This window comes from Peromyscus californicus, unplaced genomic scaffold, assembly GCF_007827085.1.
Source record: "Peromyscus californicus insignis strain IS unplaced genomic scaffold, ASM782708v3 Scaffold_6__1_contigs__length_162567912, whole genome shotgun sequence".
NCBI lineage: Eukaryota > Metazoa > Chordata > Mammalia > Rodentia > Cricetidae > Peromyscus > Peromyscus californicus.
This window is the reverse complement of record NW_026294584.1, coordinates 59,974,332-60,089,713: the sequence shown is the minus strand read 5'-3', so window position 1 is coordinate 60,089,713 and position 115,382 is coordinate 59,974,332. Positions and strand designations below refer to the sequence as shown.

At 52.9% G+C, this 115,382-nt stretch overlaps 4 protein-coding genes and 1 non-coding gene across 16 annotated transcripts; 1 reads left to right on the top strand and 4 right to left on the bottom strand.

The window, feature by feature from the left end:
* Positions 1–405: 405 nt before the first annotated feature.
* LOC128098189 (SCO-spondin-like) lies at positions 406–50,467 on the bottom strand. The gene is given in 98 exon segments (XM_052718985.1): positions 406–573; positions 1,148–1,298; positions 2,464–2,594; positions 2,812–2,872; positions 3,006–3,101; positions 3,700–3,917; positions 4,655–4,701; positions 4,797–4,939; positions 5,056–5,183; positions 5,295–5,497; positions 5,639–5,777; positions 6,428–6,544; positions 6,714–6,872; positions 7,152–7,430; positions 7,668–7,714; positions 7,957–8,081; positions 8,325–8,455; positions 8,958–9,125; positions 9,410–9,754; positions 10,039–10,085; positions 10,160–10,312; positions 10,551–10,797; positions 10,892–11,023; positions 11,859–12,026; positions 12,166–12,375; positions 12,813–12,968; positions 13,129–13,170; positions 13,488–13,711; positions 13,877–14,037; positions 15,050–15,216; positions 15,502–15,701; positions 15,797–15,893; positions 16,207–16,407; positions 16,631–16,801; positions 16,920–17,111; positions 17,212–17,258; positions 17,776–17,945; positions 19,357–19,436; positions 19,547–19,717; positions 19,850–20,053; positions 20,216–20,268; positions 21,139–21,233; positions 21,928–22,073; positions 22,237–22,368; positions 22,714–22,884; positions 23,041–23,087; positions 24,322–24,571; positions 25,179–25,343; positions 25,597–25,770; positions 26,641–26,732; positions 26,851–26,976; positions 27,144–27,273; positions 27,359–27,481; positions 27,578–27,757; positions 28,750–28,914; positions 28,998–29,168; positions 30,469–30,612; positions 30,911–31,084; positions 32,376–32,433; positions 33,151–33,223; positions 33,664–33,817; positions 33,897–34,053; positions 34,592–34,707; positions 34,797–34,988; positions 35,252–35,350; positions 35,777–35,831; positions 35,951–36,104; positions 36,644–36,794; positions 36,876–37,058; positions 37,129–37,269; positions 37,531–37,683; positions 37,841–38,072; positions 38,148–38,239; positions 39,051–39,287; positions 39,708–39,929; positions 40,352–40,585; positions 40,857–41,026; positions 41,111–41,204; positions 41,299–41,448; positions 41,776–41,885; positions 41,976–42,103; positions 42,194–42,390; positions 43,342–43,476; positions 43,773–44,029; positions 44,244–44,338; positions 44,444–44,633; positions 46,345–46,582; positions 46,781–46,946; positions 47,091–47,318; positions 47,395–47,570; positions 48,197–48,242; positions 48,244–48,315; positions 49,371–49,515; positions 49,783–49,802; positions 49,804–50,024; positions 50,149–50,203; positions 50,205–50,252; positions 50,254–50,467. Coding segments are annotated over 98 exon segments (14,253 nt in total). The 5' UTR covers positions 50,374–50,467; the 3' UTR covers positions 406–550.
* Positions 50,468–50,586: 119 nt separating this feature from the next.
* On the bottom strand, positions 50,587–56,972 carry LOC128099536 (SCO-spondin-like). The gene is made up of 7 exons (XM_052721501.1): positions 56,725–56,972; positions 53,590–53,832; positions 53,084–53,166; positions 52,727–52,906; positions 52,262–52,506; positions 52,076–52,175; positions 50,587–50,735 (listed from the first exon to the last, which is right to left on the bottom strand). Exons 1-7 carry the CDS (start codon positions 56,970–56,972, stop codon positions 50,695–50,697), a joined length of 1,140 nt encoding a protein of 379 aa, XP_052577461.1. The 3' UTR covers positions 50,587–50,694.
* A 1,386-nt stretch (positions 56,973–58,358) lies between these two features.
* Znf467 (zinc finger protein 467) lies at positions 58,359–64,514 on the top strand. Its single transcript, XM_052718986.1, is given in 7 exon segments — positions 58,359–58,626; positions 58,879–58,954; positions 59,588–59,701; positions 60,308–60,421; positions 62,653–63,380; positions 63,382–63,639; positions 63,641–64,514. Coding segments are annotated over 6 exon segments (1,776 nt in total). The 5' UTR covers positions 58,359–58,626; positions 58,879–58,920; the 3' UTR covers positions 64,169–64,514.
* A 21,429-nt stretch (positions 64,515–85,943) lies between these two features.
* Krba1 (KRAB-A domain containing 1) lies at positions 85,944–107,917 on the bottom strand. 12 transcript variants are annotated; one of them, XM_052721171.1, is made up of 18 exons: positions 107,587–107,721; positions 100,566–100,692; positions 100,065–100,184; positions 99,412–99,561; positions 98,608–98,763; positions 97,419–97,553; positions 96,834–97,007; positions 95,813–95,962; positions 94,858–95,058; positions 94,261–94,434; positions 93,707–93,883; positions 91,709–91,933; positions 91,098–91,250; positions 90,253–90,447; positions 90,021–90,161; positions 89,365–89,484; positions 88,941–89,051; positions 85,944–87,849 (listed from the first exon to the last, which is right to left on the bottom strand). In XM_052721171.1, exons 1-18 carry the CDS (start codon positions 107,596–107,598, stop codon positions 87,038–87,040), a joined length of 3,333 nt encoding a protein of 1,110 aa, XP_052577131.1. In that variant the 5' UTR covers positions 107,599–107,721; the 3' UTR covers positions 85,944–87,037. The 12 variants fall into 12 exon arrangements, with proteins under 12 accessions (XP_052577131.1, XP_052577134.1, XP_052577136.1 ...); XM_052721174.1 differs by having other exon boundaries at positions 100,566–100,705; positions 107,587–107,701; XM_052721176.1 differs by lacking the exon at positions 107,587–107,721 and adding an exon at positions 107,475–107,586.
* A 3,942-nt stretch (positions 107,918–111,859) lies between these two features.
* Positions 111,860–111,931, bottom strand: Trnac-gca (transfer RNA cysteine (anticodon GCA)). The gene has a single exon. It is a non-coding gene; the product is annotated as a tRNA-Cys (tRNA).
* Between the last annotated feature and the right edge of the window lie 3,451 nt (positions 111,932–115,382).

Below are 115,382 nucleotides of genomic sequence, written 5' to 3'. Positions count from 1 at the left end.
ATGGCTCAGCAGTCAAGAGCACTGCCTGCTCTTCCAGAGGTCCTTAGTTCAATTTCCAGCAACCACATGGTGGCTCACAACCATATCTAGGAGGATCTGATGCCCTCTTCTGGAATACGGCAGCCTGAACACTCCAGAATTCCAGAATTCTCTGTGTTGTGATGGAATCACACTGGGTTGAAGGATATGACACTCATGCCTAACACAGGAGCTCTTCAGACTTCAGATTCAACCCTGTCCTACAACAGCTGAGGAAACTCGGGCAGTGATGGGGAGTGACTTATTCAAGAGTGCCATGAGGACGCACGGTGGGCCCGCCAGAGCTGCTGCTCAGGTCCAGGCTGAGCTCTCCCTCCAGTCCCCTGTTGGGTCCAGGAACAGAGACCACACAGTAGTTTGTCAGCATTAGTTGCCAGCATTACTTTATTGGGAATATGCTAATGCCACAGGTCTAGAGCCAGAGGCGGGCAAGTGGGCACTGAAGGAAGTGGGGAGTGCCGTAGAGCCCCATGGTTACGAGAGACAGCCTGGATACATCCAGCGGAGCCTGTCAGTGCTTTGAGAAATCACCATCTGCAGACAGAATTTTGAAATGGGCTAGTGAGAAGATGCACTAGTGAGACAAAATGGGGCAGGGCAGAGGACGATGAGCTAGGGGACGTGCAGGGTGAGCTGGAGGACGAAAATGCCTGAAGGTGTGCAGGGTGCCGCCAGTTCCTCCGTGCCCTCTACCTAGGTTGTGTTGTCCCTCCTGTGTCTCCTCCACACTTGGCATACCACCTCAGTTATACACATCAGGTAAGTGACTTAACCCGCCAGCTACTTGACATGCATGCCCTTCAGAGTCCTCCCGGCAAGCCTGTGTACAGGTCAGGCCTGTTCAAGGGACGGGGTCCTGAGTACTGACCTCAGCACAAGACTGAGATTTGAACCAGGTACAATTACTGCAAACACCCAAGTTTATGTGTAATTGGAAAGGAAATAAGCAGAATGCTGGGGAGGGGAAAGGATCAGAATAGACTGGTAAAGCCAAGGAAGAAGGGGACCATGTGCCGTGCATGCATGCTCCTAAGGCCTCCTGAAGGGGAATTCCGACCTGGCCCAGGATGGTCCTACAGAGCCCCTCTCCCTCCTCAGCCAGACCCACCCTGGCAGGCACTGCACTGGCAGCTGTGAATCTCTGGCAACACCACTGGCTCTGTGTGGCCGTCAGGGCAGTGGAGGTTCAGGAGCCGCACAGGGCTGTCAGGATCTAGATGGTAGCTACAGCAGTCACACAGGCTCTGCAGGTAGGGCTCCTGGGCGAGAGAAGCTGGTTGAGTGGGTAGGGAGCCAAACGGGGAAGGGCCAAATGCCAATTGTTCTGGACTCCCAAGGTAGCCTGGGCAGCGGGGAGCATCACCACCAAGCCCCCTTCCTCAAGAAGCCCACTTCCTTCACCCCACCCCCAGCATATCTGAACATCCAATGAATGAATGCATCAGGGTAAGGATGTGGCTTCCACCCTAAGCAGCTTCAAGCCTAGACGGAAATGGGCTAGTCATACAGGAAACAGCTAACAAACTCTAAGGGAATGATTGGGATCCTAAGCATTGTGGACTGCCCTTCCAGACACTCCTGCCCCACAGAACAGTGACTTAATTTTACCTATAACCTTTGAATAGTTTGTAACTCTTATAGAAATTCATACAGTATCAAGTTCAAAAACGGCAAAGGTTATTATCTCTGAACTCTGTTCCTGTTTTCTTTCTTTGCTCTGTGTTTTATAAGTTCCAAGTGTGTTTGGGGAAAAACGTTCCCAGGAGGGTTAGGAGCACTCAGGACAGCAATACCACAACACGGGATTGAGACAAAGCATTTTGGGAACCAGAGAGAAAGCACCATTGGCTCCCAGCATTAGTTAACCCAGTTGAGTGGAAGCAGAAGGGAACAGCCTCAAGATTAGATGTGAGGTGCCGGGGCCAGGAGCCAGGTCTCCATTCAAAGGGAATGTCAGTGGTCTGAGTTACAACTCTCCAGGTTGGAAGCTAAGAGTCAGGGGGTGAAGCAGGGTCCAAGGAGAGCAAGCAGAGAGAACTGGATTCTGGACTTGTTCCAATGTAGACTTTACAGGGAAAGCCTGGGAGGGCTTATCTGTAAAAAGCCAACTCTGGACCCCCTCCTGATGTGAGAATGATGGGCCTGGCCTCAGCCACTTTCCCTCCCCAAGCCTTTCTCTGTGGGCATCTCGGCTTACTGGCTCAGAGGGACACAGTTGTCTGAGAGGCATGCTCTGGGCATATGTGTATACCACCACCTTGGAGAAGGGCTCTGACACCCCACAGTCCCAGTTCTGTCTGCTCTGTGAGAATGGACTGTGTTCCTCATGTGCTCTGGGTTCTTCCAAGGTCCTCAGCTAGTGCCAAGCCCTCAAGGGCACTGGCTGACCTACCCAATGGATCTGTAGGGCAGCCCCCAGCTCACCTCAGTCATGACGTTGGTGCTGGACCTGCAATGCCCACTGCAGTAGCTCACTTCTACGTGATCCAGGCGGCAGGGACCCTTGGTGAGGTTTCTGAGTTCCGTGAGGTGCCGGCAGGAGGCTGGCTCCTCCTCTGGGGGTGAGGGGGTAACATCAAGACAGAGGAAGAAGCTATGCCTGGGGGGACTTTAGGCAAAGACATGTAGGGCAGAGCCTGGGATGAGGGAGTCACTCTGATCCTCATGCAGGCAAGCCTGAGGAATGTGGGAACAGCAGGCTGGGTGTGAGATGGTGAGGCAGAAAGGTTTAGGCCAGAGAAGGGCGTTTACAGGTACCCATACCCTCCATACCCAGAGTGTCCCGCCGACAAATGGGACAGCAGCTCCCTGGCTCCTGCACCATCACTTCACCCTACAGAGAGCCATCCATGGTCCACTCAGGGGGACATCCCATCACCCCACACTGCCTGCCCAGAAACCCTAAGACCAGCCATAGAGGGAAGGCATTGGGGGGCTGTCAAGAAGACTACAGGGCCACAGGGTACCTGAGCACAGGTGAGGCCTGGGCAGTGTTGAGAGCAGAAGCTCTTCCCACGGAGGCAGTGGCAGCTCTCGCAGGGCTCCTGCCATTCAGATCCAGGCTGCAGGTGGGGGGGGGGGGGGGGAGGAAGCTCTGGTTGGTCTCTCCTGGATTTTCTCTTTTTTCTTTTGTAAGATTTTATTTTTATTTTACTCTCTCTCTCTCTCTCTCTCTCTCTCTCTCTCTCTCTCTCTCTCTCTCTCTGTGTGTGTGTGTGTGTGTGTGTGTGTGTGTGTGTGCGCGCACACGCCTGTGCACATAAGTGCTTGTGGAGACCAGAAGAGGGCATTGGATCCCCTGGAGCAGGAGTTATAGGTGGTTATGAGCCACCAGATGTGGGTGCTGGAACTAGACTGAGGTCCTCTGAAGGAGCACTACACGCCCTTTCTCTTTGAGCTGTCTCTCCAGCCCACTGGACTTCCATGGTAACACCTCAATTCTAACCCAGCCTGGGAGTTCCAGCCAGTGCACTGGCCCAGGACCTGAGTCTGGTTGGGAAAACTCAATACACTAGAGCCAGGGGGCGTTGAACCCAGGGCCAGCTGGGTCCTGAGAGTTCAGAGCCTGTGTACTACTGCGGGGCTGGGGGTAGGCAGCCAGAACAGCTACAGGTCAGTGGGTGGGGAATCCGTGGACAGGAAAAGCAGCTGGTGTCTCACCGAGTGGAGACGCCCATGGTGCCAGCATTCACAATGCTCTTCGGGAACACAGCCGCCTGTCTGGCTGCGGAAGTGCCCGGGCTGACACACACAGCCTGGAGCCTGTGCCTCGGGGCAGTCGTTCCAAGCCACGGTCATGTTCATTTCTGGACATGTCTTTTCGCAAGGCCCCGGCTGCCCTGGGGCCACATGCTGCCATATTTCCCCGGGAGGGCACCCTGCAGGAAGACCATCCACCCGCTGTCTTTGTCCGCTCTGGATCCAGCGCAGATTGCCCACCCTGCTAGACCCTTCAGACACTTTACCCATCCCCTTCCTACGCTGCCTCCTGGCTCCAGCGGCCATCGGTCAGCTATGCCTCTCCCTCTGATCCGTTCCTTGAACACTGGCCCAGACAGCTCTCACCCTATAACCAATCCTGTGCACCTTACCTCTGCTTTTCCAGTACCCCATCCCATCCTAAGGGCGTTGCCTGCTTGCCAGAAACTCAGAGACAATCTCTTGCTTTTATTTGTTCTGAGGGCTGTCCCACCTTCACCCAGCACCTAGGCTGGGTGCTTTGGAACTTGCCAGGCCTGGGTCTGAATCCACAGATCCCAGTGTGTCAAAGGTGGGCAACTTAAGGGTCCGGGGTTTCCCAAGCCAGACTCCACTTTTCCACTCACCCCTCTGGACCTCAGCTTCTTCATCAGCAGGAAGCACCCTTTCACTCCCTGGCCTCACTCATGTAGTGCATGCATACTATATCAGCGAATACCGCCATGAGTGGAAAAGACACACGGGGTGCTTGGGGACTGCAGAGTGGGGAGTGCTGGGCCTCAGGGCAGGGAAGTGGTCCAGGTGGACAAGAAGCAGGCATTTCCTGAAGCAAGTAGCTTAGCCTGGGTTGTAGGCAGGGCCCTCTTTCCCTGAGTCGAGTCTTGGCTTTGGAGGGACAAGGACGGCCATGTCTCACCCTGACAGTCGATGAGGGAGCAGATGAAGGCTCCACCTTGACAGGTGCTAGGAAGACAGAAGCAACTGCTCAGAGGCCCCCAGCCCTCCTCCCCACCCCAATCTCAACAACCCTGCCCTCCAGTCAGGCTCTGGGCCCTCACCAGTGTGTGCAGTTCCACGTGAGCACAGTCCCTGGGGGCAGCTCCTGGGCCTGTTCTTCCAGGGATAGGGTGAGGCCCCAGGGCAAGGAACGCTGGGAGCAGGGGCAGGCAGCCCGGGAAATGCACGTGCCATTGTGTAGCAGCTGAGGTGGACAGGCGCAGTTACTCTTGGATCCAACCCCATGACTCCCCAACTGCCTCTCCTCTCCCTCCCCCCCCCACCCCTGCCTCGAAGCCAGAATCCAGTGGCCTGACTCACCTGCCCCCCAGGGCAGCTACAGCCAAGCTGGCAGGCTTCCTGCACACAGATGGTGCCAGGTTGCAAGTGGGAGCAGAGGCTCGGGCACGAAGTGGCACAGGTACTGAGCACCTGCCCAGGTGGACACTCTGGGAAACATACACAGTGAGGCGGCACTCGTGTTATAGACAGCCTCTGCTACCCACTGCATGGGCCAGCAAAGATGGAGGGTTATGCAACTCCAGGCCCAGGGTACTCACCAGGGCAGCCCTGCAGATTACACTCTTGCCACTGCTGCGTGTCCAGGGCCTGGCACGGTGCACCCTCAGGACGCTCCTCACAACTCCTGTGGCGCACCATGGTGCCCCCACCACAGACAGCTGAGCACTCGCTCCAGGATGACCAAGGTCTTAGGACTGGACACTCGAGGGGTGGACACACCAGGGACCCACTGATGCATGTGCTGTGGACAGGGTGCACACCAAGAACTCAGGCCCCAAGTCATGACAAACAGCTTTCATCCCCCAGCAGTGCCCAGAGCCTGGACCTGCCTCATGTCACCCACCCAAAGCCCTTGGCCTGGTTTGGCAGAAGGGCAGCATACCAGTTATGGCAGTCTAGCTGGACCACTTGTGTGGGGGCCAGCTCCCATGAACCATTGGCACTGGGCAGGCCACAGTGGCAAGAGGAGATGGGCACACAGTGTCCATCCTGCACCAGCTGACCAGAGGGACATCGGCAGCCTGAGAAGAGCAAGCAAGATTTGGTGCTTTAAAAAGCCTTGAAGTAAAAGGATGATTTATTGTTAGGGAGGAGGAAGGGGACCGGGCCAAGCAGGGAGGAGGAAGAGGGAGAAATGGTGAAAGTATAATATACACAGGTATGAACATGTGACCCATTATCTGTACAATCGATACTTGCTAATAAAAGGGTTATAAAATTCAGTGCTTGGGACAAGGTTTACATAATGGGTCCCTCCAGCAGCCAGACTGTGTTCAAAGCCCAGTCTCGCCCTCTGGCCATGCCTGGGAGACATCCCTACGCTCCTCTATATAGTAGTTTGTTTTGAGATAGGGTCTTGCTGTGTAACCTAGGCTGTCCTTGAACTTGCAATGTATCCCAGGCTAGCCCTGAACTCATGGCAATCTCATGCCTCAGGCTCTCAAATGCTGGGGTTCACCAATGCATGCCACCACAGCTGGCAACCCAGCAGGTGTTGATAGAGCCACTGGGGGGGACTCGAAGTGGTTGCTGAAAGTGACCCCAACAATGTACTTTCTTACCCCGTCATGATCAATAGTCTGACCCTTCCCCTACTTTACCCCTGCGTCTGTAGTGAAGAGGGCCTGGACAACCTAGATTCCCCAGGCCAGGCTGTGGTGTGGCCAGATACCTGGGCTGCAGGGTCCCTGCAGACACTGAACACCATCCCAGAGGTCAGCACAACTTCGAGGGCATTGGTTGGCACAGTCAAGGGTAAACACGGTGTCCCGGGTTTCACAGCTCTCCCCTGGGGTCCAGAAGCAAAAGTCTGTATTGGAGTCATTCTTGCCTACCCGCCCGCCCCAGCAGATGCTCTTTTCCACTATTGACCACCTGGGCAGAGGCACCAATCCCCCTCAGGGGCCATTTCCAGTGTCCCAGTCTCTGCCCCCTTGGGATGCTGGGATACTGGTTACCTGGGCAAGATCCCATATTGCAGCTTTGTGTTTGAGCCCATGGTCCACGGCAGTCTCTTCCAGAGGTATGTCTTGCCTCTCTCCAGCGCAGCTTGAATCCTCCACTGCAGGGCACTTGGCAGGGGCTCCAAGGTCCCCAAGGACCCCATTGGCATGTGTCTCAGGAAGGAAAAATAAAAACAGAACTGTCTCAGGCATCCACCCCAGGCCTCGTCTCCTCCCCACCTGGAAACATGGCCGAGGCCCTTCGGGTTCCTTTTTTCTTTCCTAACTGCTACTGGGATTCTACCACATCTCAAATCCGGAGGCAAGCAGAAGGCTTGGCAGGTTGCCTCACTCCTGACAACAGAAATGAACCTATGGCTAGCCCCATCTGGATAGCGCCCTGCTGCTAACATGCCAGACACATCCTGCCTGCTGGCCAGTATCCCTCTTTACCATTGCAGGCTCCAGGGTCAGGGCAGAGGCGTTGCTGGCTGAGGGGCACAGTACAAAGTGCAGGGTCTCCTGCCCAGGGCCTCCCCGTCTCAGGGTCCAAGCAGAGGCGGTGCCGGTACTGCTCTGAAGCCAACAGAGTGACTGAGGTCACAGGCAGGCCTGATGTGTTCAGAGGCCAGTGTCCCTCCAGGGCAGTCTTGGAGGCAGGGGCCAGGGCACTCGGGGGCAGGCAGGGCCCACAAGGTGACCACTCCGACCATCCAGTCAGAGGCAGAAGACCTAGAAAGGCAAAGGGTTTGTGCTGGTCTCGGGGACTTTTCAACCCAGAGAGCCCAATGGGCAGGCAGGAAGAGCTCGGGGTCATGACCAGAAGGGGGAGTAAATAGGAAAGACTGAGAAAGGTGTCGGCAGGGCAGGGTACTATTTGTCTAGGACTGTCCTGCCTTTAGCAATGCAAGCTCCATGTCCTGAAGCATTCCAGGGCTAACAGGACAGTTCTCCCAAGGCCATGATTACCTTCACAGCCTTGGCTGGAACACTGCAGCTCTCCACTCTGGCATTCACTGTGGGAGAAGCACATCAGGGTGGGCTTTGGGGAACAGGAATCTGCTGAGCCACATATGGCCCATCAGCCCGAGAGCTGGGTGCTCTGGGGCAAGAGGAGCGAGCTGTAAAGTTAGGCACCTCGGGGTCACTTGATCTCAGGCTGGAATGGTCCAAACAGGCTCAGCCTGGCCTCTGCTGAGTCAGGATGCCCTTGCCCACTCCACTTCTGACTTCTGTGCCCGCTTCTCCTAATACTCACCATTCCTTACAGCCTAGCTGCAGGCGGTCCCCAGGGGCCAGGGTCACCCTAGCTCCCTCTCCTGAGGTATACCAGCAGTTACACTGTTCTGGGAGAATGCACTCCCCAGCCTGCTCCAGCAGGCCCTGTACAGAAGAAAAGTGAGGAGAGTTTGGGACTGTGGAGGGACCATGTCGCCTATGTGCCTCACACCGTGGTGGTTTCCAACAGTACACGTGTGTGTTGCTGAGCCCATGTGTGGGGTGGTGACGAAGTAGGGTTCCCAGCATGGAAGTGATGTGGTCCCTCTGGGTGTCCTGGAGAGGGGATCCAGGGGAGTTGGGCAGAGCATCCCCTTCTTGAGTGTCTCCCCAACTTCCAGAGCTCACCTTGGGACAGTAGCAGCCAGGCTGGCAAGGTGGCAAGTCCTGGCAGAGCTGATGGCTCAGATGTGTGGCACAGAGCCCCGCACAGGGGGAGCCACAAGACTGGAACTCAAAGGGGGGTGGGCAGCTGTCCTCTGAGGGAGAAGGAAGAACGCTGGTTGAGGAACAGCCCACAGACACCATCTCACCACAAACGAAGTGCATGCTACACAGTCCCAGTGACACCTTTAAGAGGTCACTTGGTGATAGTACAAGACTGCCCTTCTGCTGCCTGCCAAGGAAGACTAAGTCCCCCAAGCCTACGACCTGGCTCCTGCTCAGCTCATGTGCCCCCCCGGAAGGATTAGGATGGCTGGGCCTCAAGATCCAAGAAGCTGGATGGAGGAGGGACTGTGGGAGGCAGAATTATGGTGGGCGCTCTAGGGATTGGCAGGTGGGGCACAAAGGGACAGGATGAGGGACAGCTTCAACAGAAGCTAGGCAAGATACCCCGCCTCTGAGGCAGCTACAAGAGGATAAAAATGGGCAAGGGTCAGTGCAAACCCTGGGCACTTGCACTATGGTCTTGTGGGTCTACATGAGGGTACCTAACACTACCCACACTCTGCTCCTTGACCTTTCATCCCCGGGCCTTACCTGAGCAGTTGCCAATGGTGCATGGCCGGAAGTGGCCGTCCAGACGTGTGCAAGGAGCGCCCCCCACAGCCCGGCCGGGTGCTGGCCCCTGGTGTCGGTAACGCTGCTGCACCAGGACCTTACAGGAGCAGCGTGTCCAGCTGCTCCAGTCACTCCATATGCAGTCCTCTAGAGACGGGCAGGGATGTAGGCTGGCGGCTCCCATAGCATCCCCTGTGCCCACACCCGTCCCTGCCCTAGGCAAAAAAGGGCAAGAGGGAGCCATGGGCTCCAAAAGGCCCCACTGGGTGGATTCCCTCAAAGTAGGCAAAGAGAGCATATGGCAAAGGCTCTGAAGGGCACGAAGCAAGGTGTTGTGGGGTAGATATAGGGACATTTCATAGAGATAGCCTTGCATAGGCAAACACTTATTCCCTGAACTTGCAAGGAAGGAAAGCAGGCGAGCAACTCACCCTGGCAGGGCCCTGGGTAGCAGGCCTGAGTGTCCAGGTGTGAGAATGTGTCATTACACATGGAGTCCTCTTTGGTCAGTAGGCAGGGGCAGGATCCAGAGCGGGAGGCTAGGCCTGTGCCACAGCTGCGGGAACAGGGTCCCCACGGTCCCCAGGAGCAGGTCTCTGGCAGCTGCACGCACAGCGGCTGCCCACAATGCTGGGTCTGGGTGTCTGGGCCCTGGCAAAGTAGGCTCCCAGGCTGAGGAGCTGACACCATGCAGGATCGAGTGCGAACCTGGCTTCCACCTCCACAGGAGACAGAGCAGTGGGACCAGGAGGACCACAGCGTCCAGCCCCCAGGCACTGTAGGAGGGCGCAGGCGAGGTTAGAGTAGCAAGTGGGGGATGGGGAAGACCCAGAGGTTAGGTTGGGATCCTTGTGGCATAGAGGGTGGCATTGTGTGTGTGTGTGTGTGTGTGTGTGTGTGTGTGTGTGTGTGTGTGTGTGTGAGAGAGAGAGAGAGAGAGAGAGAGAGAGAGAGAGAGAGAGAGAGAGAGAGATGAGGAACACAGGATATAGAAGAGATGGCCTGCAAGACATAGGCCAGTAAGGGGGTGCTGGGGCGAGGGACAGGATGGAGCCCAAACCTGCACACTCCGTGTCTTTGCAGATCACTCCCTCTGGGGTGCAGGAACTGGAAAAGAGCCTGGATTCAGGGTCCTGCTATGCAGCAGGGCAGTGGGGCACCCTTCCCTGGCCTGCACTTACCATTGCTGGCACTCTCCCTGCAGCCAGCTGTCCCCCAGGGCACGAGGGTGGGCTTCATGTAGGCACAGGGGTGGGCAGGGGGCCTCGGGGCAAGGCCGGCTCTGTGACTGCTCCTTCTGACACTCCAGGGCCCAAGAGCCTGATGTGGAGGACCTGGGCAGGGCCAGGGGCAGAGGAGGGGCAGACAGTTCATGCCCTGTATAATCCTTCAGGCTTCAAGGGGAAAGTCCAGAGAGAGCATGAAGGTGGCGGAGGAAAGGCCTAGGCGACCAGCACACACAGGGCCAGGACACGGGATGGAGCAGTCACTGAGGAAAGCGGCACATACCCAGGAGTTCTGTCAGAGAGAGGGACACACCAGGCAGGAGACCCCAGTCACCCAGACCCATACCTAAAGCGACTCTGCCGCCCTTGAGGTCCACATGAGTGACTGCAGGGACTCCAGGCTGACCAGTGGCTCCAGGCACAGTGGGCAGGAGGTGGGCAGGGCTGAGCAGTGCACGAGAGTTGCCCAGCCTGACAGGAGCAGTTGTTGCAGGCATCCTGATGCTGGCTCCCTGGGGCCCAGCTGCGGCCCTGGGCATCTGTGCATTCACAGTGTCCAGCTGGCACACAGCCACCATCCTGCTCCAGGAACCCTGTGGGAAGTCAGCAGGTTGGTGCTGGTATCTAGACCACGTCTGCCTTGTCACTGAGCTACCCCGAGGAGCCAGAAGGATCTCTAGCATGTACCTTCAGAGCAGCCACAGCCCAGCTGGCAGGCCTGGTCCTCCTGACACACGACTCCCTCCTGCAGGTCTGAGCAGCGGTGGGGGCAGCGGTTGGCACAGCTCACTATCTCCATGCCTGCTGGGCAGCCTTCCTCTAAAGTGGGGGAAGCCCGATGTTAAGAACAGTTGGGTACCCCAAGATCCTTCTCTTTCTTGTCAGTGACTCCTAGAGGCTCCAGGGTCCATCCTTTCCCCCATATTGGTATGAATTGAAACATCAGGGGCTTGCTTGGCAGAGCCCTGGGGTTAGGTTAGTCTAAACATACAGACAGCTCCTCTCCCCTCCAGTAAGTTCTCAGAACCTAGCCGGTCATCCAGTAAGTGTTCATGAAGCTAGATTAATCTGTCCATTTCAGAAGCTAACACTCTCACTTAGTGGCTTACAGCCCTGGTCTGAAGTGTGAGGCAGTATGCAGGTGAATGGGGATTTCCTGATAGAGGAGTCCTGGAGTAGCCAAGACCCTTAGGGCTGGGAGCATTTGGAGGAAGAGCTGAAGCTAAGAGAGGAAGAGGGAAGGGGGGAGGGCTCAATTACAGTCTCTGGTTCAGTTTACGTCTGGGAGGATCACCTACACCCTTGACATCACGCTGCAAGCTCTCCAGAAACTTTGCCTGGGCTAGATGGTTCTCCAGAAGTTAAGAGGACAGACAGGCTGGGAAGATGTCCCAGGGATGAGCCAGGTAGGTGGCAAATCTTTGAGTTCAGCTTCAGCCACAAAGGACCCAGATCCACATAGGCTGTCCCTGCCCAGTACCCAGCTGCAGCCATCCCTTCCCTGAACATCTTGGTTTTCCTAACTAGCCGGTGAAGTAGCAGCCAGTCTCCTACATCCCATGGGCATAGTGGGAATGAAGTTAGAGATGGGGGTGGAGAGAGCTTTGCGGAATTAAGCTCAGTAGGCAGGAAGTGACTGTCGCCACTGCAGTACCACACGCCATGGGATTGCAGGACCGGATGTGGTGCCTCTCCCCGACACAGGATGCTCCCCCATTCTTGGGTGGTGGGCTTGAGCAGCTTCTGCTCCTCAGGGATCGGCCCCCTCCACAGCTGCGATCACACCAGGACCAGGGACTCCAGAGGGACCAGCCCCCAGGCACTATTAAGAGAATAGCTCCATCAGGGTTTGGCTCCAGCAGCAGACTGTGGCATGATCAGGAAATGCAAGGCAGCAGAGCTTCTCTGGGCTAGGGTCAGGGAGGAGCCTGAAGCTACGCGGTGTCTCCAGCTCCCCTCACCTGGACAGGCACGAAGGTTGCAGAAGCGGCGCTCCTGGTACGCAGTCAGGATATCAGAGCACCAGTGTCCACCAGGCCCAGGGGGATGGTATGCTCGTAGGCGGCGCTGCTGGCCCACCCCACAGCTGCGGGAGCACGGCTCCCATGGGGCCCAAGATGTCCAGGAACAGTTCTCTGACCCACACCCAGGGCCAGGGCACAGGGGCGGAGCTGGAGGATGAAAAAGATCTGGAACCAGCAGAACCTGCCCCAGGCTCTCCTTCCTGACCCAGCTCAAGTTCAGACTTCCTCACCTGGGCCTCTGTGACCTCATCCACACCCCAGGGCTCCTGTTCTAGATCTGACACTGATGGGTGTATGGTTTTGACAACTGAGTCTATGTGCCTTGTTCCCATAGGGGACAGAAATCCCTGACTCATGGGGCTGTTGAGGGATCGGGGAACAACCCTACAGAGAGTATTTTGCCCCACACATGCATGAGAACCATGGGGCCTGATAGAACTTGGCAGAGCTCAGTAAAGTGAACAGAAGGCCTAGAGTCAGACACTGATCTGAGATTAGATTAGATTATTCGATTGTTCTAGGGAAATTGGATATTGAGGTCCAGGTTTGGGTTTGGATGAGCTGGTTGGGCCTCAGAATCATACTTGTACACGAGGGTAAGTTGCATGGACGCTCTTGTAAGGAGTCTCCCATTGTACAGTTGCCCAAGCACAGGCGTGTACGGCTGCGCCATGTTGGGTGAACAGGGTCTGTGCAGCTGTGGGAACATGGAGACCACAACGACCATGGGCCCCAGCCACCTGTGGGAAGAAGGGGTAGAAGAAAGAGTGGGTGTACTTCCCAAGGAGTCAGCCAGGGTTCCAGCTCTTCCAGGAAGTAGGGATGGGAAAGAAAGAGGCACAGGGCTTGCTCTCCCCAAAGAAAGGCCATCCTGGAGGGGTGCTGAGAGACTCGGGGTACCTGCGAGGCTTGTCACTGGCTCCACTGTGGACCCTGCAGTCCCTGTGAAAGGAGACCCTGTTCAGGAGTGTTTGGGTGCCTGCAATGTGCCCTACCAGCAGCACACACACACACACACACACACACACACACACACACACACACACACACACACACACACACACACACAGTGTACAGCATCTTGCAAGATCTCCAGAAGTGCTGGTTGGAGACCTGAACAAGAGTCTAGAGCTACTGGGTAAGAGGAAGGAAAACCCAGAGATTCCAGCAGGGATAAACAGGTACAGAAGAGGGCAAAGGCAGGCTGAGCCGTACTTGGCCGGGCAGGTGTCTGCCTGGCGTCCTTCTGTTTCCCTTACCAGGGCATTCCGGGCTGAAGCAGTACTCTAGGTCCTGAAGGGGCCCGTGGCATCTCAGTCCACCAGGAACAAGTGTGGGATGCACACATTGGCGGGTTCGGGTGCGGGTACCCAGCCCACCACAGGAGCGGGAGCATGGACTCCACACGCTCCAGGGACCAAAGCTGCCATGGACCCTGGAGCATTCCTCCCTTGAGCAAGACAGCTTCCCATGAACACAGGAGCTGTAAAAAGCACAACATGAGGGGCAGGGTAAGGAGGCCAAGGAGGCACAGGCAGGGCAAGGGAGAGGACAGAGCCCAGGGTCCCCATCCTCACCTCATAGTCCCTCCTCCTTTGGCCTCCCCCCCCACCTTCTAGCCCACTCCCCACCTTGGAGGGTCCCCTACCAATTTCCACAGACTGTTTGAAGCATCTGGCCTGGGTGCAGCTCATCTCCAGGTCCAAGGGGCTGGCCCTCATCTCCCAGAAGGGCTAGGTAGGATCTGGAGGCAGTGCTGGCCACCCCCAGCTCCTGCAGCAGCGAGGCTGTCAGCACACAGGGGCATTCCTGGGTGCGTGGACAGAAGGAGACAGTGAACTCTCCCAGGAAGTTCCTACTGGGCACCTGTGTGGAGCCTCTGGTGAGACTTGGGGAAACAGAGGGAATGGGAGCAGGAGGGAGGACCTGGGCCTCAGGAGGCATTTCCCAGCACACAAAGGACTGAAAGCCTGTAGGCTGTGAACCTGGGCAGAGAGTCAGCCAGATTTCTGTACAGAAGAGCTGGAGGGACACAAGCAGGCATTGGCAGAGACTGCAAAAGGACTTGGAGAGGCAGAGAGAGTCCTGGCAGGAATCAGAGGAGTCTGGGTGCCTCGGTGTCAGTCCAGGCTGATGATCAATGTCCTCCTGACCTTGGAGGAGCCCCTCCTCCCTCAGGCTTGGTGTCACTACCTCTTAGTTGAGAAAATGGGGCGAGGAAACATCTCAGGTTCTGGCTGGAGGACGCCACCAGGATTAGGAATGGAATCCTGAGCATCTGTTGGGCTCAACAGAGCAGAGGGAGTACCTGCCTGCCATCTGTCCCCACAGCTGGAGACAGGGATGTGGGGCCAGGTAGGGTGAAGGTGTGGGGGCCCCTGAGATGGAGGATGGGGCTGCCGGGCCACATGCATGGGCAGCTACGGGGACTCAACAGGAAAATGCCCTTCCCTGCCAGGAAGACTGAATGCCACAGCCAGAGGGACACAGAGCAGCATGCCATTACAGTGGCCTCAAAAGTCTTGTAGGTGTCCTTGAGCTGGGAGATCGGCTGGTAATGGACACAAACCCAGGTGCTGTCTCCAGGGAGCAGATGGCCTCTCGGAAACTAGGGACACCCTGGGAAGAAGCTGCCTCACCTCCACCTCCCTTCCTGGGCCCCAATCTGCCACCCTGGATATCAGCAGCAAAGGCCTCTCAGGTTTGAGTGGCACTTAAAGTCACACGACAAAGGGGACCATCTAAGAGGTCACTGACTCCTTGGGGGCAGTGAGCTGCCAGATGCCAGAGACAGAGGGCACAGCCTCGGGCTCCTTCTTACCTGGACACAGGCCAAGCGATGCTGAAAGGTGCCCTCAGGACAGTGGCACCCCTCCTCACAGCTCTCAGAGAAGCAGGCCACCTGTCCCATGATGTGAGCACAAGAGAAGGGGCACCCCTCGCTGGGCTGGCATTCACGGTATAGTCGGCCCACTGGGCAGCCTGTCTCTGAGACAGCACTGGAGTCAGTGCCCCGTCACTGCCCTCACTGCCCACCTCTGTGCCCACCTCGTCTGTGGCCTGAAGGTCATAGTGTCCAGTCCCTCGGCAGTGTCCCTTCCCCAAAGGCTCCCCCATAGCCTGGCTGTTTCCTCCTTTACTTGCTCATCACTAGCAAGGGAAGAGCATGATGGGGACAGAAAGGGAGGAGTCTACGGGTATTCAGAGTCAGGGTCAAGGGACCTGATGGGACTCAAGCTAAGGGGTTACTGGGGAGAAGCTGGCTGGGCTCACCTCTGCAGACCTGGATGTGACAAGTTCGGCTCTGTCGAGCCAGCCCAGGGCAGGGGGGTCGGGCACAGTGTCTAGAGCGTAGCTGCTCCCCTCCTCCACAGGAGACACTGCATCTCTCCCAGGGTCCCCAGGAGCTCCACATGCCAGGTCCAGGGCAGCTGGGCACCTCACGGCACTGCAGGATGCCTGCCACACAGGTGCTGGGGACAGGGAAAGGGGTTTCAGTGACAGGGCCTGGTCCACATCTCTGAAGGCACCATGGCCCAGTTCCACAGCTCACCCCCAATCTGCTTACCAGTTGTCACAGGGCCCAGTCACCACCTCTCCAGGTTCCAGGCTCTCCCAGGAGCTGAGTGTGGACCCTACTGACCGGCTCTGGTTCTCAGGGATCCCTGAAGGCCACAGGAGTAAGGGTGGAGACTCTAGACAGCACAGCAGCCTTCACCTCACCCCACATCCTACACTCCTGACTTCTAGCACCCCGCCCAACAGCACCCATGTCCTGGAGGAAGGTGCTGGAAGCTCTCTCTAATCTGCACTAGCCAAGGATGTGGGAAATGCAGGGCTTCCAGTTCCCAACCTGTGGCCTGGGCCTGGGCCCCACGGGTAGAGATGCAGAACCAGGCAGAGTGGTACTGCAGCTCCCCCAGGGGCTGCTGGGGGAAAGGGGAGGGCAAGGACCAGTGCACGGGAGGTACCACTGACCCATGGCTCTGGGCTGGAAGTGGCAGGGACAGTCAGTTGGGAGCACACAGAGCCCATCCTGGGAGAGCCGGCCTGGGGGACACCCGCAGCCAGACTGGCAGCCGGCCGTGCCTGGCAGGCATGTACTGCCAAAGGACAGGTCCTGGCAGGAGTGAGGACAGGGCTGCCCACAGCGTAAGAGATCCTGGCCCCCTCCACAGTCTAGGAAGGAAGTGAGAGAGTTAGCGTTCGGGCGTTATCCCACGGGGTAAGAGCCTCTTGTGATGCTGACATTGGCCGTGACCTGACACCTTACCCAGAACCGTGGGCGAGCAGCTCGAGGCTGCCCTCTGAAGAGTTCTGTGTGGAAACACGTGGCAGTCGGTGTCAGGATTTCTCTAGACCTACAGAGGGCTCTCCCTTGCCTCTCCCCCAAAGCCTTCACCTGTGCACAGGGCAGAAGTGTCTCCACAGGGGCGACTCTGCTGGTGGCCCCCAGGACAAGGCCTGCCTCCGTCAGAGGTGGGGGGATGGCCACACACTCGGCTCCGAAGGGACCGCCCCAGGCACGCATCACAGGGAGACCACGGCCCCCAAGGGCTCCAAGCTCCATCCGCTGCACCAAGGAGACAGAATCATCTGTCTCGGGAGACCCAGGAGGCCTTAGGTCATCAGGGTCAGAACATGCATTTGGGTTCTGGAACAGGGACACAGGCCTCATAGGAGTGCCACACCTGGGCATGCAGTGGGGTTAGGGCAGGCCTCCTTTTGATGCTGCACCCCTGCCTCCCCTGCCTCCTCAGGGCATGGGGCACCCCCATGCTGGGGAGCAGGGCAGACACAGGCCCTGGAGCGGGTCCTTGTTTGGCCCCTGCAGGGCTGGGAGCACGCTGTCCACTCTGACCATGGGCACCAGCCTCCAGGCACTGTGAAGAGTAGGGTAGGCACTGGATGTAGTTGATGCAATCCTGAGACCGCTCTCCTTGCACCCCTACTCCCCTCCCCGCCCTGTAAGCTAGCACATACCTTGGCAGGGCAGGTCGGTGCAGTTAAGTCTCCCCTCCATGCAGGTGCTGGGCAAGAGCAGAGCCGGAGGAAAAGATGGCAGTTCAGAATGGCCTAGGTCCCCTCCCAAACTCATCTGCCTGCCTCTTCCTTCCTCTTCCTCTTCACACTTTCATGGTGTAGTCTAAGCCCTTCTTCCTACTCTCATATGCTTCAGAAGCCCGCCTGCCCCATCAGCTGCCCTTCTGGGACGGCACAACTGATGTGCTCTACTGGGGAATGACTGTAGGTAACCCGCAGGTAAGTGAGGGCAGGCAGCAGGAACAAACACCCTATCTGTTCCTTGTCCAGCCCAACTTCTCTCCTCCCAGCAACACATGCTCAGCTCTCAGCAGACACACCGAGTCAGCTGCCTCAGTTTCCCCTCCTGTTAGACAGGTGTCATGGGGCCTGCTCTGCATCTTCTCCAGGACAGGGGGTTATCTAGTGTACATGGTCTGAGCCCCCAGAGCTCAGATGCACAGACAGCAGCCGCTCTGGTCAACCTGCTGCCTCCTGCCCCAGTAATACGGCACAACCTCTCACCAGTGGTTACAGCCATCAGGCCTCGGCAGCTGAGTGCCCGGATGGTGGCGCTTCCCTGTCAGCAGGTCCAGGCAGCTGCAGTGACTGGGCTGCACGCAGATGGCCCCATCAGCACTCAGTACCTTGCCCAGGGGACAGTAACAGCCTGGCTGGCAGCGCCACACACAGTGCTGGGGGAGAGGCACAGAGCAAGCGGGGGTTTTAGTCATTAGGAAACGGCCTGAGGTGGAGAGTTAGGAAGAATCCCAGACCACGTTGGAAGTACCCAGTGGGTAGGTGTGGGGGTTAATCTTGATTGCTAACTTGATGGGATCTAGAATCACCACGGAAACAAGAAGACACACCCTAAATGTGAGTGGTAGCATCCATGGCTGGGGGTCCTGGGCTGAGTAAGGGAGGAGTAGCCTCGTTACTCTGCTTTCTGACTGTGGATGTGATGTGACCAGCTGCCTCGGACTCTCGCCTCTATGCCTCCCCCCAAAGCCATGGATGTCTAACCATGAGCCTTAAAAAGCCCTTCCTTTCTTAAGTGACGTTCGTCAGGAATTTTGTCCCTGCAATGAGTAATGATCAGAGTGAGAAGGAAGGGTACCCAGAGAGAGAAAAGCGTGACCTTACAATTACTTTCTCTTTAAAGAACTGGAGAAGGGCAGGAAGAGAACCAGCAGGCCACTGAGTTCCCTGCCACTGAGAAGGGAGGGTGGGGAACAGGCTTATAGATGAACCCCTCAGCTCCCAAGGCATGCATCTGGAAGCTGGGGCCCTGCAAATGTGAAGCCCCAGGTCTTGGAGATGGCAGACTCAGAACTGAGGCATGCCCAGAGCCCCCTAGTACTCAGAGAGCAGGTGCCTGGGGGAGCTGGCTGGGAAGAGAGGCTGTGTGGGCAAGAGCTGGGGACAGGCCTTGTCTATGATGACCTGCAGTGACCGTCCCGTTCTAGCGCTCCTTGGTCCTCCTCCCTCAGCTGTCTGGAGCCATCCCTGGCCTCCTGTCCATACACGGCTCTCCTCACTCGGGCCTCAAAGCACCATGTTCATCTTCAGAGCTCTTACCATGTCCATCTTTAACTCATGTCTGTCTCCCCAGAATGTGGAATCATGGATCCAGAGATCTTGTCTGTGTCTGCCTCCTTCTGTGTCTACAGTGTGTGTGTAGGTGTTTGGAACACACACACACACACACACACACACACACACACACACACACACACACACACACACACACACGCACGCACACGCACGCACGCTGTGTACACCAAAATGTTTATGACACTTACGATGATTCGGTGGGCCGACTTCCCTCCCACGTGTTTGTGCTGTGTCTGCAGTGGCACTCTAATTTAGAAACATTGGCTGTGCCGATGCCAAGTGCTGCTCGATAAGGCTGCCTCTCTCATCACCAAGAGGGGGCAAGCCTGCACTGTGGTAAACTAAAATCCAGGGCCTCGCCCATCCCTACCAGGCTTTCTGCCCAGCACCAGGCAAGAGGCCATGGGCCCCAAACCATACCCCTGCTTCCCACAAGAGGATTCTCTGGTCAGAGCCAAAGGTCAGAGGAGTATCAAGGGGGCCCAGACTCACCACAAGGTCATCACAGGAGCGGGGGCAGGGAGGGCCACAGGGGCTGTACTCTGCCCCTTCAATGGTGCTACAGTTGCTCACTGGAGGACAGGATGGGCTGAGGTTGGTTGGAGCCCTTGGCCTGCCTCCCAAGGCTGCTCCCTAGCTTCTTACTCTTTGCTTCTGGGCCCATCCCATCCTCAGCAGGTACCTGGGCATGGTTGAGCCTGGCAGGCCTCCCCCTGGGCCTGAGGTCCTTCACAGAAATCCCCTAGGCCCTGGGGTGGTGGCTGGTCACAGGCTCGGGTTCGGCTCCGCAGGCCTCCTCCACAGCTCCGACTACAGCCAGACCAGGGTCCCCAAGGACTCCAGCTCCCTGCTTCTGAGAGAACAGCAGAGGAAAGAGTGTGAAAGGGTTTGGGGGTGCTGGAGCCAGCTGGTACAAAGATGAGGGACTCCAAAGATGGCTCCACCCAGGGCTTCAGGGCAAGCATCAGCCTAAAGAGCCACTTACGGTCACATCCCGGCAGGAGGCATGGTTCTTCCTCAGCCTCAGAGCCTGGGCAGAGGGTTGTGGAGGCCACTGTGGGCAGGGGAGCTAGGCTGAAGGGTGCCCTACTGGAGGGCCTGGCACAGAAGCGGTGCCGGTGGCGTCGGGCAGGACTGCAGGAGGCTGAACACATACTCCATGGGGTCCAGGGTGACCATGCAGGCTGACCTTGGGGTGCATGGGGGAGCGAGAATGGGAGAAGAGAATGAGCCAATGAGGCACCATAACACCTTACGCCTCAGCTCTCCTGGAGCCTGTTTCCTACCCCAGTGCAGGCCCGAGGCTGCTGGGATGAGAAGCAAGGACAGAGGAGTGAGAAGCCTTTCTCACCTTGCTCACAAGGCCAGGAGCTGCAGTTGGTGATGCGCCCAGAGATACAGGAGCTGGAGGGGAAGCAGAGGCTTGGGTGCTCCCCAGGCTACAAGGTACCCACAGAGCCTTTGCTCAAACTCTAGTCCCCAGGACCTGCAAATGTGACCTTATTTGGAGACGGGATCCTTCCAGAGGTAACCAAGCCAATAAGGCTGTTGGAGGGGGGCGAGGCCAATCTGGTGTGACGTGTGTTCTTGTAGGAAAGGGGTGTTTGGATGCTGACATACACGGGGGGGGGGGGGGGGGGATGATGGACAGAGGGAGAAGACAGCCGTCAGCAAGCTAGAAAATGTCAGATTGGTGCCAAAAAGGGGAGTTGGGACAAATGCTCCCTCAGTGCCTCAGCGCACCAGGTCTGCCAACCTTGATCTAGGACATGTGTGGCCACCGACGGCTGTTACTCAAGGCCCCTACCTCCAGAACAGGTGTGTGTTTGTGTGCATGTGTACGAAGGCGTGTGTGTGTGTGTGTGTGTGTGTGTGTGTGTGTGTGTGTGTGTGTGTGTGTGTGTTATTTGTGTGATGTGTGTATGTGTGAGTACAGGTACAATATACTTTATTACAACAATCATAAAAATTAACTCAAGGTAGGAAGAAAAAGACAGGTGATTCTTTTTCCCCATTACTGGAAACTTAATTCAGGGTCTTGCCAGGCAAACCCTCTACCACTGAGTATGTCCCCAGGCTCTGAGAGAAGACAGACAGGGATGGGTGGCTGGGGGGGGGGGTGCAGGCAGGTTTAGATGGCAGGGCTGGTTGGTTGTGGCTGAGGATGGGGAGGGGGTAGGCATCTCTCTGACTGACTGGAGCCAATCTCTCCTTCTGCTGAGGAAAGACAGCCGTACAGTTGGGTCCTCAGAACTGGGGGTGGGAGGGGCTTACCAGTTCTCACACGGATGAACCACTGCACTGCCCGGGGGATGAAGGCGCCCCCTGTGGGTACAGGGGCAGTCCTGGGCAGGCACACACATATTGTTCTGAAATAGAAAACCCTTTGTCATCCTGGTTCCAGCCTGCTCCAGTCACAGCCAGCACTCAGTTTCCTAGTCCATCTCAAGGGCCACCCAGAAGCCTTCCACAGGGCTTAATCCAGGTCCCTCTCTCAGTGGCAAGAGCAGACCCTTAGCCGAGGGTCACATGGGAACACGGGCGCTCTCTTTCAGGGAGAAAAAAGACCTGCTTCCATTGCAAGGCTGAACTGTTCAATGAAATCAACTGTGTGCGATACATAGTTTTCATACGAACCATGTGGTTCATCGAGCAGCATAACACCCTCCAGCCCCCGACCCCTCGCCTGGCAACCATTTTCATTAAGGCATGAAGCTGTGTCTCTAGCCAGAACCAGCAGGCAACCTGAGCGTGTCTTGCTTATTCATCCCACTCACCTGACTACCCAGTCTAAGACTGAGCACACAGTAGCACTCAGCACATCGCTGGTGATGGACAGATTAGAGGACATGCGTTGGAAGGAGCGACATGTGTACAGCCCCTTTGACTCACCACCACTTTCATAAGCAAGAGAACAGCTGTCTCAGGTGTCTTTCACGCAGCAGCTTTTGTCTCCAGCCCCAAACCTTTGGCGTTGCCCTTGCCCAGGCCCCTGGCTGTCTCTTCCCTGCCAAACCAGGGTCCCAAGGCAGTTCCAGCTGTGGCCAGGCAGCAGGATCTTACCAGCAGGAGCATTCCAGAAAGGCAGTAGCAGCCGGGTTGGCAAGTCTGATTGGTCTCTCTAGGGGTGCTGAGATGGGCACAGGAGGCCGGGCCCTGGGCACAGTCTAGCCATTGCTGGCCCTTGGGACACACACCTGGCACTGGTCCTGTAGACACACGTGACAAAGGGGTAGCACAGTGCCTACCTACTCAGCTTTCCCCAACACGGGAGAGGCTGAGGCTGCCATGGACAGGGCTGCGGGGGTGGGGTGTCAGAAGTGTCCTGGCATGGTGGAAATAGAACTAGAGTGTCCCCAAGGCATCCCTCACCTGCACAAGGCTGCAGGCTGCAGGCAGAGAACTCAATGGGGCTGTGTGGGCCACTGCCTTGAGTGCGGTTTCTGTAGCCACCACCACAGGGCACCGAGCATGGAGTCCAGGAACCCCACTCTGCACCAGGACCTGTGGGTAGCATCCAGGTCACTAAAGCTCTCATATTCTATACCCAGCACATCTCTTTCCCCTGTCCAGATATCCAAAGATACCCCTTCCTTCTCATGCCATCTCTCTTCACCTGCAGAATTATCTCCACCTTAGGAAACGTGGTGTCTTCAGAGAGGGAAGTGGGCTGGCCTTTAGGGAGGGTCTCTCTTGGGGAACCGACTAGTAAGGTTTCTGGGAACCATCTCTTAGTGGCATCCCTTAGGGAAGTCCCTTATGTCTCTCATGGGGTCCCGAGGGGGGTATCTTGGATTCTCTCTAGAAGGTTCTTTAAGGAGCTCTCTGGCCCTAGGTTCCCACTCTTACCTCGGCATGGCCTCAGACTGCAGAATTCAGCATCTATATTGGGGCCTTGGCACTCGGCACCCCCAAAGGCAGCTGGTGGTGCCGTGCCTGCTCTGAAGCGCCGTCGAATGCCCACATTACAGCTTTGGCTGCAGGGACTCCATGGAGTCCAGGGGCTCCAGCCACAGGCAACTGCCAGGGTGAGGGAGGGCAGATGTCTGAAACCAGGTCAAGTTGTCCTGGACCCTGACTCTCTTGGGACACCACCAACACTCCCAGGAGGCTATCTCAGGAGGGTCCAAGGTCTCCCATAGTCTCTGAGCACCAACCACCACATGGAGGGAGTACCTGGACAGAGTTCTGAGGTGCACACCATTTCTCCAGAGACGCAGGTGCTGCCAAGAAAGGGTACAGTGAGCCCCAATCCAGTCCACCCAGCCCTCGCCACTGAAGCACTGGACACCTGCCTCAAAGGACAGGGAGCCAAGACACCAGACACACAACGTGGCATGTGGGATGTGACTTGGACTTTCACTCTCGTGCCTCCCTCCCAAATCCGCCGTCATCGGGCCCCTTGATCCCCCAGGTAGGGTGCTGTCCCTTTGACACACAGTTTCATCAAGAATGCCTTTTTATACTTTTTATTTCGTGTGCACTTATTAAACAACCTCTGTACATGACTTTAAGTGACAGGGCTAGGCAGGGGCAATTTAGAAAAAGCTAGAATTCTAGAAGAAGTGGTTATAATTTGCGCCCTTCCATTTTTCTCCAGTACGTGCTTATTGGTCAAACACTGGAGATTCCAGAAAAATAATCTAGCAAAGAAAGGGGGTGCAGACAATAAGAAGGGGACTGGGGAAGGTACCAGGAGATAAAAAGGAAGAGGAGAATGAAGAATGAAGAAATCTAAGGAAAGGGAAGGGGGGGGGGGGGGGGTGGAGGGGCGGAGAGGAATGTGTTAGAGCGCCCTCTGCTGGCAAAACCTCGTGTTAGCTTTGAGAACTGGATAAAGAGCAGAACCCAAGGGATCCCGTGTAGAGAATTACATTCAGGAAGGAGAAAACTCCTTCCAGAGTTGAGGAGCTATGACAACTGACGGGTTCTGGGAAAAGGAAAGTCCATTTTCTTTAAGGACACGGCCCCTGGTGGCTGGACCATTCTCCAGTAGATGGTCCCATACCCATGAGTATCAAGACAACAACATTAAGTTGGAAGGGGCTGGGGGGTGGATCCGGAAGGAGTTAGAGGGAGGAGTGAGGATGAATAGGATCAAAATATATTATATGCACGTAGGAATTGGTCAAAGGGTAAAAATATATTTTTAAAAAGAAGCCTCTCTCCAGGCTATAGTTCCGTTCTGCATAGCACCCCCACCTATCTGAAACCCAGGCTTCCCACAGTCAGATGGGGTGAATATTTCTTGTAGGCACCTGTGTTGTAGCCAGGCAGTGATTCACTCACTGCAGTCTTCTCGGGAGCCATGCCCGGTGCGTTTGTCAGCATATTCGGCTCCCTACCCTCCCCCCCCCCCCCCACACACACACCGATGAGTGAATATGTGTGAGTCCACTTGTGTCCGACTCTGGAGCATAGTCCCTCCCTCTGTCCCCATCCTCACTGGTAGCCTACCAGTTGTTGCAGTCCAGGCGAGCTACTGCTCCTGGTGCATAGAGCTGCCCGTGCAGCTGACAGGGGCACTGGCTGCGGGGCAGGCAGCTGGCATTATGCAGGAAGAGGCCAGGGGGGCAGGTGCAGCTGGGAGCACAGGAGCCAGTGCACTCTACCCCAGGGTCCTGTGCCAGGCACAGCTGAGGGCACGGACCCCCCTCCTCCTGACACTGCTCTGCTGAGCGGAACACCATGTTCCCTGGGCACTGGGCTAGATGGGGAGACAGAAAGGTCTGAGTCAGGAAAGGAGAGAAGGGATGCTGACAAGGAGGAAAGCCTGGATGTAGTGATTGACAAGGCAGAGATGAGGAAGCCCCTCCCCTCCAGTCCTTTCCCATTCCCTTCCCTCACCCCCTAGCTTGGCTCCCCTGTTATGAACGCTCTTGAGAACAGGACACCAGTGTCTGGGTCAGGAGGAATGCCCAACAGATCAAGGAGCTAAGGAAATAGACTCTCCTCGGCTGGCCTTGCTCCCCTGATTTTGCCTGTGAGTGGGCTCTGCCTCCAAAGTCACATGCCCTTCTAGGGCAAGTAAAGTGCCTGGCCCAGTATCTGGTTCCCAGCAAGTGGGAGGAGGAGAAGGAGGAGGAGGAGGAGGAGGAGGAGGAGGAGGAGGAGGAGGAGGAGGAGGAGGAGGAGGAGGAGGAGAAGGAGGAGGAGGAGGGGACTTGGAGAGACACTGAAAATCCTGAAGGTTTCCTAGCTCTAAGTGTGCCCTGTTCTGAAGTCAGAGGTCAGCCAAGCGAGAAGAGAAGGCTGGAAAGGTCAAAATCCCAGGGTGGACAAGGCCACTTGGAGAGTGTAGAGGGTTCTGGCACCTGTGCAGGGATGCATGTTGCAGTCTCTGGTCTGAGTGTGGGGTCCTGGGCACATAGGATTCCCAGGAGCCAAGCTGGAGCAGCTGCGCCCTCGAGTCTGGATGCCACCATTACAGGAGGCTGAGCAGGTGGTCCAGGAAGCCCATGAGCCCCAGGCACTTGGCACTGGCAGGAAGAACAGAGGCTGTGGTCATTGGTGGCAAGACATGGGCAGAGGGAGGGAGGGATTTAGGACGATCCCAAATAATGTCAATCATGTGTTGGTTTTTTAGGGAGACTTTGGGTGGGGGTGGCTTAAGGACACCGCCAGGTTTGCTCTTTCCCTCCTTCCTGGGGGTCGGGCCAGGTCAAGGGGTCATTCTCTCCTATTCCTTTTCCCACTCAGGTTCTCAGCCACACCAGGAAGGCAGGGCTATACCTGGGCACACAGGGGGGCTGCAGGGCTCCTCCTGGGTGGCCTCTCCAGGGCAGAATGTGTCCCTGGAGCTGGGGCAGAGCCGAGAACGCTGCCGCCAGCCAGGGTCCCCCCCAGGGACAAGGCAGCTCTGGGAGCAGGAAGACCAGGATGTCCAGGGTGTCCAACCTGGCATCTCTGGGAAGGAAAAGACGGTGCAGGCCTGTTGTATAGAGGCTCTGGCCAGGCTGGCAAAGGTTGGGGGCCAGGGCAAGGGTAAGGGTTGCTCCTCTGTGAGTCACTCTGTTGTTAGGACCCTGTTCTGCGGCTGTTTCTCATCCTTACCTGAGGCAGAGCCCTCCATGGAACCTGGCCAAGCTCATGCCCTGCTTCCCCACAGTTCAGCCAACAGCCCACAATATATTCCCTATCCTCACAGTCCCTCAGCCTCAGAGTTTCCTGTGATCTGCGACCACCTGCCTGAGATCACCATTCACTCTCCCCTGCCTCCAGGACCCACTCCTCAGCCCCCTCCTCTCATTCCCTGTCACCCATCCCTCATCCGGCCCCCACCAACAGGGATTAGCCTGCCCTGCAGTGACCTCCTCGCTTGACACCGCATAGCCTGAGGCAAAGGGACAAACTGGAGCTTTTATCTTGTCTCTGAGTGTTCCTGTCTGCCCTGGTCACCTGAAGCACGCAGCCGGGCCAGCAGCCTCTTCGTTCTGGCCCCTGCAGACACCTGTCCCACCCTAGCCAGCCTGCCCAGGGACCCAGGATGTCTGCACGAGAGCCTGTCTCTCCCGCCCCAAAGCCCACTAACCTAATCTGGTTCCAGGACCATGACTGGATGGGTGGGCGTGACTCTCACCCTCTCACTTCTACCTTCTGGCTCTGCCTCGCCTTCCACGGGGCCCACTGCAGTTTCTGTTGGCATTGGGGTCCAGGCAGGAAAGGGGACATGGGGACACCCAGCGTCCTCTGGCACAGCTTCATTCCCTACCCATCCTAGGTACCAGCCGGGACAGGAAATTGGGAAGAGGAAGGCAGTCTCCTGACATACCGTACCTGTCCCACATTCTGTGTAGCAGGCCTGCAGTTCCTGCCTGTCACCTTCACACGGGGCACCTCCAAATGCCGCGGGAGGGTTGGAGGGGGACCTGAAGAGAGACTCGCCTTCCTTGTCCGTCTGTCACCTGTCCACTGCCCTCCCCCCACCAGGGTGACCTGCTCTCATCCCTTCTCCGCATCTCTTCCATTTTTGCCCGACCTCCACACCTGAACCTGGCCCTCACTCCAGAGCCACAGGAGCGATCACAAGGTGTCCAGGGGGACCAGGCAGACCAGCCACAGGACTGGGGGCATCCTCCTGGCTTACACAGCAGTACCCCCTCCTCACAGGTGCTGCAGAGGACAGAAGGGGTAGAGGACCCATCCGCACCAGGAGGCTCCAGCCAGTATCTGCCCTCCATGTCGCCCTTCTTCATCCAGGCCCTCCTGTGACCCAGCTCCTTCTCTCACGCCAGTACTGGCCCCCGGACTAGCACCACCCCTCGGCCCAGCATGCTCACCATTGGCTGCAGTTGTCCAGCAAGAAGGCCAGCCCAGGCTGTCTCAGGTCTTGGCCCACCAGGCAGGGGCATTCAGAGAGGGGCAGGCAGTGAGAGTCCTGGAGGAAAAGCCCAGGAGGACAGCGGCATCCTGGGTGCAAGGAGAGGAAGCCACTTAGGGGCAGTACTGGGCTTGGGTGGGCAACTCTCACGTGCACTTTCTGGCTCTGCCTCACCTTCCATACAACGTCCACTGCAGCTTCTGTTGGCTTCGGGGTCCAGGCAGGAGGGTGGGCATGGGGGTACCAGCCCCTTGCGGCACAGTTCAGCCTCCACGTGAACACGGCCTGGCTCACAGTCTCGGGGGAGAAGAGCACAAGCAGGGTGGGCGTCAGAGGCCCAGGGACAAACTCGGGGCCACTGTTGGAGGTCCCTCCCAGCCAGCTTCCCTTTACCTGTGTCACCCGGGCAGAGCTGCAAGCTGCAGGGTGCCCTCTCATGGGAAGGCCCAGGGCAGGGGGCACCACCATTCTTGGGTGGGGGATCCACACAGCTCCTCTGGCGACTCTGGTGGCCACCTCCACAGGAGACACTGCAGGGCTCCCAGGGCCCCCACTCTGACCATGCGCCAGCCACTGTGGAGGAAGAAGGGCGTCCACCAGAAAGACTCCAAGGAGACGGGCTGTGTAGAAAGGGGAAGGCCAAGCCAGGGAGCCTCTCCCAGCTCCTTGGGAGCCAGTGGCCTGGCAGGCAGGAGCAGCACCCTAGTGGTTCTACAACTCCCTTTATTCTGGAAAACTGCCCGTAGGTGAGTGAACGAGGGGAAGACACCCGGTGACTCCAAGGACAGAGTTCCAGCCCCTGGCAAGGTTACAATGGCAGAACCCTGAAGTGGGGCACGTGTGGAAGCAGGGAGGCAAGGAAATGCCAAAGCCAGGGTTGGGAACCTGATGTAGGAGCTGTGGGGAGGCTGGTGTGTGTGTGTGTGCGCGTGTGCGTGTGCGTGTGCGTGTGTGTGTGTGTGTGTGTGTGTGTGTGTGTGTGCCTGTGGGCGTGTGCGTGTGTGTGTGCGTGTGCATGTGCGTGTGTGTGTGTGTGTGTGCATGTGTGTGTGTGTGTGTGTGTGTGTGTGTGTGTGTGTGTGTGTGTGTGTGTAGGGGTACCCTCTCAGCAGCAGCACACAGTGCAGGCTGGAAAGCCACTGTGTTGGAGTCACTGAACCAAAGGTCTACAAGGCCTTCAGGTATGGAGCCAGGGACAAGTAAGTGGTAGAGCCAGCTGCCCCTTAAAATACCCTCTTCTGTCGTCTCCTTCATCCTCACCCACGGAGACATGGGTGGGAAGAGGTAGGAATGACTGCTGCCAGTTTACAGCATGAGAACCCTGAGTAAAGGGATCCCCAAGCTACCTAGGCAGGCAAGGAGGGCCAGGGCCAGGAAGGTGAGTATCCTGTCTACTCTTTGAAGGCTCTAATGGCATGGATATCATTGTGCTAGCGTCCCAACGAGACTGGACACAAGAGTTTCCAAGGAGAGAAGGGCATTTGGCGAGGGTCTCTGATGGGAACCAACCCAGGTCTCCCATAGCAAGTGGTCGATCTCTACTTCTTTCTGGGGTGCTAGGCTACCTGGGCAGGCTTGCACGAAGCAGGGCTGGCTACGGAGCTGGTCCAACAGACAACTGCCTCCGGGCAGGGGAGGTCTCAGCAGCTCCCGGCGCTGGAAGATGAGGCCCAGGCCACAGCTGTGGCTGCAGTGACTCCAGCCAGACCACGGTGCCAACACACAGTCCACTGCAGGGGGCGTACATCAGAGCTCGGAAGGGGGCTCATGCAGGAACAGGACCCTCAGGACTGTACTTCCGGCCAGCACTTACCACAGCCGTCCTCATCAGAGCCATCCTGGCAGTTCAGCTGAAGGTCACAGCGCTGCTCACGAGGAAGACATTCCCCACTGCCACAGCTCAGCTGACTTGGGGAGCAGAGGGCCACTGAGGCTGGCAACCCAGGGAGGGCAGTGGTAGGCACAGTGAAGGGTCCAGAACTGGCTGCCAATCCATAATTTGAAGAGAGAGGAGGCAGCCACATAAATTTCCATTTCTGGCTGGATGAGAAACTGAGTCCCTTGCACTTTAGGCCAAGATCAGGACAGTTTGCTGAGCAGAAGCTCTGGCCTTTCCGCCCTCCCAGTGCCTCTGGCAGCCTTCACCCAGGATGAGGCGCGCACAAGGCCTTTGTTCTACACAGTTCTCACAGTTTCTCTACTTGTGAGTGTCCAGAGAGCAGTTTGTGCATGCAGAACAGTCCTTCCCCTTGGTTACCCTCTTTCGGAATGCGTTCTCCCTGAGGTCCCAGTTTCTATGACTGGCTAGCACTTTCTCTTCTGATTGGCAAACCAAGCTTTGATCAGAATGATCTACCACGGACGGATGGATGGACAGATGGGTAGAGACTATATGGATAGATGGATGGGTATGTGGCTACATGGATGGACAGACAGAAAGATGAGTGTGTGAATGGGATAGGTAAATAGATGAGTAAACAGGCAGACAGGTAGGTGGGTAGGTAAGTGGAAAGATAAATAAATGGATGGATGGAGAGAGAGAGAGAGAAAGAGAGAGAGAGAGATAGTAAATGGATATGCAGGTATATGGATAGATAGATGGGTCAATAGACTAATGGATATACAAATTGAGAGAGTGATGGACAGACTGAATAAATGATCAGATGCATGGGTATGTGGATGGAAAGATGGATGAAAAGATGGTGTACGTATGGATGGGTAGATTTAAGTGTAGGTGGGTGGGGGATAGAGAGATGCCTTAGTGGTTAAGAGCACTGGTTGGGGCACCAGAGGACCCAGGTTTGATTCCCAGCACCCACATGGTAGTTTACAACCATCTCTAATTCCAATTTGAAGAGATCCAATGTCCTCAATGGTCTCTGTGAGCACACTCATGTGGCATACATTCATGCACACATATGTAAATGAAAACAATAAAAATAAATATTTTTAAAAAGAGCAGGTAGATGACAGATACATAAAGAAGTGAATGGATCATTGGATATGTGGATGGATGGATGAATGGATGTAACAATAGGTAAGTGGGCAGATGGATTGGTGGATAGATGAGTAACCTCAACAGCCAGATAGGTTTAATAAAACAGGCTGGGACCCAATGTCTATTCCATTCTCTCCATCACATTCAGAGACACTGGAGCTTCCAGTGGCTTTTACAATTCCTCTCTGTTCCCTGCTGTCCCAGCCTCTCCCATGTCCCTATCATATGAGCTATCCAGACCTGCAACCATCTTGCCATCTCCAGATGATGCAATCCCCCAGCTCACCGCAGTGCTGCTCATCGGAGCCATCAAGACAGTCCTCCCTTCCATCACACAGCTGCTTCTGCTCCACACAGCCCAGCACATCACAGGGCATCTGCCCAGGGCCACACCATGTGGGTGGGAAGGGCCTGGGGGTGACACTTAGGCCTGCAGGCAGGATACCACCACAGCCAGCTGACTTGGGAACCAATCACCCTTACCCTTCTTCCTTGGTCACTTAGACCCCAGCTTCCCTCTACTTAGCTTCTAGGATACCCCACTTTCTGCCTCTCTTGAGGTAATGAAAAAGGAGTGAGTTGGGTTAGGAAGCTTGGTGCCTAGGCCAACTCTACTAAAAATGACATGGAACCATGTGACCTAGATCCAAGTGATAAGCCTCCTGTGGCTGCTGCTCCTCACGGAGAAGCTGGGCTCACACAGGCCTTTTCAGGCAGAAGAGTCTTACCAGCAGGAGCCTCAGGAGTGACTGAGTGGGGGGGAAGCACCATCACAGCTGCCATTCCTGGGTGCAGGCTCTTGGCGCCAGGAGGGAATGTGGAGATGGTGGTCACCGTCTGCATGGATTGCCCTGAAGCAGGCAGAGGAGTCTCGGGAGTGCGAATGGGACCTGCTGTCTTCCCTGAGAATGGAGGAGGGAGTGGGATGACACTGGCTAAGCTCACTGGCCTGTGAGAGGTGGTAAGACAAACCCTGATGAGGGCATCCCTGGCTCCCATGTGGTACAGGATAACCATAGACAGCTATCATAGACAACATCCCACCTTGGAGGAACCCTCAGATTTAAAAAAAAAAAAAAAAAAAAAAAAGATTGATCCCTAACCCCCAAGGAGCCCGAGAAGAAGGTTAAGAGAAAGGAGACAAAATCTGTTTTGATCTAATACTGTTCTCTAGTTGCAAGAAGACATAGTAACTTTCTAATCCAAGGTCACTGTAAAATAAGGTGTTTAGAGGCAAGAACTGGAGTTGTTTAAACATAACAGCAGAAGGAGCAAGCGTGGCTGAGACTCGGGATGAGGACATTGCTACCGATGTGACGGAACACTGATTTCTGAGCTTCTTGACAGCTGTTGTGAAAAGGAGAATCAGACACACACTTTCTGCCAAAACATTCATCTTCAAAGACAGCTGTTTTTGGAACCATATTTAGAATAGGACTAGGATTCATCCCATGAGCCCACGTGTTGCAGATGTGCTTTTTTAAAAAAAAGACACAAAGACATGGTTCAGCCAGACTGCTGAACAGCTTCCACTGGAGTTCACAGAGAACAGCCTCCTATGTTCATAGGTGAGGAACCCGAGGCACTGGCCGGCATGGTGTGTCCAGTATCTCCCAGGTTAGAGTCAGCACAGGTCTGCTGCTCCAATGCATCACACCCATCCCACCCTACACTGAGACAGCTCTCTTGGGGACCATGGCATAGGTGGCTGATCTTGGGGAAGCTGGTACATGCCTGTTGGGGAGTCCCTTTTCCTCCTTAGGAGCACCCTAAGCTGGGCAACCTGCCCACTTTCATGTCCACTTAGGGAACCTGCTGCCAACAACACTTTAGAAAATGCCTAGCATCATATCTAGGTGAGCAGAAAGATAAAGATGGAGCCAGGTGGTTTCTCAACTCCCTCAAGAAGACTTATCCGGGGTCTAGGGGCTGCAGCCACCTTGCAGGACAACTGCATGGCCCTAGGAGCTGTCTTTGTCCCCTTAGACCTCATATCCTGAGTCTAGTAGGCTGAGAAGGTTGGGACCTGGCCATGCACCTGGTGACCAGTATCTCTTGACCCCATGGCTCTCTTGGAAGAAGCCAGAGGACAGGGGGCTTCAGCCTCTGGGATGCCACTGCCCTTTGCTCTAGAAGGGCAGGTAATGGCAAGGGCAGGGATTTGGGGGAGGGGATTGGAGTCTGTGCACACACCTCCAGTAGGCATGGATGATTCCTGCTTGGGCTGCTGGTTCTCCGTGTCTGCCAGAACCTACAGAGGGAGAACGCTCAGTGACCCTGCTCAGGCCTCCAGGGCAGCTACACATGGCCCATCCCTTTTCCAGCAAGCCACAGCTGCCCCCTTTCCCACCTCTATATGTTTACAGAAACCTAGAGCTGAGGACAGAGGTGTCTCTCCCAAAGGGTAAATAGGCTAGATACCTCAAGGAACTGGCCCACAGAACTCATGACCAAGCTAACCTCCCCTGCCAGGTGGATGAGCTGGGCATACTCGGGCACTGGCCCAAACCCTCACTGGCCCACCTGGGCAACCACTTCAGCTCTTTCCCCCAAAGCCTGAGGCCTCCTCAATACCCTGAGCAGGTCGCTTGTCATTGGGAAGTGTCCTGTCCCTTCTTACGTCACAGATATCCCCATCCCTCAAGCTCTGTCCCAGATGCCTTTGGGGACCCCAGGCACAGATTCCCAGAGCAGGTGCCCTGGTGCCTCCTCACCCAGGGCACAGAGCTCTTGCCACCCAGACGGCACGACGTCAGTGCCCTGCCCTGTCCATCTCTGCACCACTCGGTCCCTCTAGCACTGGGCACCCACCTAGCACCAAGCTGGATCTCACATCGCTCAGAACTGAAGGCCTGGCAGAGTAGCATCAGGAAACACAGTTGGGGGAAAGCCACTGAATGTGTGAAGGAGGACAATACAGATGCAGACCGTGCATTGGGGAGGCAGTGAAGCCCAGATTCTCACTCACCTCCCTGGGCTGGGCTGGAAACTCTCCAGGCTGAGTGGAGGAGGGGACTGGGGTCCTGACTGTGGAATGGACCCTGAGAAGAAAAACCACCAGGAGGGCTCCAGGGAATCTCCCAGCCCTGGAGCCCCACCACCCTGAAGAGATCAGGTTAGGGCATTCAGGAGGGGCACTGCCCGCTAAGGCTGGACAAGGGTGAGCTCTAACAGCTTGATCTCAGCTTGATCATGTCATGATCACTGGAGGGCAGGTAAAGCTCTCCCGTTGCCCACCCTACAGGATCAGGTAGAAGCTGAGAGTCTCCCAACTATCATGCTGGGTGGTGGTGGTCCTCTTAGCTCCGGGGCCATCCTTTGAGAGTCACTAACCTCCAGGTATCAGGAGAATACACAGAACCCAAGACTCTCAGGGTGGTAAGGGCTCTGGAGCACCCAGCTGTGACTCCTCAGCATGCAAGGTTTATGAAGGCAAGGCAGGACTCCTCCCATCCAGGTTCCACCCAGAGCCAGGCCATACCTGCTGGTGGTACCTGCAGGAAGGGGCCCACAGCCCTCCTCATTTGAACCCTCCTTGCAGTCCACAGCACCGTCACACGACCCTCCTTTCGGGACACATTCACCACTGGCACAGCGGTGCCTGGTCCCTGGACATGGGCGTGCCAATGGGGACACTGTGGAGGACATGCTACTAAGGACTCCTGACGTCACACTGCCCACTCTTGTCCCTCCGGCTCCCAGGCTGGCCTGTACCTGGCTTACAGCCCAGCAGCTCCACCCACAGGAAGATACCACGCTGAATGTTGTTGCTGTGGCCATCGTGTGGCCATACCCTGACGTATCGCGCCTGTACCATCTGGTCGAACGTCCATACCTCAGGGGCCATATGGCTCGGGCTCCCGGAGGAAAGCTGTGGGAGACATTATCTGTTGCCCAAGTCCCACCTCTTGCTCAAGCTGCCACTGTAACCCTGTTTTGCTGTTCCTCCTGCTTCCCCCAACCCTCATAACATGGACGCTACTCCCGCATAGAGAAGGTGATCTTTGAGAAGGTAAGCGTGAACACCTATGTGAACTGAGTCCTTTGGCTATAAGGGTCTGTCTCCTTGGACAGGATGCCAACCCCTAAAGGAATGTGCTGTGCCCAGGCTGCTCCATAGAGACCTGCACTTCCGAGGACCTCTGTGACCTGGGTGTGTTACCATCCAGCTCCTTCACAAGCTGTTAGGAGGTCATATGTGCAGATTCCTAAGCCACTTTCATGGTTTCAAGTGTCCCTGGACTCGCAGCTCCACAGAGCATAGTCCCTGCTAGTTAGCAGGTGTTCCACAGATGTCTAATGCAAGGACTGTCCCTCAGGGGGATGAAAGTCCCTTGGGGACAATGGCTGTGGTATCCACAAATGGGTTTCTTGGGCCACCTGCCCCAGAGGACTGGAGTGCTCAGTACCGTGGGCAGGGGCAGGGAGTTGAGAGAGTCGTGCCACTGTAGACCATCACTGCTGAACTGGAGCGACAAGCTGGTGACATAAGCAGCGGAAGAGCCAACCCCCTGCACCATGATACCTGAGGAGGGACCAGGGCAAGGCAAAGGTCAGCACTGAGGCAGCCACCTCATCTCCCATCCCCTATCCCGTGCCCTCCTCCTCCCTGACCAGTTAGGTTCCGAGGCTGCAGCAGGTCCAGCTGCAGGTAGAGTGGCTGGGCGTGCCACTCAGCATGAGCACCGTCTCCAGGGCCAGGCCCTATGGTGGGAGCCTCCGTGGCAGCCCAGGTGGAGTGTTCCGTGTGCTGGGATGATGCCCACATGGGCAGTTGGGCCAGGCCCAGGGGAGAATAGCAGGCATCTGGATTCAGGAGAGAGAGGTGGCTGGAGCAGGGCAGAACAGAGGGTGGCAGGGGCAATTAGGGGGCAACAAGGGGAGCTGGGGGTATGGGAGACAGGGAAATGCAGCAAGGAGGGCAGAGCTGGGGAATGCAACTTGGCATGGGTGACTTCACCGCCTGCAGTGTGTAGGAGGCTGGGAACTGCACCCCAAGTCTTGTTTCCCCGGCGATCTGGGAAGTGCTAGGGCAGTCCCTTTCGGCATCCAAACCCCACACGACTTACCCCCCAGAGGAGGCAGAACGTAGGTGAGCAGGGGCGCTCCCATCGGAGGGCTGGAGGTAGGGGCAGGAGTGGTCATGGGGACCACTGTCTGGTTCTTTCCTGTGCAGAGACCCAGCGGTCAGGAGAGAGAGTGGGAGAGGCTGCCACCAGCCACCAAACCAACACTCAGGCCCTCCACACTTCCTGGAACACATTCCTTCCCATGACTTCTCAAGAATAAACTCCAGCTGGGAAGGTCCCTCTTTCCCTTTGAGTGAACTGGGGCTTTTCACCTCCACTGACTATTTAGAAAACAGACTAAAATTGCCAGGCTCAAACGGATGAGGATAGAACAGGCGCAGTCTCTAACCTATGTAGGCATTAGAAGGGGACTCGAGCAGTGAACGGCCTACGTAACTGAACATGCTGGGTGAGCTCTAACTTCACCAATTTAGGATAAGGAAGCTGAACCATGGCTTCCTGTCATAGTCTGCACTGGGTTCTCCTCCTCTCCAGGCTCTTCTGCCGCCCCTCAGACCCACTCACCAGGCAGCGTACAGTGGCAACACGATTCTCCCATCCCCTCCACCAGGACCCAGCCCTGTGGGAACACAGACGTCCAGCCACTTGTGCATCTCTAACCCATCAGTTTCCCCAGGCCTGGCTGGTCTAGATCACCTTCCCAGGCTCGGCCCTCTCCACATTCCCAGACCCCCTCACCTGGGGGCAGCTGCCCAGCGGGCAATAAGGGGAGCAGTGTGTGATACCCCTGTGCAGACACTCGCACACCGTGCAGGGGCCTCCACGCCAGCGTTCCCCAACATGATGCATGAGGCCCCACTGCTCACAGCCCTCACAAGGCTCTGTCTGGCACCTGGAAAGGATGACATGGTCACAGCCTCCTGGAGGAGGGGGCTCACTCAAAGCCATCCCCAACTTGCCAGGCTAAGGGCATTCTTAGACTTGAGACTGTCGATAAGAAAATTGGGGAAGTCCTGTGTAAATGTCTGGTCACACCGTAATTGCACTCTACACTTGCTCCTAAGAGAAGAGTCACAACAGGCACACAGGAATGGGAAAGGAAGTGATCTGTGCCAACACTGCAGGTTAACACAGCCGGCCCCAGAAGGGCTGGAATAACTATGCCCCCCCCACAAGGCTCACCAGAAGCAAACCCCCCCACCCCGGCAGAGACAGAGACCTATTCTTGCCACTGGAATGGTCAAGCTCTATCTGTAGGTCCTGTCTGCTGGCTCTTGGATCTAGCAGGTACAAAACAGAAGTAGGAAAAGACAGCTGAGGTGTCAATTGGGCATCACCGAACAGCTTGCTAGTCACATGTGAAATGCCTATCTCAGAGTTGACCTCCTAAGCAGAGGTAGAGGGTAGACCGGGTCCCTATCCTGTCTGTACCTGCGGGCCTTGCGGTGGATGCCACGGCAATGGCGACCCCGACCAGAGAGGCGCGGGTTGTTGGGGCTCCGGAAAGACCACTGGAGGCTCTGGCTGCTGCAGGGCCCCAGGCACTCCGCCCAGGGGGACCAGGAGGACCAGCCACAATCCACTGAGAGAAGACAGGAGTCAAGGTTGGGTGGTCTGGGGAGGGACAAGGCCCCCCCAGGGATGGGCCTGGGCAGAGGCTTACCAGAACATTCTGGATTGGGCTGGCAGCGATGTGGTCGCCCATCCTGGCAGAAGCAGAGCTGGCAGTCCATTTTGATGCGTTGCCCCGGCCAGTAACGGGTACCATCCACCAGGCAGGGGCACTGCCTGGGCTTCACACACCTCCCCTCGGTGCCCAGCACCTGCCCTTCTGGGCACCAGCAACCTAGGTAAAGCCCAGCATTAGGTATCATGCAAAGCAAGGCCTCCACAGACCCGGTCCAGTACCCCCTCACCTGGGCTGCTGCAGGGCCTATCAGGCGAGCACTTGGTCTGACCAGAAACATCATCACAAGTCAGAGGGCAGGGGGCACAGGGCTGGAACACCAATTCCCCGAAGCAAGTGGCATTGGGGCAGCCCTCCTGAGGGCAGGGATCTGAAAGTAGGCAAGGACAGGGTCAGAGCTTATCAAGAGGCATCTGCAGCAGAGACCAGTGTCTACCACCGTCCATCACAGTCCTCAGTGTCTCAACTGGTGACTCCTATGCCCACAGTATCGCCCAGCAACCCTCTCCTCCTGCTGTGTTCTCCCAATCCCCCGGTACCCAAATAGAGGACCTCCTCCCCAAGTGCCCCCTCAGTACCCCATCACCAGCCTCCTCACGCCCTTACTTGTGCCCTCTTCCCCTTTACTCACAGGCCTGGTGGGCACTATGGGGGCTCCCAGGCAGCAGGGCACAATCCTGGCCCCCGTTCTGGGGTGGATGGCACTGCCGATGGCGTGTCATGGTGCCCCCACAGGGTTCGGAACACGGAGACCAGGGAGACCAAGAACTCCATTCGCCATCCACTGCAAGGGAGGGCCAGGACGGTGTGTGTGTTGGGGAGGACAGGGCTTTGAGGCAGAGCTAGGGGGCAACAGCCTCTATTTTCCCCTCTGTCTTCAGGACCTGCTGCCCCCTCCCCCTCCCCCTCCCCCTTCCCCTCCCAGATGTCCCTTCCCTCACAAGGGCAGGCCTCTGTGAAACAGGCCTGTGACTGGTGCTGCGGGCCTGGGCAGTTCCGTAGCACCGGGAGACTGGGTGGGGAGCAGTGTCGACTCCGAGCCTGTATGCCAGGCCCGCAGGTCTGACTGCATGGCTCCCATGGGCCCCAGGAGCTCCAGGCCCCACAACCCTGCTCTTCCAGGGAGGGCTCTGCTTCATTTGCCAACTCACAGTCTGGGTTCCCATCACAAACCTGGGGAAGCAACAAGCTCAGGCTTCCGGCTAAGTGTTCAAAATCTGAGCCTACCTATCCCTGCTTGAGACTCACCAGCAGGAAATCAATGCAGGTGCCATTCGGGCAGGAGAATTCTGGGCAGGGACCCCCTGTTCTGTTGGGGCCTCCTGGGACTGACAGCCCCTCTGGGGAAGAAAGAATAGTTACCTAGGAATGAAAATCATCTCCTAGACTACAGGAGTGTCCCCAGCAAGAAAACAGTATCCACACCACAGTCCAGCTCATCCCCGCCCTGTCGACGGTCAGGGATGCCATCACAGAGCTGCTTGGGGTCCAGGCACAGCCATGGAGTTAAACCAGAGGATAAGAGACCGTGGCATGGGGGCAGCTGGGTGGAACCTAAGGATAAGAAGTGACCTACCATACTGCTGCCCCCATCCCCATCCTATCCCCGCACAGAGACCAGCAGGGAAAGCCAGGAAATTCGAAGAGGACATGGTGGGAGGCAGAGTCCTGTCCTGGATCAGAGGAACCTTTAGAAGGGGTTGAAGAATGGTCCTGGAGAAAAGTAAGGGCCTGTGGACAGCCTGACACCCTCTCTGGTGAGGTATCCAGGGCATGAAGGGCTGATTTGTAAGGACACAAAGAGTTCCACTCAGGTGAAGTGGGGAGGAGCTGTGGATAGGGGAGTCTCCAAACAGACCTACCCCTCCCATGCCCTCAGCCATCACCCACTCCTGTTTCTTCTTCCCCAAATGTGAGCAGACAAAAGACCCCTTTCTCCTCTCCCACGGGCCTACAGGGAAAAGCAAAAACTTCTATGGAAAGCTTCAAGGTAAAGATCAAAGAAACAGGGAGCCGATCACACAGCCTCTCTCCAGCTGTGCACCAATCTGCCACAGCCAGGGGCAAGGGTGGCACTGGGAAGCTCCAGGCTCCGGCCTACGAGGCCACCAGCAGAAGGGAGATGTACAGAGTGAGGCATGTGACTCTCACCGCAGACATCGGGATCCTCATCTGAACCATCCGGGCACTGGGGCGCACCATCACATAGCTGTCCCGGGAACACACAGTGTGGGCTGTGGGCACAGGGCACCTGGTGCAGCATGCAGGGCCCACCACAACCAAGCTCGTCACTTCCATCTGCGCAGTCATCCTCCTGGTCACAGCGCCAGCCCTGGGGAGTGCATTCTCCACTGCTACACTGGAACTCGAGGAGGCCGCAGGGGGACACTGCAGGGGGTGTGTGGGTTAGACCAGCAGGAGTGGACTCTCGGTCCTCCAGGTCCAGCTCACCCTCACATCTCCTCTGGGGATGCCCTCTAATTTCAGCATCCCTGACTCGTACCTGAGCATACCCCTTCCCAATCTAGTCCTACCCCCTCCCGCGTTTGACTGCTCTTTTGTTTTCTGCAGGCCTCCCCTAGTCCCTAAATGCCCACTAGGCTCTCCTTCACTGTTCAGAGGGAGGCTCTGAATACCAGGAAATAAATCTGGACCTCCTATCCCTCCCAAACACTGAAAACATCATTCCAGATGTTGTGTTTGGCCCTAGATTTGGCCCCAATGCTTCCCTCTGGGATACTCACCCATCCCCTTCCTGGGCAGCTCAGACTTCAAGCTTTCTCACCCTATCTATTCCCAGGGACTCACCAGGGCTGGCACTGCCCATAGGACTTGATGCTGTAACCAGAGAGCTGGTAGAAGGGCTCTGCCAGGTGCCAGCAGGGGGTGTAGGCAGAGCAGGCAGAGGGCAGTGGCCAGGCCCCTCATCAGCTCCATCTGGGCAGTCCCAAACTCCATCACACAGCCGCATGGTCCCAATGCAAGTGCTGTCATCACAAGATACCTCTCCAGATGTGCAGCTCACCTGTCCTGAAGCCAGAGGAGAGGAGGTGATCCTGGGACTTAGCCCCTTCTAAGACTTGTAAAAATGTACGTGTCTATGTGTCTGTAAATATAAGCTACATGTGTGCAGGTGCCTGTGGAGGCCAGAAGAGGATGTCAGAACCCCTGGAGCTGGAGTTACAGGTGGTTGTGAGTGGCCATGTGGGTGCTGGAAATTGATTTCAGATCTTCAGGGAGAGCAACAAATAACCTTAACCACTGAGCGATCCAGCCCCTAGGATTGACACTTATTCAGTCTCTTTGGGGTATCTCCATTTGGTCACTGACGGGTACCACTTTCACGAGTGAAGACTTGGCATAGAAGAGGATGAATACACAGGGGCCTTCCAGGATCTGGACCCTGAGGTGGCGGTGCCTAGTGGGCTGGAGACAGGGCAAAGACTCCTCACCCAGACAGGACTCTTCATCCGCAGCATCCGGACAATCAGGATGACCATTACACAGCAGGGCGGGTGGCAGGCAGCGACCGTCAGCACAGGCCAGCGAGCCATGGGGACACGGGCACCCCTGTTCATCGGTGCCATCTCCACAGTCATCCTGCCCATCACAGAGCAGAGCCAGGGGCAGGCAGTGGCCAGATTGGCAAGACATCTGCCCCTCCCCACAGCCTGAGGTGGCACAGTCTAGCATGAGGAAAGCAGGCAGGTTCAGGATACAGTGTTGCCAAAGATCCTGGCCTAAGAAGGATCAGAACACACACACACACACACACACACACACACACACACACACACACACACACACACTCCATCCCTCAGTCCTCACCCATCACCTAAGTCATAGCTCCTGGCAGGGGAAGCAGCAGTTTAGGGAGCCACCCTGGGGACAGATGCTGCAGCTTCAGTAAACCCAGTTATCTGTCCCAGTGAGTGCCACACAGGTAAAAACACTCACCCGCCTCATCTGAGCCATCACCACAGTCATCCTGGTTGTCACAAAGCCACTCAAGTGGCACACAGTGCCCACTCTCTCTGCACGGAGCCTCTCCTTCTGCACAGCCAGGTTCCATCTCCTCACAGGGGACACCATCACCTCCACAATGCCACTGGCTGTCCTGACAGGTGCTGAGCACAATGGAGGCCTGGCATGAGCCACACATCAGCTTGTTCAGCCCAAGGGCACAGGTTTCTCCCGGGTCTCCCACTCACCAGTTTCCACAGTCTTTTTGCAAAACAGTCCCTGGTGGGAAGAAACTGCCACCCCACTCACAGGGACAGGCAGCCGGCTGCACACAGGCTCCTCCTGAGAGCACAGAGCATGGGATTCAGAACCAAGGATGCCCAGCCCACACTTGTGGCCGCTGCCCAGCCTTAGTGTCCTCTCCCCAGGAACACACCATGCAGCAGTGTCCCCTCGGGGCAGAAGCAGCCCTCCACACAGCTGATGGTCTGGCAGTGCCATCTGGTCTCAGGGTGACGATCATGGCAGGTGGGGGGACAGGCGGAGCCGCAGGCTTCATATACCTGACCTCCTTCACACTGTAGGGCTGGGTGGGGAGAATAGAGACTCTGCTCACTGAGGTCCAGGGCACCAGGAACAATGGCACAGACAAGCCAGCTTCAGTTGACACCCAAGGAAAGCACGGGATGCACACCATAGACCTTTGAAAGACGCACCCCCCCAAAAAAAATAAAACCAAGATGAAGGATGCTAGCCCTGCGTATCAGCCATTCTCATGTTTGGTCCATTAAGAAAAGTATCTAACAGCAGAGTGAGCATCCAGCTCACCTTTGAACCTAAGTGATTAAATGGCTAGCTGGTGGTGGGACAGGAGAAGCCCCTTTCAAGGACTGAGAGAGTAGGGCACACTCACGGCAGAGTTCCTGGCTGCGCCAACGCACACGGTGTCTGTGCCGGGCACACTCATCAGCATAAGCGGCAATGGCTGAGCAGAGGCACTCACAGTCTCCCCCAGTGTCACAGCTGTGGGGTGGAGCCATCATCCTGTCATACGCCCCACTCCCTACACACACCTCAGCATGCCCACTGCAGCCAGCCCTCAGCCTTCCTTACCCGCAGGCATCGTACACACACCACTCATAGTGCTGCTGTGGGGGCACCTCTGTGTGGCACGGGGCAAAGATGGACTGCAATATCACCCCACATTGGGCCTGGGCCCAGTTCACCCGGTGGGTGTTCACCTGCAACACAGGGTACTTCTGTGAGCCCCTCTCCCCCCGTCTCCCAGCTATTACATCCCTACCTCCCTCTGGCTGCCCTGCCCTGCTCACTGCACAGGGGTGTGGCAGGTCTCCCGGCTCAGGGCACAGGGGATTGAGACGCCAGGAATGGGCGGCAAGCTCTGCGGTGGGCTCCAGGACTCCTTGGCGGCTCCGCAGGTCATTACTGGCATCACCATCAAAGTCTCCACACAGCCCAGCCACACGACCTTGGAAGTGGGGGGATAGCTGTACCAGCACCCGGGTGCCTGGTGGCATGATAAAAAGTGACCCTCAGCTGGGCTGGGGCAGAAAGACACATGGGTATAACAGCCTCCTTGCACAGGTGCCCCCACCCAACAGGGGGTGCTGATTCCCTCTTCTGCGGATAACTGAAAAGATCAACATCTGGGAGTCAACTAGGAACCTAGCTTCCTAACTAATACTAGGTCAGAGACAGCAAAACCCCCCAACCAGGCCAGATTCGGGTGGCTTCAGGCTGGGCTGAGAAGCTCCAGGCTAGCCCAGAAGCTGCAGGCTAGCCCAGCTGAGAGGACCAAGTCCACACAGGATTCTTTTGGTTTCCTTCAATGCCTCACTAACAGTTATATTTCTAAAACACCAACTGCTTATGTTTGGGTAGTGAGATGTCAGCAGGGTCTATTTTCATTTCTTCCTAAAACTCGGTGTTTTCTAACTGTTTCTTCGGTGGGGCTGTCATGTTCATAAAATGAAGAAAAACACAGTTATGAAAATATAATATGGGAACTGGAGAGATGGCTCAGTAGTTAAGAGCACTGGCTGCTCTTCCAGAGGACCCGGGTTCAATTCCAAGCACCCACATGGCAGCTCACAACTGTCTGTAACTCCAGTTCCAGGGGATCCAGTGCCCTCACACAGACATTCACACAGGCAAAACATGAATGCACATAAAATAAAAATAGTGTTTTTTTTTTTTTTTAAAGAAAATACAATATGGAAACTCCAACCACTTCCAAGGGCTGTGAGTCAGGGGTGGCCACTGGGCTGGGGGCACTGGGCAGAGAGTGGGACACAGCAAAGATCTTGGCCTGGCTGTCATACTGGAAATCTGCCCTAAGTGGGCATTCAGGGGTCAGTCTCAACCTCAGAGCTTGGCAGGCACTGGGAAGAAGGGTTTGGGGAAACCAGCCCCCATTGTGAAGGCCTGGTGTGGTTAAGGCCAAGAGGGCGAGCCTGACCTCCATCCCAGAGCAGAGTGAGGCCCAGACGTGTTGTCAACAGCTGGAAGAGGCCGGCACGGTGCAGGCTCAGTCCAGGGCCTGCATAGACCTTGGGGAGCTTTATGCTCACTCCATTCACTGTTACTGCCTGGCCTGGAGAAGAAAGGGTGTTAAATGTAGCCTGGACACCAAGAGTTCCTCCCAGCCACTCCTCCAAACTTTCTTTTGCTTATTTCTCTAGGTGACCTTGGGTGGGTCCTAAGACTTCTTTGGGCCTTGATTTTCCAGAGTTCTGGCTCCAACAAACCCTACCCCTAAGGACAACGAAACCCAAGGAGGAGCTGAGAGGGAACCTGGGCCCTGGCCATGCTGAGGAGCTGCGATGCTACAGTGTGATACCCGCTACCCTCTGGCAATATCCCAGCCATCCTTGATAGAATCACAGCCACCTCTAAGCATGTGCACAACAGTGCTGTCCAGACGCACGGCCAGTGCCTTGGTACAAGTGAGGCCACTGGTCCCACAAGGCAGGTTCTGGATGGAGACACTGAAGCGGCCACTAGCCTCTCTCACGAGCAGGTACTCGCAGGCCCCAGGAAAGGTAAGGACCAGCCCATCGAATGTCACATAGTGGGGAGCGCCAGATGCCTGGCACCATCCACTGCACCGCTGACCTGTGCAGTGCCACCGCTGGCCCTGGCACACACTGTGGGCAAGAGACAGGACAGGGCCATTAACAACAGTGACAGTCCAGACAGACCCCGAGTGTGACGAATTCTAGAAGGTTCCCAGTGTTCAGACCACTCTAAATATCCCGTCCCATCCACTATTCCAAACTGTTTTAGTGAAAAGAGGCACGATGGCTGGGGAGTCAAGGGCCACAAGGTCATATGGCAACAGGTGACAGGGATTGTGCATACCAAATGTTGCAATCTTCCTGGATGGTGGCATTGGGTGGGTACCATTGCCCATTGTGACGACAGGGACAAAGATCAGGAGTCACACAGCGCTTGTCCTGGGTGGAGGGTGAAAACACTGTTTCGGACACCTAGGGAGCAGGGCAGGATCCTTGTACAGGGAGAGCACCTTGGTGCCCCATGGGTCTCCTTCCCGGTCTCACCAGCAGCACGGTACCAGGGGGACAGACACAGCCATCAGTGCTTCCAGCCACACAGGAGTGGTTGGTTCTGGGGCTGTCGCAGGTGAGAAGGCAGGCTCCAGGGGCATAGATGAGCTCCTGAGGGCAGAGTGCCTGCTGTGGGGGGCAGTGGGGGGCTGTGCAGTTCCAGAGGCCCCTCTCCTGGCAGATGCTGTAGAGGAGGGAAGACGGAAGAGCCAGGCCCAGCATGCGCTCATCTGGCTATCCTAGGCCCTAGGCTGCCACAGTGAATCTCAGGAACCTAGACCCCTGCAGGTATCTGGATCCCCTAATGGCTGGTAGGAACCCAGCCCCAATTCTAGAAACCGGAACAGCTCAACTTCCGACACTCTAGCCTCCAGCACAGGAAGACAGGCTGTTCAGGAAGCCCACATGCCTGGGATCCACAGTCTGCTTCTGTCTGGCTCCCATGGGGCTAGTCTTGGAACTCCTGAATGGGGCGCAGATACTGACTCCTAATGTGATGACTAATCCTGACTGTCAATTTGATGAGCTTGAGAATCACCCGACGACAGTCCCTGGGCCTGTCCATGAAGGATTTGCTAGATCGGGTTCACTGAAGTGTGAAGACCCACCCTGACTGGGCAGCACCATTCCACGGGCTGAGGTTCTGGGCTAAATAAAAAGGAGAAAGCGAGCCAAGCACCAGCACCCATCTCTCCCCCTGCTTCCTGACTAAGGATGCAATGTGACCGGTTACCCCCTGCAGCCATGACTTCCCCACCATGTTGGACTGTATTTCTTTGCACAGTGAGCCGAGATAATCACGTGCCCCCTTTAGCTGCTTCTTGTCTGGTGTTCAGTCACAGAAACAAGGAAAGTAATTAAGACATTTACCACTTGTCTAAGCAGCAGAGGGGAATCCATGGAAGTGCCCAGGAGCCTACCTCTGCATCCTCAGGTATAGACCTCATCTTTCCTCTATGGTATAGACCTGACCTTTCCTCTATGGTATAGACCTCATCATCTTTCCTCTATGGTATAGACCTCATCATCTTTCCTCTATGGTATAGACCTGACCTTTCCTCTATGGTATAGACCTGACCTTTCCTCTATGGTATAGACCTGACCTTTCCTCTATGGTATAGACCTCATCTTTCCTCTATGGTATAGACCTCATCTTTCCTCTATGGTATAGACCTCATCTTTCCTCTATGGTATAGACCTCATCTTTCCTCTATGGTATAGACCTGACCTTTCCTCTATGATATAGACCTCATCTTTCCTCTATGGTATAGACCTCATCTTTCCTCTATGGTATAGACCTCATCTTTCCTCTATGGTATAGACCTGACCTTTCCTCTATGGTATAGACCTCATCTTTCCTCTATGGTATAGACTTCATCTCTCCTCTATGGTATAGACCTCATCTTTCCTCTATGGTATAGACCTCATCATCTTTCCTCTATGGTATAGACCTCATCTTTCCTCTATGGTATAGACCTCATCTTTCCTCTATGGTATAGACTTCATCTCTCCTCTATGGTATAGACCTCATCTTTCCTCTATGGTATAGACCTCATCTTTCCTCTATGGTATAGACCTCATCTTTCCTCTACGGTATAGACCTCATCTTTCCTTTTCTGGAACAACCTCTACGTATCTGAGCCTCACTTTCCTCATGGACCATTAGGAACCGTTTTTCATACCCCCCTCAACACTTTCTTAGACTATAGTTAGGAAGTCAAATCAATACACTAGGTACTGGACATGAAGCTCTTGAAGCTGACAGCGCCCTGGCACTGAGGAAGTATCAGCACCCTGCCATCCCTCCCTGGCAATCCACGGTGACTGTGCAGCAGCACCACCAGCCATTCTCTCGGAAGCCCTTCTTCCTTTTGCCCGAGGGTGGCAGTTCTTACCAGTGGCTGCAGTCTTTCGTGGTGGTGGCAGTGCCAAAGGTGTAATGGTGGCCTTCAAGCTGACAGGGGCACATGCTGGGAGGCACGCATTGGCCCTCAAGGCCCCACAGCAGTCCGGGGGGACAATTACAACCGGCCACACAGCCGCCAAGCTCTTTACACTCTTCGGGCTCCCCACAGTGATGACCACACACTGGGGCACACTCCTGGTATTCCTGGCCACCAGGACACAGGACAGCTGGACACAGGGATGCATGCAAATCAGAAGCCTAGCCACCCTGTCTAGACCTCAAGTTCCTGTGCCTCTATAGGAGAAAGTGCCTAGGAACAGTCTGGTAAGGAACGAGTTCCTGCCCCTCCAACTCCCCCAAATGGAGGGCACGAGGAAAGGGAGGTGAGGAGCCCAGGATAGGGTTGGCTTGGTGGGGAGACTCACGGCACAGCGTCTCATTCCTCCATTGCAGTAGGACACCCTCCTGGGCACAGCGGCGTGCATAGGCAGAGAGCACGGAGCACAGACAGTTCCTGCCAGGGGCACAGCCACACACAGCCTCCAAGCAGCGCAATCGGAATGGTTCTCTGTCTACTAGCCCATGACACTCCTTTGGGCAAAAAGAAAAGGGGCAGTTCTTTCTTCATGGAGTCCCTTTCCTTGGGAGCCCACCGATGTCTCCCTGTGCCCTTGACTCTTCCTTGCATTTTGGATCCTCGATCTCATGGGTCAGAGGATGGGGACACTCTAGTACCTGAAAGGTGGGGCCATGCAGGATGGCACAGGCTGCCTCTGCGAAAGGGAGGCGCTGGGAGTAAGTGCTGCAGGAGGACAGTGGGGTGTTATCCATCAAAGGGCACCTTCCATCACCTGACACTTGGAACTTGCTAGCAAAGGCGGTGACGCTGGTCTCTGTGTCCCCAGCTGGTGTCAGGAAGTCATCCTGCTGTTTCCAGGTAAAGGTGCCACACAGACCCTGCACCTGAGCCATGGAAGACAGGAAAGTGAAATCCAGTCTTACTTAGCCTAGCCCGACACTCACTAGCCTCCTAGCATACCTGATAGGCATGACGGGGGTCCAGGGTGATGTAGGCTGCAGGATCAGCCACTCCCCAGAGAATCCAGGCCCCAGGCCAGCGCAACAGCAAGAAAGTGGAGGAGGCACGGGAAACATTGACATCCTCAGCACCAATCCAGGGCAAGCCTACATCCTGCCCATCTACCAGCACAGCTCCTGGAAGAGAGGCCTGACCATGTGATAGGGAACCTGTGGGGGGATGGGGCTGCAAGACAGGAAAGACTTGGCAAGATGGGAGAATATGTGTCAGGGTGGGATGTGGGAGCAGCTAGAGTGATCCCTGGAGGCCACCTGTCCTACCAGAGACCACCCTTCCATAGCTCAAGAACCCACATCATCATGTATTTTTGCATATCCCTTTGTTTGTGTGGTCAGCATGTGGGAGAGCCAGCAGCAGGCCCAGGCATGGCAGAGTTGGAGGGACAGTGGCCAAGAGGTGAAAGTGCAAGGCCTTTCCAACTCGTATAACTGTGTGACTTGTATTTACCACTGAAAACCAGCAGAAGACGTCTTGGGAAATATCCTTGGGCTAGTGTGTCTGCCCCTGGGAGGGGAGCATGAGGCAACATAGGTATTAAGTTCATCTGCAGGAATCTAGAAGGGATGGTTATTGAAATCCAAAGAGGGTGTGTGGAGGGCAGGCACGGGGTAGGCCTGAGGTGGCAGAGTAAGAGCAGTGGACAACAGGCCCAGTCGGCACCCTGAAGAAGTAGACGGCAGAGCCGTTGACTCCCCTGAGAACAAAGGCCCCACACTAGACAAGGAGGCAGGGCTGACAGTACCTGAGTATCTGAGCTGAAGGTGGGTGTTCCCCAGGAAGACAGAGAGGGGCATGGAGGCAGCTGCCCGTGTCACAGGCCCCATGCTCCAATGCAACCCGCAGCTGGCCTTTCACAGAGTCCTGGAGTAGACAAGGTGGTAGGGGTGTGTAGGGAAGCCATGAGGAAGCCTCAGTAGTGTGATGACTTCAGCTCCCACCCCACACAGGTGCTAACCAACTTCTTGCCAGACAGATTCTGTGAGGCAAGGGGCTTAACCTCACCAGGGACTGACATGGGTGAATGGATGTGAGTGCATGAGGGGAGGAGATTTTGTGTGACTGCATGTCTGTATGTGTGTGTGTGTGTGTGTGTGTGTGTGTGTGTGTGTGTGTGTGTGTACACTTTGGAATGGGAAGATCCCCATCTTTCCTCCCCATAGGTGTTCCCTATTTGTATACATGTATGTGTAGACATTTGTTGACTCTACATACACATACATAACTGTGTGTATGTGTGTGGTCCATGTGCTGGCATGCAGCCTCCATCTCTGTGTGTATACATCATACATGTTTGGCCAGGTGACTGGGAAACAGCGCCCGGGATCTGCTTGTTGACCCTGCCCTCCCCCATGTCCTCAGCCCACTGTCACCCAGGCAAGGAGGGACAAGTCAGGGGGTTGCAGTAGTCCAACATTGAAATTGAGAGATCACTGATCAGCCCTTGGAAGGACTGAGACACAGCGCGGTGTGTGATGAACTGGAGAAGCCCCAGCTTTATTGGGGAGGGTCCCTTCTCTCTCCTGCCTGTGACAAGCCCAGGGTTTTACATCTGTAAAAGGAACTATGAAGATGGGTTTGGTTCTGTGGCCCTAGATAGGAGTGGCCAGTTAGGAGAGATGGGGACTAGAAAGGACAGTGTGCATGCGTGTGCATGCATGTGTGTGTGTGTGTGTGTGTGTGTGTGTGTGTGTGTGTGTGTGTGCGCACGCACGCACGCATGCACACCTCAAGTGTATGTGTGGGGGTATGCAGGCAGCCATTCTCCTGCCGCCACAGCTGTCCATCTCTCCTCGAAAGAGGCTGTATGTTCCACCTCTTGCTTTCGTGACGTGTTTACAGTTAGGTCCCCTCAGAGCTCCCCTGGGAGGGCCCCACTCTGACAAAAACCCTCTTTCTGAAATAGGCTCTCTGCTCACCTGCACCAAGCTGTAGTGGCAGCCTGGATTGCCCCTGAAGGAGAAGCTCCGCCCATCAAAAGTGGAGTAATGCCCGTCACCGCCCACTGCACATTCAGCAGGGCACAGGGCCTGGGCACAGTGCCAGCGGCCATCCTGGCATACACTAAGGGCAGAGGGGGTGGGACAGTGTGCGGTGGCATCAGACCCCTCCCAGAGCAAGGAGCTGGACACAACCCACTCCCAGCCCATTGGTTCTTTCTCTCCCCTGGCACACCCACCACCATAGTCATTAATCATGCCAGAAAATGTCACAGGTCACTGGGTGGGAAGCCCCAGAATGCACTAGTTATTTGGAGGATCGAATCTCAGAGACAGCATAAAGGAAAGTATCAGGAAGAACTTCAAGGCCTGTGAGAGCCCAAAGACCCACCAAGGGTTGCATTGCTGAGTGCACAGTGTCACCAGGGGCGTAGCGCTGGCGCCGGTGGTAGCAGGGGCAATGGGCAGCAGGCACACAGTGGGCACCGTCCCAAAAGAGGCCAGCCGGGCACTCACAGCCACTCAGACACTCTTTCCCACAAGACCCCTCCTCTCCCTGGGCTACCGCTGAGCAGCTGGGTGGGCAGGATGAGGCACAGTCAGAGTAGAGCTGCCCCCCTGGACACAGGCGTTCTGTGGGAACAAAAAAGGGCTGACCTTGGAAGTCCGGCAGGCCCATGGGAGACAGCCAAGGCACCCTCGGGAAATGGGCCACTCAAGGATCTCGGTCAGTTTGAGGTGGGCAGACCCAGCATACCACAGAAGCCGGGCTTCCTCCAGTGCACGTGGATGCTCTGTCTAGCACAGGCCCGGGGCATAGTTGGCTAAGGTGGTACACACAGCTTCCTGCGGCCCCTCTGGGGCCACTGCCTGCTCTGGCTCCAGCACAGTAGGCAAAGAGGCAGGTCTCGTGGTACTCATCTGGGGGGAACCTGCAGAGAAGGGAAATCTTCAGCCAGCAAATGTCCCTCCTCGCCAACATTGGCCTCCTCTTCCTTTACATCCCAACTTGTGCTGGAAGAGGACTCAACAAGAACAGCCATCTTGTTCCCAGAGGTAAAAACAAAGACAAGGAAGGGGTGTCTCGACTGATGACCCAGTGAACCTAAAGGCAGGATCAGATCACCCAACTGGTACCTCTCGAGCATCCACTATCCCCTGCAGAACCCTGCCCCTCCATCCCACCCATACCTGGGCATGACATTGCCAGAACGGATCCTCCAGTAGTTGGTGGCATATATCCTGGGCTTGAGCTTGGAGCTTGCCAGCTTCTAAGCCTGTTTGTGGACCTTGCAGGACACCATCACAGCCCGGGGCCACCTCCACGGCATCCAGACACCCAGGCTGAGGACAGAACCAGGCCAGGAAACAGTGACAAGGGGCATTAGCCAGGAAGACAAGAAAGTGACTCAACTATCATGCCCACCAGACCTCGTTCTGGGCTGCAGATGGAGGCAAAGTGACAGGCCCAGCCCAGAGAAAGAGGAGCCAGGGTCAGTCAGCCCAGACAGAGCTGGTCAGTAGCCACATCAGGGAGGACCCTGGGGTAGTCATTAATTACACAGCAGTTGCCAGCCTCCCTGTGGGACCTGGAACCTGTGTGCTCTTTCTGAGGACCCCCAGGAAAATAGTGGGCAGGCAGGAGGCAGTCTCACCTCATAGTCAGGGAGCCTCCATGAATTCCCCAAAGGTGGCCGCTAGCATGGCCAGTCCCCCTTCTGGCTCCACAAAGTCATCTGAGGACATTTGAGGCCAGTGCTAGACCTGGCGTCCTATGTCTTTTCCCTCCCTCCCCTCCCTCCCTCCCTCCCTCTCCCTTCCCTCCCTCCCTCTCCCTTCCCTCCCTCCCTCCGTCCACCAGCCACACCAAGTCACATCTCACGTACCCTCTGGTCGGCCACTGTAAAGCCCACAGAGGCCCTGTGTCCGTCCCCAAAACTCATGGTCCACAGAAATGGAGATGGAACTGGACCTGTCCAGTCTCACAACAACCCCCAGGCCCCCAGAGAGCACCAGCCAGTCCCCCCTGCCACTGCAGACTCATCCCTGGGAAGAGGACGGGGTCATTCAGTCTTGAGGGTCACACTCCCATCTCATCACAGCAAGCACACCCTAAACTACCTAGGGAAAGAATCCACACAAATGTACAAGCTCTGCTGTGGTTTTCCTGCTGTGGTTGCTATCTTGAGAGAGTAAACTACCACACACACACACTATATCTACACCACACATATACTATATACACATTCCACTCACAGCACATATACACATACAGTACACATACATGCACCACAACACACAAGATATACTACATACCTCACAGCATACATACACACATACCACACTTCTATATAGACAATACATGGACATTACACATACACTCCACCCACCCACCCATACCATGCAGATACATGCACACTTAAGCCCAACTTCCTATCTCAGCCATGATGATATTCTCATGAGGCAGGTAGGGAAACTGAGGCTCAAGACAGTTAAACAGTGACTTGCCCAAGTCATAGTTGAAGGCAGTAGGGAGCGGGTGAGCCAGGCTTATGCCTTCCTGATCCTTAATTTTTAAAAGCTTCCCAACAGTACTCAGGGGGACGCAGCAGGCACCTGCCCCAGCCCGCCACCCTGCCCTTAGGAGTGGGCAGACCACCCCAGAGGAGGGAAGGAGCCCTCACCGTGAAGCAGCCGAGGCTCCCCAACAGGCACTGGCTGGCCCTTCACAGAGACCTCTCCATCTTGGATCAACACCTCCTCAGGACCCATCATCACTCGAACCTGAGAGCAAGCAGTGGATCAGAAGTGTAACTCTTCACCCCACCACGTCCAGACCTTCCCTGGGGTCATCTCTCTCCCTTCCTCACCAGCCAACAGTGCCCAGGCTGGGGACAGTGGACCCTAGGCCTGAGGTGGACAGCCCAGGTGGAATCCACAGCACCAGCTAGCAAGTAGGTACACTGGCCCAGGAAGTGGTAGTGACGCCCGTCAAAGGTTTGGTAGTGGAAGCCGGACCAGGTGGAACAGGTAGCTGAGAGACGCTGGCGCCGGCTCCAGAGCTGGCCTACAGCCCCTGCCAGGGGCTGCAGGAGGGCTTCAGAGGAAGCATTGCCTGAACAAGATATATCAGGTGTGAGCCTCTAAATGCAGGGACAGAAGTGAAGGGACAGTTCCTGGCAGAGCCAGGAGGTATGACGGCAGGGCATGGTCCCCTCTGGAGGGACCGTAGGAGTAGCCAGGGCCTGGTGGAAAGGCCCGGAACTCTTAAGGGGTAAGGGTGAGGGTGAGGGTCTGGATATGCCTGTCTCCAAGACTGGAAGCTGCAGACCCACCTGGGCGGTGCTGACCCAAACAGCTGAGGCACGTCTCAGAGCTGCTGTCCCACCAGCTGTGGCCCCAGGGCTGGGCGCAGCATTCTTCCAGGCTCCCTGCTGAAGAATTAGCTGAGCCTGCTGGAGGCTGGCACTGCCATGTGGCAAAGCAGTGGCCTGCAGGGTTGGCTTCAGCGAGGGCTGTGGTAGAGGAGAATGGGGCACATCCAGCCTGTCATTATATGGATGGCCTGGAGAGCCCAGCCAGACCTGCTGTGTCCTCAGGCAGTCTGTCAGCTCTGCTGCGTCACAGATGGGCTCCCCTTCACAGCCACTACCCCAGAAGGCACCATTCACCCATCCTGCTTGGGTACTTACCGTCAGTACAGTGAGGACCCCCCCATCCTGGACAGCAAGCCCTCACTGTCCGGTTCCAAGTAGCAGGCCGGGTTTCTGGGGGTCTGCCCCCACCATACAGGGGGAAGCGAGGGAGAGAGGTTAATATTTACCCAAGTCCCACCACAAGGCAAGACCTAAGACCTTAGGTCTGGTCAACTACTCCAAGGGGTCCTTCCTATCAAGTAATCCTCCCCTCCTGACCTTAATTTCCTCAAGTGTAAAGCAAGAATGAATGCTGGGAAGCAGACTGGGGCAGAAGGAGTAAGTGTCATACCTCTCCCTGCCATACGGTGCTCACCATGGTGCCCTCTCCTCCACCCACACCATCTCTCTCCACCCACCCTTTCTGGAACTCAGCTAAAACCCGTTTCCCAAATGGCTGCTGCACCAGGTCCTCCCAGGTCCTCCCCCCACTCTCAGGATATCCCGCCGTCACTTTTTCCTTTCCTGCCCGGCAGACAGCCCAGGTTCTGACCCTCACTCACTTGTAGATGGCACAGAGCCCGAGTGCTGGGGGCCTGGTGAGCCCCACACGGCCACTCCAGGGCAGGTCCAGCTGCCAGCCTAGGCGGATATAATGGTACAGACTGGTGCAGGGTACCAGGTCCTCCTGCCGAGGAGTTACTTCCTCTTCCACATGGATGGTCTCTGTCTGCTCACACCACCCGCCTGTCCAGGGATAGGGGAGCACAGCTACCAGCTGGGAGAGGTTCTTGAAGCAAGGAGGAAGTTAAGGGTGGATTGAAGTGCTGAAAGAAGAGTCTGGCATCCCAGAGGGTGTCTAGGCATAGGCACGAAGGAGAATCTTATTGGGAGAGAGCCCCCATGAGCTGCTTACCCATTAGTCAGAGCCCATAGCATCCCAAAGAGAAGGGCAGGGAGCAGCATGCTGCCCCACCCCAGGCCACTTTTGGGAGGACCTGAGGTTTGGGTTTGGGCAGTGCTTACTTCGAGAGACCAGAGAGGACAGCACTGGTCCCCTGCCCCACACTGAATTTTGATGCAACCTGGAGGTCGGTCTGTCCAGGGCTCTTCACAAGGGGAGATTTTATCCCAGCTTCTTGCCCCTGGGTAGCAGCTGCCCAGAACCAGATTGGACCTACCTACAGCATCCCTTCAAATGCCAACTCTCCCTGGAAACAGGCCCCATCACACCCCTCCCAGTGTGTGTGTGTGATGGGGACTCCAGCCAGACATTTTGAGCCCTGGTTTTCTACACTTTCAAGCACTACCACAAATTAATGTATGAGTGTGGTCAAGACATGTTCCCTTTCTGAGCGTGCTGCGTCCTTACAAGTGAAAACTTCAGGGACTTCCCAGGGATGCAGAGATGGGGCTTGATAAGCTCTTTGAACTTACAGGGGTGAAGATTTTTCTGAGGGATAGCCTTCTCAGCCTTCAAAAACTGCAGGCAGGGCTGGAGGGGTGGCTCAGTGGTTAGGAACACTTGCTATTCTTGCAGAGGACCCGGGTTTGGTTCCCAGCACCCCACACAGTGGCTCACAACCACGCACAGCTCCAGTTCCAGGGGATCCAAAGCCTCTTCCTGATCTCAGCATCAACAGGCACACATGTAGCAAACATACACAAACCACTGCCTTTATTGTTGTGTCCTTCTCAATGCTTGTCCCTTTCCCTGTTCCCTCTCAGGTCAGCTGCACAGGAAGAAGAGCCGAATGGCTGGAGCACCCAAGTGTGTGGCAACAACCTGACAAAGCAAAGCCTTTCCTCAGTGGGGTCAGGTTTCTGGTTTTGATTTTTTTTTTTTTTTGGTTTTTTTGTTTGTTTGTTTGTTTTTTGAGGTATTTGTACAAGGCGTTTGGGGCCATTTGGTCACCTGTGGGGTTTCTGAGGGTCCCAAGGTATCCAGAAGACTGAAAGGATCTAGGAAGATGGGAAGGGGAGAGGGGTGGGATAGGTCTGAGAGCCTGCTCCCCCCTGCCCCAGGCTGGAGCTGAGCTGAGCCGGATGGAATAATCCCAGTGTCCGGTTCAGAGGAGGCGCCTGCAGGCTCCACAGACAAATCCTGGTTACATCCTGGTTACCAGTAGACCTCCAAGGCCACTGGGACTGGAATGCAGCGGGACCTGAAACTCTGAACCCTTTCATTTCATAATGAAATGAGGTCCCACTGGGCATCCTGCATGGTCACCCCACCTGGTACTTCACAGCTGGCCTGGGTATTCCTTCTTCTATTGGGCCTGGAATCAAAAGAGGGCCCAATACAGTCCCTCCGGTTGCTTCCAAATAGCTAGTGTTGGTGCCTGGGAGTTGAGTTGAGTCCTGGGAAAGGGTCAGGGTCGGTCATGGCAAAATGTCCCTCTAACTTCTATACACGTGGACTGCAGTTCTCCAAGCCCAGTCTTGAACACACAAGAGGGACACTCACTCTGCTCCTAAGCCACCTGCAGTCAGTGGGCATACAGGTATTAGAAAAACCTTTTGCATCCTGAGTCACAGTACCTCCTGATCCATCCTGTCTCCATTGCTCCAGACCTCACTCCAACCATCTGTAAAAGTTGAGGACACCCTTGCTGCATCCTGTTAAGATCAGTCTTGGGTCACTGTGTCCTGATTCGACAGGTGTCATCATCCTTGTGACAGGGTGCCATAGCCAGGGACCTTGTCCTGTCACAAGGGCCATTTATTACCACCCCCCCACCCCCCGGTCTCAGACTCTCTCCCAACTCTGTTCTGCAACTTGGCTGACAAAGGAAACTTGTACTGGAGAGAAATATAACTTGGATCTGCCCTTTCCCCTACAGGGGCAAGCAGGCGGAAGTGGGAGCCCATGGGAGTTTGCAGAAAGATCCCACGGGCATGGAATAACCTCCTAGATTTTAGCTTCAGGACTGAAGGGGGAGGGGGTCTCAGAAGCAGAGTGGGTGGGTAAGGCCCAGGAGTATGTGCACCCATGAGCAAAGACAGACGGCGGGAAAAGTCTGGGAGAGGTCCATACCTAAGGCCAGGAGGTTTTCTTGCCCACGGACCGAACCCCCTCCCGAGCCTCCGCCGAGCCCCGCCCAGCCTCACACCCTGCAACCTCTAAGCCTGCCCAGTCCTTTCTGTAGGGGACTTGGCTCAACTTCTCCCCATTTTCAACATTGTGATCCCTCGCTCTCTCAGCTTGGTCTCTAGTCCTCAACCCTCGCAGCGGGTGTCGGATCCCGTCCTTCGAGTCTAGGTGGATCCTGGTGGAGAGTTTCCCTAACCGATTCTCCCACTCTCCACTGGCTGGACAGTCTCCCGTGGGACCGCGGCGATACTACATACTCGGCTGGCGCTGGCAATTTTGAAGACAGCAGTGCACACACTGCTCTCCTCCCCAAACACGCCCCCTCCTCTCCCTGCTTCCCCCAACTCTTCACCACCACCACCCGGTTTCTGCGCTCCACCTTTCCCCAGCTCCTCCCTCCTAAGCTGAGAGCACCCTCCCTCCTAGCCCGAGTGCCCTTCCTCCCTAGCCTCCTCTTCCCCTTCTCTCCCCTCTTCCCTTCCCCAGTCCTAAGCTCCCACTTTCCATCTCACCCCTCCGGGCATCTTGCCTTCAGACCGTCACCTGCACTCGAGCCTATTAGTGCACCCTTCCGTGACGGGTCTCGAAGACCCCTGGCCCCTACCTCCTTTGCCTGGTGCCCCGGGGCAGTACTCCAGCTTCCCCGGTTCCTCCCCCATCACCCGCAACGCTGCCCCACACCCTCTCCCTCCGCGTCTTTCCTTCCCCTCCCCGCGAAGTTTCAGGGCTGTCAGTCCCGGAGTCTTTCGGGCAGCCCGCACCCAAGCTGCAGGCAGCGGGCGCCATTGTGCACACCGCCGCCCGGGACCGGAGGCCCGAGCGCCTGGGTCCCCGAAGCGGGCCGCGGCACATAGCCGCAGGAGGCCGCCAGGTAAGGACAGGGGAGGTTCCTGGGCAGGCGTCTCCGCCTGCCACCCAAAAGGAGCTTTGCAGACGCTGCCGGCTCGCGGCAGGTGACAGCCCCGAGGGAAGGGGCGCGCAGGCGAGCGTGTGGGGGAGGGGCGGGGGTCAGAGGAGGGAGGGAGGGAGGGGAGGGAGGAGGGAGGGTCCAGGAGCAGAGGGAGAGACTAGAGAACTGGAGGGGAGGGCAAGGACTCGGGGAGAGGCCCGGTGGGAGCAGGTGGGAAGAGGGAGGGAGGGGCCCGCGAGGAGGATCCCGAGAAGAAGGAGTAGGGTTCCTTGGGATAGAGTGTAGGAGGGGTCCAGCGCGCAGGGGCAGGAAACCAGGGGATGGGACCGCTCGGGAGCCAAGGACGCTGACAGGTGAGCCTCGAGCAGGGCAGGGGCCCGGGACCCGGAGTGACTCCCGGAGGTCTAACGGGGGCGGGGATTGGGGGGGAGTCTGGTCGGGAGGAAAACTCCAGAGAGGGTGAGAAGTCAATGGGGAGCAGAAATGGGCACCGGGGCCAGTGAGAGGGAGGTGTGTTGGGAAGAAAGGGGGATGGGGAGGGGCAGAGCCAGGGAGTAGGTTCAGGGACCGAGAGGTTAGCTTGGATTCCCCTGGAGTGGGGGGCGTGAGACCTAGAAGCGAGGGAGCAGACCGGGAGGGGGAGGGGAAGAACAAGGCTGGGGACGGGGAGGGGAGGGAAGCGGAGCCCGAGCTTGCAGGGTAGGCAGAGGGGGAAGGGAGGCGGGGGCCGCTGAGGGGAAGGAGAGCTGCAGGAGGGAGGGAAGCAGAGGGGAGGATGGTGTGGGGGAGGGGGAGGGAACCGAGGAGAGGAAAGAAGGAAAAGAAACCCGAGTGGGGGAGGAGAGGGGAGGGGCAAGCGGGTGGGGGGAGAGCAGCTGAGACGGGGAGGGCGGGAGTTGGGGGAGGAAGGAAAAGAGGAGGGGGAAGGAAGGGAGAGAGTATGCAGCCCGGGAAGGGAAGGGGGTGGCGCGCGGAGAACTAGGCGGGCGGGCACAGGAGGAAGGGGGAGGGGAGCGCTGCCCAAGACTGCTGGGAGCCGAGGGTCAGGGAAGGCGGTAGCTGCCGAGGGCCGATTCCAAGGGGGCCCCAAGGGGTTGACCCGGCGGGTGCGCGCAGGGGAGGAGCCAAGGGGGCGGGGCAGTAGGAGGAGCCCCAAAAGGCTGCCAGATTTGGTGGGGAGAGAGGGCGGAAGACTGAGGATGAGGGGAGGGGCAGAGGGAAGGCTGCCAGGGAGGGGGGAGGGGAGTCTGCTAAAGGAGGGGCAGAGAACTGGTTGGAGGAGCAGGGAAGTATAAAAATCGGGGAGTGTCCTGGCCTGGTGTGGGGGTGTCCTAGCCTAGTTAGTCCTATGGGGGCTGTGTGGCTTTGAGGTAGGGGTTTAGGGAGAAGTTAGTCATTTACTACCTCTGCAAGGACCCTGTTCAACACCCCCCCCCCCCCAGTATCCCTAAAGTGACACTACTCCCCCAAGGCTGGCTTCTGTTTCTCTAGCTCCTGCCATGATGGCTGGAGGTTCCACGAGAAGTTTCCCACTCTCCATCTTGGTCTCCCACCCTCGATCCTGAGAATTAAGTGGTCTCTACTTCCCCAGGCAAAGTGAGTCCCTGCTGATGGCCTTGGGGCTGGTTCTAGAGACTTGACAGGTGGGACAGGGGCTGATGTCTATAGCCAGCCAGAGTCTGCAGAAGGCTCCACGTCACTGGGTCCAATCTCAGAAGTCTCTGCTCCAAGTGCGGTTTCCCCTGAGTTCCCTCACCTGTGCCTAAGATATCACTCTGGTGCTCTTGGGGACAGCTGAGACCTAGGTGGAGGCTGACAGGAAGATTCTGAGCAGGGCTGTCTTTTTAGGGTCTGTGGCCTGATCTCCTAGGAGAGCCACTCCTGGTGGCCATGAGAGAGACCCTGGAGGCCCTGAACTCCTTGGGTGAGTGGGGACAAAGGAACCAGGAGGGTGGGAGTTGCTAGGCATACATGGTGTAAATGCCATCCTCAGGAGTTGACAACCCTGAGCCCTTGGGAGTCTGGAGAGGCAGTCTGGAGAAGTGACTATCATATGTCTCTGACCAGACCAGGATGGTTATACTAGAATGTCTGTATGCATGGGATTCACAGAGAACTGGAAGCTAGGAACAACAAATCACTTACTACACTTCCTTGTTTATTGTGTTTATCTTTATTACGTGCACATGTACATGTATGGAAGTAAGGCCAATTTTCTGAGTCTGTTATCTCCTGCATGTGGGTTTTGGAAACCAATGCAGATCATTAGGCTTAGTGGCAATTACCTTTACCCACTGGGCCATCTCCCCAGCCCAGCACTGGAAGTTAAACTTTTTTTCTATTTCAAATATTCATTTTTTTCTTTCTTTCTTCCCCCCACTTCAATTAAAGGGGCTGAGGTTAGTAACTGGCCAGGCTGCTGGGGAGCTTGGGCAGTCCTTTGTCAATGCAGACAGGAGATACCCTCCTTCCACAAGCCACCTGGGGAAATGCCCCATCTCTGATACCAGTTCAATACTAGAAGCTTCATTTGAACTCATCCCTCTGCCTGTAACAGGATTCTCAGTGGGACAGCCAGAGATGGCTCCCCAAAGTGAGCCCAGGGATGGGTTCAATAATGCCCAGGGGAAGATGTCATCTAGGGAAGAGAGCACACTGCACTCATGCTCAGGTAAGTGGGGACAACGGAGGTCTCGGGAAAGAATATTCCTTCTTCCACAAGCCATCCATTAAGCACCCATTCTGCCCATGCTATTCTGGACATTTGGAACACCTTGGGCACAAACAGACCAGGTCCCTCCCTTCGGGGAGCTTAACCTTAGAGGGGACAGTAGTCAGCCAACAAGAAATTTAAACACAGTAAAAGTTTAGAAGATGGGAAGCGCTGTAGGAGGGATAAAGCAAAGTGAGAGGGACCTTGATGGATGCAGATGGGAGAGGCAGGAATGCCTACCGCAAGATCTAACCTGGCTTCTCACTCTATCTTCCACACATGTTTTGCCTTGGAACTGGGAGGTCTAACTGCTTGGATCAAAGGTCTTTCCTTACTTCCACCTCCTCATAAAACATATAGTCCAGAAATTCCTCACAGTTGTGGCTCTTGTGCACCCTTAGCACCTGCTTTATTCACTGGGAATTTGCTTTTGCAGGAATGGCAGAGGATAGAGTTCTTTGGGTGGGTGGGTGGGGGGTTCAGGCTTGCTTCCCAGTACCAGTGGGGACTGTCTTCTGTCTGTGATGTTTCGGGAGTCCTTGGGGACATCCTCTTCTTTTCCAGGGCACGAGACCCCAGGCCAGAAAGAAGGCATCCACACAGAACAAGCTGAAGCTCCGAGCATGGGCAGCCAGGCCTGTGCCCCACAGAAGGCTGAGCCTGCCGGCTCTGTGCCAGGTGAGTCTTCTGATGGTCTAGAATCAAGCAAAGGGACCAAAGACTGCCGAGCAAGTTCCAGGGCTTCTCTCTGAGAGGCCTGTGTTCCAGGCCCTGTCTCCTTTGCTCTGTAGAACTTTAGAACTCCGAAGGAGTTGCATATCTGTGGATGGTAGAATGGGAGAGGAAGGTCCCAAAGATAAGTAACCCACTTTAACCCACTTCTAGAAGTCCCAGCTTCCCTCATCATCTCCCCCAGTTCATACATGCTGTTGCCCTCTTGGATTATAATGGCCACAAAGATTCGCTGCCTCTACCATGTGTGCTCCTTTTCTCAAACCTCTGCTGTTCTTCATAGTACCAAGGGTCCCCAGTCTTTAGCCCTCCCACCTTAACCCCCACCCCCTCCCCGTCTGTAGTCATTAGCTCATCTCTCCCATTCCCCAGGCAATCACTCCATGGCCCTACCCATCACTTCTTCCATTCATCACCACTTGCTTGAATGGCATCACTCACGCAACAAGGGTTTATTTAGTGCCTGCTGCACAAAGGTGTCGAGTGTGGCAGGAAAAGACAGGGCGTCTAGCTGCACAGACCTGGGTTGCACCCTTGTTCTGCGCTAACCTGCTGAATGCTCTTGGGGTGGTGGTGCTGTGTTTCCTCCAGGGTGATTTGTTCACCTATCATCAGGGTGACAGTAACTTCATGGCTGGCATGAAGCTTTATGTCACTGCATGCACACTGCCTCTCCATAGTTGGCCTCAAATAAATGGTCACAGAGATGATTTTGGTCAACACATAAAGACACTTTGTTATTGGACACAAAATTAGAATTCAAGATGTCTCCCATCCAGAAGCTAAAACGTAGCTGGGATGCTGTTACTATGAGGCAGAACAAATAGTTAAATCAACAATACCCAGCCACAGGCTTTTAATTAAGCACAGAAGCTAATATTAACGGTAATTGCTACAGGAATTATGGTAAAGGATCCCTATCTGCTGGACACGTCAAAGTGTTGCTTTGTGTACTGCATTGTGAGAGAAGCATAGATTTCAGAGGTTGCAAGTCGGGCGGGGGAAGGGAAGACCTTCTTGGTTGAGAAAGGACTTCCAGGCTGGAAGCAGGAAAGGTGATAGGTGACAGACTGAAGAGCAGCAGAATGAAAGACAAAGCCGCAGGCCTGGATGAAGGAGGCTGGATGAAGGTGTGGGAGCTCGGTGCAGCTAGAAGCTATTGCTGATTCTTGAGCAGAGGAGTGGCATGGAGAGGAGAGGAGTGACATAAGAGGATAAGCAGACAGTGATTTGGAACCAGTGAGTTAGAAACTGGGAGTGGATGTAATCTGTGTGTAATATGATCAAGGCTCAGCCTATGACAGGCTTTCAGGGCCAGACAGCACTCAGATCATGTGGCTCAACAGTTCTCGGGCAAGATTCACTGGGGGACGTGGGGGCGGGGGGCTTTAAAGGAAGAGGACGATTCCTCTGCATGCATGGATGCATTTTGTGAGAGTTCCCTAGGAACTTGAATCTGCCCTTGGGCTGAAGCTCTCCTTGAGGCCTCTCGGGGCTTCTCCCAGCAGAGGAACACTCACCAGTAGCCCCAGCCAGCAAGCTCCAGTCTGTGTCCTCATCCTTAACTAGTGCCTTGATTCTGTAAGCTCCAGCCTCTTTCATAATGGGACTAACCAGTCCACCAGAGCAGGAGGAAGGGAGCTGAGTAGTGGGCACCAAAGGGAATGGAACCTCAGAAGGGAGCATTTGAGAGGCAGGAGGGAGCACAGGGGTGCCCTGGTGCTCAGGGAGGAGCGCAGGGAGAGGCACAAGGTTCCAAGGCCGTTCTCCCTCCTAAGGTTAAGGTTAGCTTGGGGTAGCTAGCCAGGATGCTGGGGGCAGTCTCAGGATGATGGAAACTCAGAGAAAGCTTGAGGACAGAAGCGGGCAGCAGTCCTTTTCTGGAGGTAGGAGGGGAAGGGTGTCTACTAAGGATTCGAGGGAAAGTTCCTGAGTGGGGGAGCTGGCCAGCCTGAGAGAAAGGCCCCAGGAGGGGCCCTGCTTGCCAGCAGATTGGATGCAGAGGGAACACAAAGTGGATGAAAGAGGACTTTGGGGTTTACTGATTCCCAGGAAACTTTGTGTGGGGTACAAAGAGGACCAGACTGCAGGGATACTGAAGTCGGGAGCCTATTGGGAAATGAGTGTGCCCATGGATGGGCTTTCAAACCATTCTTTTTTCCTTTTTGACTGTTCAGGGGAGGAGTGGATGATTCGGAAGGTGAAGGTAGAGGATGAGGATCAAGAGGCAGAGGAAGAGGTGGAATGGCCCCAGCATCTCTCTTTCCTTCCCAGTCCTTTTCCCGCTCCTGACTTGGGCCACCTGGCTGTTGCATACAAACTGGAGCCAGGGACTCCGGGGGCTCTAGGTGGGCTCTCGTTGTCGGCTTGGGCCCCGATGCCTGAGAAGCCTTATGGCTGCGAGGAATGTGAGCGGCGTTTTCGAGATCAGCTAACTCTGCGGCTGCACCAGAGGTTGCACCGGGGCGAGGGTCCCTGCGCCTGCCCGGATTGTGGCCGCAGTTTCACGCAGCGCGCCCATATGCTGCTGCACCAACGCAGCCACCGCGGAGAGCGTCCCTTCCCGTGCTCTGAGTGCGACAAGCGGTTCAGCAAGAAGGCCCACCTGACCCGTCACCTGCGCACGCACACCGGCGAGCGGCCCTACCCGTGCGCAGAGTGCGGCAAACGCTTCAGCCAGAAGATCCACCTGGGCTCGCACCAGAAGACCCACACCGGAGAGCGGCCCTTTCCCTGCACTGAATGCGAGAAGCGTTTCCGCAAGAAGACACACCTGATCCGCCACCAGCGCATCCATACGGGCGAGAGGCCTTATCAGTGTTCCCAGTGCACACGCAGCTTCACGCATAAGCAACACCTGGTGAGGCACCAGAGGGTGCACGATGCTGCTAGCCGTACCCGGTCCCTCTCCCGACGCTCCTGCTTCTCCCCATTCTCCTGCCCCGTCCCCTCCTGGGCCCAAGCCTTTCGCTTGTTCCCACTGTGGCCTGAGCTTTGGCTGGAAAAAGAACCTCGCTACGCACCAGAGTCTGCATCTCACCGAGGGTCGCCCTTTTGGGTGCGATGAGTGTGCACTGGGCGCCACCGTAGATCCCGCCGCCGCCGAGCCCTCAGCCTGCGCTCCCCACGCTCCTGACTGTGGCCCGGGTTCGGGGCCCGCGGCGCCCCCCGCGCACCAGCTCCGGTGAGCGCTCCTTCTTCTGCCCCGACTGCGGGCGCGGCTTCGCTCACGGGCAGCACCTGGCCCGGCACCGGCGCGTGCACACGGGCGAAAGACCCTTCGCCTGCGCGCAGTGTGGCCGCCGCTTCGGCTCGCGGCCCAATCTGGTCGCCCACTCTCGGGCTCACAGCGGCGCCAGACCTTTTGCCTGTGCGCAGTGTGGCCGCCGCTTCAGTCGTAAATCTCACTTAGGCCGCCATCAGGCAGTGCACACGGGCAGCCGCCCCCACGCTTGTGCGGTCTGCGCCCGCTGCTTCAGCTCCAAAACCAACCTGGTCCGCCACCAGGCAATCCATACGGGCTCCCGCCCCTTCTCCTGCCCGCAGTGCGCCAAGAGCTTCAGCCGCAAGACCCACCTTGTGCGGCACCAACGCATCCATGGCGAAGCGACCCTCCCAACCTCAGCCTCGAACCTCTCGACTCCAGCCTGGCCCAGTTCCTCCGAGGTTGTGCCTCCTCCAATCTTCTTTTAAGCGAAGTTCTGACCCGCATCCTTCCTTTCCTAACAGATTTGGAAAACTCATGCCTGGAGACTTCGTGGGCTTTCAGCAGTCTGACTTAGGTTGCTGCTGAAGTACCAGGACACATGTCATTGTCCTTTCCATAAAGTTGAGAAGTCTGAAAAGCATACTTAGCTCTTGACAGCCGTGACAAAGAACATGCAGAGAGAACCCTTCCTTGCTTTGGAAATCGGGCATTTCTGGGGATCAACTAGGTGAAGGGGAGACTGGGCAGGAAACCTCCACCTAAAGGGAAAGAATAGTTATTTATGTACTTGAAGTTCATTAAAGTTCAAATCTGAAGTTTGGGACCGATTGAGCCAGGGGTGGAATGCCTGACCAGTTCAGTTACTGCCACTCCAGCCACAGAAAAACTTCCCGTCAGTCCAGGGAAGTTCAGCTTAGCTAGCTGGTTTGCTGTTCCCAATCAATGTGTAATGTGTCCAGATGCCAAACAACCACCCCAGTCCGAGTGTGTGTGTGTGTGTGTGTGTGTGTGTGTGTGTGTGTGTGTGTGTTTCAGAAATTTGGCATGGGAGGATGGAGTGTGGACTAGAGAAGGCAGAGGGGGCAGGCTGCCTTTTGCATTGTCACTGCAGGCGCTGGGGCACATACCACCTGTTTGCAGCGCTGCAAGAGGCTTCCCAGAAGTACCCTCTCCTGCACCTGCCCAGGAGGTACAAAAGTAGGCATCGCTTGGGCAGGTCATAAGGGTTGTTTCTCTATGGCACTCTCCACTCTCCTCCTGGTGAGGAGTGCTTGAGCCTGCAGGCGCTGCACTGCACAAACCCAGCGGGTGGGGGGAGGAGAGGCGGGGGAAGGGCAGACAGAAGCACTGGGGCTGGCTGGCAGTGAGGGGAGGGGGGCGGGCCATAAGTTTGGAGAGAACTGTTTTGGATTTGACCTCTCCTCTGCCTCATGGGGGACCTGGAACGAATTGATTACTCTCCCAGAACTTCAATTTCTCATTAAAATGAGAATTGGTGTTGACAAGGGCTGAGACCCCATCCTATTAAGAGATCACTGACACCCCCCAGCAACTGTCTCCTGGGCTCTAAGCACTGGGACTGGTAGGAGCCAATGTAGGAAGGGTCCTTCCATCACAGCTTAATCGAGCTTCCCGGTCTGCATTACTGTTGCTGTGATAAAACACTGACCAAAAAGCACCTTGGGCAGGAAAGGGTTATTTGTTTTACACTTTCAAGTCACAGTCCATCCTTCAGGGAAGTCAGGGCAGGAACTCAAGGCAGGAACTGAAGCAGAGACCAAGGAGGAATACTGCTTATTGGCCAGTTCTTATTGACTTGTTCAGTTTGCTTTCTTAAAAAACCCAGGACTACATGCCTGGGGGTAGCACTGCCCACAGGAGGGCCTCCCACATCAATCATTAATCAAGAAAATGCCCCCACAGACTTACCCACAGGCCAGTCTGATGGAGGTATCCTCTCAATTGAGGTTCCCTCTTCCCAGACGACTCTAGCTTGTGTCAAGTTGGCAACAAAACCAAAACCTAATCAGCACAGTGGACTGCTTGAAGGCAGAGTTAGGACCCCAAAGTCCAAGAATAGTCAAGGGAGGATGGCAGGATGCCACTTCTAAAGTCATGCCCGAAGAAAGGGCACTGGAAGGGTGGGAGTAGGAAGACCCGGATTAGGTCCAATCCAAGATCCAGAGAGTGGCAGTGCTCAGCACGAGGAAGGAGGAGCTAGAGGTGGCCTGAGAACCAGAAAGGCCATCCATTGTACAGGAGTTCCCACTGTATCTAAGGGAATGGGGACACCAGGTTTTAGGCATGGCCATGTTTACATTCACTGTGGAAAGATGTTGGCTGGAGATTGGTTTATCAGTCACCCATCTGACACATGGCAGGGACCTTGGACCATGGACGTGTCAGGAGATGGAGATGGGTTGAATTCAAGAAACACTAGGCAGTTGGTACAGGACTTGCTAAGAGGGATAGTGGAACCAGTGGGTCTGACTTCCGCTTAGCCGGCTAGCTGACAGCAGCCTTTCCCTGAGAAGTGTCCATCAGATGGGGAAGCAGACTTATGCTGGGAGAGCAGTCTTCTACCTGCTGAGTGTGACTTGTAGAAAGGAGGCCGTATTGATACAGAGCTTGGGATAAGGTGAGCTGGAGACAGGTGATCTGGAAACCATCAGTGTTTCAGAAGCGTTTAGGTATTAGATGCTCTCCTCCTGAGGAAGTTAGTATGGTTCAAAAAAGGAGAGCTTGGACTAAACACTGGTGTGAAGCACAAACAGTGAGAGAAAGACACTGAGAAACCTGTAAAGACTGGGGTGGGGAGCACCCAGCATGGAAAGGAGGACCCTGAGAGGAGGTAGCAGGGATGCATGGACAACAGTTCCAGGAAGGAGGAAGCAGCTAAAGGCTGGAGGAGCACAGTGCATGAACCCAGGGTCCTGCACCTAGGCAGTGGTGTGCAGCATCCCAGTGGTTGGGTGAGTTTCAGCTGCAAAGGTGAGTCCCAGAAGGAAGGTCCCAGAGCAGGCGTAAGCGAAGGAGACCTGGACATGGGTGAGGGAGGAGGGAGTGTCAACGGGGAAGCCTCTTTTGCTATAAGGCCAAGGGCATGAATACATGGAAGGTTTTGTTTGTTTCCTGGCTAAGAACGGGTAGGTGACTGTTGATCCATGTGTGCGTGACTATCAAACAGCACTTCTTCCCAGCCCTAGCTGTTGGAATCCCCACCACTCCCCGCATTCAAAACCCAGCTCAGCTGCTCTCTGAAGCGGCCCACCTGGCCTCTGGGGTACCGAGCCTGCAGGATTTGCTGAAAGGCGACTGCGCAGACTGTTCGACTCATACACGCGAGTGCAGTGTTAGACCACTGCTTCCCTTTCTCCAAACATTCGGGAGTTCTTGTGTAACAACAGCTTTTTGACCCTTCAGCGTGTTTGATGAGCACTACCATGTGCCAGGCATTTCTGGGATTTCACATTCTCTTCAAGATTCTCCATCCAGCAAATCTTTTGTCTTCTGAACTTGTTTGCAAATAGTTGAAAGTCGTTTAGTGTCAAGTCTGGCGATCGAAACAAGGGACAAGTGCTCTAAACCGAGTGGGACTGATGGTACAGGGCTTCCATCCCAGTCACTGTGGAGACTAAGGCAGGAAAATCAGAAGGGCAAAGACTACCTGGGCCGCAGAGGGAGTTCAAGGTCAGCCTGAAGAACCTAGGGGAACATGAGGGGGAAAATGGGGGACTGGCAAGAAGACTCAGCAGGTAAAGATGCCCACTGCCACGCCTGCATATGATCCCAGGGACACACGGGGTAAGGAGTGAACTGCAAGTTATCCGCTGACCTGCACACACGTGTTATGGTATGTGTATGTGTGTGTGCACACTAAATAAATAAAAAGAATTTTAAAGAGTTCTGGGTTTGCAGCTTGGTGGTGGAACATTTATCTGGCGTATGCAAAGCTCTGTGTTCAATTCCCAGCCCTCCTCTGCCCAAGATCTGAGTGAAAGGCTGGGGCTTTTGGCGTTGTCGCAAGGAGGAGCTGTAGACTCAGTCAGAGGTGTTCTTGCTAAAATGAATACCCACTCTTGCGTTTCTCCAGGTGCGAGCCATCCTTGGTACTGGTATTCAAAAATAAGAAGTAAAACACAAATTATAGGTGTGTATTTATGTATGAATGTTTCATCTATAATGGAACATTTCATTATATTAGCCAAAATGCATTTAGTCTCCTCCAAATCTTTAAAAAAAAAAACATAATTCTTTATTGATTCTTTGGAAATTTCTAGTCTCCTCCAAATCTTGTTCCACATAAAGATTGTCTGTGGTAAACAGGTGTGAAGCAGAAAGTCTGTCGTCCCAGCATGCAATACAGACATGTATAGATCATTCCACCTGCCTGTGAGGAACTTACAGTCTGACTGGAGACGAAACATCAATGTCCCACAAGCAGAGGCTCTGTGTGCTCCGCCCGCCTTTCCGGCGTTGTCTGTTGTCATAGCCGTTGGAGGAGGAGCCAGGGGAAGAGCTGGGGAGTTGTTTACATGCCGCCCTCGCACCGCTTCGCCCTGGCACCGCTTCGCCCTGGCAGCTGTCCACTTGCCCGGAATGCTGCTGCTCCCTCTCTTCTCTTCTCGTTCCTTCCCACGTGTCACCGTGCTTGGGGAGCCAATCAGGGACCAAGATTGGCAAGGGCAGAGCAAAGCGAGTGGACTTTAGCAGCACCTACTCCAGATTCTAGTGAAATCTGCCAATCACATGACCCGCAGGACACAGGAATCTAGCTTTAGCCAAGCCTCTGGTGTCTCCTCCCTCTGAGGGAGGGGTAGACACAGAGAGCTGCTGGTCAGAGGGATCTGCCAAACACGCCTGCAAATCTCAAGTCAGAGAGAGTCTAGGTGTGTCTCTGACCAGCTCAGACAAGCAGGTAGAGCGACTCTGGCATTTTAATCCTCTGAACTTGTAAATCCACCCAGTCCTGTGCAAACATTGTAGGAAACAGCACAAGCCCTCGATCTCATGACTTTGATTCTTCAGATGTAAGACAAGCTATGTCCTGTGGATGACCCTTAATGCTGAGTGCTCTGGGATACAGTAAAGAAATAAGAGTCATGGCCCCAGACTCAACAAACTTGAACCTGAGCCGAAAGAGAAAGTTAAAGCTTCACAGCATGCCCATCATCTGTGGCTGGGCAGGCACAGGTATTGTGTCCTGTTCAAGACCAAAGGGCAGAAAAAGGGCAGGGTGTAGGCTGGAGCAGTCCAGGGTGTTTCTGGAGGGAAGTGTGCCCTGGGTGAGTTAAAATGGCTAGAACTACAAGCAGGAGGCAGAGGACTTGGGATCAACCCCAAGGCCATTGTGTAGGGCCTTGGGCCATAGGAGGTCAGCTTTATAACTCTAGGCAGTGATGAGAACCGGTTATCCTTCTCAGGGTCAGTTCAGAGAAATCCTACTTCTCCTGCAATGACTGATGTTAAAGCTAATGGATATTGTCTTAGTTAGGGTTTCTTTTGCTATGATGAAACACCATGACCAAATAAGTTGGGGAAGAAAGGGTTTATTTGGCTTACACTTCCACAGCACTGTTCATTATCAAAGGAAGTCAGGACAGGAACTCAAACAAGGCAGGATCCTCGAGGCAGGAGCTGATGTAGAGGCCATGGAAGAGTGCTGCTTACTGGTTTGCTCCTCATTCATAACTTACTCAGCCTACTCGCTCTCCCCCCTTCTCTCTCTCTCTCTCTCTCTCTCTCTCTCTCTCTCTCTCTCTCTCTCTCAAATTTATCTGTTTTTTTTTTTTTACATAAGTGCTCTGTCTTCATGTACACCTGCATGCCAGAAGAGGACATCAGATCCCATTATAGATGGTTTTGCTGGGAATTGAACTCAGGACCTCAAGGAGAGCAGCCAGTGCTCTTAACCACTGAGCCATTTCACCAGCCCCTCAGCCTGCTTTCTTACAAAACCCAGAACCACCTGCCCAGGGACGGTACCATCCACAGTGGGCTGGACCCTCCTCTATTGATCACTAATTAAGAAAACGTCTCCATAAGATCTGACTATAAGGCATTTTCTCAGTTGAGGTTCCTTCCTCTCTGATGACTCTGGCTTGTGTCAAGTTGACAAAACTAGACAGTACAGAGACGGTAGTAACTGCTAACAGTTCCTCATTATATAAACATCACACCAAACCCACATACACGCAGTTACTACTGTCCATTCAGAAAACAGAAACTGTCCAGGGAACAGTGACTCCCTAGTCTTCCCATCTGACGGTCTCTGCCAACCTACATTCTACTTTTTCTAGTTATCTGACCATTAGCACTCTCTTGTAAGTTGGATTGTATAATATTTGGGCTTATTTCACTTAGTAAAAAATCTTCAAGATCCATCCACATGGTAGCACACACCAGAATTTCCTTTAATTCCTTTTCCTAAAAAAAAAAAAAAAAAAATTGAATGCACTGTGTGTGTGTGTGTGTGTGTGTGTGTGTGTGTGTGTGTGTGTGTACCACAATACACACGTAGAGGTCAGAGGACACCTTGAGGGAGACTGTTCTTTCCTTCCACCATGTGACTCTTGCATATTTTATAGTAAATGCCTTAACCCACTGGGCCATCTTTCAGACATAGTATTCCTTTATTTTTTATTGTAGTTTTTAAATATGGGTTTGAACCCAGTTTTTATTTATTTATTTTTTATTTTTTAATTTTTTTTGACCAGCCTTATTTTATTTTATTAGATTTATTTATTTATTATGTATACAATGTTCTGCCTGCATGTATGTCTACAGGCCAGAAGAGGGCACCAGATCTCATTACAGATGGTTGTGAGCCACCATGTGGTTGCTGGGAATTGAACTCAGGACCTCTGGAAGGGCAGTCAGTGCTCTCAACCTCTGAGTCATCTCTCCAGCCCCCCAGTTTTTATTTTAAAGGTTGAACGATATTCCATTGTGTGTCTGCAGTTGTTTCTCTGTTCATCTCAATGATACAGTTTGCTTTTGCCTCATGGCCATCGCGAATGATGTTGTACCCCCTGGCAGAGAGCGCCCTCACATTCCCGCACTCTAAGCTCAGATTCATAGACGGACCTAGCAGGTGAATATGTAAGACAAGTTTGTGCAAGATGTCTGAGGAGAAGAATAAGAAGAGATGGCTTCTGCCTGGATGGTCAGGTGGCATCTCTGAGATGAAACAAATTGCCAGGAATATTAATGCTGTGGTCTGGGCCCCTGGCCATCCAGGCAGCATGGTTCCATGCACCCAGGGCATCCGGTCCATCTCCTGGAAAAGTAGAGGAGAGCATCCTCTCCTATGCCTGTGACTGTGAAAACAGTGCTGTAGCAAGTAAAGCACAAAGCATTTCTCAGTTACAAACACTCCCTTTCCAGGAGCGACTGTCAGTTTCAGAGACATGCTAAGACACAGGCCTGGAATCTGTGACAAGGTGTGAGTGACAGACACAATTTAAAGCAATTAGAAATGAACAGGCTGGGTAGAGACCAGTTTTCATGGAAAGTGTGTACTGCAGCATGCTGAATAAAGGCACTTGGGATGGGAAACAAGTGTCCCAGCAGGTGACGCAAAGGGAAGGCCAGCTGTGCACAGACAGGTAAGATTCTGAGAACACGCCAGGACAGGGGACAGGAAGGTTGCAGGATCTTGAAATGTGCTCCCAGAACAGGTGGTGGAGACTCGCAGGAAGAGACACTTTGTATCAGACGCAGGTGACGCCACAGGCCCAACACCCAGCCTGGGTGTGTGAGAATCACCTGGGAGTTCCCTGTCTCCTAACACTGCCTTCTTCTGCCCCCACCACCCATGCTTGCCTTCACACACACAGAGGGGCATGGTCTGCACCTAGTGCCCCTCACCAAAGGTGCCACATTCCTTTTCCGGAGTCTTTTTAACAAATACCAGGGGCTGGGAGGCTCAAAATGACAAAAGCAGCTCCTGTCCTGTCACTGGATTGCAGGTTGGAAGACTGAGGCCCGATGCTGGCCGGACCTCCAGCCCTCTGCTTGGGTGGATGATGAGGACTCTGCTCTGTGCCTCTATCCTATCTACCCTTCCTGGTGGATGCTTCTCCATCTCCCCTTCTGACCTCCAACACTTCCCGAGCCATCATTCTGTGGGCATCTGTGTCTTCTCTTCTTAAGGACACGGGTCCTATTGGATTAGACCCAATCTAATGACTTCATCTTAATTTGATTACCTTTGCAAAGACACTATTTGGTGGATACATGGCCTCAGAGCTGTGGGAGGTCCTGAAATGAAGGCTCCAGGTGCCTGGAGGCTGGGAGCCGGCTCTGGAGGGCATATCACTCGAAACAGGTGCAAGACAGAACTATATTTTTGCTTACGCAAGCGATTGGTTGTTTTGTCTTTGAGAAAGGTTCTCACTATGTAGGCCTGGCTGGTCTGGAACTTACTATGTAGCCAGGTTGTCTTCCATCTCAGAAAGAACCACCGGCCTCTGTCTCCCAAGAGTTGGATGGAATTAAAGGTGCGTGCCACCATATCCAGCCTTCGTGGACATTTTTATGCCTCAGACAGATTCTTGCCCTGTTCTTCAGAGGAACTCACAGTTCATCTACTTATTGATCCTTAGGACTTATGAAGACAAAGCAGGGTTGGAGACCATTCACACACTTCTGTGAATGAGCAGCTTTCCAGCGCAGCCATTGTGGGAGGGGCTGGAAGGGTGACTCTGGGGAAGGGCTGTGGGACGCTCCCTGGGGAGAGGTGGGAATGTATGACAAGAGCTAGAAAGGCTGAAGAGTGGCCTGATGAGGGAGGTTAGGGGTCCCAAGATGCTAAAGATTCGGGGTGCTAGACCCATAGAGGAGATAAGCGGAGCAGATTAAACCAACTGCCCAACTGAAGACAGAGCCTTCAGGTTTGGGATTAGGCCACCCTCGGGGCAGGAGACCTTCCTGGTCAACAACAGGACACCGATTTATGTAATGTGCTTATGTAATATTGTTATGTAATATCATTAGAAGCATCATCACAAATTGGATTCTACTTGAGGTTCTGCAGAAGCCAGACCAGGGATCCCTTCCAACCCTGCAAGACAGCCCCCGGGGGTCAGAGCCCTCTTTCTCTACCAGGAGTTCTCCCAGGACTCAGGGGCCTCAATCCCTGTGATCTTTAGGGTCTCCCCACAGGATCTGGATTTTTAGATAGATGAAACCAACTCCATCCTGGGTATCCCTGGTATCTTTTTTCTCCAGACAGAACAACCCTCGGGTCCATTCAAAGACCTCTTCTCCACCTACACTTGTACTTCTGATGCTGGCACCTCAGTCAGGCTTGTGTTGGAGAGACCTGGGAATGTTCTCAAACATGGCTCTGTAAACTTTTGTGGACCACTAAATACTTTAAAAAATGTTGTTAACACATTAATTGTACATATTATTGGTGTTGGTGTGAGATTTTCACACAAGCGCAGTGTGCACCTTTAATCCACACACACCCATGCCCCCTCCAGGCTTTGTTTTTTTGTTCACTGCTCTGCATTCAGGTCCATCTCACTCAGCTTCCTCACATGAGAGAGAACATGCATTATTGCCCTTCTGTGTCTGTTCATTTCACTCAAAGCTACTTACAAGGAGCACACATGACTCAAAGGCCCTGTGTTACTGAAAATCCTACCCACAAGGAGTGACAACTTAGGAAGGGTGAGTTCCATGAGCTCTTTACACTCCCAGCAGACAATTCAGCAGTTCAGTCTCTTCTCCCCAGCCATTGTTACTTTTGATATAACCTTGGGAAGGGAGGCTTGTAAATCTTGTAAGTTTCGGGAGCTTCCTGAGACTTTTGAGTTTTGTTTTATTCCTGAGCCTTTTAAGTTTTATTTGCTCCCTAAGTCTTAATGAACCTTCTTTCCAGAGACAACAAAACAGCTATGCAACACCCTTCCCTTGGACAGCTGCAACTGTGTGTCCCGGGCACATATTGTGCCTCTCCTGCTGTGTGTGGCTTGTTTCAGGAAGGAAGCAAAGCAGAGATCTCATCCTCACTCCCACTTTTATTCCTAGCCAAGGTCACAGTTGGGAGCTACACAGGTTCTGTAGGTGATGTCCCAGGGGAAGCACTGCTGATCGGAGCAAAGGATACTCATGGGAACAGTCAGGTAGGTACTTAGGCATCAGAGAATGTGGGGGAGGGGTGCAGCTAGACTCCATGTAGCACCACTACATTATCTGCCTTTTGGTCATATAGCTAGTTAAATGAATTGTACTTAGCAGGTGGCAAACAGGAGCTGAACAACACACCAGTCCCGAACCAAGTGGGAAACAACAAGCCTTTATTTGTTTTGATTTCATAACATATAGTTACTCTTTTACCTGTTATGTGAAGGGACACTAGCCCACTTGAACATGTGGCTATGGCAGCCCTTGCCCTTCTCTCAATGCCCTCTGCCTGGCTAAAAACTGTTAGATTACATTCCTAAGGCTAGCCACCAAGGTCTATTCCCTTTTTTGGCCACTTCTTCCTCCTGAGGCTGACTATCAAAGGCTAGCAATCGAAAGCCCACTTTGGCTCACCTAATGAACATGCCCAATTAAAATTAAACACCTCATCCTAACATGGAGTTTCTCCCTTTACCTCTATAAACCACCATTTGCCCATGTGCCACATCTGTCTCCTCTCTATCCAGAGGCTGTCCTTTGTCCCTCTGGGACAGATATCCCTGTCCCCCTTTCCCTTGTCCCCTTCCCCTTCTCCCTTATCCCCCATCTCCTTTACCACCACATCCTAGTCCATTCTATCACAGACCTCCCCTTTTTTTCTTCTTAAGAATGACACCTCAGCCAGGCGGCAGGTGTACGCCTTTAATCCCAGCACTCGGGAGGCAGAGCCAGGCGGATCTCTGTGAGTTCGAGGCCAGCCTGGTCTACAGATCCGAGATCCAGGGCAGGCTCCAAAGCTACACAGAGAAACCCGGTCTCGAAAAACCAAAAAAAAAAAAAAAAAAAGACACCTTAAGGTCGTTTGCTGCTGCTTTTCCGCCTGAGTCGGAGAGCAGCCATTTTTTTCTTCCCCACTTAATGAAGGATCTCTCTGTGCAAACAGGTGATGGGTGTGATTTGTGCCTAGTGTGGGCTCTGGAAGGGAACCCCCGCTGTGCGGGCATCCTCTTCACTATGACAAAAGCAACTTAAGGAAGGAAGGGCTCCTTTGGCTCATGGTTTAAGGGGGCACTGTGTCTTAGTCAGGGTTCCTATTGCTGTGAGAAAACACCATGAGTAAAAAGCAAGCTGGGGAGGAAAGGGCTTATTTGGCTTACACTTCAGCATTGCTGTTCATCACTGAAGGAAGTCAGGACAGGAACTCAAGCAGGGCAGGACCCAGAGGCAGGAGCTGATACAGAGGCTATGGAGGGGAGCTGCTTACTGGCTTGCTCCCCATGGCTTGCTCAGCCCATCTTCTTTAGAACCCAGGACCACTAGCCCAGGGATGGCACCACCCACCATGGGCTGGGCCCTCCTCCATAGATCACTAAATGAGAAAACGCCTTATAGCTGGATCTCATGGAGGCATTTCCTCAGCTGAGGCTCCTTCCTCTCTAATGACTCTAACTTGTGTCAAGTTGACACAAAACTAGCCAGTATAGCAGTCCATCTTGGTGGGCAAGTCACAATAATGGTAGCACCAGGCACCTGGTAACATTGTATCTTCAGTCAAGAAGCAGAGAGTTGATTGCTGATGCTCCAGTTTTCTTCCTTTCCCTCTTAAAATTCACCCAGGACTCCAATTGGGACACCCATATTCAAGGTAGGCCTTCCTCCTCAGTTAAACACCACTCTGAATATACAGAGGTACCCAAAGACGTGTCTCCAAGGTGATTCTAAACCCAGCCAAGTTAACGATGAATAGCGATGACCGCACGTGGGCTGGCAGTTAGGGGAGGGCTGTGCTGAGTGGCTTTGGCTGGCCTTATTTAGAATACATCATACGGCTATAATCATCTTAGGTTCTTGGGACTCCAGACCTGGGTGGTCGGAGATGTCCCCACGGTCAGTCTGGGGATTGGTTCTTGGGCTGGCTTCTCTCTTCCTCCAGGAGTTTGGTCTGTGTTTCCCAACAAGATAGCCTGAATCAAAGAGTGGGAGCAGCCTTTACTCCAGATCGCATGCAATGTCATTTCTGCCGGTTTCTCTTGAACACATCAAGTTATCAGCCATCTTTGTTGACAGTCTCCTGTACCCACTGCTGGAACACGTGTTAGGTGGATCCCAACAGAGCTTGGGTGTTTGAGTGGTTCCCCTTCAGCTATTGCAAAGTTCAGTCTTATAACCTAAGGCTTCCCCTGTCTCACCAGCTTGGTGACTTTCCCCCTGGTCCTACTGAGGCTGTTCAATGACAGGAGAAAAGGCCCAGGTCTCCGTGGTCTCTGTCTTGTTTTCTAATCCTTCTCTACTGGGACACCATGGACTCTCCCACAAGAAGACACGGATTATGAAAAGAGAAAGAAAAGATCACTTGACCCATTCATTGTCATCTGGCAAGGGACCTTTGTGTGGCTGGATGCTGTTGGAATACTAACCTTTTATGTTCTCAGAGGCTCTGCTGAGTTCTGTCTCTGTCCTGGCATGAGACCACATGAGGGTCCACTGTTCTCTGATGGAAGGCCACCTTCTTCATTCTGAATTGCTATAACAGCATGCCTTGGTCTGAGTAATTTATAATAAATGCAAATATATTTGGCTCATGGTTCTGCAGACTGAGTATCTCTTAGCCAAGTTACCTTGATGTATAACATTGACCATTATAACAGCTCAACTCAACTAGCAAAGATAAAAAAGAAAATGTTGATTCAGTAAACCCATGGGAAGGCTTGTTTGGCAAAGCAGGGCAGAATGAGAGGTTTATGAGGTAGTCCCCACGAGAGAAAACAACAACAACAAAAAGAAAGCATCTGAGCCATACAGTGCATACGGCCTCCTGAAAAGTAAGATGGGGGTCAGGGGAGCAGGCTCATATAGATGGATCCTCACACCTCCACACTCAAAGTCTCATTAACTCAGCAGGGAATTCTGAGGCAAAGATAGCTTGTCAGATGAGTCTGCTGGGGGCAGGAGAACCAAGCCTGGTGCCCTGCCATGCTGAGATATGGCTGGTACTTCCCAGGGAAAGTGTGCCCTGGGATGATGAGCTGAGGTGAATCCCGAAGACCAGCGTCTGCAGACAACCAGCCATTGCTTTCTTGAACTGAGCAGCACTGGATTTAGATGAGAAATTCAAGGGTGAGATCTCTCCAGTTCCTATAGGAATGTAGGGCTCTGATTCAGCCTCGGGAATACCAAGAATCTGCTTCATTTAATCCCAAGATTCCCTCCATCTCTCATGCCCTTTACTCCTGGGTCAGCCCTCACTGGAGACCAGCCTTCTCCACATGATAGGAAATATAGTCAATGAAAGCTCTCAGGATCTGCTGTTTATGGCTTTTGCTAACCAAGAGAGTAATGCACACACTCTAAAATGATTTTAAGTTCCTGATCTTGAAGAAGGTATTCCAGTTGGTCCAACTTGGCTAGGTACTCCCTTTTGGATCAATCAGCAGGTACCAGGGACAGGACCACACAGGAACATGGCAGCTATAGGCCATGCTGGTGAAGTAAGAAGAATAAAGAGCTGCTTTTTCCTGAAGAAGAGTGCCACTAGGCAAATACAAATTGCACATCTAGTCCAGGCATGGTGGTGTAGGCCTCTAATCCCAGCACTTGGGAGGCAGAGGCAGGTAAACCTTTGTTTGAAGCCAGCCAGGTCTACATAGTGAGTTCAGGCCAGTCAGGGCTACACAGATACCTTGTCTCAAAAACAGAAATAAAAAATTACCTATCTATTCTAAATAGTCAGTATACCTTGTCTCCACTTCCTCACTCCCATTTGCCACTAAACCACTTGCAATCTGAACCTCTGCTCTCCTTCTCCTACTGAAGTAACCTTTGAAGTGGCAATCGACAGTCTCATGGTCAGTAAATCTGATTGTCCCCAGGCTAAGCAGATGACTTACCTATCTCAGCTTCAGCTTCCTTCTCTGCAAAATAGGGATAAAACAACACTTTATTGGGTTGACACTAGGAAATAAAATAATGCAAAATGATGATATAATGTAACGGAGGGCACAGAACATTCTGGTTGTATTTCTTAGCTAAATTTAATTAAAAAATAACAGACAATAAACCATTTGATAAAACCATTTAATTTCATCAAACTAATCAAGAGCTAGTCCCAAATCTTCAACGCAAGTCCTTATTAAACACACCTGATGAGGCTAGCACATAGCAAGTCTCAATAGAGCTGGTGAGACTGTTCAGTGGGTAAAGTGCTTGCTATGGAAGCTCGAGGACCAGAGTTCGGATCCCCAACACTCATGTAAAAGTGGGTGTGGCAGTGCACATCTGTGACCCCAGTGCTGGGGGTGGGTCAGAGGTAGACAGATCCTAGGAGCTTGCTGGCAAGCCAGACTAGCCTACATGGTGAGTTACTGGTTTAGTGAGAGACCGTGCCTCAAAAAAAGGTAGAAAACAATAAAAATGGGCATCCTGTTCTTGGCCTCTGGCCTCCACATGTGCACACACAGGCAAGTGCACTCTTGCACACACATACACCGCACACACCCCCTCTTGAGTGTGAGCAGGTCTGGGACTTGGCCTCTAAGTGACAGTTATGGCAATGCTGATGGAGGTCGCTGCTCTCACACCACGTAACACGGGGCTAATTTGCTAGCAGAGCTTCTCTCTGCAGACCTGATGAGGAAGTGTTGTACTGGGAAGCCTGTGGCAGAACCTTGGGTGCTCTCCCAGCGTCTGAGAACAGCTCTCTAGCTGAGCTACTAAGAAGCTGACTCCTCTCTCCCTCAGTCCTGCAGCCCCAAAGAAATGAAATCTGCCAACATACACCCAGAATGTTCCGTGCCCTCTGCCATATTACCATCATTTTACATTAAATGCTGGTAATTCTAGTTCTAGGAGATCTCATGCCCTCTTTTGACCTCCCAGGGCACCTTCACTCAGGCACATGGGGACGGACACACACACACATACACACACACAAACACACACAAAATAATAACAAAATGTGAGGGGAAAAAGTATAAAGAAGAAAAGGAAAATGTCTTGTATGCCTCTTGTGCTTAAGTGTTTGTTATATGCTTTATCTGCACCGTGCACTTTTACAAGCTTACACATCCTAGCAGGCTGGGAAAGTGACCAAGACTTTGAGAAGTCAGGGGCTCGTTGGGACTCGCATGCCTAGATCCTGAGGCCTCTTCTTTGAATTTGAGGAATCCTTTCAGACAGAACTTTGACAGTGCACTACAAGAGATTTTAAGATGTGAAATAATGCTGTGTGAGTCTGGAAAAGCCAAACACAACCACAATTACATTTTAAAAATGTCTCAGCAAGTCTAAAAAGGTATGCTGCTACCAGTTGTTTCTTTGGTGACCTTTCCTTTCTGTGTCACTACTTAAAAAGAGCAACTTTCAGCCAACACTACATTCTAACTAAGACTCTTGCAGCAAACATCACGTGTTCTTCAGCAGCATCTCTTTGATTCTCACGTGACTTTTGTCGTGTCATTTGCACTTCTGCTTGCAGTGACTGGTCCCTTACCCGACTCAGTGGTCTAGGGTCTGTTCTCAGAACACTAGCTGATCCTTGTTAAATGCTGTGTGTGCCTGCATGCATGCTAGTGTATGCACGGTGAAGTGTTTGAATGAGAATGTCCCTCATAGATGCAGCTGTTTAAACATGTGGTCCCAGCTGGTGGCGCTGTGTGGGGAGGTCTGGGCGTGCAGCCTTCTTGTTGGAAGGAGCCACTGGAGGCTGGCTTTCACAGTTTAAAGCCTCCTGCCACTTCCAGTTTGCCCTCTCTCTCTGCAGCATGCTTGCAGTTGAAGACGTGAACTCTCAGCTTCCTGCTGCTGTGCCTCTGCACCATAATGGAGTCTCACTTCTCTGGAACTGTAAGCCTCAATAAACTCTTCCTTCTACAGGTTGCCTTGGTCATGGTGTAAACTGAAGCTGAGACAGGTGAGTCATCTGCTTAACCTGGGGACAATCAGATTTACTAACATTGGTCACGGTAGTGTTTTATCACAGCAACAGAAAAGTAACGACACATGGGAAAAAAGCATTACACATGGAAAGATGACTGAGTGTATTAGAGTGTGTGTGTGTGTGTGTGTGTGTGTGTGTGTGTGGTAAGTGGGGTAAGGCCACGGCTATACAACTAACTAAAGACCAGATGGATACAGAACTAGTTTGTTCTGTGTGTGAACTTCAGCATCTGTTTGCCCATTTGTCTTAAATACTCGTTTACAAGCATTTCCTTCAATGTTGTTGAGCAGAACAGAGGAAACACTTTCCCTATGACCATTCCAGAACATTCTCTTCTGCCTATTGGGGCTTCTGCATATAAAAAGGTCATTGCAGCTGGGCATGGTGTCACACACTTTCAATCCCAGAATTGGGAGGCAAAGGCAGGCCATCTCTGTGGTCTGAGGCCATCGGGTTTGTATGGTGAGTTCCAGGCAAGTCAGGGCTACAGAATGAGATACTATCTCAAAAACAAAAATAAAAACAAAAACAAACAACAAACAAAAAAAAACCCATCACTGCAAAGATAGACCCACTCAAGGAACCATGGTGCCGAGAGAACCAAGAGGCAGGATCGAGGAGGCACCGAAGAGCTAAGGAGCAGAGGTGCCCGTCAGAGGCATGCCCGCCCAGGTTTGGGTGGTCTCACTTTTGAGAGTTTTTGGAGTCTGATGGGCAGTTTTCATGTCTTGGAGTGGCTTAGACATTGGGAACAGAACTCTGATTAGGCCTGTCTCTGTTCACAGGAAGCAGGAAGAGCATGGAGTCTGACTCCCAGAGGAGAACCACTTTGAACTGCGTCAGATGTAATCAAGCTTGCAGAGCTCTCAGTCAGCTGTTAGACTTGGACCTGAGAGGGAAAGCTGACGTACTGGGAGGACAGCCAACAGAGGATGAGGGCATTAGGAGAAGAGATCCGGGGAAAGACGCCACCGAGACTCCACCTTGGGAGCCCGCAGACTCAAGGGACTTGTCCAGTACTGCGAAGGCCATCTTGGGCACTGGTATAGGATACTCCATTTTCTGGAAGAGCTGACCACATTGTGCTGAGCTGAGCTAGGTCCCACAGTGCTGAACTAAAGGATTCCTAAGATGCTGTGGAGCATTAAAAGTCAAAGTTACAATCAAGTATAATACTGCATGCTACAGTCCTGGCACCCAGGGACCTGAAGCAGGAAAATAGCAAGTTTGAGGCCAACTGAGGCCATACAGTGAGACACCTGACTGAAGATAAAAGTTAAGTTTCATCTTTCATGGAAGACAGACTTGTCTAAACTTTATTTTCTCTGGTTTCTTGGTGGTGGGGATGGGGTAGGGGTGTGGAAGTGAGTGAGTAGAACAATCTTCTGGATGATAGCACCTGATAGCTGGGGCATTTAGCTTGTGCTAGATACCTCAGCGAGCCCTCCTGTGAGTTCACTCAGGATACCCAGTAACATCTTTGGGTCACCACAGGTGCAGAAGGGCAAAGACTCTTGGAAAGGTTGGACAACTGTGGTTTCAGTTAACATCCTTGCCAGATTTAATAAATGCATCTTCATCAAGAGCCATGGGTTCCAGCTAATCCACACTTCTTCCCCGCCACAGCCCCTGCTTGCTCAGAATATGCCATGCCTAATCAATACACCTGATTTCCCTACTGGCTTCTGCTGTAGGCCCTAAAGACCCTGGGTTCTTTGGGGCTCTGTGGTGGTACACCTCCTTTTTTTTGCTTTTTCCTTCCTTTTCTTTTTGATGTGAGGTCTCACATGGCCTATGCTAGCCTTGACCTTTCTGTGTAACCAAGGCTGGCCTTAAACTCCTGGTCCTCTTGTCTCACCTCAGAAGCGCTGACTTTACAGCTCTGAGTGCCATCATATCCAGCTTTTCTTTGTGATTATTTTTAACTTTTTATGTGTTTGAGTGTTTGCCCGTATGGATGTCTGTGCACCACATTTAAGTCTTATGCCCATGGGGGATAGAAAAGGGTGTCAGACCCCCAGGAACTGGAGTTATAGATGGCTGTGATCTGCTGTGTGGGTGCTGGGAACCAAACACAGGCTCTTTGCAATAACAATAAATGCTCTAAACCACTGAGTCATCTTTCCAACCTTTCTTTTTTTTAATATAAAAAGGATTTGTTTAATGGGTTCACTATTATTTAGAGGCACTGGATTTATTTTAAATGTTTATTGTGGGGGCTCAAGAGATGGCTCAGCAATTAAAAACACTTATGCTCTTGCGGAGGACGGGATTTGGGTTTCAGCATCCACACTAGGCAGCTCACAACTGCCTATAACTCCACTACCAGGGGACCCAAGGCCCTCTGGCCTCTGAGGGCACCTGCATGCACCTGGTGCACATAACCTCACACAGGCACATATACATAAAAATAAATATTTACTGGGCACCTGTTGTATGTCAGGTACTGTGGAAGTAGCAGCTGAGGGAGCAGGAGTGGACAAAGTGACATAAATCTATAAGGAACACAGCGAATAGCAACATGAATAAATACAATAGCACCTTGTCGGCTAATGCTTCCGAGGAAAGCACATCAGGAAGGGTGAGGAGGCTGTGGGCCAGATTACAGTTCTAACAGAGTGGCCAGGGAGGTCATACTGAGGAGGTAACATTTACATTTAGGGACAACATACGTTTAAGTGGCACAGATGAATAAACACAACAGTTTCTATAGATGCTTTCCCTACCTTTCCTTTTAGTTTTTGAGACAGGGTCTCACTGTGTAGCCCTGGCCGGCCTGGAACTCACTATGTGGACCAGGCTGGCTTCCAAGTACTCAAGGTGTGCACCAGCATGCCCGATTTACATGGCTGTCCCTCTGAAGCTACTAATCGTGTGATTTTTTCCCCTTTAGTTTATGATGGTGGTGGGTTACCACTGCAGGTTTCCAGGTGTTAAATTGGTTTGGGGTCTCACAGATACACTCAATGTGACCATGACTTTCTGTCCTTCTAATGTTTGACTGGTTGTTGGTATTCTGATGTGATTTCGGCTTCTATGGACTCTGAGGCTGGCGCTGATGTCCTTCTCCTGGATTGTCAGCAAGTTTTGGCTTTAAGGTTGAGGTAGCCTCATATTATTCCTACTCTTTGGTTAACCCATGAGGCTGTTGATTTCTTCTGAAGGAAGATGTTTGGTGAACAACTTTTTCAGCGGTATAAAAGCACTCAGGTTTTCTGTCCTTTTCAGTCCGCTTGTACTGTTTTGTGCTTTAATTTTCTTCTTTCTTTTTTTGAGACAGGGTTTCTCTGTGTAGTTTTTGGTGCCTCTCCTAGAACTCACTCTGTAGGCCAGGCTGGCCTCGAACTCACAGAGATCCGAGTGGCTCTGCCTCCTGAGTGCTGGGATCAAAGGCGTGCACCACCACCGCCCGGCTTGTGCTTTAATTTTCAAGGTCTTGGCAAAAAGTTCCTTGCATCATCTTGTTACCCTTTACAGCCCATAATGTCTACAGCGATGTCATCTTTCACTCCTGAGACACGTTATTTGTGCTTGTTTTCATCAGTGTTTTACCACAGGCCAGTCACTAATAGTAGTTTTCACAGTACAATCTTTATGTTTTGAATATATAAAAACATCTGGGATTTGCTATTTGACTCTAGCCTAGAAGGTAAACTGTAGTCAGAGAACACATTCCATGTAATTCCAGTACTTTTAAATTTGTTTAAACTCGCTCTGGGGCTTAGACAGTTAGCTCAGTTCTGCCCTGTTCTGCATATTCGTGGGAACAGCAGTCCTGTGGTGCAGGAATTGAGTCAATTGTGTTAATCAGCTTGTTCAAAATTTTGGCTTCTTTCCTAATTTGTCTTATCAATTTGGGAAAAGAACACCAAAATCTTCCAAAGAGGATTGTGAATTCAAATGTCTTTCCTTCTAGTCCTTTGGAAGGATAAAATTGGGAGAAGTGGAGTATGAAAAAATTTCAAAAACAAAAACACGGGCTGGAGAGATGGCTCAGAGGTTAAGAGCACTGACTGCTCTTACAGAGGTCCTGAGTTCAATTCCCAGCAACCACATGGTGGCTCACAGCCACCTAATGAGATCTGGCTCCCTCTTCTGGTCATACATGCTGTATACATAATAAATAAATAAATCTTTAAAAAAAAAAAAAAAAAAAAGAAAAAAAAATATTTAAAAAAAAACAAAAACAAAACAAAAAAAAAAAAAAAAAACAAAAACACACCACAGCCAATCTAAAACAAGACAGGAAAGAAGGAAAACAAAACCAACCCAGCCAACCAGCCCCAAACTCTGAAAGTGGGACAAAGCCCAAACACAAAGGTGAGTTCAAGTGTAAATATATCAGTAACCGATGCCATCTAACGGGCTAAGGCCTCCGAGAACAGAAACCGTCAAGGTGGATTATGAGGGAAAAGCCTTGCAGCCACGGGTCATTAGAAGGAGCCACATGTAAAATCCAGAGATCAGCTAGTCCGGAGTTAAGTCACATTACCAGTGGGCGGCACTCAGGTGGAGCAGTGACTCGCAGGGTGCTGTGGGAAGTCTCTGGTGGTCCCTGCGGTTACTTCTGCCAGCCTTCCATCAGCCTGCTCAGTGAGCTGGACCCTCCCACTTTTCTGGCCCATGGATGATAGAAGGTCCCCACCCAGGTGTGGCCTAGGGTCACTTCCCAGAACAGTAGTGGACACACCGTCTCTGGCCCCCACCTCCAGGCCAGTAGATCTGCAACAAGTTTAACCAGGTTGTCCCAGAACAAGCCTGTGCCGGAACTGTTCTCAGTGAGTCCAGAAGGCTTTCTGGTTATCAGCGGTGACAGGAGCAGGTCCTGGAGACTTCCTGCAGTGTGAACAGAGCAGACACCACACAGCTTCAGCCGGTTCCATGCTCATGTTTCAGCTAAAGTTTTCTTTAAACCCGTTACACTGTCCGACTGGATCTGAACCACTTACTGCCTTTACCTGTCCTAAGCAGGCACAGCAGAGGCGAGGACTTAACACCCAGCAGAAGACAGGCCCTGGCAACTCAGCCCCGCACCGCTCTTTGTTCACTTGTGCTGGCTGCCTTCAAGGCAGATGTGCCACGCAGAGCATCACGGTCTCTGGCTTAGAAAAAGAGTCACTCAAGCAGGGCAGACCAAGGTCCTGTCCTAGCCAAGGCCACGCACATCAGGCCCCAATTTGTCTCATTAATTTAAGAACGCCTAAGTCTTCCAAGTAGGATTATGAATTTGAATGTTCCTTCTTCACTCTCCGAACCTGTCTTACCCCTGCCCATTGGCACTAGGAACACCAGCACTGCCCCACTAGCCTGGAGATGCAGCTGCCCATTCCTTACAAGTGGAGGCCGCAGTCTTTGGTTTTCTACTCCAACCTGCAGTGAGCTGGACTTGTTCCAGCCAATGCCCTGTGCGTACCTTGTATTACATTCCAGGTGGACTTCTTGGGGGTATGCTTTAGTCTCTAGGTCAGTGGTTTGAGAACCTTCCTGATTCTGTGACCCTTTAATACAGCTCCTCATGTTGTGGTGACCCCCTCCCCAAGCATAAAATTATTTCATTGCTACTCATGTTATTTGGCTACTGCTATGAATTGTAAATATCTGATGTGACTCCCTGGGAATGTGAACCATAGGTAGAGAAACATGGCTCTAAAACACTTTAATGATCTTTTGTGACTGTGTCTGCCCAAATCACACTCACCAAGTCCCAGGCCTGAAGGGCACTCAAGTCTTGGATATCTCCAGAGACCATGACTTTAGAGTGTCACAGGGCAAAGCAGCCACAAGTAACTGCTTATGGTTGTCACGGACAAGGCATGTCACCCTGAGCTTCAGCAGCCAGCTCAGGCCCTGGCCTTCCCAGCTCCCATGGGTATAGGTGCAGCTCCTGAAAAGTCCTCAGGTTCAAAAGGAATTCAGATCAACTCCAAAGGACAAGGTGAGTAAACGTGGATGGCTAGCCGTGGTACATTACCAAGCATCTCACCAGGGCAGAAGCAGATGGAGTGACATCTAGTCAGCCAGGCTAAACCCAAGAGTGGCCCAGGCCTTAGTGTACTATGAGCTAGATGGTGCCCTCCTCCCCGATTATATGCTGAAGGTTTAATCCTAACAGGCACGTCCAACCTGCACATAGCTGAGAAATGCTACACATGCAACCCAACACAAACCTGTAAACGGATTTAAAACAGGAGTTTTTGTTTGTTTGTTTGTTTTTAATCTCAACTGTCTGGTTCTTGAATGTGAACTTTCTAGATGACAACACTTTGTCATAATGTCGAAAGGCTGACCATGCTGTGCCCCCTGGCACTTCAGAATGTGACGTTCCTTAGAGTCTTTAGCGAAGATGAGTTCAAATGAGAATGAGTGCCAACCCAAACATCCTGTGTCCTGGCAGGAGGGGCATTTGGAGAAGAGACTCATAGAAGATACCATGAGCATGAAGACAGCCTCCAACGGAGCCAGATACCCTCTGCAGAACCAACCCTGACAAGACCTTGATTTGGGACCCCTGATTTAAGCTGCCCAGACTAAGTCTGTGACACTCTGTACACAGCCTGGGAGACTGGCACATGTGCAGTACTCTCCCCAGGAACCCTGTGGCAGTCTGTGCCCAGCCTCACTGCGCATGCTCAGCTCTCTTGAGGTGTGTGTGTGTGTGTGTGTGTGGAAGAGGGAAACGTAAGCTGCCTAGTTCTCACTGTACTGGTGACAATCCAGGCAACCATGCCCGAGTGCCGTCCCCTCTGAGCACTCTTCCACTGAAGCCAAATGGCCTTTTCTTAGCAGCTAATATATTTAATTTTAGAATCCATGTGGGTCAGTTCAGCTTAGACCACAGGCCAGGCTCTCCCTAAATGAGATCTGTGAATATTCACTCTAGACAGACAAAGACTGGCCTTTTAGTGTCCTTGAGATCAGGAGCAGGAGATTAAGGTGCCTTCATGGTGCCCTCTGCAGCTGGCTCTGTGCATATGTGGTATGCATGACGCCCACCTGGAACCTAGATGGCTCTGCTAAGGAGGAAGAGCAACTGGCTGACTGAACCTGAGCCAAGAAAGCCGGAGGCATGGCTGAGGAAAGCCTCTACAGTGGCTCTGTGCAGACATGGGGCCTGGTACAGCAGAGGCAAAGGGCCAGACTTGCAGCAGTGATCAGAGCCGCTGAGCAGGTAAGGAGGGTACACCCTGGGAAGCAGGCAGCCTGCGATGGTTTTACCCCAGAGGGTCCTACCAGGCATCCTGGCCACCCAGCATCCTCAGCAAGCCTGAGCAAAGGGACAGTACAGTTAATGGGCCCCCCACCTCGGATCCCTGTGGTCACCTCCCCAGAGGTCTTTGCTGAGGGCTCCCCCTAGCCGGCTGTTAGGTTCCTTGTGCTGGTTTGGAATGCTGGGTGCTGCCACTCCAGCAGCCTGAGGTTCTGTGTCTGCACTGGTTGCTGGTGAGGCCACAAGGGGGACTGAGGCAGTAGGCACTGAAGGGGAGGGGGAATTCTGGTGGCATCCGATGTGTTCCAGAAGGGGGTGTGCAGTCAGCACAGTGTGGCCTCCAGGTGCTGAGGAGATCTGCTGGGATGAGCTACCCGTGGGCCTGGAAGATTCTCCCAAGGAACCGTCTGGAGGCAGCTGAGGCACCAAACTGCCCTTTCCTCTAGAGAGTCCTGGGCGATCCCCAGCCTTGCAGCCTTCTGCCTGGGCCCGCAGGATCTTTGGTCTGGGCCTGCTGGGGCCCTTCTGCCTCCAGTAGGGTAGGTGTCTGTGGTCCAGTCTGTTGGCCCAGCGAGGTCTCTGGGGGAGGGTCAACCGCCAGGAAGCCTGGCCTTTTGGTCCAAGGCTCTGTGGGCGCCTTCTCAGCCGGTCCATCTGGGTCCTCATGGTGGCCACTTCCTGAGTCAGGCCTGCCAAGGCTGATGCAAGCTGATCCAGCTTGTCCGTGAGGGCAGTACCAAGGCTGTGTAGCTCCTGCTGCAGGAATCTGCCACAGGGGCATGGTGTCTGGAAAGACGTGGGTGGCCACTTTGACAAGACAGTTGTGGGAAGGGGAGACTTGCTAGGTGGCTCCGGAGGGTCCCCAGAGAGCAGCTTCCCTTGAGTCCTGGCTGAAACCAGAGAAATGATGGGTAAGAGTACTTAGGTTGTAAGGGCCTTCTCTCTGGCCCCAGAGACCTCTGTAGTGTATTCAGTATCCTGCCCCCATAAGGCCTGGCTTTCAGAGAATTTTAATCTTAGGTTCCTCCCCTCTGACCCCCCCAAAACATCTAATTAACTCTTCAGTCCCACATCCCTTGGAGTGGGTCTCACCCAGGCAACGTGGTGCTGGTCAAGGTCCCTGCCATTCTTCACCCACTCACCAGAATGGAAGAGGGGGCTGCTGTTTACTAAAGCCCAGGCAAGGCCCTGCCCTTGTCTTTTCAGTACCTTTAGGGCTGCAGACAGGGAAGGACAGGTGATGGCCCAAGTGGCCCAAGGACCCACACACCCTGTCTCACTAAGTTCTTGAATTAGAGCAAGGATCTGAAATTGAGGCAGGAGGATCACACGTTCCAAGTGGCCTAGGTTACTTGTCTCCCACAAGACTTTTGAAACCTTATCTCAAGCGAAGACTAACAACTAAACATCACAAAACAAAGTAAGAATGTGGCCTGATGCTTCATCTGAGGGAGGGCAGCCAGGGCTCTTAACAAAACCCTGTACTCTCAGAGGAGTCAAAGTTCACAGGCAAAGAAGGTGCCCAGCACATGCGCGCACGCACACGCACATGCAAGCCAGCAAGGGCGTCGGCACAGACCCCTGCGTCCTGCAAACCTGTGGTGCCTTCCGAGCACGGCTCCGGGTACAGATGCGTCACCCTGCCTGTTGTCACTGTGGGTCCCTGAACAAGGCGATGGGAAGCCCATGCTTTGTGCAGGACCCCAGCCAGGCCACTCAACAGTGTTGAGGTTCAGTTCCCTCAAACCCGAACTTGGACTCCAGATGCTTCTCAATGCCTCTAAAAGAGGGCCTGTGGGCTTTTATGAAAACCCTGAAGTAAAGTGAACCACGTACCTGAGTGGCTTCAGTATAAGATTTTCCTACCCATAACCCAAGTGATGAACTTGGAGCATGCTTACTTCCTTAGGCTGGGGCCTGGGTTCTGATTTTCCCAGAGGCCACTAAAGCACAGCAAATGCTGGAGAAGCCACCAGCTCACCTGTGGCACTGGGTTGCCCATGTCCAGGCTCCAGGTCACTGGTGTCTTCAGCACCCTTGGGCTCAGGCCTTTCTTCCAGCTGAGAGGCAGGCCACGGGCACCCGGTTACCTCTGTAGAAAGAGCATCAGCACTTGGGACAAGGACAGTTCTGGCAGTGCCACTTCACATGGGGCTGTCCTCATGGAGCCACACCCCCACTCCCACCCTCCCCCCAATGACAGCGATTAAATCAGGTGCAAGACGCTGGGGAGTCTAACGCTGGTGGTGGGCTGGCCTGCTGGGGCATGTGGGAACCCCTCTGCCATTTCCTGTAAATCCTCAGCGACTTGTAAGGAAATGTGAGTGTGGCTCATCCTGAGTCCTACATAGGTGGTAGCCAAGGCCTGGGAGCAGCAGCTCCGAAGACGATTGCCTGGCCCCTACCTCCTCTTTCTCCTCCTCCTTTTACTTCAGCGCTGCTGACAGGGCCAGGCTGGCATGTGTGCTCTGCAGCTCCTTCTCTTCTGGGTGACTGGGTCTTGACTCCTGTCCCTTCTGCTCTTCCTGTTAGGAACAAAGTCTGGGTCACAGCTCAGGTGGAGAGTAAAGTGGCTTGTAACACCCGGTGTCATTTCTAGACTTCTGGGCAATTCCAAGAAGTTCTGTTCTCACTGTGTATGATCAGACCCAGCCTCACGCATGTTAGACATGTACTTTACCACTGAAAAAGATCACTGTTGGTATTTTCTTTGTTAATTGCCAAGTTTTAAAAATGTTACTGGATACTAACTATATGGTGTATATATGTGTATGCACACATATATATATATATATATATATATATATATATATATATGCGCATGTATGCATGTATTAATGAGCATATATGCAGATAGTATGTACATATCATTCAGTGGTTTACCCAGATTTCCTTACAGAACACAGCCCTGGGCTCAGCTTCCCTCACAGGATCTAAAGTACAACAAATTATGGGGATGTTTTAATGAGAGCCAACAGAATGACAACCAAACCCAGAGAATGAAGTCTGGACCTTTGGACCATGGGGACATGTTGCTGTCATCCGGAGACTCCAGACTTACCTGTACTGAGGCTGCTGCAGTCCCTGGACTCTGTTCTGTCAGGGTCTTCAGCAAGACAGCTATTGTTGTTGATCCCTGGGAATGTTCCAGGGACAGGGCACAGAGGGACAGGACCCTTGCCGGAGGGGAGGTGGTCTTTCTCTGTGTCGTAAGTAAGCTAGCATCAGAGTACTGACCAGCACCTCAGAGAGCAGCTCACTGCCACCACCCACCCCCATGCCAGCAGACTCACTCTGGAGGGGTGGCTGCCAGAATGTAGGATCTGGCCTTAGGTCTTCTCCATCAGAGCTGCTGAAGCTGGAGCTGGAGCAGGGGCTGGGACTGGGGTCAGGACCAGTCACACAGGTGAAACGCAGGGGTCTCACGGGCAAGATCCCCCTCAGAGAGCTCTCCAGGCAGTGTAGAGGGGAGGGCATGGTGGCTGTCTCTAAACAAAGGAGAAAAGAGTTCACTGCCCAGTTCCTGACAGCACAGTTTTGGTGGCCAGGCACTTAGGATGCATCTTTTCCCCACTCAGCCACAGCCCACTTGGGCTCTGGTGGACCCCGAACAATTTACTTTCTGGTCATAGGTAGAGAGAAACAAACCCAGAGGCTAGCATGTCCCCAGACAAGTGAGCTGGGGAACTTTCCAAAGTTCCAAGCTCCTAGAAGCTACTCCTGGTCAGGTTCCAGTTAGGTCCTGAGTCTTGCATGCGAGGCAGCCCTTCCCATTGGGTAGACTGCAACCTACAACTTAGCAGACCCTCTACCCAGCACTATGCAAGAGTTTAGTGAGGACCACTGGTGAGCGAAGTCATCCTTCCACCCCCTGGAGACGAGAATGGTCCTGCTGGAGCTGCCTGTAGTCAACAGTGTGTACAGGGTACCCTTCAATGCCAGCAGCGTCTCCACTTCAGACACCCCAAGGAAAGCAAACATCCTGTTCTTTCTTAGTCCACTCTGTTGGGTCCACGTCTATATTCCGTGCAAGGGCAGGAAAGTAGGGAAGGAACAGAAAAACAGAGGAGGGAAGGCTATCACCTTGGCAAAAACTAACTAGAGGGAAACTCTGGTGTAAACACAGAAGGCGGCTCACCATCTTTCGGCCATTGCCACGGTCCTGGCCTGGCAGTCACTTGGTGGCAGGTGGGGGCGCAGGTCTGTGGACTGCCTAGACGGAGACTCCTGCTGGGCACTTCTCCCCGACCCTGTCCAAGGTGGGGTGGCTCACAGGCCTCGCCCCTCGGTCCTGTTTTAATGAGAAGAGTTCTGACAGTCCTACGGGACCTCATACTACCACAGAATGGCTTTTAGCACACAAGTTTCAGGTCACTACAGCAGCCCAAACCCCTGGGGCCTCTCTACTCCCAACCCACACTACACGGGATCCCAGGAGGTGAACAACTCAGTGTCCAGACAAGGGACGACACAGTCACAACAGAGACGCCGGTCAGCAAAGCTCTGGCTCAGCGGAGCAGCAGACAGGGGTGCTGGGCCTCCACGTCCTGGACTCTGACTGTGAGTCTGCACGAGTCGGGGAGAGACTAGGCTAGCTGACTTTCTGCCCCCAGCCTCTGCCCAGGCCTGCCTCCAGAGCCTCCTCTCAGCTCAGCTGAGATCTGGCCCGAGGGCCACTACCCTGCTGCCAAAGCCACTGTGCAGGAGGGATTGCTCTTCCCCCAACTATCTACAAATGCCATTTGTTACCTTCTGTGTCCGCAGTCCAGTTCCTGGGCTCTGTTCTCTTCAACCCCCTGTCTGCAGCCAAGGAGCAAGGCCAGGCAGCCTGTGGCCTGGGAATAGGGATCTCTCTTAGACAGTTCTCCAGGCCTTGCAGTGGAGAGTGTCCTGGTAGATATCCTGTAGTCAAACATGAACAGTCTTGGATGGGTAGCCAGTGCTCTGTGAATCCGGGGAGCCATTTCTTCTGCCCTGATTAGGGCAGAGGAAGGAGGCACAGAATACAGGATGTGTCCAGGTAGCTCAGGGCCCCAGATGAAGACATGGCTCCAAGCACTTGTCAGCCTTGGCCTGGGGTAGCCCTGCTCAGGCTGCCCTGGAAGAAGCCTACATAGAAGTCTGCCTTGGGGGCTGGAATGAGATAGTCTAGTCACAGGCGTCTAGCACAAGAGCCGTCACCATGTCAGGGAGTGATGCTGCTGCCTGCTTAGTGCGCAGGACACCCTAACAATCAATTGTGTCTTCTTTTACCCCTCCAAGGAGGGCAATGATGCAGGCCTTCTTGCCTCTCAGTATCACATCTGGGCACAGGAGGTCTAATTCTCGATAGGTTTCAGATACATTTCAATGCTAGTACTCCTACTGATAGAGTCTTGTGCAAATAACAGGAACTAGACGATGTGAAATTCTAGAGGGATAAGGTAGGCAAACAGTACTAGTCATGAGGCCACGAGGCACCTGTTGTCTACTCTGGAAGCAGGCAGAGATTATAAGAGACGACCACGTGGGTTTGGTATAGCATAGCATAGCATATCACAGAAGTACAAACCACATCAGCAAAGGTGCTTGGCACCAAGCACACTTGAGTTTGAGCTCCAGAACACATACGGTGTTGGAAAATTGAGAACTGACTCTTGCAAGTTGTCCTCTGACCACATGTATGCCATGGTACACATGGGAGGGCAATGAAAACTGAGGGGCATTTGAGTTCCTCAGTAGGATTCAGGAAAGAGAAAGCAGGCTCCATAATGAAAGCAGTCTCCCAAATGCTACAAGAGTAACTCCAACTTGCAGCAAAATGTCACTTAGCTCTTCTATGTGCCAGACAAGAAAGAGCAAAGTAAGCCATCCTGCTCACAATTAGGCAGTGTTTGGCAAGACTGACAGAATCTCAGATCAGGGCAAGAGCAGAGTACACATGAATGTGCGACTTGCCCAGCGTCTGGCTCTGTCTGTGCCTCCTGTTGTCTGGGCCTGTATTCAGCTCTGCTGCTTTAACAATGGGCAACAGCACTCCAAGCCCAGCTCTACACTGACTCTGCTGTACACTGAGAGCCATATAAATCAGGAGCTTGGTGGGTGTGGGCTTGGGGACTCTGAGAAAATCACTGCTGACAGGCATCCATGGTACCTGAAGAACATCAGATAAACTCGTTTAACTCATCAGGGTAAACTAGAATGAGTCACTCTGGGCTGCTGGTGCCACGCCACTGAGGCAGATGTCAATTTATGTTGCCAGGCCTTTAACAATGGATGTGGCCAGGGCACAGTTGGGCAGATGCACTGGGTATCCACCCACAGGACAAGACAGACATGATGGTTCCAAGAGAAAAGTCAAAGGGGGATGCTGAGAGAGCTCCAGAAGACCCCAAAATCCCCAAGAGTGACTTCCTTTGGCAGGGCCCAGGGAGGCACAGATTAATGAGTATAGTTCTGCAGGTGGTTTTCTAAGATCTGCACTGTCCCCTCAGCTGGAGGTCATTTAGTACTATAGACACTTCTTTTTGTCTGCGACAGGGAAGGGTTTAGTGTAAGGGAGATTAAGGACACATTGCCAGCCATTGTCCTATCCTTTCTGAGCCAAGCTACTACAACAGACCCCTCTCACTTCCCAAGACAAGTCCTGGGTGTGTTTCTGCTTTGGTATACCCAGTTCTTCTTCTGGCACTGAGGCAGAGATCATAGTGGACAAGGACCAATGTATTCCTTCCCAGAGGACTCCAACCTCAGGCTGGACCAGCTCACCTTTCCCAAGCCGTTGCCCCTGACTGCTCCTGGGGCTCCTGAAATCCAGATCCCCATCACTGCTGCTGGCTGAGGAGAAGCTGGTAGGGGTACCCTGGGAGCCAGAGGACTGAATCCCAGGTCCCTCTCTCATGCAGCCCCGCAAGCTCAGAGGCAGAAGTGGCTCTCTCGAAGCATCTGCAGAGAGAAGTATAATTGGGTCAAGGCAGAGCATGCTGGAGAAGTCCTTGAGCCTTAGAGTATATGGCACCAGAAGACCCAGCCCAGGGAGCCCCTTCCCCTTCCAGGGTTTCTTTCCCAAGGCACTGATGAAAAGTCTACCCCCGCTCCCCCATACGGTCTTGGGAATAAGAAGACCTCAGAGCAGGGAAGTGGGTGGGGAGAATGTGGCCCTCACCAAACCTGGATAGCTATTTGGGGGAAGGCATGAAGCAGGGGTTAGGAAAGAAGGGCACATGCTTGAGGAGGAGGAGGCCCAGAGAGGATGAGCAGATGGTCCCTCAGCACCTTCCCACTGTATGCACAGGAATAGCTGTCAGCCTGGGCCCCAGTACCTGCACTCTGAGATCCTTGTGGCTGTAGCTCAAGTCTCTGAGAGCCAGCATCTCCTGGCTGGGGACTTCTGGACCATGAGGTGGCTAGCGGCTGAAGAGGTGATGACCCACCTGGAGGAATGCCCTTCAGACAGGCCTCCAGAGCTTCTAGGGGTGAGCTTGAGGCCCTGCCGGCTGGACAAGAGAGGCCACCTTGTCATCTCCTCTTGCTGGGCTCTGGCCTGCTTGTCAGACCCCAGCTTGGCCTTTGGCTGGCTGGGTGGCCCACAGCCTGACTTCTACAGCAGGCTCCAGTGATCTGCTAAGCAGGAGATCCTCCAATGAGGAACTTTGAATGCGTTTTCTGCTTCTACAGAAGGAATGAAGCTGTCCCCAGCTCTGAGAAGGGTGGAATAGCCACATGCATGCCATGGCCAGCTTCCACAGCCACAACCTCACTGCAAAAAGAAGGTCCTGAAACCAGAGGGTGCATGAGCATGGGCCTGGACTGAGAACATGAATTAAGATGGAACAGCTTGGGAGGAGAGGCAGGGGAAAGGCTCCTTGGCCAAAAGAGAAGCAGGTACTTCCCTGTGGGCTTTGGAGCCCAGAACTTACCAAGAGTCATGGGGCCCCAGCGGGGCACACGGACCTCTCTGCTATCTCCAGTGAAATAGGGACCGTGGCCTTGCCTGCTAAGCTGGCAAGATGCTGGCACTGGGGGACTCTGGACCCAGCCATCTTCTACCTTCACCACGGCAAGCATACTTCCAGCTCCTTGACTACGGCGGAGAGGAGGAGTCTGGGGGCATCTCATCCCTGTGGGAAAGGTGAGTGCTGGGAAGCCCTGGTTGCAGGCTTAGACTCAACCTAAGTCCTAAGAGCTCCACTTTATAGGGTTCGGAGGGACTTCCAAGGTCCCTCTGCCTACATAGCAGTCACTAGCTCTGGGTATGATCACCTCTCAATGCCAAGCACAGATCCAAGTAACATCTCTACCACCTTTGGGGTGCTCAGGAGTTTTCTAAGGGATGTTAAAGTGAACCCCTCATGCTTTAAAGGTCAGCAACAAATCAGACCTTGCTCCTCATGCTTCAGGCCTGTTCAGCCCCACCCTCTCAAGGCCGTGCTCTCGGGAACACAAGCTTATTGATGAGCTGACAAATATCCCTGGTGCAAACATGCGTGCTGGGAAACCCATCCTCCAGCCATACCCGCTGCCTGAACACAGGACGGCAGCAATCCCCAGTCACAATTACGGTCTACTGTGCTACACCTCCTGCCTTCTGTTCCATTTCCGTCTCCCACCCCAATATCCTTTCTAGAAAGTTCTTCTAGCTCTTTTACCTCCTATAACAAGAGCCAGTTTGGAAAATTATGAAGCTGACTAAGGGTCTCCCACATGCTCTGCCCTTGTACAGAGTGATGAGGTCCAGCATGGGGTTGTCGGACCAACATGCTGACACAGGACATCAATTTTGTTGTGAAGGGTCACACACAGCTGTACTCAGAGCAGGGAAACCAAAGACATTACATCTAGCTCCCCACCACTAATCTAGCGAACGGCCTTTACCTCCAGAATTCCTTTTCCCTGGATCTTCCTGCAGCTGCAGGTCCCCTGCTCCTGAGGGGCTGGGACGCCTGTCTGGGGCTTCTGGGATCTCCTTCAGACAGTTCAGCAGGCCCTGAAGGGGACAATCCCCGGATATTGCCTCTGTCTTCACTAAGGGAAAAGACATATGTTTCACTTAAGTTCAGCGACCTCAGTCTTCTGACAGACAGACAAGGACTGTCCTGGGGTGCAGTTTGAGCAGCACAGGGTCAGAAACCAGGACCTGTAAACCTTCCAGGTGGGCAGCACCTACGCACAGCTATCACTCGGGGTGCAAATTGAAGAGGGTGGGCTGGCAATTTCTGAGTTCTGAGTACAACTTAGCTTCAAGGTTGACATATACATGGAATGTTCATACCCATGAGAGGAATTCTGTAGTTAAGTTCACCCAACCCAGAGGATGGAGCAGCTATCCTCTACAGACGCAAGATCAAAGATCAAAGGCCGCCTTTTGAGGGGCAACCTCAGGCAGACTTCAGTGTCCACTGACACCTCATTCATGTCAACAGAAAGTGACATTTTAGCCCTAAAGTACTCAGAGTCCCACATTAGAAGGAGCAGAGAGAGAGGGGGCTGGAGAGATGGCTCAGGGGTTAAGAGCACTGCCTGCTCTTCCAGAGGTCCTGAGTTCAATTCCCAGCAGTCACATGGTGGCTCACAACCGTCCGTAATGAGATCTGGTGCCCTCTTCTGGCCTGCAAGCATACATGCAGACAGAACACTATATACATAATGAATAAATAAATCTTTAAAAAAAAAAAAAAAAAAAAAAGACCAGTGAGGAGAACAGGACAAAGTCTGCTGCTGCTATCCTTGAAAGCCACTGGGCTTCAGACAGCTGACCCTAGGGACACAGGAGCACCCAAAGTGGTCATCTCACGGGAGATGGCATGGAACACAGCAAGAGCTATGAACGTTGATTTGAACTTTCCAGGGACTGTGGAGACTTTGGCCTGAGCAGGCCAGGTGCCCAGGGACTCACCCGGGCAGGGCAGGCTCCCTGGCTCCACCTCAGCTCTGCTCTGCTTCAGCACACTCAGGCCAGGCAGAGAAGCTGGCAAGTCTGCGGCTGTCCCACGGTGCTGGGGCCCAGGCACAAGGATCTCCTTCAGACAGTTGATGAGGCCTTGCAAGGGACTGTTCTCAGGACAGGTTCCTACGCACATACAAGGCAGCTAAGTCAGTGTAGTCCCGACAGGCAGCACGAGACCCTCAGCTATCCCCACCATCTCTGGGCAGCTGAGCATCACCCATACATACACACAAAGCTTATCTTACAGCTGTGGTTCTCAACCTGTGGGCCATGACCCCTTCAGGGGGCACATATTGGATATTTACATTATGATTTATAATAGCAAAATTATAGTTATGAAGTAGCAATGAAATAACTTCATGGCTGGGGGTCACCATAACATGAGGAACTAACTGTATTAAAGGGTCACAGCACTAGGAAGGTTGAGAACCGCTGTCTTACAGGGTTGTCATGAAGTTCAGATGACAGTGACATGATTTTCTCTGACCCTACTCAGCTCTGGACTGCTCGACCCCAGGAGAGCCAGCCTTTCACCTGTTCCTATGCTGCCTCTATCTTGTCTTAGGTGGCTCTTGCTCTGGTCCAGGCTTCGAGTGGAATGAATGGAAGTCTCTCCTGAGGCTCCTAAACCTTCCTTCTCTATGGAGAGTGGTTTATCAGTAGCTCCTACTGCAAAACACAAAGAAAGCCATGTTAGGGGGAACTTAGACTCTGGGATCACCCCAGGTCTGCTCCCCAAGAGGACAGACCACTCTAACTCTCCAGCCCTCTGAGAGCCACCCAAACCCTAAAAATTAGCCTCGTGCTGGGGCTATCTTTGGAGGACTTGTTCCAGGAGGGCTGGAGGCTATACCCTGTTTCCTTCTGGTTTAGCTGTAAATACCAGGACTCGTTCATGCTGAATGTTTCCAGACCCTTTCCCTGACCCCAGTCTCTGAATCTGGCCCAGCTAATGAAGCCGACAGCCACAACACAGGTCAGGCTTGTACTCATGCTTTTTCTTCCTTTTTAGTGTGTGTGTGTGTGGTTGTTGTTGGTTTTTTTTGACTGCTTCGTTTTGTTTTCCCTGAGAGACAGGGTTTTTCTCTGTGTAGCCCACCACTTCCTGGAAGTACTCATACTTCTTATGTGGGCTTGTAAGACAGATGGCACATGGAACCATAGGCTAATTGGAGTACATTTTTGGGGAGTGTCCATTTTAATCTTTATTTCTTTAAATATTCTAAGTTAAAACACCAAACAGGGCTGGAGAGATGGCTCAGCCATTAAAGGCTAGGCTCACAACAAAAAATAAAAAACCAACACATTCAGACAAGTACAGTTTCGAAGTATTGTAGAAGATCAACTGAGACCGCAGAGGACTTTAGAGGCCGGCACTGCCTCCCTGCTGCCAGCCCTGCCGAGGCAGCTGAGAATCAAAGCAGAGCACAGAGGTGAGTGATCTGCCTGGCTTGCACATGAGGAACTTTCCAGAGCTCTGTGTGTGTGTGTGTGTCCAGTCCTCAGTGATGAACACAGGGACAGGCCATCTGGAACTGAGCATCAAATCACCTGTCTGCAGACCAGAGGCCAAGTGTGTTCTCATTATTCAGAGATCTTTGTTTCCAGTCACCTACAGAGGAAGCTGAGCCAGAGAAAGTGAAGAGGGTATGGGCTCTAAGACCGAGTCTAGGGTAGGCCTTGACAACGCTGGGTGTCCCTGTGCACATTGGGTCAGACTCACTGGTAGGCAGGGGGCTTTCTTGGGCCCAGTCTCCAGGAGGGCCACTGGAAGATGAGCTGCCTGTGGGTGTGGTGGCCAGGCTGGGGTGGCTTGCAGGGCTCTCCGGAAGAGAACGAAGCAGGCCTCGGGGAGGGTAAGTTTCCACAGCCCCAGCTACTGTTGGGAGATGGAGAAGACGCCAGCTGGTAAGCTGTCCTCACATTGCCACAGTCAGTGCTTTCCCTGTCCTAGGCCACTAACAACAGCCAGGAGCCAGTGGCCTACTCGGTGTCATTGCTGAGCTCTGAAACTTGAAGATTTATGTCTCAGCCATGTCCCGATAAAGCAGAGCGGCGAGTACAAAGCCACATCCCGCCCAGTCAGTGCCACTCTATACCTCCGCTCCCTTCCTCTGTCCCCCAACACTAACTGCAGAGGGCTGCAGCAGGTAGGGGACATGCTCTAGGGGGACCAGGTGGAGAGGGGAAAGAACAGACAGCTTGCGAGGCAGAAAGAGAAAGGCTGGCAGCAGGACCTAGGACCCACTGGCTATCTGGACAAAACTCAGCTTCTCTCCTGTTCCCCATCTGCTTAACAGGGACAAACACACTGCTCACCACCATGCAAAGTACAAGGCAGCAGGGGGGATCACCAGGTGGCTGGACACAGAAACACCGAGAGAAGGCATGAACTGTTCCCACCCCCACTAGGTCCCAAAAGCTCAGAGGATGAGCACAGAGAGAGAGGTCAAGAGCTGAGCCGGAAGGAACTACGCACAGCCCTGTGCACTGTACTGAGGTCACTCTTGCAGCTTGTGTGACTTACCCTCAGGGCTCGCTCGCTCCCCATCCAGACTGGTGCTCCCACTCTCAGAGTAGTCCTCAGTGCCCTTCACTTCTCCAAACAAGAACTCTGGAATCTCCTTCACCAGCTGCACTAAGGCGGTGAGGTGTAGGCTCTGCTGGGGCTGCCCTCCTGTGGAGAGGTGTGTGAGCCTGTGCTCGGTCACCTAGCTCTCCAGGGAACCCTCTCAATCACAGATGGAGCAGCCAAAGGGAGCACATGGCTCAGAGAATGGAGGGCTGAGCTCAGGAGGGTTCTACGCTGTTACCCAGCAGTTCCTCTTGTCTCCTTTCCACTGAGAGCAACATTGAAGGGTCCTGCGGCTCCATCTGGCCATCTCCCTTCCTCACTTACTCCGGGCCCCATATGCCACCTCTACTGTCTAAACAGCAGGCTTCTCTGGTAGGGGTGAGTGGGGCCCAAGGCAGAGGTTCTCCCCATGTGACCTCAGGTTTTATTCTGAGCATTTCTCCATGGACTGGACTACATGCAAGGAGCCTCCCCCAGAGGAAGAGCGGCAAGCCTCAAGGAGGCCTGGACTGAATTAGCTGAAGTCAGTGTCACTTGAGGGGCAGAACCCAGGGGCTGAAACCATGACTAGGAGGAGGTGCTCCAAGTCCACTGGGAGGGCCTACCCTGGGCACCACGCTCCAGTGGGGGTTCCTGTCCCTTATCATGGTGGCCCTCTCCTGCGGTGGCTCCTCCAGGCTCTGTGGGTGACAGGAAAGCAGAGAGAGGAAGCAGCTCAGAGGTCCCTGGGGAAAGAAGGAGCAGTTACTCTGGGAACAGAGTGGCTTGTACCCTCCCGCAGTCATGTGATAGCCCAGATGCCTGTTTATCTACGTAAGGCTTTCCATTCATGTTTGTGTGGTCACCAAATCCAAAAGACCAGACACCCCTAAAGCTTTGCACACCCCCACTCTGGCTCACAGAAATGAGCAAAGGAAAGTGAGGCCCTGGGCAGCCTCAGGCTCTGAGCACTCCCCTGAAACTACTCAATTCACAGATGAGGAGGCCAAGGCCTGGAGGAGCCTGGGGTCTCACGGAGACTCCAGACCCTGGGCACAGACCCTGGCCTCCTTTCCTGCCCCTCTTCTGTCCCTGCAACCCGCACTCTGGAGGCCTCAGGACCTCACCCACAGACACCAACGTCTCGTAGTTTTCCCGCATCACGTCTCTGTAGAACTCCCGCTGCCCCTCCTGCAGGAGCCGCCACTCCTCTTCAGAGAACCGCACGGCCAAGTCCTTGAAGCTGATGGGCACCTGTGGGCACAGTCTCCGGGGGGGTTGGCTGCATCCCGGCCAACATGGCCCACCCAAACTGTCCCTTAGCTCAGGGAGCCACATGCGTCTCCTGGTAAACACCAGGAGCGGGCAGTGCAGACATGGGCGGGATCTGGCCTGGGTGCAGCGGGTACTGGGACAGTGCCTGGGTGCCCAGGAAGGTGTGCCACCAGCACCATTTTGGAAACAAGGTCACCACAGGTGTAACTAGGAAAGACGAAACTCCGTCCCTTAGTACCCAGCCAGCCCTATCTGCTGTGTCGGTTACTAAGTGACTGTCTGAGAAGCTGGGACTCCAGCACCGGGGCACTGAGAGGGGGACATCAAGTTACTAAGAAAACCAGCCCGTTACCAAGGTCTACTACTCTTTCCCCAAATCCTTGGGGTCAGATGTATTTTGAATATTTGATTTTGAATGTTCTCATGTACATAATGAATTATTTTAGAGATGGCCCTCAGATCTAAACAAGAAATTCATTTATATGTTGTTCTTTATACACCTAGGCGAAGGTAACTTTTACAGGGTTTTTAGTGCGCCTGCATTCTGAATGTAAATGATCACAGGAGCTCAGGTGTGGACTTCTCTACACAGGGCATCACGGTGCTCCAAAGTTTTGCCTTTTGGAGCATTTTCCATCTCAGATTTCTAGACCGGAATTAATCAACCTGCATAGCAAAGAAAAATCCCACTTACTGCTCTTCAGCAGGGATGACATAATTTATATCAGAAATTAAACACCCCCAAACAGCAGGGGGAGGGCAGCAACAAAACCTCACAAAGCCCTGAAGGTCTGAAGGAGATCAACCCCCTTCCACCTGCCAGCCAGGCAGCAGGTGAGCCAGGTACTCCAGGCCTGACCTGTGCTCAGGGTCCCTGATCTACAGACTCCGATCTGGTCCAAGTTCCACTGCTGGGCAGAACTCACCTTCACTCTTCCTGTCCCACCTGCCTGCAAGGCTTCAACTCACCACAAACCCTAGTGCAGCTGTGGTCAGTTCCACTGTGAAAAGCTGTGACACTCATCACCAGGCGCATGCAGCAGAAGCATGCAGTGGGAGGTGATGGCCACGGAGTCCTTCTAGGGGCCCCATCTAGAGGCCTCATCTCACCATGCTCCCTACCCGCCCCCCCCCCCACTATTGCCACTTAGTATTGAAAGCCTGTAATATAGTCTTTAGGGACTCAAGAAACCCAGGAACCCCAGAGCTTTAGGAAACAGTTCTTTACATCCCCACTCCACATCTGTACCTGCTAGGCTCACCTCCTATCCCTTATGGCTTTGTAAGATGAACGCAACACCTCTTAGTTTTATTAAAAATCATCATTCAGTAGACTTTAAAACAGCCATGAAAACTGAGACAATGACAGACATCTGATAGGCATGAACTTAGGTTATGGCAGAAATTAACCATGCAAGTGGCACAAACAGAATGTAAATAGGGAAAGAATCCATCTAAGTTAGAAACAAGCATGATCTGTAAGAAGGAAATGTAAAGAAAATGGGGACACTTCTAATAAAGCAGAGGAGAGTCAACTGCCTATTTCATGCATTTAAGTCAGTGACTTTAGAAACTGTCTCCGCTACTAACTGGCAGCCTTACCACCCACTCCCTGCCATCTCTCTGCCGCCATTCCTGACAGCTGACAGCTACCACTGTGCATACACCAGGCTCATACTCCTAGAGCCCTGCCATTTTGAAGTAGTTAGGTTCCAGGAACACATATGGCTAGGGACCACATCTCCAGTGACTGTGGACAGCCCGAAGGCCAGAAGGATCAGAGTCAGTGTCCTTTGCCTCTTAGCCCACTGTGCATTCCCAACCATCTCCATGGCCTGCTGGGCAATTCAGCAGCCCCTTTTGCCAAGCTTAGCTTGTGGCTCTGGCCCACTATGGCCACTATCCCTCAGGAACACCTCAGATACTCCACAAACCTCTAGCAGGGAGCCATTTTGCATTTCTTATTGGCCTCCTAGGCATAAAATGTGGACAATTGCCCGGCGGTGGTGGCGCACGCCTTTAATCCCAGCACTTGGGAGGCAGAGGCAAGTGGATCTCTGTGAGTTCGAGGCCAGCCTTGGCTACAGAGTGAGATCCAGGAAAGGTGCAAAGTTACACAGAGAAACCCTGTCTCGAAAAATCAAAAAAAAAAAAAAAAAAAAAAAACCAAACAAATAAAATGTGGACAATCTTAGGTTCTGTACTAAGGCGCCAACGAGGCAGGTCTGCCACCACTGTCCTTCAAAATGCCTAGCACCAGGTAGACCCAGGCAGGCACCTGGGAATGTGCATCTCAAAAGGGTTTCTACCTAACCAATTACAGGTTAATTGGTTAACACAGTGACTAATCTGTGCAATACAACTTGTGCTGAACACACATCTCCTTTTGAAGTGTCTGCCACTAGGACAGGTGCCAGCAGAAGGTCTGAGTGACCTGTTCTCAACAACAATCCTGGGTGTAGCGTCTCTGGCAAGCTTCCCCCAGTGGGCATTCCACACGGGTCATTCACCATTATGCTGGGGGAGCTCAGTGCTTCTTGGTGACTACACTGGAGGCCTCCCGGAAGCTGCCCTCAAGTTTCCTCTAACCTGGTTCCATGCATCTTTGCTATCTGCTGAGTTTGTCAGATGTTTTCCCACACACAGCTGTGAGTCTACCTGCTGAGCCTGAATCCTCATGGGCATCTCTAAGTCTCAGATGCTCTTGGAGATGCCACCATAGGACCCCATTACACCTGGCCACCTTTCAATCCGTGCCCCACCCCCCATGTATTCAACCCATCACTTCCTAGTCTTGCCTTCGGCATCTCTGCTACAGCTGTGTCCTCTGGTCCTTTCTGGGGCTGCCCTCTTCCACCTCTCCCTCTGGTATCCTATCAGCCAATGCCTGGGAGCCATGGGGGTTGGCTGGTAGAGTGGGAAGAAGCTGCTGAGTCCTCATGTGTGAGCTACAGACCCCCAGGTCTGTGACAACAGGCTCAGGGTCCAAATGGGCATACACATGCCTCCTACAGACCAAATATACATGTTTTGCTTACACATTTTAATTACTGTTTAAACATGTTCAGATGCTGCTGTCCTTTAAAGGTCATGCAAATTATGGCATAGGAACGTCTACCACCCATCAGGGAAGTTTCACCATCAAGAAGGGGTCAGAGAGCCAAAAGAATGGAAGTTCCTGTTTATGATCCAACCTTCTCACTGTGACCGCTAAGGGAACAGGAATGATCAGTCATCGGAAAGGGTGACCAAGTCATGGCAACAGAGAGGCATGACCCAATGGGGCCTGCCACCTGAAAGCTGGAACCTGGTCAGCTGTTACAGACCCTGCCAGAGGGAAGGGTGCTCCCACAGAATAGCAGTCCAGCAAAAGGGAAGGACTCTTGTGGGTCCCTGGCCTTAGCCACATGACGTGTATACTCTGGCCTACACTGCAAAACTCTTCCTAAATAGCAGTGTGGCTCAGGCTGCCAGAGTGCCATGCTGCCAGCTGTCAAGCTTGTCCAGCACCTCTGTGCTTAGGAGACAGATCTCCATTAGCCCTTGGCTTCCCATGCAGGGTCCACTCTAGGCACAAGAGTGACTGGGCCATGCATAGATTACGACCACTATCTGGGGGAGTCGTTTTCTGATGAAAGGATGGGTTCAGCCTCTTCTTTCTCTGTTTACTCATGCTCTTCTGCCCCTCTGCCTTGCACGGTGGGATGACAGTGATATTGGCTGAAGCATCCTAGCCCCGCCCACACAAGCTCATGTTTTAAAGGCTTGTTCCCTGCCTGCTGAACTATTTTAGGTTATAGAAACTCTAGAGAGTGGACCCAGTGCGTCACTGGAGGTGGGTCCTTTGGGGGTGTAGTACTCCTGGCTCCTTCCTGTCACACCCCCTATCTCCCAATCATCAAGACTTGGAGAACACACGTTACTGCCGAGATGGTCTGCCCAACTACGTGGGTCAAATGACCATGACTGAACTCTCCGAAAGCATGAGCCAATCAACCCAGCCTCCATTAGGTGTTTCTGTAAGTGTTTGGTCTGAGCAACCAGCAAAGCAGCCAACCCACACACCAAGGCAACCACTGCCAGATGCTGCTTCCTTGCCAGACACTGGTCCCTTGATTTTGCATTTCTCAGCAGCCAGAACCATGAAAGAAAAAGAAAAAAAAAAAATCTGTTTTGTAGCTGTTGTTTGCTTTTTAAGAGAGGGTCTCATTATTTCAGCTCTGGCTGTCCTGGAACATATTGTGCAGGTCAGGCTGGCTTTAAACTTAGAGATTCGGCTGCCTCTGCCTCCCGAGTGCTGGGATTAAAGGCGTGCACCACTACCACCTGGCTCCATGTTAAGTATTTTAATATAGAAATACAAAGAAGACAGGTGGCCAGATATTCCATAGCTGTATCTTCATGCATTTTCAGTTTGTCAGCTCCATTTTTCACTGGTTTACTCTCTGTTTGTGTCTGTTTCTACTACTGTAACAGAACACCTGAGAGGAGGTGAGTTATAAAGACAATAGATTGATTTCTTACAGTTGCAGATTCTGGGAAGTCCAGAGTGAAGGGGCCATGCTGGTTGCAGGCCTCCTTGCTACATCATGTAATCCATGACAGTGTGATGAGGGACATCACATGGTGAACAAAGCAAGCAAGCAAGCAAGCCAGAAAAGCCTTTAAACAAGGCTACTCCCTCAATAGCCCATTAATAACAAGTCCAGTGACTTCCCCGCAAAGCATGAACAAGAAAGACACTGGGAATTAAGTTTCTAACAGGCAAAATGTGGAGGCTATTGTCAAACTCCAGCACTCTTGTTCACTTAGTGTTAAGTTGGTCCTCTTGAGAGCCATAACTATCTAAGGTGCCCTGAATGACAACATATTAGTTAGAAGACTTCAGCCCAACAGCTGACCCATCTGAGCCTTAGCAAACTCATCTGTAATAGTGAATCATGTCCTGGTTCATAGGGATAGTGTACAGACTAAATGAATACGTAAAATGTCTAGAATAAACACTGGAGTACATAAAGTGCTAGACTGGTCTGTCTAATATCCATTTACAGAGTGTGACTTGCCACCTCAGGCTCTTCTAAACATCACTCCTGACTTGGGTGGGGGGTGATGTGAGGCTCTTTATCTCAAGGCTAAATATATCTGGCTCCTTTAGGCCTTTGTGTGTGCTATTTTCCAGACCTCTCTCCATCCTAGCCTCAAAAGGAAATCTTTACTGACAATGTTTTTTATAAAATGTGAATGAGAACTTGCCGTGACTCCCAATGCTCCCTTCAGAGGTTTCCCAAACAGAAGAAGTGGAAGTGGGGATGTTGGTCAGATGGTAAGGTGTTTGCCTAGCATGTTCTGGGACTGACCCCCAGTGCTACCACAAGCCAGAAAGAGTGGCACACGCCTATAATTCCAGGTGGTTGTAGGAGGATCAAAAGTTCAAGGTCATATTCAGCCACATGAAACCCTGTCTCCAAAATAAGTAAATAGATAGATAAATAAAAATAAAAAGTGAAGAAAGAGTGAAAAGTGTGTGTGAGGGAGAGGGAGTGGGAAGAGGAGGGGAAGAGACAGAGGGCGTGGGGAGATTGACTCAGGAAGACAGCTACCACTGGCCTGCCATCTGGGCTCCTGCCCCCTTTCATCAGAAGAAAAGCTTCTGGAGCTAACTAGGACCACGGTGGATGACCAACCTCCTTCTCATGGCTGCCATGATGGACCTCCTAAAAACTACTTTTACGTGTCTGTCTCTGTAAGAAACTGCAGTTTCAGCACTCATAGGATGGGTCTGTGTATTGCAGTCTTTGTCAGCCTAGCCCCACTGCCCCACCATGGCCCAGGCTACCAGGTCAGATCCTGTACCATGCTACCACTCACTGTTCCCACCTGCAAACTGTGCACACACCCCTGTGATTCTTGGAGTCAAACTGAACACAATGATTGCAGGCCTTCCCTATGCCTTTCCATCAGACTGTGACCTTCTTGCATTCCCACAGACCATGCCTGACCATCATCCCCACGCAGCTACACAGTATGAGGCTACATCCTTCCTTCAACATCAGGTCTGAGAGATCCGCGGTCCAACTCCCTCTGGATTGAGAACGAGAAACCCAAATACGCAGTCTCTAGGATGGGGTCAGTGAGCATTTCTGTGGAAGAGTGTGCTTGGGTTGCCTGTCGGCTAAAGCTACAAAGGACACTCCAGGGCCAGGCAACATCCCATTTACCTTACTTACTGTTTCTCCCAAGATACTTGTGGGGTACTAGTGATATCTAGCCACACGCTGTTCTAAACACCCCAACACAGCTGCCTAAGTCTGGCCAAAGCTCATGGGCAACAAAATTGGACCTCTGACTCTGGGTGTCTACCCAGAAGGCAGTGCAGCAACTGCTCTGGCATCTTCACAGCCTACGACCCTGCCCAAACTGTGCCTAGGCCACAACAGCAGATAGGGCTCTTCTTCTCCAGCACTGGGATTGACACATTTTACCAGCATAACTTGGATCTGTTTTCTTTCTCCCCACTTTCTTGGCCCCATTCCCCGGGATTCCGTATTTAACAAAAGTAAATGTCAGATTTAGTTATCCCCTCAAGTCCCGCTCAGGCCTCGATCGTGCACACCCTCTCATGATATCTTGTACTGAAAAGCCCAAGGAATGAGCTCTCCAGGTAGAAAAAAAGCTCCAGGTCCGTGTTCCTGGGGGAAGGGGAGAGCCCTAGACTTCTGGCCAGGGAATCCTGGGCATCTGGCTGGTCTGGCTGGGCTCACCCAAGCTCAAAGTCGGCGGTGACGGCTCCTTTCAGGCCCGTCGCCCAGGGGGGCCGCGTTGCACCGAGAAGCCCGGTCAAGGCGTCCGTCGGTCCGCAACGGCTCGCCTTACCTGGAGCGCCATGGCGGAACTCAGCTTCGCGACTCCCCGGCCCACCCAGCTTCCGGCGCGGCTCCGGCAGGAGGCTGCACTGAGACCCTCGAGACCCTCGAGGACAGCGGCCCAGCTCCGCACGACAGGAGGCGGGGCCGGGGGCCGTGCCGTGCGGGGAGCCGCAGTGTTGGCTCGCCTGGGTCAGCCCCGCGCCTCGCATCGCGGGAGGGGGTGGTCCCGCTTCCGCCCGCAGCCCCCCGGCCTCACAGCGAGAACAACGCAGGCGCAGACTACACTTCCCAGAGGGCTCCGTGGCTGGGACGTGGCTCCAGGGGGGTGTGGCGGGGGCTCGCTTTATTGCTCCGCCCCTCGCACCTCCAGCTCTTCAGGTTCAGGGACCGCTTGGAGGCCGCCACGTCCTGTCAGGCTTGCGGCTGCGCATGCTCAGGTGCAAACAACCGTTCACCCAAACAACCATCCATGCACTTGTGCGATCCTTCTAGCCTCTGGCGCTTTGTGAGCGCGTCCTGGGCAGGTGCCAGGTGGGGATGCGTGGATAAGAAGCGACCGGTTTCTCTCATAGGCTGCAGTCACGCAAACCCAACCCTGAGTGGCTGAAGGGCCAGGGCACAAGGGGTTCATAGCCACACTGACCTGCGTCATTATATTTTGTGTGACTGTTGCTGGTTTCGCCTGCTGGTGGTGGCAGCCCCAGTAGTTCCTGACAAATAGTAGGCTTAAATACATGTGCGATGTATGGACTAAATGCGGGCCCCACCAACCCTGGATTGGTTTGCTCTGCTGTCTGTGAGGTGCAAGTGCAGGCCTCAGGCTGAGCATTGTGAGGCTCTTTTTCCTTCCTGCAGGAGCTCCCGCCCATTATATTGGAGAAACTCAAAACAGGAGAAGGTTGTGGAGCTTCAACTGCTCTTTGAAACAGGTGCTTGGAGCCACAGCAGAAGCAGAGGTCACCCTGCCCTGGACCCCGCTCCCCCAAATGCCTGCAGCCACCCCAGTGTAGTTCCTCTTTAGTCACTCTGGCCTACATGAGCTCCACTGGCTTTGTATCCCGACACGCCAGAACACAGGATGCGGCCTTGGATGGAACAAGGGAGCAGACACCACTAGCCATTACTGCTCAGCACAGCTGAAGGAATTTCCTCCTTCATACTCTAAGGACAGGACTGGAACATGGAAAAAGCAAACTGAAAAGTTCAGTCTCATCTCCAGTAGCATCTCAGGGTAAGTCCTAGGCCCAAAGCCAGGGAACCATGATCCCTAAGCCTTAAAATCCTCTCAAAATAAAACCTTTTAAAAAAGAAAGGTACGATTTCCAGCATGTAAAGTCCTCCTCCTGTCTGGGCTTAGTGCAGCATTTGTAGATTCTGGGCCATCTGTCACTAAGAACAGCCTAGCAATATCAAACTCGCTGAATGGCCACTTGTTAAAGTTACAGGAAAAACTGCTACCCACCCATTACCCTTTGGACTGTTCTTGCCTCTACTCTAGCCCTATATCTCTATGTTAAAAATTTTACTCCAGATGACAGGGGTTGTAGTCTGGGGTATGCTACCATGACAAACCGTGATTAATTCAGGGAGGCAAGAGAAGGCAAAGGTGTTTTTTATGGATAAAATGACCAAGGTTGCAGAGTTGTTTTGAAATGCTAGTTCTTGGCTATAAGGATCAATAAGGATCAATGGAGTGTTGTTACTCCAGTTCTGAACAGGCACTTGCTGAGTGGGTGTCCTTTGCAGAAGTACCTTTTCCCTACAAGGTTGCTGTGGCCTCTGAGTAAGGTTGTGGTCTTGGCCGTCTTTTGTGACCATTCTTGTTATCGGCAAATATATGTGGGGAAACCCCCACCCTCCTCATCGCCGTGACTTCTTGACTTCGTTCTGTCAGCAGTTTCTGACAGAATCATAAGTGATTCTGTCAGTTTCAAGTAAGTGGCTCTAGTTTGATCTCAACAATTCCGCATGAGCTCTGCATGTAGATAAGGGATGGAGTAGCAATGGAATGCGTTTGAAGCCTCAGTAATTCAAATCGGTTGTTCAGTAAATTGGTGTTCAGGGGCTTAGCTTTCTGCATATTTGGCATTTGGTTCCTGGCCATCCAACGAGTTGGCTTTTGGTGGACTAAGCCAGCTGTCTTGCTCACACGAAACAGCTAGCTTCAGTCAGTGGTAAACTGCTGTCCATTTCCCCATATGAAAAACGGCTGGAATTGAAAATAGTTTCTGATTTACATTATGATTTTCTTTTCCATCCATGAGGTCACCTAGAAAGACTTCTGAATTTCCCATGATGAGGTTCTTACAGAAGTTATGAGTTTTTTAATTTTGCCCTGTATTCAGAGACTGTGATGTTGACTGTAATGGGTGTATCCAAAATTTTGACATTGTAATAAAGTTCACCACACAATGGAGTTACAAAAAAATCTGCTAAGGTTTTAAGTAAGCTTATTATTTTGTGTTGAGTTGCATCCATAGCTATTGTGGGTCAGGGGCTGTACGTACCTGCTAGGATTTTCTGAGACTTATTTTGTGACCAGTAAAGCAAGAAACATTTAAATGTTTGGTATTTCCTTCAGAAGAGTGTTCATATTCTAATATGGATGGTAACGATCTAGTTAGAGATTAAACCAAGCATATTGATTGTGTTATTTATGCCTTTTATATATTGCCATCTATTTGTCTTTTGAACTATTGATTATTGAGCTGTGATAAAAATCTCAAGAATATGTGTTTCTATTTCTCCCTTTATGTATTTGGTGGCCTGTGCATAGAAATTTAGCATTATAGTATTTTCCCAGAGAACTGTTCATTTTAATTTTGAGAAGTAACACTATTTCCAACAATACATTTTGTCTATGATCTTTTTTATCTGATATTTTGATTGCTAGGTGTGCTGCTTTGAATGAGAATGACCCTCATATATTTGAATATGTGGTCCCCAGTTGGTGGACCATTTAGGAAGGATTAGAAGCTGTGACTTCGTTGGAGGAGGTCTGACACTGGGAGTGGGCCTTGAGGTTTCAAAAGACTCCCATCCATAGTCTGTCTCTCTGTTGTGGGATATTTGTACACTGTGTGAAGGTGTATTGCTGTGATTGGTGTAATTAAAAAGCTGAATAGGCAATAGCTAGGCAGGAGGTGTAAGTGGAATTTCCAGGGAGAGAAAGGAAGAAGAGGAGGAATCTAGGCATGCAGGAGATGCCAGGAGACACAGAGAGGAAATAGGAGGTGCAAGATGGAAGAGAGATAATACCACATGATAGAGTGTAGATTAATATAAATGGGTTAATTTAAGTTATAAGAGCTAGTTAGGAACAAGACCAAGCTATAGGCTGAGCTTTTATAATTAATAAAGCATCTTCTGTGTCATTATTTGGGAGCTGGCTGGAGGGACAGAAAAAGACTTGTTATATCTCTCTGCTTCAAGGTTGTGTGTGGATCAATAGTGAGTTCTGGGCTATTTCTTCACTTTGCCATCATGGACTTTAACCCTGTAAAAGGTTAGAGTAGTCAAATTAAATGTAAGCCAAATTAAATGTTTTCTGTTATAAGTTATCTTGGCCATGCTGTTTTACTGCAGCAATAGAAAAGTAGCTAAGACGCTGTATTTGTCTTTTCTTCATTCTCTGGATGACTCGGATAGGTCAAGTCCCTGGGGCTATGCAAGGATAGTTTGGTCCCCAGAACGCGCATGACAAAGCTGGGCGTGGTGGCATGTGCTGTGATGCCCGCTCTGGGAAGATGAAGGCAGACTGATCCCTGGGGCTCACTAACTAGCCAGCCTCGCCTGCTTGGTGAGTTCTAGGCCAGTAAGAGCAAAAAAGGGAATGACACCTGAGAAACAATGTCTGAGTTGTCCTATGGCCTTAATGTGTGTGTGTGTGTGTATATATATATATATATATATATATATATACATATACATATATATATATATACATATATGTATGTGTATATATAATATGTGTATATATATATATCCTTGCCCAATACACACACACACACACACACACACACACACACACACACACACACACACACACTTTATAAGGAAAAAAATTTAATTAAATTTGGTAAGTGAAATAAAAAGCTTGTGGTGGAGGAACTTGCAGTTCTGGGCCTGTGGTACTCAATGGCACAGTTTTAAATCACTCTGAAATTTCTCTGAGATTTTAGGAAACTGAGTATCCTAAGATTTAGGATTAGAATAAAGAATGAATTTGCAGCACTTGACCTTAGTAACTAAAAAAATAATAATGAGAATAATAGAATAGCAGGGGGCACTTGGATTTGAACCAGGGACCTCTTGATCTGCAGTCAAATGCTCTACCCCTGAGCTATACCCCCTGATGATGACTGAGGTCTTAGCAGTGCCTTATACCCATGTAACCATGCTCAACATGTCTATAAAATGTTGCTGTGGGTAGTCATTCAACTGTGGCTCCTAGAAGCCACCAAGCTTGCCTCACTACAAATTTACCTCTATGATATAAAACAAGCAATGGTTTCTTCTCCCAAATGTTTTCTTGATGCACCTGATTTCATAAAACTAACACTACTGGGTGTAAAGAGTTGGGTAGGCTGAGACACAACAATGGTGAGAGCCTCCAGCACACCACTATCTTTGAAAGACAGATCATCCAGACCAGAAAAAGGAAGAGAGGGCTCCAGCGGCACAGCATCAACCCCCATGCACATGGAGTTGCAGCACTTGTCATGCCAAATATTTCAGAAAGAAACGGCGTCTTACACTGCTGAAGAATAAAGCTATCTTTAAAATGGTGCCTTCTCTGAGTCTGTGATTCACCCACTCCAGACAAGTGGTTCCTCTCTTCATCTCACAAGCTGACAAGCTCTATTTCTGAACCAACCCAAACTGGGACACCAGATTACAGAAGAATCACATACCATTAAAACAGACGAGAAAGCCTTTGGAAAGAATGAATACATGTTCATGGTTTCAAAATGGTTTTGGTTGATTAGGACAAACATTTTACCTCTTTAATGTGCTCTGAGGAATCTCTCTGAACATAAAATAAATTCTACTAATGGTGGAGTGTTGAAAGTTTTCCACTGAAACTCAAAACAAGATAAAAATATTCATTGTAACTACATCTGATCTTTGATAAATGAGGGTCTTAGCTAGGGAGGAAGGAGTTTGATAAAAAAATAAACAAAATATATGGTTTTAAGGGGGAGAAGACTGGTTTTTTTGAAGATGAAATGATTACAGTATGGATGAGAAAGTTGCAGACCACCACATATATACGGCCAAATTAGTATATATCCTTTATTTTTGGCTGGCAATCAAGAGTGAGCTAGAGTCTCAGCCTCTTGGTGCCAAAGCTCAGTGGTGCAGCATTTTGAAAGGTAAAGCCCACAGTTACATCCATCTTAGAGCTGCAGTCAGAGTTACAGCAACATTTGTTTTGGCAGAACACAGCAGTTATTTCAGACACAACATGACAATTAATTTTGACTTATATCCTTTTCAGTTATTTTAGCTTATGTTTGTTTTATAAACATTATTTTAGCTAATACATCTGGACCATGATCAGGATCTTGGAAATCCCAAATGTGTTGCCAAGGCAGACTTGGATGTTAGGGGTGTAGAGAGCTGAAAAGTATCTAAGCAGACACAAAATGGAGTCAGGACGTGATAGTGTTACCTTAGTCATTTCAATATGATTGTATATGTAGAACTTAAAAAGATGCCAAAGGCACACCAGTTAGGATTATTAGCTGTTCAGCAATGTTTCTGGATTTAAAATTGAAATTATTAGATCAGTGATTATATTATTGCAGTGTACCAGCAAGAAACTGGAAAAGGGGGAAATTCCATTTAGAATAACATAAAATGTCAACCTTCTGTATTAGTTAATTTCCTTGTTGTTGTGAAAAACACTTGGCAAATACAACTCAAGGAAGGATGTATTTTGTCTCGCAGTTTTAAAAGGGATACTGTCGATCATGGTGAGGAAGGCTTGGTGGCAGAAGCATAAATGGCCGGTCAAGTTACTTCTGCAGTCAGGAAACAGATGGAGACGGATGCTGGTGCTCAGCTCCCTTTCTCCTTTTGATTTAGTCCAGGACTCCAGCCCGTGGGTTAGTGCACCCTGCCTTCAGGCTGGGTCTTCTCTCCCCAGTTTAAATCTTTCTGGAATCACCTCCATGAATACCCAGAGGTCTGTTTCCATGGTGATTTTAAATCCAGTCAAATTTATAAGATTAGCTGTCATTCCTCCTAACCAAAGATGAGCAAAAATTACACAAAAATTTCTGCAGTTGCAAAAGTCTGAGAAGAAATTGATGAAACAAATTCTGAGAGGACAGATGACTTGTGGGTTGGAAACCTAGTTATCAGAATTATGTCTATCAGAAAAATGTCCCTGCATTTGTCTAAAACACCAATGCAAGCTAATAAAAAATACTGGAAGTGTGTGCTTGTGTGTGTTTAACTGGACAAATGGTTCCTAAAACATATAAGTACAGTAGCCAAAAATAAGAATGGTCTTAGATAAAATATAGAAGGATGTGTTGAACCAGAGCTCAAAGCTCATTCATTCAAGAGAGAGGAAGGAAGTGTGGGGTTCTCAAAAGATGGGCAGAAATTCAAAGGCTGAGGCTAGACTCGTTAGAAAGAATCCTTTCTGTGTCTGTGTAGTTTGAATGTGAAATGTTCCCAAGGGTGAATTAATGTGATGGAGACTTGGTTCCTTCTCCCCCCACCCCCCAGACACTGAAACTATGTTGGGGGCAGTAAAAACTCCAAGAGGTGGGGCCTAGCTGAAGGAAGTAGGTTACTGAGGTGCTTTTAAAATATTTTTTAATTTTTGAAATTATAATATAATTATAGAATTTCTCTCCTTCCCTTTCCTTCTTTCGACACCTCCTATATACCCCCTTGCTCTCTCTCAAATTATAGCCTCCTTTTCTTTAATGGTTCACACCCCCCCCCCCCCCACACACACACACATATGCACACTTCTAAATATAACCTACTCAGCCCATACTGTAGGCGAGTGTGTTTCAACTCTGGGAAAAGGTATCCTGATTGTTCAGGACTCAGGCAACACCTTGAGCTCCTAGGACACCTCTCGCCACTGGAGCTGCGATGGGGCAGCTCAGCTCTGGAGGGAAAGGTACCCTGACTGTTTGGGAGTCAGGCTATACCTGGAGTTAGGGTGCTGTGGGGGATGGTCTCTCTGCAGGATATAGCAAGGCCGCTCCTCTCCTGGAGAGCCACTACAGCTGAGCTTTGCTCAGCCCCCACTTAAGGAGGCTTTCCAGCAGAGCTCTGCTGCTTCTGGGCTGGAGATGTTGCTTCTTTTGCTTCACTCTGCTAAAGGGGAAACCCCTGCAGAAATGTAGCAATCTCCTCCGGCTCTGGTGAAGAGAAGTTGTTACTTTCTCTGCCCCACCTTGCTCAGTCCGCTAATGGTTGTCTCAGCAAGGTTCTTCTGTTTAGCTCCCCCTTGCTCAGCCACCTAAGGGAGGATGTCTCAGCAAGGTTCTTCTGTTCAGCTCTGCCTTGCTCAGCCCCCCAAGGGAATGTCTCTGCAAGTTTTTTTCTGCTCAGTCCACTAAGGGACGTCTTAGCAAGGTTCTTCTCTGCACCAGCGAATGAAGATCTTCACACCCAAAACTCTTTTGAGAAAGAGATTTATTTGGGAAGGAGGAGTCCAGGAAAGTAGCTGCCTCTACCAGGGTGGGAAAGAACAGCCTGCAACTGAACAGGCAGGGTGGTTTATATAGGATCTCTTGAGGGTGGAGTTTCTCCAAGGAGAAGATTTTCTGT

What these genes read in the sequence shown, in the direction of transcription:
- LOC128099536 (XM_052721501.1), bottom strand. Translation starts at nt 56,972, where the DNA reads ATGTGCCGCGGCCCGCTTCGGGGACCCAGGCGCTCGGGCCTCCGGTCC. An exon ending in CGGGGCACCAGGCAAAGGAG is followed by an intron (nt 53,833 to 56,724) that starts GTAGGGGCCAGG and finishes CCACCCTTAACT; the next exon opens with TCCTCCTTGCTTCAAGAACC. An exon ending in TTTGGGTCAGCACCGCCCAG is followed by an intron (nt 52,507 to 52,726) that starts GTGGGTCTGCAG and finishes TATCTTGTTCAG; the next exon opens with GCAATGCTTCCTCTGAAGCC.
- Krba1 (XM_052721166.1), bottom strand. Translation starts at nt 100,776, where the DNA reads ATGTGGCTCCCTGAGCTAAGGGACAGTTTGGGTGGGCCATGTTGGCCG. An exon ending in CGAGACGTTGGTGTCTGTGG is followed by an intron (nt 100,185 to 100,565) that starts GTGAGGTCCTGA and finishes TTCTTTCCCCAG; the next exon opens with GGACCTCTGAGCTGCTTCCT. An exon ending in GGGGCAACGGCTTGGGAAAG is followed by an intron (nt 91,934 to 93,706) that starts GTGAGCTGGTCC and finishes TGCCCTAATCAG; the next exon opens with GGCAGAAGAAATGGCTCCCC.